The 144,179-nt window shown below is 34.7% G+C and overlaps 1 protein-coding gene and 1 pseudogene across 4 annotated transcripts in view; one reads left to right on the top strand and one right to left on the bottom strand.

The window, feature by feature from the left end:
- Window positions 1-238, bottom strand: part of LOC311597236 (transcription factor BTF3-like) — a 1,516-nt pseudogene extending 1,278 nt beyond the window's left edge. Inside the window, exon 1 of the transcript in view lies at window positions 1-238. This exon is cut by the window's left edge and continues 1,278 nt beyond it. The product of the transcript in view is annotated as a transcription factor BTF3-like (transcript).
- A 45,914-nt stretch (window positions 239-46,152) lies between these two features.
- Window positions 46,153-126,897, top strand: CDH9 (cadherin 9). 3 transcript variants are annotated; one of them, XM_084781818.1, is made up of 11 exons: window positions 46,153-46,393; window positions 88,100-88,394; window positions 93,255-93,374; window positions 93,822-93,989; window positions 95,706-95,893; window positions 96,836-97,089; window positions 119,294-119,430; window positions 119,883-120,004; window positions 120,939-121,056; window positions 121,380-121,631; window positions 125,639-126,897. In XM_084781818.1, the coding sequence occupies exons 1-11, from the start codon at window positions 46,169-46,171 to the stop codon at window positions 126,124-126,126; spliced, it is 2,367 nt and encodes a 788-aa protein (XP_084637944.1). In that variant the 5' UTR covers window positions 46,153-46,168; the 3' UTR covers window positions 126,127-126,897. The 3 variants fall into 3 exon arrangements, with proteins under 3 accessions (XP_084637944.1, XP_084637946.1, XP_084637945.1); XM_084781820.1 differs by having other exon boundaries at window positions 46,295-46,393; window positions 88,182-88,394; XM_084781819.1 differs by lacking the exon at window positions 46,153-46,393 and adding an exon at window positions 85,841-85,885.
- The last annotated feature ends 17,282 nt before the right edge of the window (window positions 126,898-144,179 follow it).

Here is a 144,179-nt window from a genome sequence, read left to right as displayed (position 1 = left end):
TCGAATTTCATGCATTTGCCGGAAGAGTTTTCCCACATAGTCACATCTATGTGTCTTATTAGTAGCAATCCATAAGACTTCAAATACATCACATTTTTATTTTAGAAGATGATAAAGCATCTAATTCAGATTAAACAGTAAAATATTTGTGTCTTCAATTGCTTATCTGCACTTACAGCTGTGTTTTCATTTAAACATATATTTGCACATATTACTACTTGATTATTTAAGTATGTTTGTATGGGCCCAAAGTGTTTACAAAATATTGAAGAAAATAACTAAATTATTTCTGTGAGTTCATTAAGTTAATTTATATCCTTTAATTAGTATAAGATGAACTATAAGGCAAATTAACCGTTTGTATCAGGAAGTTAAAGGTGACCTATCATATAGAGTGAGAAAACTACCATTAGAATGTTTTTATGTTTTCAAAAGTCAAACTGAGTTTCTCTATGTGTTGTGAATAGTATGCATTGGACTTGTTGAAAAGTGGTGCCTAGAAATAATTATTTCTACTTAATCTTCATAGTTCTTGAAGACAGCACAAAATATAATTTCTTTGCTTACATATAGGATTGGTGGAAAAACTATTCCATAAAATAGAGATTATAATAAAATCAGAAACCCTATTTATATAATATTAGAGGTTTAGCAAAAACTGACTTAATAATTTTACGTTTGTCAGTACAAAGCCTTCATATTACATACAGAATTTCAAAATAATTGTCCACTTTATCTATTTCAGGGTCATCTCAATAGCACTTGATGTTTTTTGATATTAGTAAAGTGTATTGATAATATCCTTAAGAGCAGAGTTATCTTATATTGAAAAAGGTGGACAAAGATTTTTAAAATTACATACAAACGAAAATAGTACTAAAATAGCAATAAAAATAATTATCTGAACACTATATTTTCTAGACAGTTACAATTTATTGTATTATAAAATAATAATGACTGATCTCATACGGGAATACCTAATTGAAGAGAGATAAGAATATTTTGTCTCTCAAATTTTGCTCATCTGTGTCTAAGTTGATAAATTAAATAAATTTGTCCTCTCTCTCTGCCCCTGTATCTATTGATCTATTTGTCTGTCTGACCATCTTCATTTCTTTTAAAAACAAATTAAAGTTTTGTGATATTTTAGATTACATCCCCAGCCCCGCAAGACTTATTAAACAAGGGTTTTATTTTGTCTTCTTTCCTCATACAATTATAATTTAAAAGACCCAGATTTGTGTATTTTGGATAGTAAAGCCTAGTTTCACGAATTGATACCATATGAGCATATACATGGGGAGGAAGTCCCCCTCAGTCACAGTCAGAGGTGAGGGGAGTAAGGGGAAAATGGGAGGGAGGGAAGAATGGAAGGATACAAGGGATGGGATAATATTTGAAATGTAATATGAATAAATTAATAAAACATATTTTTAAAAAGAATTAAATAATAAACTCCCTAAATTAGTTGTGTAGATACTTATTTCTACAGAGTGTTCATCTAGCTTATGCTATTTTTTTCAGAATTCAGATGTTTGCTTTAAATTTTGACAATGAAGATCATTACTGTATTTTCAAATCAGCATAACTTGGCTTTATAATGAGTTCTATAAGATGCAAATAGTGAATAATGTGTTCCTTATAAATATTCATGGATAATGCTAGTGTGAACCATTAGAGAAAAATTGCATTTGTTGCAGAGTAACATCTATAAGTTTATATAATTGTGGAATTAATTTTTTATCAGCAATACATCTCTTTATATTTAATCTATATCTAATGATTGAATATACAAAATTAAATGACATATTTTAAACTCACTAGTATGATTTCATAGCATATATTGAATTTGATTTCTAGTACCAGGTAAGTAATTTTATTTGATTTTGAGGGGTGGTGTTTTGAGACAGAGTTTCTCTGTGTAGCCTTGGCTGCCCTAGACTCACTTTGTAGATCAGACTGGCCTGGGACTCACAGTGATCCTCCAGCCTCTGCCTTCTGAGTGCTGGGAATAAAGTCATGTATCACTACACTGTGCTCAGTGATTTTATTTGGATAAGGAGGTTATAACATTGGAAAACTCATATAATTCAAGTAAGATTAAGGGTAAATTGTTTCTTATTTTATTATTTTGAAGTTTGGCAGGTGAGAAAGTTTCCAAACATTCATATTTAAGAATAAATATTGAAATTTACAAAGAAAAAAAAAAGATTAAAGAACAGAGAAGAGGCATGTTTCTACAGTGGATTAAAAAAAAGAGTGATACAAAGTTTCAGATTTAACTGATACTGACATAGACACTGTACTTCTTCCCAGTGTGAGGCAGGAATCAGAGAATCTAGTTCGCAGATGGCCTCCACACTCTTCATTAGTACATGGATCCAGCAAATGGTCTGTAAGCCTGTGATATACTCCTTATAGACGGAACCCTTCAAAGAGCAACAGAAATTTATGTAACAAATGTGTGTCCTGAATTATCTTTTATTGACTCTACAAATTAGTTTTCAAAAATAAGAAAAGTGTAAGGAGAAAATAGTCACATGGAGTTTAAGAAAGTCCTACCGTGAGTTTAAGATTATTTTCACTTAGTGGAATTGGAGAGACATATCCACTTAATGATGTATGAGTAATATTTTTCACCTTAACACATAGTTTAGAAAACCAAATTTGGGAAATAATTCTGTAAAATTAAATTCTCTCTGTCTGTTTCTCTCTCTCTCTCTCTCTCTCTCTCTCTCTCTCTCTCTCTCTCTCTCTCTCTCTCACCCTCTCTCATATATATCCATAGAATAAACTGGCATTCAACAAACTTGGAATATTTGTAAAGTCATTTATATTTATTTTTATTATTTATGATAATACCCTTTTCTCCAAAGGAAGAAGATGCTTACTTCTTTTATACGGAATATTTAATTTACCTGAATATAATTTTAAGCAATTTATCAAATAGTATGGAAAGCATCTATAAACACAGTTCCATTTAGTAAGTATGTGTTAATATTTGTGTTAGAACATACACACTCCTAAAATACCTCAAACAACACATTAGGAAGTTCATAGTTAATGTACTGTGCAATGCACTATGCCTTTTTCTTCCTCTGTTTTGTCTCCTTGGGCTTTCCTTCCTCTACCAAGACTAACAGTTCTGCTGCTTTCTGTCATTACCTACTGTGCTGCAACTTTCCCATTACCATTCTTCCCATCCCTCTATATTCCACATCAAAGACGCTGCACATTTTAGGGTAAGCACTTATGCTTTAACTTGGCTTTCATTCTGGGAGATGATTCAATGAGTAACAGGAAGTGCCATTTCCAACACGAGAATTCATTACATGCCAGGAACTACTGTGATTTTGTCAATATGGTCCACCACAATTTTAGAAACTCCTTTGCTATCTCTATCTCTCCTGCTTGCACTCTCTGACTGGAAAAGGGCTAGGGAGGGAGGTGAGAGGTTCCAAAGCCACAGGATTTGAGAAGAGATTGCAGAACAGGGTGGCATTTCTGCTACTATGAAAAAGAGCAGGAGAAAACTTGCAAACATAAAGCAGCAACCTCTGGACTGCAAGTTGTAAATCAAAACAAAGAGGAAGAGGAAATCAAAACATTTAAAGTGTCCCTTATAAACTTAATGCTCTGAAGCGAGGTGGTTTGGGGGAAATTACTCAACATGTTCTTATATTGGCTTTGGCCTAAAGAGAAACACACTTCCTTTATTCTATTTTTCAGGTTAATAATAGGCCTTGTCATTCATCATCTTCTAGCGTTCCATTGTAAAAAGGCTGTCTGTCTGAACGTTTGCATGTGTGGTGCCAGTGATGCTTATGATTCACCTATGATATTGTGTGTTAGCTTCCCAGGATCCTGCATTATCAGTTCATTTTCCTTTCTTTTAAATTGAGTGACTGTTAAAACAAATATTACATTATTTGTATTTCCTTGTCTATACGTTGGCTGGTTAATTTACATTCTCATATTTGGAATTACTCCTCGTTAAACTCCTGCTGAATTAAAAGCAGGGAAGTAGAAACATCTGTTATCCTGTTGTGATCATGATGGTAGATGCCACTGTTCCAAACACTGTCATTTGTCAGGCATTCCTTTAAGCCACTGATCATGACAAACTCTCTCACCCTATCCTCATTTGTGTGTGTGTGTGTGTGTGTGTGTGTGTGTGTGTGTGTGTGTGTGTGTGTGCGTGTGTGTGTGTGCACTCACACACACACACACACAACAAACATATTACTTTTTAACTCTGTAGTTTGGAGAAAATATAAAAGCACAATGCACCCACCCAATAGCCTTAACTTTATTAAAATATTTTACCAGTTTTCATTTCCTCTGTATTATAAATATTCAGTTATGCGGGTAGTCAGCTCATTGCACCATTGAGATTATTCTGTGAAATTATACTGGTGGTAAAGGTCTCAGCCTGGCATTTCCAACATCTTGATTTCTCATTTCAGAATGAAGCAAAAGCCAAAAAAAAAAAAAAAAAAAAAAAGAATGCAATGGGAGAGAGAAAACTTTATTCAGTAAGGTAGTAGTATATAAAATATATGACAAGATTGACAGTGGCTGTAGAAGTGAGGTTATTCAAACCAAGAATAGTGTTAGGTACTCTCCATAAAGGATGTTGAAAAGTGCTAATTTACTGGGGGCTTCACCTGAGAGACTTTCTACATTGATGGATAGGTTAGAAACATTTCCTTTCTGAGCACACTCCTTTCTTACAATGCTTTAGTTCATTCATACGTATGTCTAATCTTGCATAAACATAAGATTGGCCATATTTTGTTACTTTATTTTGCATCTGTACAAAACCTTTGTATGTAGGTTCTACAGGTCAACCCTCAAGCTCTTACATGTTTGGCATTGATTTGAGAATACACTTGCCAAAGTGATGGTCCTTAAAGGAAAGAAAGACTTACTACTTTGTTCACAGAAGGTTATGCAAGAAACTCAGTGCTGGTGGAGCACTATGTGATAACAAGTTTCTAGGTACATTGCAAGAAGAGGGCTGTATGCAGAACACACACAGGCTAAGATCGCAGGTAAACAAGAGCATCCTATAGAACTGGTGTGTTCATATTTCAGATAAAGTGTTCTCTTAGGTTTGCTCAACTCCCTTCAGAGAATTTTCTCATTCTGTATTGTTCTTAAAATTAAGTAATTTTATTCTGTATTAAAAACTACAAAATATTTAAGTCCCTGTTAAAAGCTACATTTCAAATTTTGTGAATACTCTATTGTACAATAATTCAGTAATTCCAAAAAGAGGTGCATAGACAAGTTATAATGATTGGTAGACATTTACAGACTAGATGTTACAAATTCTGAGGGAAATAACCCTGTCAAATGGTATTTTACCCATACTTATTATTTCTTGAACCATTTTCTTCATCTCAAAATATACTCACTCATTTTATATATTTTTATTGTGAGTCTTATTAATAACTTAAATTTTTTGAGTTTATAATGTGATAACATCTATTCTCCTTTTGTTTCCTTCCTCCAGAAGTTTCCTGTTATTTTTAGTTGTTTTTTCAAATCTCTTTTCACATTTTTTATTTTATATAACAACAATACATACATGTATGTTTATGCATAAATACAACCTGCTATGATTGTACAATGTTATTCCAATTTATGTTTCTAGGAAGACCATTTATTATTGGATTACTAATTGGTGTGTTTTCTTTTAGGAGGGATCTTTCTCCCATCCTCAGCACTTCTTATTTGCCTGTAGTTCCTCCTGTGAGGTTGAGGTCTCTGGAGCTTTTTCCCCATCCAAGTTAACATTTCTATTGTTGCCATCCTTATTCAGCTGGCATTTAAATAGTCTTCTTAATGAGTGTACTGTACCTTCCGGAACTGTTAGGAGACACAATCTCATAACAAACTTTGATCCTCTGGCTCTTAGACTCTTCCTCCTCTTCTGCAATGAGTGATTCCTGACCTATGAGTGGGATAGTTTTACTGTAGATTCAACAACATAGACTGGGATTCACAACTCTGCATTTCTTTTTTTTTTTCTCCTTTATTAATTTATTCTTGTTACATCTCAATGGTTATCCCATCCCTTGTATCCTCCCATTCTTCCCTCCCTCCCAATTTCCCCTTATTCCCCTCCCCTATGACTGTTCCTGAGGGGGATTACCTCCCCCTCTATATGCCCTATTCCCAAAATATATAAAGAACTCAAGAAATTAAACACCACCAAACCAAATAACCCAATTGAGAAATGGGGCTTGGAACTAAACAGAGAATTCTCAACAGAGGAATATCAAATGGCTGAGAAACACTTAAAGAAATGCTCAACCTCCTTAATCATCAGGGAAATGCAAATCAAAACAACTCTGAGATTCCATCTTACACCCATCAGGATGTCTAAGATCAAAAATTCAAGCGGCACCACATGCTGGCGAGGATGTGGGGAGAGAGGAACACTCCTTCATTGCTGGTGGGAATGCAAACTAGTACAACCACTTTGGAAATCTATCTGGTGCTATCTCAGAAAAATGGGAATAGGGCTTCCTCAAGACCCAGCTATTCCACTCCTTGGAATATACCCAGAAGATGCTCCAGCACACAAGAAAATTTGCTCAACCATGTTCATAGCAGCCTTATTCATAATAGCCAGAACATGGAAACAGCCTAAGTGTCCCTCAATAGAAGAATGGATAAAGAAACTGTGGTACATATACACTATGGAATACTATTCAGCTATTAAAAACAAGGAATTCACAACTCTGCATTTCAATTGGTGGTGGTTTTGTGCAATAGTCTCTGTTGCAAATAAAAGTTTCCTTGATGAAGGTTTAGAACTACACTCATCTGATAGTATAAGGACAAATATTTAGAATGTAGTTAGGGATTATTTGTGATATAAGAAAGTAGTGGTTGTTGTAAATTCTCCTCACAGGTCCATGACCTCACTAATCCTGTGTAATTCACTTGATTTCTCTCTTGTTAGCAGGTGTTAAGGCCAGAGATCTGTTGGTAACAGCAAAGATATGTATACCAGTAGTGCTGCCTTCAGTTTATTTCTACATTGGTCTTATTTTGTAGTTCATTATTGTCCTTAGCTCAGTAGGACTGTTGGTTGCTTTTATTCTTTAAGATACTTGCATGACACCTGTTGGTACCATGAAAGCCAGTCCTCAGGGAGGAGGCTTGCATATCATTTTCAGCTCACTGGTCTTTGGGCATTGTAATAAGTACATGGTATGTTCATCAAAAGGGAATTACTTTCCACCTTTATGGTACAACAGACAGTAATAATCTGTCTAAGATTATTCAAAAAGCCTAAGAAATCAAAAGAAAATTTCTCCTAACTTCTACTGGGGGCTTTAACAGATTTTGGCCTTTAGAGGGAAGATTACCAGCTCAGATGGGAAATTTCTCTTTAAATTATGTGTATTTCTGTACCAATTTACATGCATCATAGGTAATTTTAGGTAGATAGTTAATAATATGGTTTCTTATGATTTTTTACACATATACTTATGCGTGCATATGTAACAATCATGAACAAAAAGGCCATGAATTTGAGCAAGACAGTTACATTGGAGGAAGTGGAGCAAGTAAGAGGAAAGAGGGGGACAATGACATAGAATAATATTATAAACTCAGAAACATAAACAAATTGTAAAACATTTCATAATGCCTTTAATTTCCAGTTTCCTAATATGTGCTTTCTAATAGGTTTCGCTGCAGTAGCAATTAAAGTATAGGGGAAAGTGCTAGCTCACTGACAGCCTCTTTGTAACTCCTATTTATTTAACTGGGAGGTAATTTTCCCTTCTGGTTATATAACTTTTCATTTGAAAATACAATAGCAAGTATTTATATTGGTAGGTATTATTTTATGGTAGTAAGGACATGAAAAACATCAGAGTCAGACAACACATTTATAAGAAAGGAACTTTCTGTATATGTCAAGAGTGAATTTCAGACAGCTTTTTAATATCATGATGTTCTGTGAAATTTCAAACACTACAATTGAGGATATTTTAGGATTTCTTGAGGAACAAAATGACTAATACAGTATTATGATAGGAAATGTTTTGCTAAAGTTAAATAAAACTAGGTAGGGTGTCTTGGAATCTTCTATAAATAAAATGAACAGACTTACCTTAATTCTAGGTACAAACTTGTGCTTCCTAAAAACTTGTGGATAATAATTTTGATATTATGAACCTCAACATTTAAGCATTTTATTATGTCTTAGTTTGATATTTCATATGGTGAAAATCTTTGCTTTCTTTTTGAGCAGTGTTTGTTTTTTTAAAGTCTAGCTACCTAAAAATTAATTTGATATATTTTAGACTATAGTATATTAAGTTAATTGCTTAAAGTTTATACAAATTCAATAGTCTTGGGTCTTAGAGAGGCAAGTGAGCTAGAAAAATTTTTTAAATCAGAGGTGAAAATATCAGTCTCTCATTTCATAAACTTTAATGTCAGTTATTTAACTTTTTAATAATTTCATAATTTTATCTTTGCATTTTTTGAGTTTTTAATGATGAAAAACAATGACTGCCTAAACCTAAAAGTTAAAAGGGCTTATATAATGGTGGCTTTAAACAAAAGACTGTTATTGTTATACAAATATAACTTCTAATAAATTACCTTAAATATAAATTTTGTTAATATTATTTGGATGATATCTCTAAAATTATAAAACCTTGTATATTAAAATCATTTTGAAAATGAAATATTCAAAGTATTTAGAAAGTAAATTTATAAAGAAATATTAATGCTAGATATTATTCAGTCTGAATGCATGGTTATGTACTCTATAGACATGATTTATTAATATTTTTAATATCCTTTCCTTAAATAAGTGGATCAACTGAAATGTTCATCGTTTCTAAATGCAGTGTGAGAATTTTATTAAATTATTATGCATTCAGAAATAAGCATTTCCACAGATATTAAAATATGTGACAATATTAACTGTGATTTTACCATTTATTCCTGGCTTTATGCAAAAGGCACAGTTCAGCTAACGGAAGATAAGACAACAAAGTGAGGATTAATGTGTCTTCAGAAATGTGTGTTCATCTTTAGGTCCTTATGTATAATGCAAACATGTAGAAAATCTCAAGCCGAGCTCCATGGCACATGCCTGTAATCCCAGCAGCTGGGGAGGCAGAAACAGACATTTCTTTGAGAACCAGGCCATCCTGATCTAAGAAGTGATTCCAGGACAGTCAAGGCTACATAGAGAAACCCTGTTTGGAAAGAAACAAACAAACCAAAAACAAAGCAAAACAAACAAACAAACAAAAGAAAACAAAGGTCCCAGGTGACTGGGTGAAGTACACAGGTATAGTGGCAGTTTTTTTCCCAGAGGGGGAAAAACATTTATAGTGGTTAGTAATATCATTCTAATACAAGCCTAAGAGTACTTTTTTTAAAATGTTAGAAAATATAATGTATGCAGATATAAGTGAGTATATACCATTTGAGTCTTTCTGCTTCTGGGTTAACTCACTCATTATGATCATTTCTAGCTCAATCCGTTTGTCCACAAATTTTGGGAATTCCTTGTTTTTAACAGCTGAGTAGTATTCCATAGAGTATATGTACCACAGTTTCTTTATCCATTCTTTTACTGAGGGACACTTAGGCTGTTTCCATGTTCTGGCTATTATAAATAATGTTGCTATGAACATGGTTGAACAAAGTTTCTTGTTGGTGCTGGGCATCTTTTGGGTATATTCCAAGGAGTGCCCAATGGGCATGTCCCATGAAAGTCTTCAATAACCAGGAAAGTGGGACAGAGGGGAGGACATCCTATTGGGACTCTAGATGAGAGAAGCATGAGAGAATAGCAAAGTAGAAGGATCCAGAGGGTCCTAGAAACCTACAAAAAGAACATTATGATAGGAAGATTTAGACCCAGGGGTCCTACTCAAACTATGGCATCAGCCGAGGACAATACAGGCTGTAAACTTCAAACCTCTACCCAAATCTAGCCAATGGTCAAGATATTCTCCAAAGATGAGTGGAGAGTGGGATATGACTTTCACACTTAATCTGGTGCCTCATATTTGACCATGTCCCTGAAGGGGGAGATCTGGTGGCACTCAGAAGAAGGATAGCAGGCTACCAAGAAGAGACTTGATACCCTATGAGCATATAAAGGGGGAGGAAATCCCCCTCAGGCACAGTCATAGGGGAGGGGAGTAAAAGGAAAATGGGAGCGAGGGAAGAATGGGAGGATACAAGGGATGGGATAACCATTGAGATGTAAGAAGAATAAATTAATAAAAAATATATAATGTAAGAAAAATATGTAAATTGGTTCCCAATTTTTTAAATTAACATTATATCATCAAATCATGTGATATATTTTCCAAGAGAAAATTAACATGGTTATCATTTTTTCGTGTAAAGTGTGTGCTGCTAAATGATTTTATACAGTAATGCATTTCTTAATTTTCAATAGTTTCAAATATGACATTGGACTTGAAAGAGTAATTCTTAATTGGGTGAGATGCAAAATTTATAGCCTCTTAATTTAAATTTCCCATGTCTCAAGACAAATTAATTTGCTATTAGGACCAGGGAGGGAACAATTCATCTGCTTACATATTTACTACAGGGGTAAAGAGCTGAGTTTCTAAGTCAACCTTTAACCACATCTTTTGCTTTGATTGTGGCTTCAGCATATTTGGTGTTTCTAATTCTCATTTCCTGATGATAAAATAAGCATACAGCTATGATCCTATACTATGCTAATGATCATGAAAACACATAAAACAGCTGTTTATAATAGGTATCATATACTAAATTAGTTATTAATACTTTATTAAAATACTCTAAAGTTTCTAATACTCTCTTTGATAAATTCTATTAATCTTTTGAAAACAATAGAAATATTCTATAAGTGTATTAGCAGTTACCATCATCTAAGCAGTGGCTCTCAACATGTCGCTTGTGTGCCCCTTGAGAAGCCAAATGACCCTTTCACAATGGCTGCCCAAGACCATTGAAAAACACAGATATTCTTGGTAACCTGCTATCCTTCCTCTGAGTGCCACCAGGTCTCCACCTTATGAGCATATACAGGGGGAGGAAGTCCCCCTCAAAAACAGTCATAGGGGAGGGAAATAAGGGGAAAATGGGAAGGAGGGAAGAATGGGAGGATACAAGGGATGGGATAACCATTGAGATGTAACAAGAATAAATTAATAAAAAATTTACAAAAATAAATAAAGATTTATTTTTTTAAAAAAAGAAGAAAAACACAGATATTTACATTACAATTCATACCAGAAGCAAAGCTGCAGTTATGAAGTGGCAATAAAATATTTTTATAATTGAGGATCAACAAAAATGAGTAAGTGCATTAAATAATAACAGCATTAGGATGGGTGTCAGCCACTTGTCTAGACTGAAATTTAGTAAGAACATTAAAATTAATACTGTCCCCAAATAACTGAGTTTTCATGCAAAGGTATTGTTGGTAGGGGAGTATGTGCTCACAAAGGCTGCAGGTAACTGAAGTACACTGCATTATTATGGATGCATGGATTGGGAAATCATGAGAACACATTCGAAAATTAGTTATGTGGAGAGTGGGAACTGACTTTGACATGAACTCTGATGCTCCATATTTGACCACCTCCCCTTGGTGGGGAGGCCTGATGACACTCAAAGAAAGAATAAGCAGGCTACCAAAATGAGACTTGATACCCTATGATCATATAGTGGGGGAGGAGGTCTCCTCAGTCTTAGACCTAGGGGAGGGGAGTAGGGTGAAGATGGGAGGGAGGGAGGAATTTGGGGATACAAGTGATGGGATATCAATTGAGTTGTAATCTGAATAAATTAATACAATTAAAGTAAAAAAAGAAAAATTGACAAAACTTTGTTTATAATTGTTATCAAAGACTCAGAACACTAAACATCTTCCCAGATTACATTTAAAAACATAACTGAAAAAAATACTTTTCTTTCTGGATTCAATAGAATTTCATGTAATGATATGTGCAATTAAAAAAAAAAGAATTCAGTACGATAAAATCTGATTTCTACACTAGAAGAGCAATTTTAAGCAGAAAAAATGATTCAGTAAGTCAAGGATTATTGGAGTAAGAAGAAATCTGGTATCTGATTTAATTGCCTCATTTTAAAACCATGACAAATAGCTCAAAATAATCCTGATCCAAACCTCCAAGAGTGAATAAAGGTCTCTTTAGAATAGATCATGTGGTTAATGATATCTTATCAATGTGAATCTGTGAATTCATATAGAATTATTTTAATTCATAACTAGAGTCACATGAAATACAGGAAAATAATTAACATTCAAATGAACAAAAGAACTGCACTTAAGTCACCACTGCTATTGGAATGGCTGTCTTTAAAACCATTACTGAGAGAACAGGATGGATAACACCCTTCCATTTATAATAGGAAGACTTGATTTCCTGTTGTTTTTGAGAATGAGTGTAAGTTTAATTAATAGGTTTCTGAATTGTGCAGAGAATACAAGTCCACTAAAGTTCCTTAAAGAGAGCCGAGGATGACAGTGTAAGCTCCCCACAGAAGCAGCTTCTGCACTCCATTCTGCTGTTGAATTTCTGTATTGTAGAATGACAGAAATGATCAATATTTCTAGAGAACTATTTACCTTCAAACTCATTTCAATATTTAGAAAGTATATCCTAAAATTTAAATCCCTTCTTTTACCTAACATCTACTTACTAGGACAAAGAAACTTGTACAAGAAAAATAGAAATTCCAAAAATGACAGCAAGCCCCTGATACACTGTCCTAGACTCACAAACCTAACCCCGCTAAGACATAATGAGATGAAAGTGCCCACTCTGGCAATCACTGAAGTCCAGATTCATTTTTTTCTATTATCTGACTTCTAGACAGCAGAAATTTCCCATTATTGTTTCTATGAAACCAATATGACTTGGGTTTCTCTGATGGAAACACATAATCAAAAATTTAAATTATTCTGTCAACAATGCCATCCTGTTTTGAGTACAACATTAGCAAGTTTATAGCTACCCTAATCAGATAAAGATTTCATGTCTTTCACCTAAAAGTGTAATTTTCAGCATTTACTTTAAATCATTTTGATAACAGCTACTTCGTTGTATAATAAACCTTATTTGATTGAGCTTATTATATTTCTAGAGCTATAAAATTGTTGCAATATCATCAACTTTATCTTTAACAATGTCAAGATATTGAATAATACAGAGAAATATATTGGATGAAGTGTTCAATTTTTCCTAGAAACTCAAAATTCATTTTGATAATAAGTGTTAATATTAGATTCATTAAACTACGAAAATTTTAATGGGCAGTGATTAATCAATGATTCCACAATTTATAACAGATAAAATGTTGTGTTATCTCCTATTCATGACTCTATCTACTGGCTTATTTTAATTTCTCTGTTTTTATTATGCTATATACACTACGACTGGTAGTGGTAAAGAAAACCACTACCAGGCATTTCTCAAAACAGACTCATCTGGTAAAATAGGAAGAGGTTGGTGTTCTTGACCCTGTCTTATCTGGTGTGTTTTGGGGATAAATAAAAACATGAGTGCAGAGAATAAGCTGACCTAAAACACAGCAATACCATGCCCTTTGTGTCAGTGTACTATCTTGAGAAAATAAAACAATTGGAGTGTCTGATAGTCAATTAAACATTTTGCCTTCACAAGCTATTTACATGAAAATTAATTATTTACACACAAATTATCTACTGTCCTTGAGATTTCCACCTGGAATTGAAGATTTCTTTCTGATAATCTAAAGAAGGAAATTAATCTACTCACTAATTAAATTAATTCAATTGTATGATGCCACTTTTCAGTAAAGCACTACAAAATCAGTTCTATTTGAAATGAGACTCATTTATAAATTTATGCTAACTGAGTCTACAGGGAACAACTTAGCACCTGTGTTGGAAAGCTTACACACATAGTTGGTTCACACAATATTTTTTTAATGATTTTGCTGAACTTATATAAAATATATTTATTTCTAACATATGATTTGTACATTTGTAACATTTTCACTATTAAAGGTACAGGGCACAAAAACAAGTTCACTGTTATTACTTTCTCCGACTTGTAAACACAGAGAAGGACTGCGATTTGTTTAGCTGTAGGATAATGCTCTTCCTCCTCACCTATGAGACTATTTTTGAAACGGAATTTACTTGATTTTCTGTCCAACTCCTATAATTATTTTGCATTTCATGAGACTGTGTTTGTTTTTATTTCATGAGATTCTATATTTCTTGTTGCTATAAAATACATTTTAGAAGCTCAATTCAAGTGCTTTTAATATTTCAGGAGTAATATGTGGATAACTGACTATTTGACCTTGTAAATGTACAGGCAAACACAATGGTCATTCATTTGAGCAGCAGGATTCGTTTAGCTAGGCTAGCAGGGATAAAGCTTTAGCTTCCTCTCTGGGAAGGCTCAGATTACATTACGAAAATAGAAGATGCTGTCTTATGCCTTCATTTCTACACATATTACATACACAGAGTCTGAGAAATTTTCCATTATCACAATCAATAGATAATATCATATCAGAGAAGCTACTATAAGCCCAAACAACTCTGAGCCTAAGTTTTACTCTCTGATTGTTCATGCATATATAGATTTGCATGTTAAATCAGAGAGTTATATCAGCATATATAGGTTGCATATTAAAATACAACCATGGACCATGCATGGCCCCTACCCAGGCCCCTTACACATGCATAGGTGATGCGTAGCTTGGGCATCAGGTGGGTCCCCTAGACCGGGGAGTGGAGGCTGTCTCTGACATGGATTCTATTACCTGCCTTTAGATCATCATCGTTTCCCCCTGGAGGCCACAAGATAAGATGCTCTAAGTCTTGATGTTACTTAATGTTCAGGTGCTAGTTGTTGTTGTTGGTGGTGGGCATTCCCTTATCTGAGGAGGAGAGCAGGAAAAGAGGGAAGAGAGAGGTAAGGTGTGAATGGAAGGAGAGGAGAGAGGAAGCTAAGAGCAGAATGTAAAGTGAGTAAATAAATAAAACTAATGACTTTATTATTTCTGTAATGACATAGAAAATAATATGTTCAAATCCAAAAACATTCTACAGAAAGTTGTAAATATGCATACATTTATATATATATTTTTTTCTCCTATAGAACTGTCAATTAACATAATTGTGTACTATAACATCATGCTAATCCCAGAAAAATCACATTATCATTTTGTTTCAAATACTTTATTTTTTTCAGCAATTGAACTGTAATCACTAAACTACTGAAAGGTTAATATTTAATACCAATAAATATAAGCTGAGAAATGGCAATGCTGTTGAGGGCATGATTATTATGTAGAAAAAAAATAAATTGGGCTATTACTACTTCTAAAAGGAAGATGATTGAGCAGGGAAAATACTTCCTGAGTAAACATTCTCAGAACCTAAAAAGAGCTGGGTAGTTAGGAAGACTGCCTGTCATCAATCAGACGGAAAGTGGACATGGTCAATGCCTGGAGCAAACTAGCTACCAAGTGTAGTTGAAGGGATAACCTCTGGGTTCAGTGAGAGACTCTGTGATCAAGAAGACATCTTAGAACATGCATGCACATACTTGTACACACACACAGGTCCACATATGTGCAAGCATGTCCTCAGTCATATATAAGCAAACACATATACATATGTTAACAATACGCGCTTACACTTATATGTTAACTGTACATTTTATTACTACTTTTTCACAAATAAATTTTGTTTGTTTAGAATTATTTTATAAATAATTTTAAGATACACACAGATTTGAGTTGAAGAGCAATGGTCACTAATTTTACTCAAAATAATGTAAAAATTTGAGAAGCGAAAACCGAAACCAGTTCCCTAACTAATATATTTCAGATTTATGCACACAAATTCTAGGCTTATTATCAAATTATAGATAATCACTTCTAATAGGAATTACAGCATTGTATCCTCAGCTGTGAGATAGTATTCCAGGAGAGGATAAAACATTAATAAATAGGATTCATTGTAGTTATTAAAATTTGTTAAGTGTCTATGATTTTTAATGTTACAAGAAAATGTATAAGATGAATTCAAATTTTTAGAAAACCAGTAAGTCAAGTTTTTGTAAAAATGTGAATACTCCAGAATGGGTCAGAGTAGCCCATGACTATGTTCGTCATCACTGATTTCTGTTTCATCTCTAAAATCATCTGTCTTTATATCTCTGTTCTCACTATAGTAACAGGTATGAAACTATGTTCTGCAGTTCATTAGTCTTTACTTTTGCTTTTCATGATTAAAGGACCTAAACCTAGCCCTTCAATTATTGCTTTACATTTTATTAAAATATTTCCAAATCTCTCATTTTATCTTCTACATTTTCACAGGATAGTTGCTCATATTTGTCAGCTTTTTTGGTCTGCCCTTGTACTGCTAAGATGGGATTGAGTAATTCAGAAGTAATAGAATTTTCATAGAATAGCAATTTGATATTTACCTACTGAGTGTAGAACTAATATCAATCATATTTATAATGGCACATAATTATTTATTCTGATATTTTATTAAATCCTAGTTTAATTAATATTAACTATTGATGATATAAAATTACTGTGAATGCACTGTCCAAATCTCTCTATACCACTATACCATTCCCACACGTTTTTAAAAGTACAAGAAAGTCTTTTCTCATAGGAGGTAGTTATTTATGTGGTATGTTAGAGGTAGGTTTTGTTGTTGTTTGTTTGTTTGTTTGTGTCTGTTTAGAGAGGAGGCTTACAATTATAGAGAGAGCCTACAGTTCAAAGCCACTGTTGTTGTCCATATGAAAATATTGTTGAAAATGTTAATGTGTAGGTTACATCACTATAATTCGTTAGTTGTCAGCACAGACACAAATGTCTTTGATGTACTCAATCATTTCTCCTTGCTACTTCAGTTATGATGATCATGTGTTGATCATGAATTGTCATTGGATTGGATTGATAACATCATTAGCTAGAAGTTATTTTGCACTAATGTTATAACCAGCTGACCATCAGATAATGGCATATGAGTGCTCTGAGTATCCTTGTCAGCACATAAACTGCTTGTGCTCAACCACCTTGTTCCTTTGGAAAGATTGCTGTAAAAGATGATGACTCATTTTCAAATGCTTTTCTTTCAAGTATTTGGGTGAGTATGTAGTTGAGATAACACAAAGAAGCAAGCTTTACATAATTCTTGGAATATTTAATGATGTTCGTGATTCTTGTATCTTCACATTCCCACCGTCTCTACCTCCTTTACCCTATTCCCCTCCCCTAGACATCAGACAGACGGGGACCTCTTCCTCCACCATATGACAACAGCATGAAGATAGCCCGCTTCTCCTTATTCTGTTGTCCAACAGGCCTTTCCACCAAGGGGAAGTGATCAAATTAGGGTCATCAGTGTTAATGTCAGAGGCAGTCCCTGCTCTTCCCACAACCATGGAGAATGAGCTGTCCAATGGCTAGATTTGAACTGCATGCTTTGTCCTTGGTTGGTGTAACAGTTCGTGCCAGTTCCTCCCTTCCCACCCCCTGGGCCCAGATCGGCTAGCCTTGATTCTCACCTTGTGGGGCTCCTGAACACTCGGTCCTTCTTTCCATTCACCTGTTCTCCCATACCACTCTCAGCAAGAGTCCAGCAGGGAGTCCCAGCATCTGTCCCAAACCCTCACTGAGTGAACTTTCTCAGAGGACATCTACATTGGGCTAATATCCACTTATTAGTGAGTATGTACCATGCGTGTCTTTCTGGGTCTGGATTAATTCACTCAGAACGATCATTTCCAGTTCTATCCATTTCCCTGCAAATTTCAAAGTATCCCAGTTTTTAGTAGCTGAATAGTATTTCATTGTGTAAATGTACCACAGTTTCTTTATCCATTCTTCAATTGAGAGGCATCTGGGTTATTTCCAGATTCTACCTATTATGAATAAGGCTGCTACGAACATAGCTCAGTAGTGTCCTTGTTGTATGGTAGAGGATCTTTCGGGTATATGCAGAGGGGGTGGGTGTATAGCTGGAACTTGAGGTAGCACTATTCCTAATTTTCCGTGTTTCTAATGTTTAGATAGCTTCTTCCCACAGAGGAAATAGCTCCCACTGTGAATCAATGAATTTGTAGAGATATGTAGCAATACTTCTAAAATTTTTCTTTGATCTTTGTAGTAGTTCTATATTTCACATTTCAGAATCTTCTTTAAATAAAATTCATTTATGTTTGGTATAAAATGAAAGATGACGTGTTTATGTTGCTGAAAAGCTCAATGAAAACTGTGTCCTATAGTGAAACATAGACTGAGCATTCAAAAACTTTCTGACTCTTGGTCCGTTTTTCCTCCCACAAAACAAATCATAATTCTACATTAACCTCTCAGAGTATATTAATGATGCCTAATTTCTGTTATAGGCATTTTATGATTTTTCAGATTCACAAGTTTTTTTTTTTTGTTTTTGTTTTTTTGTTTTTGCTTAAGAAACTTGAGACTGGTTGGAGTCCCAGAAAGTAATAAAAATAAAACAGTTAGAAAAAGTTTTTGTATGAGACAACAATACTAAGTATAACCGCAAATGAGTGGCAGGATTCAGCCCTGTGCAAAATGTGCTGCTGTGTTTCTGATGAAATGAACCCTGCTTGTTTCATTTTCTCCAGCTAACATATATTTTAGCAATCCATACCTATGCTCCTGATGTACTTCTTATATATTGAAGATTATATATACATTTGTAATTATATATTATATATTATTGTAATAAGTCTTAATACCATTGTTACTACTTTGTGTTGAAAGTGATTTTTTTCATTGTATGCCATATTCAGTAAGTCTATTGTAAGGAGAGACACATACTCTCACTCAAATATATATGAAAGAAATAATCTACTAAAATTATCCTATCAACTCTCTAAACTAACAATACATTATTTGATTATGACATAGTAACTATCTTGGGAGTGTTATAGATAGGTGCCCATGTATAATTATTAATTAAATGGACAAAAGTTCACTTTTTAAAAGATCACCAGGATCATCAAACTGGGTGAAAGAGTCTGTCTGCAGCAATGCATAATTCCCACTCTGGGAAGATAGAAGTACTTATTCTGTGATGTCATAGTGACTTTATTATAGGCTCAAGACTCATTGAAAAGTTCTTTAAAACTTATGGCTTATCACTAGTTTGAGAAGTAACACAAATGGTTAAAAATAATTCTTTGAAAGCTTATTTTTATTTATGAGTCTGCAGGAAAAGAGTGTGAAATTTGTCACTGCAAAGAATAGCCAGAAAAAGAAAATATTTTGTTTTTCTTGAGGTGCCAGGTGGCCTTTATTTTGCTTTGTTCAGTCACACCTGCTAAATAAGGTCATGTGATGATGGCATTGCCTTGCTTTCTTTATACTTAGGGGACATCAGTGTCAGGGTTTTCTTTGTTAGTTCTACTCAGTTCTTTGGGCATACCTGTGCTTAGGATGAGGTGAAGAATTACTCAATTTGAATGGCAAAATCACTAGCTATTTTTGTCCCAAAACTTAGATTAGCAGGTTCTTATTTATTAAAAAACCCCCTGTTGGGGGTCTTTCTTACTTTCTTTTGTCATGTCAACTAACATTTATAATTTATCAGATTATTTTTCATGTTCCTTCAGGATGTATTACCATACTGTTTTTAACTGCTCTGAACTTGTGGATATATGCGTGCATTCATTATAAGTCTTTACCATGTAGATATGCAGAGTAACCTATGGTTTAAGCCAAGTGTCAATTATTAGTGGGAATTTTTATAAAGCTAATACAGAACATTGATTCTCAAACTCAAGAAAATACTAAACAAAATTTTGTCTTTGTATCAAACTTCCTGTTCCTCACAGGTATGCTACTGGGGTATGGAAATATCTCAGTCTCTTTTTGTATGAGGAATTACACTGGGATACGTTTTCTGGAAAAAGCACATCAAAAACATTATGGGTCTTTTCAGAGGCCAACTTTCTAGAAATAGAAAGCAAATTTCACTGGTCAAGAGTCATTGCCCCGATTTGAGTAAGGCCTTTTATCATTTATATGTCAAACTTTTTCATGTAGGACCAGTGAGAAAACAATTAGGCCATTGTTGGAGGAGGAAGGCTCACATTAAAAAATTAATAAAAGCGAGCATGTTTCTGTTTTCTAGGTCCCTTTAGTATTGTCTAATGGTCATGTGTGTGTGTGTGTGTGTGTGTGTGTGTGTGTGTGTGTGTGTGTGTGTTTTCTTGTGACTTCTTGTTATGTTAGTGTCATATAATTTTCTCCTACTTCCTACTATTGTTCTTATATCATTGCTAGGGAATGTTATGAAGACCTTCATAAAGACTAAACAGAGGAAGCCATGCAATGTTGCACTTTCATCTTCCCAACTTGTGGCTGCATCAGCCATTTTCCCTTGTAAGTTCCCCACATTATGTATTTTGTTATGACTGAAAGCCACATATTGAATCAAGATTATAATGGAGAGCCATCTTCTGAGACAGGAAGAGATTTTCATAGGGCTGAAGAAAAAGAAATGATAAACTTTAGAGAAGCTAGCTGCATCTAAATGGAATTGAACATTACACAATCAATACACATCAACCAGTACATTTTGGTTCTCATTAGTATGTACAATGTTTTGTTTCTAAAATTCAGTTAAAATGAGTTCATGAAAGAAAGTGGTACAAAACATACTTAGGTATATTAAAATTCTAAAAATGTTTATTTAATCAGACAGTGATTTGTAGACTAGGCAACATCAGATTACAAGTATTTGGTTTCCAGTAAAGAAACAATACAGGATGCATTTTAAATGTGTGAAAGAAAGTATTGAGTACTTGAGATAGGATGATAGCATTCCCATCCCAAGTTACAGACGACTTGACAGTTTCAGGCTTGTTGCTTCAGTTTCAATTTTCTAAAATAGAGGCCTAGGTTGCTACACCAGTTTGAAACTCTTGATTTCACAATTAATTATCATTTTTAATTAATTAATTTACTTTGCATCTGGACTTCATTTTCTCCCCCCTTCTCTTCTCCCAGTCATTCCTCCCTAGAGCCTCCTCACACCATCCATTCTGTTCAGAACAGGGGCACCCTCCCATGGGTGTCAGCCAGCCTTTTCACATCAAGTAGCAGTAAGACTATGAGCATCTTCTATTACAAAAGATAGAAGAGGCAGCCCAGAGGAGGAGAAGGGTCTCAAAAGAGTCACAGACAGCCCCTGTTCCCACTGTTATAAGTTCCATGTAAAGTCCAAGCTGTAGCACAGCTGCTACATAAGTGCAGAGGTCTTAAGTCTGTCCCATGCATACTCCTTGGCTGGGGGTTCAATCTCTGTGGGCCCATGGGCTCAGGTGAATTGATTCTGTACGTCTTCTTGGGATGTTCTTGACTCCACTGGCTCCTTCAATCCTCTGACCCCTTCTTCAGCATCACCCAAGTTCTGCCTAATCTTTTGGCTTTGGATCTCTGCATCTGTTTCTATCAATTGCTGGTGAAGCCTTTCTTCTTCTTCTTCTTTTTTTATTTTCTATTACTCATTACCATAATTTAGCTCATTTATATGACTTATATATAATACTTGCCGAGAAAAAAGTTGACTGTCATAGAAGATTTCAGATATAACCTTTTTTACCTTTTAAAAAATATATTTTATTAATTTATTCATATTATATCTAAATTGTTATCCCATCCCTTGTAATGATGCTTGTGCTTGGCACCTAACTGCAAGTATAACAAAATATACTTAGCAGTGTCAGGGCTGGACTCCCTTTCACAGAATAGGCACAATTATTTTAACAAAGAAAGGACAAACAGAAACTAGTACTTGCTTAGTAGATTAAAGTCTTGCCTATGCTTAATAAATGTTTATTATGATAATAAGAATATATTATTATTATTTCTTCACTTTTCTGTTGATCTCTGTGTTTAACTAGGAGCATCCATATATCACATGTGTTTTGGTTCATTTTCAGAAAAAGCTTTCCTTATAAAATAAACAATGTGTTACTTATTTTTTGTGTTTGCTACTGAAACATTAAGGAGCTAATCTTTTTGCTAAATTCTGTTTTAATAGAGGATTTGCAAAGAAAAACATGTTAATTTTCTCTCAATTTGTTGTTGTTGCTTTGTTTTTACTTTTTGGCACTTTCAAAGTTTAATAAGACTACTTTTAATATTTTTAAGCCTATTGGTAGTTTCTGGCTTTTTATTACTTTAATTGTTGGCCTGTTACGGGTGTAGTTTCTGATAAAATTAAATAATTTATAGATCATTATGAAGTTGCCAAATGGCAGAAGAGATAAATATTACACTGGAGACTATGCAGAGCTAATTGAAAATTTTTCCATGGTGATTGCTATAGTTACATTAAGATCGGCATTGACGCCAAAAAAATCTGTTTAATTCATCTGCTAAGGATTATTGCAAATACAGCTATGGCATGCAAATGGTGTTTTGTTGGTGTTTTCATATGTGTAGGCTGAAGAAAAGGTAAATTTTATATTTTAATATCCACATAATACATATGTGTATATAACTTGATACCAGATTACAAAGTATTAAAAAATTGTTAAAATTTAATCTTGACAATTTTGTGAATATTAATTTCCTCATAAAATCCTTTTACCTGTCATATATTCTCTTTTTAATTATAAAATAATTATTAATCCTCTAATGTGTAAATCAGTATACTGAATCCATATTTGATTGTGTAAGTCATTTGTGTCTTAGAATATATTTTTAAAGAGCATGTTCTGAGCTTCCCAAAACGCCATGCATAGATCTAAAATTTTTCTGTACTGTGTGTATTCTATTGTCACATGGAATTTCAAAACATCATTCTTTAACTGACAGTTTTCTTAACTTATGAGAGAATTAGCTATTAACTCATTCATTTTAATATTAAAACATGCTATTTTACACATTAGATAAAATAAGAAACTGAGGCAAACTAGAAATTAGTGCCTAGACAAACTATATCCAATAGCAAGTAGCATAACTATTTAGAACCTCAAATTTACATAGAAATGATACATATCTCTTCTGTCACCATATTACAAACTATGGTTCTGCAGCCCAGCTGAAGCATTTCTCTTGTTTTTATAAAGCTAAGAGAATATTTTAAAGGCTAATAAATAAGAGTACTTGATTAACAGTCTATTAACTTCATGGTATTTCTTTAGTTAAAGCTGAAGAACTGTGGTTTTAAACAATAAACATGCTATTTAGTCATACAATTTAAGACTACAATCTAACTTACAGGGCTTCCAGAATATGCTGTCCTTGTTCACAAGCTTTAGACCTTACCTTTACTATATGTAATTGATGGTTATTTGCCTCAGAGTAGAATCTCTGAGTTACTCTCACACAACCAATTCTCCATTTTTTTGTGTGTGTGTCAACTTCAAAGGACCCGTAACATTGCAGCAAGTCCCACATCATCAGAAGGTCACTTCATTTCAATATGATGAAGTAACTTAGGTATACGTGTATCAAACCTGGACCCAGTTACGACACTTAGGAATATATAATCCAATTTACATGCTCTTGAATTAGTGTTCAGAGCTGTTGAGCAAATATTTCTGCCTTTCTCTGACTTAGGACACAAGTCACATAGCTCAGTGGTAATGCCTAACACAGAATGCCTTGACTTTGAACCTGAGAACGACCATTAAGTGCTGTCTGAAACTACCACAAGAAAGTACTGAGGTACGTGCACTCCTGTGGTATGCTTTGTCCTCTGTTGTGAGTGCAAGTGACTATATCTCATCTGAGAAGAATGTGAACAAACAAGTAACACTCCTTGCCCCCAGAATAATCTTGGAAATCATTAAATCTGGGAAATGTAGCATTTTTCATAGCTAGGATTTATTATAATACTATCTCCTACAGCCTTTATGCTATAGATTCATATCATAAAGAGTATCTGATTTAAACATTCCTATGCAATACATACATATTATTAAGGAACCCAAAAGGATTTTATTCTAAGAATGCTTGCATAATTAGTGATCACAGGGATTGAAAATATAATTAAATTCCTCTGTTAAAAACAGCAGGTGTTTAAGATTTATCTATGACCACAAACTGTTGATTCTCCTGAGAATGTCTCATAAGGAGGGCATTATTCAGAAACAATGAAAATAAAATAGGGCTAGGTGGGGGCTCAGCATATGTGACTGCTGCCAACATGTTAGTTCCAAAGTTGCACATCTCCACTCCTCAAGAAGAGTCAGATGCAGCACCCTGAATCTCTCACCAAAGTGAGTAGAGCAAGATGGGAGGCTTTGATAGGATTGCCAGAAGCTCCAAGTATACTAGTTTGTTCTATGTAGCAGAAAACAGCAGGGAACCACGCCGATAGCAAATTGAAATTTAGGGAACAAAACCTGAGGTTTTCTGATTTCTCCACATGTAGTCTCTCTCTCTCTCTCTCTCTCTCTCTCACACACACACACACACACACACGTATGCACACATGCACACACGCACGCACAGAAACAGAAGTGAGCACAAAATTATGAACATATATATAAATAAATATATATATTTAACAAAATTATGAACACATCACAAGGACACATATTAAAAATGAAAGGAGAAATGAATGAAAATATAAATTTCTAACATCAGCGAAAGTCATGGTCCTCTAGCTTTGACAATGTCCTGGCCAGAGCCCAAAAGAGGAAGATTTAAGTTTTGCAGGTATAGTATTTTACAAAATTCTTACTTAAAGGGCAAAATTTGAGTTCAGTTAATGTCAGAATATATGGAAAACAGGTTGAGTTTAAAAATTTTTTAGATACTTTCAAGCATGTATTTCAGTAATTTTGATGAAAATTTTATTGGTTGGCTGGCTGAAATGTAAAAGAATGAATAGGAAATATGGATAAGAATCTCATAATGAGTATGAGAGTGAGGTACTTTTTTCCAACACTCTTGCGAAAGCCTGGAAATGGGCTGGAGAGATGGCTCAGCAGTTAAGAGCACTGTCTGCTCTTCCAGAGGTCCTGAGTTCAATTCCCAGAAACCACATGGTGGCTCACAACCATCTATAATGTGATCTGTGCCCTCTTATGGTCTGCAGGTACACATGCAGGCAGAACATTGTATTCATAATAATTAATAAATATTTCTTTAAAAAAAAAGAAATGAAAATACTTTGGTGTGTAGCTGGCTCATTTCACCCAGCAGGAGGACAAATGATTCACTGACATGCCATACCAAAACATCATGGTTATGACACAATAAGTGAAGTTGTGATTCCAAAGAAATACATGGAATGCGTTTGTGCAAAATACTTTAATGTTCTACAGTGAAGAGCAGCTAATTGTAATTCTGTACGTATTCTATAAGCAGATTAAAGAACATTAAATTCCTTTAACTGGGCAATTTTTCTCTTTCTAAAATTGTGACTAACCCAATAAAGTTGAGTAAGCCTAGAAAACACATAATTAAGTAAAGAAAAGAGTGGCTGAAGATTGGCATCATAAGAAAGATTATAGAAGACCGAGGCATGCCTCTTGATACATAAAACTGACAGGTGTCAAATGGAGAATCTCTTGGGGGAGGGGGAGGTAAGAGAGCTGCCTCACAAAGGAAAGCAGAAAGAATGGATATTATTGAGGGTAAAATGAGCCTGGAACCAGAAGCTCTGCAGCTAATGAGCTCTCAAAGGAAAGATTTAAGGACTCAGATCATGTGAGCATCTCTTCCTCTGCCTTCAGCAGTGTCCAATAAGCCAAGAAATAGACATTGTTTCAAAGAGCTGAAGAAACACATACTACAAATTATAGAATCCACATCAGGAATATCAGTTTACTGGTTAATTATTAACTCCCGGGTTAGACACATCTGTAATATACACAAAATTTAAAAATTATTGTAGCCATGGGGAAATCAGTCAGAGTTTCACCACTGGTAAGAATATTGGAAGTGGCTCACATTATAGACTGCTTGCTATAGAAGCAGAAGGACTTGACTTTGAGCTCCTAGAACCCACGTAAAAGCCAGGCAAGGTGGCATGCATTAGGGAAATAAAGACAGGAGGTCCCTGGGACTTGCTGGGCAGAGTGTCCAGATAATTGGCTAGCTCTAGGTTTAATGAGAATCCATATCTCATAGAAAAAAGGGGTTTATAGAAATCAAGAAAAATATCTGAGGTAGTTATCTGGCCTCCATATATACAAGATATGTACAAAAACACATAAACATGTATGCACACATAGACAAATGTTTTATCTTATCAGGAATAATAAGACATCATGTGTTATTGCACAGAAGGTGACTAGACAGTAACCACACTCTGAAAATCTGGCAAAGTATATAAATGCATGTAGTGCTTTTTCCCCTTAAATATGAGTTTGTATATACAGAAATGTTTAACTTAAGCAAAACAGCAATATATAATATATTGGAATTACTAAGTGATGGTACTTTAAATAAATACAAAATTTATATTTTACCCAGGACTTTAAAATAAAATTACTAATTTATTACTTCTTTTGTTTTTTTAGATTATAGTGAAATACACAATTTCCCTATCATGTGTTCTCCCTTCAAAATCTTCCAATCCATGACTATTTAATTTTTGTTGCATTTATGTATATATACATACACACATTTTATATATGCATAAATAAATGTAAATATCAATACATAAATAAAAGCTCCTCAAGCTATATAATATCACTTGTATGAATGTTTTCCAGTTTATTCAGTAGGAAAATCACTTAATTTTTTGAGAAATATGTGACAGAGTGGATAGAAGTGGAAGGAGTAGTCAGTACACATGGCATAAAATTTGAATATATTTTTGTTTATTTGATATTGCAATGTTATTACTTTTCTTTCTACCACTTTATTCCTCTACACTCTCTCATATACATTTACAACTTTGCTTAAAATATTTTTTCACTCAGTATTGTATGTCTATATTACACACACACACACACACACACACACACACACACACACACACACACACACACATATATATATATATATATATATATATATATATATATATATATATATATATATATATATCCTCAAATATCCCCTGTTGAGTCCATATAAGATTACTAGCTTATATGTTTTCAGGACTGGACATTTGGCACTTCCTCCCAGTTACCTATAGTTCTTTGTGTGGTGTTGAATTTGCATGCGCCTTTCCCCATTCTGTTTGGCATGTTCATTGATGTTAAATAGGAAAAAAAAATCCTCTGTCAAAGAAACTCTCTTGACTATGTATCCTTTTGTTTTTTGAGGACAAAATATGTTTCATGATTATATTGCCCCTTAGTGTCTGCTGTTTAATGTGTGTGTAATGGGAACATACAAGAAAAATAAGTAAATGGACTTGTGCAATTAACTGTTAGTAGTACTGAACTGGTAATTCTCAGTTGACGCTTTATTATGCGGGACAAGGATTGCAAAGTTCTTAGTGTATTCCTCATCAAAGTTTCAACAAATATTTCTGAGTGTCTGTGTTGAGTGTAGGGTTTGTGCTAACTTAGTGATTTGTAGAACTGTCTGGGTGCTACATTTGTGACTGGCTTGAGAGATAGAGTTAACGTGATTCACCACAGCCTCTGCTATGGGTATCAGCATACATGAGAAACTATGGAAAATTTTTACACAATAAATTTATGTTTTATTGGTGCATTTTATGCATATCTGGATTGGTTTACTTGAGACGTATATACATATATCCTGTATTTCTTATTTTTCTGTCTTCTCTACTTAATTATTTTTCTACTTAATAATTCTCAAAAATCTCAAACCTTTTTTAAATGTCATGTATAAAATGTGGGTTTGTGTGGGTGTGTGCGCATACGCTGTTTAGGGTCAACATTGAGATAAATACAACATACATTTCCTTCTATGTCTGCTTAAAAGTATAGTCTTCAGTTGTTTTCATTTTTTTTCTTTTTGGCAAAACAATGTAACTTCATTATTTTTTTTTTAGAAATAAAACTATAAAGTATGTATACCAGATTTTATTTATATGTCCATCTCTTGATGTAGTCTAGGCTCATCCTCAATATGGACACTGCAAATCCTGTTCATGGATTGAAATAGAAATTATCATAATGAGTGAGTTCACCCAGAAGCAAAAAGAGACAAATGGTATATACTCATAACGAGACACTAGTCCAAGGGATACGTCCCATGAAAAATTTTACTTACCAGGAAGCTGGGTCAGAGGAGAGGACATCCTATTGAGACTTTAGGTGAGAGTAGCATGGAAGAATGGGGAAATAGAAGGATCCAGAGGTTCCTGGAAACCTACAAGAAGTATTTTATGACAGGCAGATATGGGTCCTGGGATCCTCCTCAAACTAAGGCACCAGCCAAGGAGAATATAGGCAGTAAACTTCGAACCCCTACAGAGACCTAGCCGATGAACAGGATATTCTCCACCGTTGAGTGGAGAGTGAGATCTGACTCTCCTACGAACTCTGGTGCCCCCTTTTCTGACCACATTCCCTGAGTGGCTGCACTCAGAGGAAGGATAACAAGTTACCAAGAAGAGACTCGATAATCTAAGAGCGTATATATGGGGAGAAGGTCTCCCTCAATCACAGACATAGGGGAGGGGAGAAGGGGGTAAGCGGGAGGGAGGGAGGAATAGGAGGATACAAGGGGAGGGCTTACAATTTATGTGTAATATGAATAAATTAATAAATAATTTAAAAAATAAAATAAAATGATCTTCCTTATTAAAAAAAAAAGTGGGAGGAATTTGTTGGAGGAAAAAATAGATGGGTTCTCCTTTGTAATTCTATCTGCTACTCTGTATGTTTTCATTAGAGAACAAATACCACAACATTCAATGTTATTATTGAATGGCACATGTTGATTCCACAATTTTGTGGGATTTATGATGTTTTACACATTCATAGCACTTAATTAATGTATTTTCTTGTACATTTCTTTTTCTATAACACCACACTTGTTATGTGCTTTTTCTATAGGATGTGAGTTTCCTTTAACAATCTTTTTTTTATTAATTTTTATTTTTTTAAATTAATTTATTCATATTACATCTCAGTTGTTAGCCCATCCCATGTATCCTCCCATTCCTCCCTTCCTCCCACTTCCCCCCTACTCCCCTCCCCTCCCCTATGTCTGTGTCTGAGGGGGACCCCCTCCTCCTGTATATGCTCATAGGGTATCAAGTCTCTCCTTGGTGACCTATTATCTTTCCTTATTACTGGCTTAGTTGTACTTATTTTCCGTTAATTTGTATTTATCTTGTATAATTTATTTTCTACTTCCATGGAAAGACTAGTTTGCTGGGTATAGTAAATTTGAGTTAGCACTTGCTTTCTTTAAAAGCTTGAATTACATAGTTTAAACATCCATTGGATTTGAGAGTTTATGTTGAGAAATATACTATTATTCAAATGGCTTTCCTTCTCCATTTCACTTAGCCCTCATTTCTTTCAGTTTCCACTCTTCCTTATGTGCGAGCTTGCATGGGTATGTGTTCACATAAGTATGTTTGCACTCAATGTTTTACCTATAGTCTGATATGCAAAGATTCTTTGCTCTCCTTTGCTGATTAGAATTCTACATGCTTTGTGAATTAAAATGACCATTTTGTTTCCCAAGATTTTGGAAATTTTATACTTTGATTTCATTACTAAATATATTTAATACATTTGACCATTTACCGGTGTCCCCAAAATGTCATATGTACAAAAATACAGAAATAGCCAATTAACATAATTCTTCAACTGTAATATTTTGTGGGAATAAAAGAACAAAAAGAATAATTGATGTATGAAAGTTCTTTTAATAGTCTTAGGTGCTCTTCTTACAGATGATAAATGTAGGAATGAAGATAAAATTAGATTAATAAGACAGCCAATTAACATTAAAACAATGGAGAAGAAATGGAAGATGGAAATGAGTATAAGAGAGAAACAATAAGATGAGCACAGATACAATACTTTCAGATAGAGTTAAAATAAAAAGAGAAATGAAAAAAATTACTTTAGACAACTTAACCCTATCCTTTCCCCATTCTGTACCATCTGTAAGAGCTTTTCTAAAAAGGGACAACCAAAGAAACAGGTTGTGAGCAGAACAGTACAAATTAGTCTAAAAACTGAAAATCACACTTGTAGTAGTTCTGACCTTTCTATGACCATCCTCCTGCATATATATTTTCTTTTCATGTCTCTCCTGAGAACAGATTCATACTCTCCACTTTACACCATCCACCAGAAGGTAGTGCAGACTCTGTTTATGCTATTTTTCCTTCATTTATTTGGGTATTCCATTCAGTCTCTCCAATAGGAACAAAATGTTAGTGGTAGTTAGCTTTCTGCTCTGTTTGTGATGCTTGTCATATAGCTGGAGGGTGTTGTACATGCCTATGCATAGGATATATAATTCTAGGTGGCTTTCCATCTAGACATGCTAGAAAGAGATGTGAGTAATCTTTACATGGTTGGGTCCTAGACTTGGCATTTTATATATTCTTTGTTTTTTTTTTCTGTTATCAATATATCCTTATAGCAGTTTTCCGTCTCTCCACCCCTCCCAGTCCCTCTCCACCTGCCCCATTCCCCTCCATCCCCTCCTCTCCCCATGATGCATTCCTCCATTTCCCTTCAGAAAAGAACAGACCTTCCGGAGATATCAACTGAACATGGCATAACCAGATGCCACAAAACCAGGCACAAACCCTCAGAGCAAGGCTGAGAGAGGTAACCCAGCAGGAGAGGAAAAGGGTCCCAAGGGCAGACACATGAGTCAGAGACATATCCACTCCCACTCATTAAAGTACCCCCCGTAAGACCGGGCTAACAGCCATGACACATATGCATAGGACCTATGACAGACACATGAAGGCCCATTGTTGGCTCTATAGTCTTTATGAACTCTTGTGAACCCTACTTAGTTGTGCCTGTGTGTCATTTTCTTCTGGTAGGCTCAACCTCTCCGACGTTACAATTATTCCATCCCCTCTTCTACTAGGTTCAGAGTTCCAAGAGGAGGGACCAATGGAGATCTCCCACTTAGGCTCTTTCCCCTTCACTGCCTAATGTTTGGCTCTGGAGTCTCTCAGGCCAACACAATCTACAACAGCTAGGGCCATCTGTCACTACTAGAACCCAGCTACTCTCCTGCAGCCAAGTCCTGAATATTCCAACTCAGCTGTCACTGTAACTGAAGCAGAGGGGAAAACCCCAATAAAACCCACTTTATGAATATGATTGAAACCCTGAAAGAGGAAATTAATAAATCCTTTAACCAGAAATTGTAGAAAATGAGTAAGATGCTAACACTTTTCAGAAAGTTGAGATAGTCTCCCATCCACTCTGAAGCTTGCATGAATCTCACTTTTTTTTTTTTTATGGCTCAGGCTAGATTTCCATTACATAAAGGGCTTGTAACAATTTACTTCTTTTCAGTTTATCTTTTTGTAATTTACTTATTTTGTTTATATTCATTGCATGCCTGCTTGTTTTCTAAGGAGAGACAAAAAGTTTGTGGATCTGATAGAAGAGAAAGTGGGAAGGAACTAGGAGGAGTAAGGGGAGGACAACCCATAATCAGCATATATTGTAAAAACAAAAACTTATTTTCAACTAAATATATATATGCTGAAAGTCAAAAATAAAAAATACAGAGTGGTGCTGAGTCAGATTTTTATCTCCTCTCGCAAAAGTTCATCTGCAAACTAAGACTCAGAGACGACGTATTCTTAGGGCTCTCCCTCTGTTCTCAGGGACCTATGCAGGCAAGAAGCACCACAGTGTTAGCAAGAGACTTTGAAAATGGATTCTCCTTTATAAGTTTATACGTTTGAGGTTAGTTTGGTGCACATTTTTAGTGAGTGACAGACTATTCAGAGCTGCACAGAGATACATGCATACATGCATTAATAACTGAATGACTAAATGAACAAACAAAATAAAAATAACATGGCTTCTTGGTTCTGCAGTTGAAAAAAAATCAGAGAAGAGAGGACTTCTCCTCCCATGTATAGTATCTATTGGAAATACTCCTGACACATTGAGTATTGGTTGTGCTCCTGGAATCTCTGGATTTTTTGTTTGTTTGTTTGTTTCTGTTCGCTTTATTTTTCTTTGTTGTCCATCTTTCCCTGTAATGGCATTTTTGGTTGTTTGGGATTTGTACCAATTACCTATCCTTTTCTCAATCTCCCTTAACAACCTTTCTGAGGCTTTTTCTATGTCTTAAACAATGGCTCTAACCCTCTGCCGTTGCTTTCAGCCCCCAGTGAAAGAAAATCATTCCCTAATTGGGACTCAGCTCCTCTGGATGAAACTCAAAAACCTTCTGGTTCTTTTTCAAAAATTGTCTTTCTTTCTTTCTTAGCAACTCAGACTAGTGTTTTTCCACTATCACACCCCTCCTAGGATAGCTCTTCTCCAACTATTCCTGGTTTATTCCCTGAAGATTCTAACACTTGGCATGTGGGTGTCACCCGCCATCTTCTGACTTGTGTGTGCTCAGTGAGAAGTACTTACTGGAGAGTGACTCATGTGGTGTACTCATTAACTTGCAGCTGACAGGCTCTGATGTTCATTTCTGACACTGAAAGCTGACATGAAACCACACACTGAAAATACATTTATAGCTTTTCTCTGCTGATTAAAACTTTGACACACAAATGTACGCTCCTCTTTCATTTGCTCAGTACATGAAATATCACTTAGTAAATGACTTCTAATGCCGATAGTACTTGAGATAAGTCATAGTTTCTTTCTGTATGGGTACAGATAATTTTGTTAAAATGTAAATTCTCTTACACATCTAGAAAAGATGGTAAAAGCAGGTACTTCACTGTCATTTAGCAAAAGAATAACCATCTATGTATCCTCCATGATTTTCTAAAAATAATGTTTTTCAAAGGACTAGCATGGGTTACTCACCTTTCTCCTCTTAGAGATGTATCCTCCTTCTTTTTCAGTGCTGCCCCCTATCCCACTGCTATCACCTCCAACAGATTTCTCTGCCCACTGTACTGCACTTCGTTCAGGACTCCTCTCAAAGCCCAGCCCTGCAACAACCACACCTGGTAAAACTTGGGTAAAATCTCCACCTACATTGTCTAATTTCTTTCCCATAATTTTGCTGTCACAAATTTCCAGTTATTCACTCAAGATCTTAGAATACTTTGAGAAAGCCAATGACATAAGCAAATAAAATGTGAGAAAGTTTTAAATAAGGGGTGTTTATAGTTCAAAGAACTATATATTGTGCCATAGTATTAATAATCATGTTTTAATTAAACCTATTTTTCAGGTGTTTAATTTCATAAAATTACTAAAATTTGAGTTACTTAGAAAAATATCAATTTATAAGAACTTTCATGGACATGATTAAATTACATTGAAGAAAACTCATACATTCTATTCTTTTTTCTAAATCATTAAAATAATTATTTGGTTATGATTTTATGTAAAGAAATCTACTCATTCTGCAACCTCCTTTAAAACATTGAGGATTATCCTTGCTAGTTATTTTTACAAAACTGAACTGTGTGAAGACTGCATCTGAAATAATTTGTAACTAATCAAATTCTATAAACTCAAATTTTATTTTGATACCTGTGTTTTGTTAACATTCACTGAACTGGTATTATATTATTATTGAATGTATGATTTCAGTTATGTCCATGCATTGAATAACTAATTATTAAATATATTGATGGAACAAACCCTCTATCTGATTTTATCATTGAGGTCTGATTAGTGTTCATTAATCACAAGGACAAGTTATGAAATCACCCAGGGGACATATTTGAGGTGGGATAAGGGTAGGGTACTGCTGTGAGTTATTGTATAGTTTTTAATGGCCTCTGAGTACATCTATTGGTATTGATTTTGCTAATAGAGGAAGGAGACCCTCACACAGGTTGTGAATCTATTTATTAGACTAGGATACTGGGTTATATAAGAGGAAGAAAGAAGTTGAGCACATTCATTCACTGTTCTGTTTTTTGGGTATGGAGACAGTGTGGTCAGCTGCTTCAAGCTCCTGATTATGTTTTAATTTCCATACTATTGTGCACTGACACATGACACATGAACCATGAGCTAAAATAAGTCCCTCTTTCACAAGTTGCTTTTTTCCAGGAAATTTAATTATACCAACAGAAAAAAAAAATAAAAAAGAAGAAACAGAAAAGACACAGAGAAAATCATGAAGGTGGAAATATCCTGAGTTCAAAACCTCAACAATCTCTTACCAGTTTGGATTCACTGGATTATGCCTGCTCATTTAATTTTAGTTACAACTGGTCAACCCACTTCTCGCTGATCTCTTAGAACAGATTTCTGTTTGCTTAGTTGTTTTCTTGGAAATCCTGTTACCGTTTGAGATTTGGTGACTTTTTCCTTTCTTCATCATTCTGTTAAAATATGTCATCAAAACAGAGTAGTTCTTTCTCATAACAGTACTAAAAATAACATACCTTTTGTTTATACATAATTTAATAGTGTAATATATAACTATTTTCCAGGATTAGGGTAACTTTTAATATAGTTTCAATTTTACAAAAAAAAAATGAAAATTTAATTCCTAATTGTCTAAAACACTTTATACATGTTCTGTGTTACTATTGGTTGCAATGAAACAACACAGTCTATACACTTAATGAAATCATGTTGAAAATTATCATCAGTCCCTGCTTTCTATGGATTGTATCTTGTATACTTTTCTCATCTACACTTTTATCCAGGATACTAAATTTTAGCCATGTCTCAAAAAGTTCTTCTTGTTGAAGAAAGTTTTCTGGACATTCCTTATGAATAAAGACCTTGGCAGTTTTGAGGAAGTCTGGTCTTGTAGCAGTGGATGCTTCTTCATCATAATTCATGTGATGTTACTTTCAAGCAGTACTGTGCTTGTGAGCTGGTAGAGAAAACCCCACAAAAGGATAATACATTTTCCTTACATTATTTGATTAGTATAGGCTTTAATATCATTGATATTGATCTCAGGGACCTCATTGAGGTTTTCTCCAGTATAGTATTATGGCTCTCGCCTAATTTTCGTTTTACTTGTAGTGGAAGAAAATCACTCAGTCCCATTGTTAAGATGTTTGAATACAGTATCTTCCTCATAATTTCAAAACATAAACATAAATTATTCACTATACACTTTTCAAAGAGTTCTTTTCAAATTTAGTAATTGAATCAATCAGTCATGTTTATAACTATAAAATTTATAACTACAAACTATAAACTGTTATATTACTTGTTAGATGATGATACAGTATTACCCAATATGTTGTAAAAGATGTTTTAGCTTTGCAATTAGGAATTTATTCATCTAATATGCCTTTCATACAGTAACACAGTAGTTTTGGTGTGTGTGTGTGTGTGTGTGTGTGTGTGTGTGTGTGTGTGTGTGGGCACATGTGCGTGTGTTTAAAACACTGCTTTTAGGTCCATGATCTTGGTATTGGGGGAGAGCAGTGCCAAAACTGGGGAATGGGGGAAGAATCCAACCCTCTGAAATAGGAAATACTTATTTGGAGTGTGACATATGGATTGAAGTGGACTTCCTGAAACTTACAAGAATCTTTTAAAGCTAGACCATTTAAAATCTGATTAATGTTCAAGCTCCGAGTAATCTAAATACAATAGTTGTGCAATGTTAGAGGGAGTTTTTAAATACCTTTATCAACCTTATGCTGTGCTCCGATTGTGAGACCCCAAAAAACCACCAGGACTGGATACTGATGCAATACACGCAGGGTCCTTTATTATGGTTTGAACTCGGACTCAACAGGAAAGGATGGTGGTGCAGAGCTCAAGGACACGGGATTTATAAAGGAAATACAACGCAAGTAGGTATTTCTAAGTCTTGGTGTTACATGATTGGTCCAGGGGTATATGGGTGTTTGTCCTTTGGGTGGTGGTCACGGTCCAAACTGCAGGAGGGGGGACATTTATATTTCTGGAACATATGGTGCAAACATAAAAGCTTATGACCAAGAGGAACATCTGGTGCAAAGTTTATGACACAGAGACTGATCAGCTGGCCCGAGGTGCAAGTTTCTGTGAAACCAGCAGTTGGGACAGGTTATGGTTTTCCCAGGGAGCTCAGATGGGTGGAGGGTCCCCGGAAGGACAAGTATATGTAGAATGAAGCCTGGATGGTGAAATGGTGTTAGTCCTGCTCTTTCACTTAAAACAACTTCTAACCCTCAAATATTTCTTAGATCTTTAGACCTTAAATAAATAAACTTTACACTTTCCTGAGAAAGAAACTGAAGCCTTGGTTTTTGTTGTTACACTGATCTTCAAACCCATCAGAGACCCAAGAAAGATAAACTACCACAGTGCACATAGTCCAAGTGGCCTAAGTATGGATTAATATGACGGAGGCTTAAGAAGGCCTTCCTAGTAGACTTCTGTGGTATCAGTGGCTTCATTCTGAGCACAGATCTTTGAGCGACAACACGGCATCAGTCCTGGCCCAGCAAATCTGAGAGGTTTTCTGTGGAAGAGGACTTTGGGAGGATGATCTACGTTATTTTGTCTAGACAAAATGGGACAATAAACTCTCCAGGTGTTGAAGTTCAGGCAGGGTCTTCGCAGTGAGCCAGTATAACAGTACACCCGGTATCATAGACCAGGCAGCGTCATGTCTGGCTTCATCCAAGTCTTCTTGGAGGCCTTGGGGTTACCACTAGAAGCTGGGGTCTCTCTCACATTAAGCATTTTTTATTAAACATTTAAATGTACTTATTCTATAGATTCTCTGACAGGTTTGAGAACTGTATTCTATAAAGTATAGCTGATCTAAACAAATGGTAGCTTGAGGTGAGAGAGGGTGGAGCAGTCCTCAGGAGTACTTGATGTAAAGGCAAAATGAATGCCTATTCTATATGTAATGTATAATCTTCAACTAATGTCGTGGTCTGTGAACGTTCTGTGAGAACTAGTCCTCCAGGTAGCGTCACTTCTTCCTGTGGCGCCCGCAGTGCCGAGTCAAGGGCAAGGGACTGCGGATTTAACTCTCACACAAATACAAACACAATAACACAGCAGGTCCCTCATGCTAAGAGAGCAGCAGTAGCGGCAGCAGCAGCATCCTACAATTTTTATTCAGTGTTCAAAGAGCCTTCTTATAGGCAAAACAGGAATGCCACTCACAGGTGAAATCCCTCAAGCGGTGATTGCGCATAGAAGGTAAAGTCCCGAGGAAGGGAGGGGTGTGTTCTCAGAGCAGTAACCATGACTAGCTAACCAACATAAACACAGACACGGAAGCTGCTAGAAACAGGACATGAAACAGCAAGACAGGCAGGCAGCCCAATCTGGCCTGGTTCCTATACTTTCTGCATTCTGAGAATGACCAAGCACTGCAATAAACTAACCTGCCAGCGGTCTCCAGAAACTCCACCAGAGCAATTAGATACAGTTAACACCCCACGATCATCTGAGATAAACCAACTTCACTGGAGATTCAGCCTCCTAGACCCAACCTGCCTGAAGGTTGATGTTCCTGTGACCCACAACTTTCACTTGAGATCCAACCTCCACCCAACCTGCCTGAAGGTCGACATTCTTGTGACCCATAGCCGCTGCTTATGGTTTTTTCCTTACTTCCCTGTGATCCCAACCCCCAATTTCGGTTTTTACCTTATAAACCCATTGCCGTTGAAGCCCGGCATCACTCTCTATCCTGCTGTATCAGGAATGATTGTGATCCGAAGCTCGAGCCTATAATATAGGACCCTGTGTATATTGCATTAGTATAGAGTCCTGGTGGTCATTTTGGGGGTGTCGCGATCTGGGTGATCTCTGTATTACAATGGGAGATCTCGGTGTTACATTATATGTTCCAGCATACTGCCAGCTGCTGCATCCAGAACCCAGGTGCTCCAGCTTAGACCTCACAGACTGCATCAACTAGACATGCAGTTTCTTAGCCACAGATGGTCTCACAGATACTGAACAGCAAATACTACAGTAGCCTGTTCTTCCTGTACTTGGCCAACATTTCAGACTGTTGACCCCCTGTCAGCCTGGAGCAGTCAAAAGACCAAATTTCTGTGTCCATTATCAATTTATTGTCACTAGAAGGCTGGGTTGTTAGGTCCTTTAGCAAGGTGTAGCCTGCCCAGGCTTCCCCTTTCCCAGAGATTCACTACATAAAACAGACATTTTTGGTTCCAGGGCTTCCCCCTTCCCTTCATCCCTCCTTCCTTCCCCCTCCCCATCCCCAGCATGTGTTCCCCCTTTCTATTCCTCCTCAATGCTGCTTCCAATAAGCCTGCATTTATATATTAAAACTATTTTTAAAAAGAAAAGAAACACTGTTTTGTTGTACCACAATACAAGCTGTTTTAAACTCATCTTATGTATCTTTCTTTCTTTAGTCGGAGAACTGGTAGTTTGTCTCCAATAATATCAATCTATTTTTATTCAATTATGGTATGTATCTCCGTGCAACTTCTGTATTACAAGTCAGATCATTAGTGATTGTTGATATTTCTTTAGGACATCTCTTTGCCAAATCAGAGATTGTACATATTTATGGATAGATATATTCAGATAGATACATATCTATGTTTTGAATGTGATAACACTGGATATATATTTTTCTTGTCTATGAGTTTCATCAAGATTAAAAATTCCCACCCTAATAATCTTTAACCAATTTACATCAACGTTCAATTCCAAGATATAAAAATGTCTAGATGAATTTTGTCAACCCAACCCCTATGGGAATGTCTTTATTCACTACAAGACAGAGTATATGTGCAATTGTTGTCCAATTACTGTCAGAAGCAACACCCACTTTCAAAGATGCATGAGTATCTTTTTTTTCCTTTCCACCCTTATCACTAAAATTGTTTCATCATTTGTGGCAGAGATCAATTCCTTCATTACGCTCTAAGCCTTTGGAGCCAGACTGTTAGACCTCATCTCTGAATGACCCTTTCTTTCTTTTACTTTGAATGTAATAAGGTTTACTCCTGTAATTTCTTACATAAAATGTAATGGGTTTTGAAAAGTGAAAGTTTTTTTTCTACCTCTGTATTATTATATAGAAAAGTGTCAGTAAATAGAACCTCTACAGTGATACACCTACCTATATCTTCTTACTGTCTCAGTAAACACTGCAATTCTTTGAAATTTCTAACTTCAGAAATTTACCTAATTAAATATACCATAGAATCTGAGTAATTGCACACACAGAGTTCCAATAACAGAGTCAATTCCTTAGAATTTTGCATTTATACTTACTCAATTGTTTTGAAGTCTTAAAATTCAATTTTGTATTTTAACAAGATTCTAGGGTGGTTGTTCATTTTGTGAATTTTTACAACTTTTTGCCGTTTCTTCTTTGGTAACTGGGAAAGCTCGTGGGATGGTCTCCTTTCTTAAGTTTCACTAAGAAATTGGTTCCATAGGTTCAATTGGTTGTATACCTTGATCATTAATTTCATTAAGTACCATAGATTCACAACTGAGCGCTTCATGTTCTTTTACTTCCTCTTCCTCTTGTCTGTCAAGCATTTGTACTATCATAACTAATTTTTCTCATTGTACTATAATTTTTTCAATCTTTTGAAAAAGAAATACATAAAGAGGGCAATTGAAAGTTAGAAGTTTCCTGCATTGGTCACACTTGCAATAAGTAATGCAATGGCTTTTTCAAGTAATGTTTCTATCCTGTCAAGTCCTACCCTTGCTCTTAAGGAATAAGAAATGGAGTTTCCCATTTTATTTTTAAAATATATTTTATTAATTTATTCATATTATATCTGCATTGTTATCCCATCCCTTGTATCCACCCATTCTTCCCTCCTTCCCATTTTCCTCTTACTCCCCTCCCCTATGACTGACTGAGGGGACCTCCTCACCGTGTATATGCTTATAGGGTATCAAGTGTCTTCTTGGTACTCTGCTATCCTTCCTCTGAGTGCCACCAGGCCTCCCCATCCAGGCGACATCGACCTTGAGTAGAAGAATAGATAAAGAAACTTTGGCACATTTACACTATCGAATACTACTCAGATGTTAAAACCAAGGAACTCCCAAAATTTGTGGACAAATGAATTGAACTAGAAATGATCATAATGAATGAGTTAGCCCAAAAGCAGAAAGAGTCAAATGGTATATATTCACTTATATCTGGACCAAGGGACATGGTCCATGAAAGAATTTCCCATTTTAAATGCAAGAAAAATCTCTTTGTGATTTGCTGTGGCTCTAGAGTATCTTGAATCTCATCAGGCTTCCATCCAAAATCAGAAAACTGATGCTTTTTCTGGCGATTATCCCAGCCAAATTTCTCCTTTGAAACATTTTGTGTTCAATATCCTCAGCTTTCTGCAAGGTTGGTGGGATTTCTCCTTCTCTAGTCACACTGTGGTTTCCTCCCAAGCAAATTGGATGCCGTATGAAAACACTGTTTTTATTTTCTCAAATAGTGGAATGAGATGAGAGCCATTCCCAAGTCTGTCTAGCTCTTTCTGAACTCTTACTGGCTTGTTCAGTTCAGCTGTTCTAGACTAATCTCCTCCTCCAGCTGACTAATTCAAACGGGCGACTCTTGACTTCTGACTGAATTGCTCTGCCTGGCTTCAAACTAATTCTGGCAATATATTTGAATGTTCTGCCTCCCAATTCCTTGCATCATTCTGTCTTCACCTGTGTCTAGCTTGTTCTCTCTACAGCCAATTTGTGTAAAACTGTATAGTAAGAAACTCTCATTAAACAAAACAAAACAAAGCAAGGAAGACAAAGAAACAAAAAAACTCCTTTCTCTTTCTAAGTGCTGATCTTAAGCAGCCTTTCTGTCCTTTTCTGGCTTATGGTCATTGGAAATTGATTACCTTTCAGTCATTCTGTCATAGCTTTCCGTAATTAGACATTTTGTCCGTCCCTCCATTAGTAGTCTCTTTCAAAGATAGCTGCTCCTTCTGTAAACTAGCTTTACCTTCATTGTTTGAGATTAAAGGTATGCACTAAGAGCATGTGTGTATTCCAGCCAGATCACACTCTTATCCAGAGTGTTTCTGCATTCCAGCAGGATCAATACACCTATACGGTCTTTCAATGTGATCCCTTTCCAGATCAGTCTTATTGCTGTATTAAAATTCCTCTGTATTGCTATCCTTTAATTTTATTACAGTTTTGCTTCATGAAAACCCATTTACATTTTGGATGAACATGTTGAATATCAGGAATTTTCCCCCCTTTAAACAGGAACATAGTTGCTGAATATAACATCATGGATTGTAATGACAAAACTGATATTTTTCTTCAATGCAGTAATGTACTGCTCATTCCTAAAGAATGAACAAAGACTTATTCCCCCATTAAGTAGTTTTCAACTGTTACTAACCAAAATTGTATATTTATAATGGATAGCTTCAAATTGAAATATATGTGATGTAAGGATTCCTTAAAGTATCTGCCATCGCTATTGTACACTTATATTATAGCGGTTTGAAATTTTAATATTATAGTGCCTGATGCCCACCACAGGAGATGTTTGTAGCTAAAGAGGGAATATAATTTTTGACACTCTTGTTGTCTTTTAAGGAATCAATATAAGGATGATTTTTTGCATGTTCTTTAATTAGAGGAAATGTGTTCTTCACATTTAAGAATTCATTAATCATCATTTCTTCTTTTATTCTACATCCATGTTCCTCATAGTACTGATTTTCCTCATTTTCTGATACTAGCTATTAAAGGACTTCATCGTCTGTCATCCATATTTACTGCCCTTTCTGATAACACTTAATGTAAAATAGTATTACTGTTATTTTTATTAGGACACGGGAAAAGTGCACTCAGTGTTTGTCTTCTAATGCTAGTTTAAATCTCCAGGTTTTTAGAAACATCTAAACTAACTTTAGTTTGGTGGTGAAAAATGTCACCAAACAATTTAGAGATATTTTAAGGAAAACAGTTAAGTTAAAGAAGTATACTCACCCAATAGAATTAAATTATCTAATTGAAGAGAAAAGTTTAATATTTCAGTTATTAAAATCAAATACTTTTCTTTGAGATGAACAGAGTTCATTTCTCAGGACCCATATTGGATGGACCACAATTGCCTTATAACACTATTATCAGGAGTTCCAGCACTCTTTTCTTGGGCAGGAGCAGCTGCACTCAATGTACATATACTCACATGCAGGCACACTCTTCTATACCTGATTACAATAAAATAAAGTTTTAAATACATTTTGGATTAAAATTAGATTATTAAGGCAGAAATAAATTTTGTTTTAGTTAGGTATTTAACTGTTAAACAGCTTACTTTCATTAAAGCACAACTTTCCTTGATTCTGAAATAAACTGGCATTTAAATATAATTGAACAAATAAAATATTAGTAAAACAATGTTTAGCTTTTAAGACTAGCAAGATTTAGGTGAATTTCCTGATTACAAAATCAAAATTAATACAAATTTAAACTCCTCTTCTTTATCAGGCATTTGATGGTAGTTATTTATCAACAAAATTGTGATCAAAATGCAGAGCCGTTAAGGCTGATAGAGATAATTAGGCATAGAAAATTTAGTAATCAGCTTGTTGCTATTGAATAAATAAAGGATGTGAAGAACTTTTAATAAAGCCCATGGGAAAGGAGATTGCTATCTTTAAAATAAATATAGCAGAAAAACCTTTTAAACTGTGCACTTTTATCTCGGCACCAAAGAGTGCGCAGGTGTTAAATTGGCCACAGGAGGTTTACAGTAATGTTTCCTAAATGAGAAACAAATACACACACAAAAAAAGTTTACTATGGTAAAGGTATTAATCAGAGAGTGGCAAGGTTTATAAAAAAATCTATAATTTATGGCAGTCTTATTGTGCTGTTAACATTTAACCTCATTTTATGCAAACCTCATTAATGTCAGTGAGAGCACAACAAATTTTATGACTGATGTTACAAAAACAAAAATAATCTCTGACTCCTTTCAAAAGCAATAAACTTGTGGTTAGCTTTTACATCTGGTTCTTGTGTTGTTTACGCACCAGACTGATAAGCATTCAATAGGTGTCCCCAGGTTTTAATAAATTGTGAAAGTATTAACCATTAATCCATCAACCACATAGTTTTACCCAAATAATTAAATGCCTACTAAGTTGTGTGTAAGACATAATGGTGTACAAATGTCTCACATCCTGCACAGAAACTACATTTTATCTAATTGAAGGAAGCTGTCCTTCAGAATATTGGATGAAATAATAAATGCTATGTTTAAAAAAGAAAATGGAAAAAAGGGAAAACTGAGGTGAGATGTTATACTTTTCAATGGTTACTTGGATAGCTAAAAGCATGTGACAGAGGACTACAAATAAAATATCAATAAATGATCCAAGAAAAATGAATCCTGATCAGAGTCTGAATATAGGTAACATTGAGGAAATTCTAAGTAAGCCTTCAAATACATACTTATGGGATAGTTTCACTTTGACCAGGTAGCTTCTGGCTACTACATGAACATAGTATTCATAGAGCAGAATAGCAGCAAACATTTGTTTCTGAACACTCTGGGTCCTGACGTGTTCAAGAGCAAGTTGCCCTCTTTCTGATGCAGGTTGAGAACTGTTAGCCTTCCACATAGTCCTGTGCCACTAATGCTTAAACAAACTCAATTCCTCCCATGTTTTTATAAGGAACTAACTTTTCCATGAGTAACTGTGTTCTCTGTCTTAATCATCTCCCCGTTAACATTAGCTGGGATAGGTTATCAACATAGGGAGCGGAGCATTCAAGCCACATTTTAGCACTGTCACATTTTAATACCTGAGTAAATGTTTTATCTATAATATAAATTACCCAAATCCCCAAGCCTCTTTCTCAGATTCAGATGTATAGGTAAAGAAATATGCAACACACCCTCACACACTACATATACACACATGGACACATAGACCCTCATGCACACATAGACACACAACACACATACAAATACACACACAGGCACACACATACACACACACACACACACACACACACACACACACACACACACACACACACGGACATATACAAGTATTAGCTTCTATAGAGCTCTGAAAGCAGCACTTAAGGTATTGCTCAGAAATGATTCAGGGACATTTGGGAACTTCTAGGACTATAGGAGGTCACTGCAGTAGCCAAATTAAAGACAAGAGAAAGAGAAACAAGTGTGTGCATGTGTGTGTGTGTGTGTGTGTGTGTGTGTGTGCATGTGTGGTGTGTGTGTGTGTGCATGATCATATACATTCTTACAATATAGTTTTAGTAGTCCTTCCTCATTTCAAATGATATTTCTAGAAATTTTCTGAACTGATATGTTAGGCGTTACTGATGTCTTCCCTCACAAAATCTCTTTCCTATCCTCTAAAATATTCTCTAGTCAGCTAGATTCATCTCTAAAGTTATGCTGGACCACTTCATCAGCCTTAACTTCAGTGAAAGGAAATGTTAATTCATTTTAGGTTACAAAGTTGCACATTTCTCTCTGTGCCTAAACTTTGGTGCATTGAGTATGACTAGATTTTTCCACTCCAAGGTCCACATTCCCCAAAAGATAAACATTTACTTTAAAGCATGTCTCAAAATTCTCCTCAAAGGTTGATCACCAAACTTAATGTCAGAATGAAATTCTCACAGTGAGAAGTAATCAGTGTAACATATGTATGTATGTATGTATGTATGAATGTATGTATGTATGTATGTATGTACCTATGTATGTAAACATATGAAACATACTCACATGTATGTATTTCCAAATATGTTCTGTTTATATTCATGCTGGTTATTTAGTATTGCATAACAAATCCATTTGCTGTTTCTGAGGGAAGACAACTTCCCTCATTATCAGCATTCTTTAATTGGCTGTAATAATTTGTGTATGTTTGAGTCCTTGTAGTTTTCCTCACATCTACTTGTCCACCTGTCGCGTCTGCCTTTGTGCCCTTGTTTGGCTCATGTTTTAGTGCTCATGTTAACGAGACGAATGGGTGTAGCTTCTCATGTGCCCATGTATTATTTCAATATTATAGATCATGTCTATGTGTCCTTTTTCCCCACATTATTTTTCCAGTATTTCCTTCCTGTTTTAATAACAGTCATTCTTACTGGAATGATTTAATATCTTATTATTGATTTGTTTGCATTTTTATACAAGTAAATTTATGTACTAAATTTTTCAAATATCTGTATAATTTATTTTTCTGAAGAAATAGTGATTTAAGTTTCGCATCCATATTTAAGCAGCTTAATTTTGATAATGAATTATTTTGATATTACTCATATTTCAGTATATCAAAATGTATTGCACATATGTTATCTCAATATTCTATTCCTTCCTGCAAGTTACCTCTGAATTCTTATGACTATTTCCTATGATTTATTAAAATTAACATTAATTTGGAGGAATCCTTTTTATCTCTTTTTCTTTTGTTTCTTCTGATTTCAGAGTTTGCGCAAGAAACATATGCCATTTCCCTGTGATGAAGGATGTCTTGAAGGAGTTTCCATCTTGTTTTCTCTTAGGCTTTCGTTATAAATCTAAGACTCTTCACATATTTTGAGCTCAAATCTAGTTTTTATTATTACTGAAGACGAACTTGTCTTCTCACTTCCTTATTTAATAAAGTATATTTCTATAGTAGAAGTTATGTGGTGAATACATTCGGAAAATGCTAGATAAAGGGAAGAAAACAATGTTCTTTGAAGTGTATGGGTTCATTGACTTTTATATATTGTTAGATATTCCTCACTATTAAGGCTTATAACTTCAAAAGAAGTAATATCACAACTGTTCTATAAAGTGTTTAATTTGCAGAGTTTTAGTGGTTTAATGTGTACACTTATTTTTATGATTTTTATACTGTTATCTTAAACTAAGTTACTAAATTTATACTTGAAATATATATGCGAATGTGCATCTTTATGTAACTTTATCTATATACAATATGTATATTTTAATATTTATGGCTTAAAGAGAGTTCTTTTGTGTATTTTATAAAACAAATAAATATATATACATGTATATTTAAATTTTAAGTACATATAAAGGATATATGAAATTGAGACACATCCTAATAAAATTATTTCCTTCTACAGACATTCTTCTGAAGTCGAAGATAATGAGGACTTATCATTGTCTTTCACTGATCACCTGGACTTGCATGTTCTATATGGTTGACAGCAGCCAATTACAAGCAAAGGATAACAGTCACTTACTGAAAAGAATAGTGAATCTGACAAAAGACGATGGTAAAATGCTTCATCGCACCAAGCGTGGTTGGATGTGGAATCAGTTCTTCCTGTTAGAAGAGTACACAGGTACAGACACTCAGTATGTAGGAAAGGTAAGAATTTTTATCTGGTAAATCCAGTGTCAGTATTACCCATAATCACTTATAATAATTCTATATCACTAATAATTTTCTTAAAATATTTTACTAGTTTTATTATCGGTAATGTATTTATATGAGTTCTTCTACTGAGACATGTGTGAAACAAACCATTAACATAATTAATATAAGCAATTGTTATAGACATCAAAAGGGTAAGTAGGTTGGCTTACACTTCCTGTCCTACTACTGGGGATGTTGAGGGAGAAGGATTACAAAGTGAAGGCTAACTTGGATTTCTATGCTAGACCCTGCCTGAAAGAAAACATGAAAAAAGAAAAGAAAAGGAATAGGAGGGACCAAGAAATTATAGTCAAATGTGGTCATGACTCACAATTAATAAGCTATTTATGTTTGAATTTAATATGTATGTATACAAATCAAATTATCCTTAAATTTTAAAGTCACAATAAGTAGTACTTCAAGTGTTGTATGATTTAAAAAGTTAATTATTATATACAAAAATCATTAAGATATGTTGATGTGTGTCAGTAACGAGTTCATTAGAGTTCATAATAGAATGAACTGTTTGAGAAATAAAAGATCTTTTAATATTCTAATATTAAATCAATCACGTTGTAATGTAGGTAAAGAATGGAGCAAAAAGAGGAAAAGAAAGAAGACGCTACCATTAGCATGATGCACAACAATGTCAAATTTATTATCCGTGTGAGTTTTCCATTATCATTTAGGAGGAGAAACAGTACAGTTAGAATACAGCTAACTTGGAGGTACTAGATTTGAGCTTGGTTTGTTTTCTATCTCCTCTTTCCTTCGCCTTTGAACCCCTTCTATTGATTTAGTTCATGGCATCCTATAATTTCAGTAACATTATCTTTTGACACTTATTACTACTTGTTTGTTTTCCATAACCAATCTCTTCTGTGCTCTTCAATCGTCATGGCATTCTCCTGATCTCTCCGATACCTCTGATCCCTTATAGCTTAAACACAATACTCAGGTGTGACAAGAGCCTGATAGTAACATTATAAATGATATTGCATTCTGACGTGCACTCACATGACACACATTTATTTTTCTTTATTCTCGTTAGGCAAGCACTTAACTTTAACGGTATGAAAATTGACTCGCTAACAACAGCAGACACATAGACTAGGGCAAAAATCAAAATAAAAGATGTGACTCATGGCACAACAGTTACATCCCCATCTTTCAAACCAGAAGGGCATTTATTTCGAGAGACTGTCAAAAAATTTTGTCCTGCTTCACTCTGTGTGGTCCAATGTGCTTTTTCAAATACAGTCCCTGTTAACTGAAGCCTATTATTTCCTCATTTCTGAGAGCTCTGTTTCGTGGCTGCTTGGGTCATATGCACTGGCCCAGTCCAGTTCACTCACTGATTCTTTTTTCCCATCCTATTTCTTTTTAGATTAGTCATGTGGCACCCTTCTGTTCCCCTCATTTGACATCACTTTCACACTCTAGTTAATAGGTATCACCAGGACATTTCAAGTTCAACAAGCAAACGTTTCTGGCTAAGGACTTGAAATTGCTTTGCAATTCTTTGTATTTTTTTTTTTTTGGTGGGGGGCAGTATATAAAGGACGCATAGATGGATCACAGGGTCCTACAAAAACGGTTCACCTTTCTAGTTTCCAGATGCAGAAAAATGTTACCAGAAAGGGAGATACAATACTAAGACTATCAAAGCTCTTTTTTACGTATTTGTGATTTAACTTAAAATTAAAATGCTTTCATTAAATTGATTTAATTAAATTTAAGTAATCTAAGCAATGCATTTAATGAACTTCTAAATGAGTTATTTTCCAAATTTTTCTAAGGGACAACATAAGATATAATTTATATTAAATTTTCTTTCTTTTTATTTTCCAGTTAATCGCTCCTAAAATATGTGCTTCTTTATTTTGTTATATTACTTACCTTGAATGTACATTTATTGATCACATATTTTGATATTAAATGGGCTTTTCAGCAGTTTTTAGGCTTCTTGATTTATTAAGTTCTCTTTTATCATTATTTCAGCTGCTCTCTTGGCGGTTTATATAACAACCATTGTCATATGCAAAGACTAATCAGATCCTTAGCTCTAAACATTTCTAAATTCTTGAATTCCCATGAACACTGGACGCTTTCAACATGAAATGGCCAGAATTTATGACTAAAGTACAACTGTTTTCCCACTTAACTTCATAAATATTCTCCCACATTCCACCTCATTGGTGGTATTAAACCTGGTGAATTATCACCTTCGCATCTTCACACACCCAAATGGGAAAATATCCAATAGCTTCTAACACAAAGAGATTTTCATAGTTTTTTCCTTATTTTTGTGAAAAGTAGATATTGAAGGAAAAAAGCAGAATTAACTTAAAATGATAAAAAATATTTATTTACAAATATACATAAATGTCAAAATAAAGCAGTTATTTCCATTTGAATTTAGAAGTAATTATATGATAAGCCAAATATGAAAAGAAATATTTAGTGCACTTACATTTACACACATATAACCATGTACTTTATATGATTTAATCTTATATTCTTTAATAACTATAAAAATCTCAGAGCCATATAACATTTCTAACCCTCACAGTTCTAGATTAAATTGCATTGTCATTTTTTTTAAATTCTAAACTTTTGGAATGTTTTGTGATTTAATAAGGACGTGCTAATATGATCAGCAAACACTAGTAAAATTGTGATAAATTTTTCTGTGTAGACAAATTAAATATCAATTTAGAAGACTGGAAATATTAGAGACAAGGAGGGGAAAGGGAGGATAATGGGGGTATAGAAGGAGAGAGAGGAGAAAGTAAGGGGATCAATTTTTATTTATGTCATGGACCCTGTGTATAATATAGGATGAATGTTAGAAATATTGTGGTTAAAACACAGTTTTTGCTTTTTACAATAATTCAGTCTGATATTTTTATTTAAATTTTTGAGGAGGTGGAATTATCAGTGATAACTTGTACTGTTTTATGCAGTAAAGTGAATTTTTGTTATTATTAAAGTTTACAAATTCACAAAATGGTACCTTAACAAGTCTAATGTAAATAAAAATAGGTTATTTAATTAAATTATATAAGTAATATTATTTTATTTTACTTAAAAATAACTAAAATAAATTTCACAAGAAGTACAAGTGATTTCACTATTCTGTTAGGGAATATTTCCATGATTTATTTGATTATTTGTTAACTTTAGTGCTGATAATTGAACTCAGAGCTTCAATCATATTAGACAACTCCTATAAAATTGAAGTATACCTATATTATATGCTTACTTTTCTAGTAGATATATGCCTTATATAATTCTTGGTAATTATGAATCAACCACATATCAATTATTGTTAATAATACTTGAGTATATAGCATTATAACTTTTAATATGTACTTGTTGACCACATTTATTGAAGAAAAAATACCTAATTTGTAAATAGCATAACTAGCGTTTTCAGTTGCTCTTATTATTTGAAAGAAGCTTCTCAAATTCATTAAAAACATTTGCATACTTATCAAATTGAACATTTGATAGTAATTCTGTTCAAAGTAATATACTTACCATGTGCTTCTTGCTTCATAAGGAACATGGTGCATGTGACTTCCTAGGGAGATAAAACAAAACCTATTTACTCCACGGATGACAATTAAGGCCCTGAAAATAGACCAAAGAAATGGTCCTCCCTTGTTGGGATTACTGAAGCAGTGAGTAGTGTGGTTGACTCAAAAGTAACTGCATCACAGAAAAAAGTCAACCTTGAAATGGTGAAAACCGATGAAAGCTACATCCCTGGAGCTCTCTGAGTAGCTTTCTGGAAGTTTGGCCAGGCAGAGTTGTTTCTCCATTGCTTGGTACTCTTGCAAGCTTCAGAATGGGGCTTATAAAAACTATAATTTTTTCAGATTACATCCTGATTGTTAGTCCCTCACTTGTATCTTCCCATCCCCACCCTCCCTCCCTCTTTTCACTATTTCCCTCCACTAGACCTCTGACTAAAGGCAACTCGCTCCCCTACCATTTGACTATTGCCTATCAAGTCTCATCCAGAAAGCTTGCATCCTCTTCCTCTGTGTGCATACCAGGCCTCCCCACCATGGGGTAGTGATCAAATTGGGGGCACCAGGGTTAATGTCAGAGGCAGTCTCACAGCCATGGAGAATGTCCATTGGCAAGATCTGAACTGGGGGTCTAAGTTTACTGTGTGCATTTTCCTTGGTTGGTGCAACAGTTTGTGCAGGTCCCCCTAGGTACAGCTTCTCCAGCCTTGATGGTCTCCCTGTGGGGATCCTGAGCCCTCTGGGTTCCCCCATTCCACACCCTATTTTTCTATACCACTCTCACCTGGAATCCACCAGCCAGAGTCCCTGCATCTGTCCCGATCCCTCTGGGTGTCGACTCCATGGGTGGATATGTCTAGGAGGTCGTCTATATTGGGCTAATATCCACTTATAAGTGAGTATATACTATTCATGTTTTTTTCTGGGACAGGGTTACCTCACTCAGGATGATCATTTCTAGTTCCATTTTCCTGAAAACTTCAAGATTTCCTTTTTTTTTTTCCCCTTTGAAGAACTTCCAAAGGCTCTTCTTTTAGTTTGTTTGGGTTACATTTTTTTCTATTTATTTATTTATTTATTTATTTATTTTATTTTATTTTATTTTATTTTATTTTGTACCCTAAGCCTCTGTCCTCTCTCCAGGCAGGAAAAGCTTTAGAAGGAAATGGTTAGACAATTTCTACCAAATTATCACTGTTCAAACTGGAAGAAGATCCTTGTTTAAAATTAGTTGTTGAGCTTTTATAGATGTTACTAATAGTTGTGCTCTAGAGCTCACATCATCGTATGTGTGGTCGCAGTATTCATATACAACATTCAGGCTGTGCTGGAGCATTCTCTGCGTGGTTACCATCCCCTTTTGGAAAGCAGAGGGAGCACAGATTTAGAGATAAAATTGATAAGAATATTGCTTATTTCCAAATTATGGCTCATATGTGTGCCAAACAATATGTATATCTGCAAACCACATGTCTATGTGTAGTGTAATGGACTAAAAAAAATTCACTTTCTGTTGAGCCCTTAGAATATAGCCTTTTTTTCTGAGATAGCACCAGATAGATTTCCAAAGTGGTTGTACTAGTTTGCATTCCCACCAGCAATGAAGGAGTGTTCCTCTCTCCCCACATCCTCGCCAGCATGTGGTGTCGCTTGAATTTTTGATCTTAGCCATTCTGATGGGTGTAAGATGGAATCTCAGAGTTGTTTTGATTTGCATTTCCCTGATGATTAAGGAGGTTGAGCATTTCTTTAAGTGTTTCTCAGCCATTTGATATTCCTCTGTGAGAATTCTCTGTTTAGTTCCAAGCACCATTTCTCAATTGGGTTATTTGGTTTGGTGGTGTTTAATTTCTTGAGTTCTTTATATATTTTGGGAATAGGGCTTCCTCAAGACCCAGCTATTCCACTCCTTGGAATATACCCAGAAGATGCTCCAGCACACAAGAAAATTTGCTCAACCATGTTCATAGCAGCCTTATTCATAATAGCCAGAACATGGAAACAGCCTAAGTGTCCCTCAATAGAAGAATGGATAAAGAAACTGTGGTACATATACACTATGGAATACTATTCAGCTATTAAAAACAAGGAATTCCCAAAATTTGTGGATAAATGGATTGAGCTAGAAATGATCATAATGAGTGAGTTAACCCAGAAGCAGAAAGACTCAAATGGTATATACTCAATTATATCTGCATACTAGCCCAAGGGGCATGTCCCATGAAAGCCTTCACTTACCAGGAAACTGAGACAGAGGGGAGGACATCCTATTGGGACTCTAGATGAGAGAAGCATGGGAGAATAGCAAAGTAGAAGGATCCAGAAGGTCCTAGAAACCTACAAGTAGAACATTATGATAGGCAGATTTGGGCCCAGGGGTCCCGCTCAAACTAAGGCACCAGCCAAGGACAATACAGGCGGTAAACCTTAAACCCCTACCCAGATCTAGGACAATGGACAGAACACTCTCCACAGTAGAGTGGAGAGTGGGATATGACTTTCTTACATAGTCTGGTGCCTCACCTTTGACCATGTCCCCTGGATGGGGAGACCTGGTGGCACTCAGAGGAAGGACAGCAGGTTACCAAGAAGAGACTTGATACCCTATGAACATATAGAGGGGGAGGTAATCCCCCACAGGAACAGTCATAGGGGAGGGGAATAAGGGGAAAAGAGAAGGGAGCGCAGAATGCGAGGATACAAGGAATGGGATAACCATTGAGATGTAACAAGAATAAATTAATAAAGTAAAAAAAAAAAGAATATAGCCTTTTGATGTATAGAAACTACAAGGAAAAATGAAATTAGACAAATGAACTCTCAAGTTCACCGAAGCTTAAATGGTACAGAGTTATGGTGTGTTATAGTGTTTTTCAGCATCTAAAAATTATTATTTTAATTATTTTATACAGTGTTTGCTAAAATCTGATTTATGAATGTATTTTATTCCAGATTTTAGCCCAGTTACTTAAAACACAGTAAATATGAAAAATATTAACATTGTGAGCATCCACTTGAGACAGCCTACACAGGTCTGCTTCACACTACATTATATAAAAATCACTTTTAAAATGGAGTTCCATCTTCTAACATGTATACCTAACACTGTAACGACATACTCAGGTGTATAACTTTACTGTATCACTGCCTCACAGCACAGCATTATGGTTGTAGTCAGGATATAACTTATTGTTTTCCATCTTATTTTTTCTTTAATCATATAAGGAGAATATGTACAATAAACTTCGAACTCCTACCCAGATCTAGCCAATGGACAGGACATTCTCCGCAGTTGAGTGGAGAGTGGGGACTGACTTTCACACGAACTCTGGTGCCTCGTATTTGACCATGTCTCCTGGATGAGGAGACCTGGTGGTACTCAGAGGAAGGACAGCAGGTTACCAAGAAGAGACTTGATACCCTATGAGCATATACAGGGGGAGGAGGTAATCTCCCTCAGGAATAGTCATAGGGGTGGGGAGTAAGGGGGAAATGGGAGGGAGGGAGGAATGGGAGGATACAAGGGATCAGATAACAACTGAGATATAATATGAATAAAAATAAAATATACATAAACAAGAAAGACACAAAGGGATGTCTGTTTCAACAGTTTTATAAAAAATATATAAAATGAAATTCACAAGTAATAATAAAAATATATTTTAAATATCATATTTACTTATTTTTAGTTTATTTATTTTTACTTTAAATCCCAATCATAGTCCTTTCCCTCCATCCTCCTTCTATGTACAATCCCCTACCTCTCAGAAAAGGAGAGTGCCCACTCTACTAACCCTCTCCAGCACATCCAGTCACATCAGGACTGAACACTTCCTATTTTATAGTATCCTGGCAAGGCAGTCCCACCTGTGGGAAGTGATTTAAAAAAAGCAGGCAACATAGACCTTGTCAGAGACAGTCCTCATCCTGTTTCTAGGTGACCCACATAAAGACAAAGCTTTCCATTTCCCACTGCAAGGGGCCTAGTAACAGTCCATGCATGGTCCTAAGTTGGTGCTCCAGTCTCAGCTGGCAGGATTGGGCTTCTTGTGGAGCTCCTTTGCCTGTGGGGACAGAATTAGGTTTTCTCTGCGGTTCATTGCACACTCATACATATCTCTGTGATGAAACTTTGTACTTGGTATGCAGAGTTTAATAACGAATATTGTTTTATCTTAGGGAGAATTCTGAACGTTAATCATCAAGAATTTCTAGATTCTAAGTGCCTAAGCAATCGATTACATTTCCTAGAATATTTAACTTTTCTCTATGAAGTTGGTAAATCATTTACCCGTGTAGGAAATTAATGTTAGATTGCGTAGATATTATTTATAAGATTGTGACCACATTCTGGTAAACATTTTAGTGCTGCATATTATTGTTATTCATTCAATGCTAAAAAGTCCTCCCACTAAAATGAGCAGGACACTGGTAAGACCTAGAAAGAGGGATGATTAGATGAACGCATCATAGCATAAATGTCATTTGCAACTACAATAAAGTAAATGCTATTTTCTCATCCAGGATGTGACAGTGACCTGCCAAGATGTTGTTTCAGGGTAAAGAAGACATAATTGACTTGGTGTATAATTAATCCTACATTGCCTAGTATGATGCTAGAGCTATTTTTTAAATTAATAATGCATTCCTATTTGTTTAGGAGCTTGGTGCTTTATATTTTCAAAGACCAAAGGTATTTGTCCCAGATAGCCACAAATATTTGATTTTCTCCTGGGCAAATATTTTGTAATCTTCACAGAGGAAAACATATTGACCTGTATTAGCATCACAGGTTTGTGGTGGTGGTGTCCATGGAAACAGAGCAAGGGAGAGACTATAAAAACTCTCATCATGCTGTACATTGAGCTCATCAGGTAACTAACTGGAGTCATAATAGGTATTCATATATATATGAATATATGTATATATATCAGAATGTATGCATTAAGTGCTAAATAAAGTTCACAGCTAACGTTTCTGAAGATGTAATTAATTATAATAAATTCTTGCAGTCAGAAATAGAGATTGAAAACAGAGATACAGATATATATTCAAGATTAATGAATGTAAGTTGACCAGGTCAGACAAAGATAAAGAATGGTTTCTTTTTCCTGTATCAGAGAGTAAATGACCCCTCAATATTAATACAACACATGCATTTCTTAAACCAATCTTCTCATGTGACTTCTATTTTGTTGTTTTTATTCTAGGAAAATAATTATAAAGTACTGGTAGCAATTCAAAAGTGACTTTAGTCACTTTTTTTATGTCTGCAAACAACCGTGTGTCATAGCAGTCTGGTAGTATGTCATAACCTCAGGATGGTGGAATTTGATATACTAACAAATTCTGACAGCAGCTCAAAATGTATATTTATCATTTCAGCATCTGCAAACTTAATTCCATTTCTTAATGGAAAGGAAGATATTTTCAAGATCCATTTAATTTTCTCCATTTTAGCTGCTTGCTTTTTTGTTCATGGTTGTGATTAAATAATATTTCCCATTGATGAATTAATTTTTAAAATAACTTAAAATGATAGTTGTGAACCCAATTTATGAGCATATTAAGTAACACTACAACTTTTGCTCAAATTTTAAATTTACATTGGCCTCATACTCTGTAGCAAAATGATTGCTGGCATTCCCTCAACAGGAGGTCCCATCTGAAACACCCTTTTTCTAGAAGGATCTAACTTGAGACAATTTGCCTCATGCTCATTTTCCTACTTATCTCTCATGATAATGCTTGTATGATTTATTGTTGTCATAATTTAGCAGTTCATTTTTCAAAATAATTACTTCTAAAATATTTATATAATGATTTAAATAAGCAGCTCAAAGTCTTCCTTTTTTATATATCATGTGTTTAAAATGTTTTTTTGTTTTATGGATTTTTGCAGTCTTTGTCATTTACTTGGTATAATTTTATTCATACATTCATGTATTTTCTTTGGTTTTATTTATCAGAAGTTACCTTTATTTTATTTTCAGTTTAAATAAGTTTCAACACAGCTCAACCTGAGAGTTTCATTTTCCCATTAGAACTTGAAATTATCACTGTAGATTATATAATGATTGTTTCACTTTATTATTCTTAGAAAAGGAAAGATTTCAGGGTGCCTGTTGCGGTGCACTGGTATTACAGTGCGATGCTGCTGGCTTGCTTTCGTACAGTTGTGTACTGAGATTCCGCCGTAACTAGTAGAAACGCACTCAGTAGCATTTTTATTTTTACATGAAGTAAACATCTATGCACCATCTGTACTCTTTTCATCTGTGTTTGCTGTGTTGTCGAATATGCCCTCCTACATGAGGAAAAAAAAAATAAAACTATGGATCACTCGTGACACAAAAGTATTGAAATGATTTCAATAATCAGTAATTATATGAGTACAGTCAATCTCTGTTGAAAATGAAGAGGCAGTCATCCTTCCAAGGCACAGAGATGTTTTGCTGCATCTTTGCAAAACAGGAGGAGGAGGGGTGGGGATAGCAAATATGACGGAGGCTTGCCTTTTTCCCAAAGTAGAAACTCACCATTTGGCTCCACTAAAGATGGCATGTTACTAACATTCAGCTATGTTCTTTTACCAAAGTGACAGATAGAATGTTTTGAAATGCAGTGTGTAAAATATTCAGTGAAATTTCGTCATAACTCATTGGACATCTGAATAAACCAGAAGAAGAGGATGAGTTAGGAGGAAAATGACTTTAAGACTGACTGGACTAAACTTTACAAAAGAAACAAGTGGGCAAAAAACAAAGACGCAAAGAAGTGAGTTACAGCACATGGTGTCACATTCCTGTAACTCAGCATTTAGGAAAACTAGACACAAGTTTTGTGAATTCCCTTCCAGACTAGGATTACAAAGTTAGCTCTTTAGGCACTTTTGCTATGAGACCTTATCAGAGAATTACAAAGGATACAAAAATCCTGAAGCATATTAGCACAAAGACTACATTCTGTTTCTTTGTAGCTTAGCTCATTTTCAAAGGCAGAAAAACATTATTAGCACTTTTTGAAACTTTATTATTCAACCACATATTAAAGCCAAAGCTGAAACATCAACACAAAATGGAAAAAAAAACATTATAAGAAACACTCCTTAACAAGTCTGTTCATGGAAACAGACTTGAATGAGTGGGGTTTCTCCCTGTTGAAATAATTTGAAAAACTTTACAACTGGAAAAACTAAATCTAAGGAGCAATATTATATAAGAAAATGTTTGTGCTTAAGTCCAGTGTCAACTCTATATAAGTCATTAATCTGGCTTAAACTTCTAACAGAGTATTTAAAACAAAAGACCATAAAATAAAATATAAATCAAGAAGAGAGCATATGAAAGACAAGCTACTAACAATAATAATGATAGTTTGAACTCAGATATCTATGCAGTACATTCTGGGCTAAACAGAACACTGTGTTTTAGGTTACGTTTTTCAAAGTGTATCTTTAACTCTAATTCTTAGTGTAAAGAGTACACATGATCAATTCAAAGGCCCTGGAGGCTGAAAACAAACATATTCCAAAGCCTTAGTAGTCAGTTGTAAGAGCCCTTTAATAATCAGTGTTCAGGTATTACCTTACAAAGTTAGAAACAAATCTGAGTTTTCCCTTTCCTCATCTTTAAATTAAGACTCTCATTCTACCTTCTTTTAGCTACTGCTAGCTGCATCCTTTAAATAAAGTATAAGTGCAGCAGACCAGACTATTTTCAATGTTTGGCTATATCTAATGAGTATTAAGAAACATTATTTTACTATCATTCCGAATGAATATTGAACAGACTCTAATAAAATAATGTAATAAAAAGGAGCTAACAGATACCTTGGTTGATAAAGTGGTTGCCTTGCAACTATGAAGATATAAGCTTGATTCCTAAGAACCACTGAAAAAAAGGCACCTGTAGTCAAGGCTGCTTCCTCTACTAGAAAATAAGAGATACATGTAGCCCTCATGAGAGATATCAGCTACCTTAGCCTTAACTACCATATTTTTCAGACCCTAAGACACATTTTCCCCAAAAGTGGGTGGGAAGTTAGGTTGCACCTTAAAGTCTGATTGCTGTTTTTACTGTTTTTCTTGTTTTACTGGTCTAAAAACAGGGGGTGTGTTATGGTCAGGTGCATCTTATTGTCTGAAAAATATGGTAGATACTTCCAGGATGCTAAAAAACAGTCCCAAACACCAACAGGGACAGACCTTGAAGAGTAATATCAGAGGTTGACCTCCGCTGTAAACATGTATACACACAGAGAGACAGACAGACAGAAATACAAACACACTTTAAAGTATGATCAAACACACACACACACACACACACACACATGCACACATACACAGATGTATGAAACATATATGAAAATTCAAGGGAAAATATATTTTCTTTATTTTTATGCTCCTTTCTTTTTCCATGATTGTAGTTCATCTTGTCCTACCAATTAATATCACTGAATTCTTTTTTTTTCTTTTTTTTTTTTCTTTTTTTGGTTTTTCGAGACAGGGTTTCTCTGTGTAGCCTTGGCTGGCCTGGACTCACTTTGTAGACCAGGCTGGCCTCGAACTCACAGCGATCTGCCTGCCTCTGCCTCCCGAGTGCTGGGATTAAAGGCGTGCGCCACCACGCCCGGCTAATATCACTGAATTCTTGTAGTTTAGTGGCTACTCATTCTCTAAGCAAACTTTTTGTCTGGAGCTTTACATTTGATTCCCAAGAGCTCTAGGTGACCTAGTCTTTTCCCTCCCATTTTCTAATTAGCTACCTGTTCTTCTGGCAGTGGACTTTTTTCTACAGAATCCTCCATAGCTTTGTTGTCCTTTAACACCTTTAATGGAAAACTTAGTCTTTCATTCTTTCAAACTATGAAGAAGTTTTCACTATTATTCACAATTTACCACAAGATATTTACAATGTATTCCCACACAGGCACAGTTCATTCACGTGTTTCATTTTGTTCTATGACTATGAATTTTTGTTAACATCAAAACGGTCACCATGCAATGTTACATTCTTTGTGCCTTTCTCATATTCTAGCTACTGGTAGTGGTTTTCCTGTGTGTGATCCTACTGTTTATCTTATAGTAAGATAAAAATATGTTAACACAGCACAGAGTATAAGTAGTTTGCATATGTATATGTATATATGCATGAGCGTATTCCTGATATGCCTCTGTGTCTCTGTATATCTCCGTCTCTGTTTAAATATGTGTGTGTGTGTGTGTGTGTGTGTGTGTGTGTGCATATTTAATATCACTAATGGTACTTTTCAAAGCCCATACACAGTAAACACACACACTCACACACACACACAGAAGAGAGTGAGAAAGACAACAAGGTGTTAGATCAATAACAATAGAATGCTATATCCTGAAATAAAATCTTTTGCAAAACAGGTATTTCCCCTATGAGGTTTGATTTAACTGCATCCATAATGTCACATGAGAATGAGCCACTATAAACATCTCCCTCTAGGTGTGAATCTCACATTTAATGAATTTTATGCAAAGAGAGAACAATGAATACTACTTCTTAAAGCTACTTCTACTTAACATGTCTTTCCCTAAAGTTCAAATGAAATAGTGGGAGTAGAAATGCATTGCTATAGACAGCATGCTTTATTATTGTAAAAATTGCCTTCTGAAAATGTGTTCAAGGCTACAACCTTTGTCTGTATTCTATGAGATATAATAAGAGCAATAAGTGAATCCTAAATTTCTCTCTTGTCATTTCACTCCAGGTAATGTATGCTTCATCTTGACCATGTTCTCAGTGAATAATGCTTGAGTCAGAAAGAACACATGATTTTTTTTCTGACTTTCTGGTCAAGGATAGAAATAGAGGCTTCTATTTTAGCTTTTGCATGAGGCAAGACGGAGGTTGAAAGGAGCAGAGTTTGCATTTATGAACTCTGAAGGATAAAAGGTAGCTAAAATGTGTGCATTGTGATAAGAGTGGCCTCTTCTATATCAGGAGCTTTCCTGTGCTTTTGTTACTAGCATTCTTTCCCCTTTCCTGGTTCAAAGGCATTAGAAGAAATGAACATTTCTGTTGGCGTTCAGTATGAATTATATGTGAGCATCCAAAACCATGCTTACTGGAATCTTTTGCAGACATTTGCATACACTGCAGGGCTTCCAAGTAATAAAAGAAAATTTCTCTTCTTTATATTTTTATAGATCTACAGAACAAGGTCAAGTTTCAAAATTTCTCATATAAATAAACCATAACCTAGGTATATTTGCCAAAGTCCAACTGAGGAAAGAAATGAAGGGTGTGACCATCAATGTATTTGTCTCATAGATAGCATGAGAGCTTTCATAATCACTAAGTAATTCTTATGCTTGCTTGAGACTAATATGACTAAAAATGTGATATAACATGAAGAATAAATATAAATCTATCATAACAAAGTAAGTTCCTACAGAAATATACATGAGACAGAATTATACATATGTTATGTCTAAAGGTACAGAGGCAGTAAAGTGAGTTCAACGTGTCTTTTTGGCTAAGTTACTAGGCAAGCAATAAATCAACTTACTAGGTTATTTGATAAAACCATATGCTTTCTCATAATTTAATTTTAGCTATATAGGAAAGAAAGTCTTTAGAAAAAATCAAAACCAATGCCATAAAATTTAGATGTTTGTATTAAGAAAAATGAACAAATATTTAATTCTCAAATTATTATAGATTAAGAATTTCTAGTATATATTTCTTTCAATACAAAATGAAACAAATGTAAAATATATTGGAAAATATCACACACACTTAAAATTTCTTCTGTGTTATAGTTTTGACAACAGCATGACTAGTTCGAAATTTTGCTTTTGAACAACATAATTTGAACTTAAGTCCAACTAATGAAACAAAAAAATGAAAACTGGAAAATTCTCTATTTGTTTAAAATCTGTTGAAAGAAATCGAGCATCCAGTTTCCTTTTGTGCTATAGTTAATTACAAAAATTGTTGAATATTTGAAAAGGAAGCATTGTTTTCTTGGCAACTAACAGGTGGACATATTTTTCCCTCTCAATAATATTATTTAAAACAGTAGTAAACTGTAATTCTTTTCCAGTTAATCTCATGAAAAATGAGCAATTTGATAATTGGCATAGGATATTTTAAAGAGAATTATAGGTTAAAAAATCTGAAAATAATAGTGATAGATAAAATAGTTAATTTAGTCATTGTTAAATTTAAAGTAGATTTCAAACAGCAGACAAGTTCATAGACACACCTGGAAATGCATGTAAAAGACCTTGCATTACACATAAAGCATCACTACTAGTAAGAAAATAAACAACATCTGTAGAAAGATTTTAATTCAGAACATGGCTGCCCTGCAGGAGACTGCATTCAAAGACCTTCTATGTCAGTGTGATCTAGCTACAGTACAAACACACCATTAATCCAGGACACAGAGGCCAACAGATCTGAGTTCAAGGCATCCTGATATAGAGGAAGTTTCAGGTAAAGAAAGGCTTAGGACCAGATGTGATGATATGTTTTTAATCCCAAACAATGAAGATAAATTAGTTTGTAGAAGGAAGCACCCACGTTGGAAAGTGTTGTTTTTGAGAGGTGAAAATGTAATTAATCAGCGATATAATAGACAGAATAGGATATGCCCAACTCTCACCAAAACAGAAAGGTAAGGGAAACTAAGTAAGGGAGCAATGCAGAGAGAGAGAGAGGGAGGGAGGGAGGGAGGGAAGGAGAGAGAGAGAGAGAGAGAGAGAGAGAGAGAGAGAGAGAGAGAGAGAGAGAGAGAGAGAGATTTACCAGGATAGTTTTACAGAGATCTTTGTATGAGAGAACACACTAAACACAGGTAATGACACCTTGAACAAGAAAATGAGAAGGAGCTAAAAATTAGAAAAAAAATTGCTGGAGTTATCTTAAGGACAAGTAGAACACTTCAGAGGTCAAGAGAAACAAAGCCATTTTGAATAAGGTAGCTGGAATACGAGTTTGAGCCAGAAGAGCTAAATTGAACCAGCAAGGTATGAGCTTAGAAACAACAAGAAAGGGTGAGCTGATTAAACATTAAGTCTTTGAAGATGAAAACTCCTAGAACTAACCCTGCAAAAGTGGTGAAGAACCTGCAATTCCATATGCACTAGGCCCAGGGGAAACCCTGTTTATTATTCTGCTAAAGAAACATAGCAATGAAATTACGCACAATGCCATAATGCTAAACTCCGAGTTCAGTGCATGTCTCAACCCTCATCAGGGAATACTCTTCTTGCAATAGGAGTGAATTACACTAGAAATCCATAAGAGTATGACATACAGAGAGTAAGGGACTTTGGAGTTCTCAGTTCTAAAAGGGAGATGCTTATCAAATTATGTTCCTCAAGGATAAAGGATCTGTATAGAAGATAAATAAAGATTGTAGCAGTCGAAGGTAGTGGGTGACTACGTAGATAAGTACCTTCCATAGAAAACAAGGATTGAGAACAGATTTTAAAAAATTTTTTATTCATTTATTCTTGTTACATCTCAATGGTTATCCCATTCCTTGTATCCTCCCATTCTTCCCTCCCTCCCATTTTCCCCTTATTCCCCTCACCTATCACTGTGCCTGAGGGGCATTTCCTCCTCCTGTATATGCTCATAGAGTATCAAGTCTCTTCTTGGTAACCTGCTGTCCTATCTCTGAGTGCCACCAGGTCTTCCCCTCCAGGAGACATGGTCAAAGGTGAGGCACCAGAGTATGTGAGAAAGTAATATCCCACTCTACTGTGGAGAATGTTCTGACCATTGGCTAGATCTGGGTAGGGGTTTAAAGTTTATGGCCTGTATTATCCTTGGCTGGTCTCTTAGTTTGAGCAGGCCCCCTGGGCCCAAATCTGCCTATCATAATGTTCTACTTGTAGGTTTCTAGGACCCTCTGGATCCTTCTACTTTGCCATTCTCCCATGTTTCTCTCATCTAGAGTCCCAATAGGATGTCCTCCCCTCTGTCCCAGTTTCCTGGTAAGTGAAGGCTTTCATGGGACATGCTCCCTGGGCTAGTATGCAGATATAAGTGAGTATATACCATTTGAGCCTTTCTGCTTCTGGGTTAACTGACTCATTATGATCATTTCTAGCTCAATCTATTTGTCCACAAATTTTGGGAATTCCTTGATTTTAATAGTATTTTAGCTAGAAAAAATTCTAGTACTGATAAGGAGAAGTTGATAACTAATGGGAGAAGGAAAATTCACTTTCTTCAATGGAATGACACTGGGTATATTGGTCACACTGTAGGGCAGGCTTCATATTCATAAGTAGCATACCAATACAAATAGTGTCTCTGTCTCTGTCTTTTTCTGTCTGTCTGTCTGTCTGTCTGTCTGTCTGTCTGTCTTCTCTCTCTCTCTCTGTGTGTGTGTGTGTGTGTGTGTGTGTGTGTGTGCGCATTGGTGCATGCGCACACGGGCAGGTGCTTACAGAGGCCATAAGAGAGCATTATGTTTTTCTGGATTATATTACATTATATTGCTATGGGGAAACTGGACTTATTATAACTCGAGTTACCAAACAGCAACTGGAGTTTTAGGTGAACTCCTCACATATCTCCTGTGTGTGATGGAAACATAATAAGAGTCCTTAAAAGTGTCACAAGTTCCTGGGGGGGATTACCTCCCCCTGTATATGCTCATAGGGTATCAAGTCTCTTCTTGGTAACCTGATGTCCTTCCTCTGAGTGCCACCAGGTCACCCCCTCCAGGGGACATGGTCAAATACTAGGCACCAGAGTTCATGTGAAAGTCATACCCCACTCTCCACTCTACGGTGGAGAATGTTCGGGCCATTGGCTAGATCTGGGTAGGGGTTTAAAGTTTACTGCCTGTATTGTCCTTGGCTGGTGCCTTAGTTTGAGCGTGACCCCTGGGCCCAAATCTGCCTATCATAAGAATGGGAGGATACAAGGGATGGGATAGCCATTGAGATGTAACAAGAATAAATTAATTAAAAAGTGTCACAAGTATTTTTAATTGCTCTTTGAAAAAAATCAAGTAAAAAATGATCATTAGGCCATCCACAATGTAATTCAATTTCATTGTTACTTTAGCTTAGTCTTAGTAACACATTTCAAGCTTTATGAAGTGTAAGTGTAGTAAGATAACATTTGTGTTGTATTCATTTTGTAATATTGTGGTAATGTGTATGGAAGCAAAAGGAAACTAAAACACTGTATATCAGGGCATTTCGCAATTATTCGACTTCAGTGAATTTTTCAAATTAATTTGGATTAATACAAAAAAGTGGTAGGAAGTAAACATTTCATATAGTTAGTTTAATAATTTTAAATAGGGTGAGACAACCAGTTAAAACAGTAGAATAGTTGAGAAAATTTGTTTACTGATATTTTTTTCACTTAAAGTAGATAATTGCTTATTATGATGAGAATACAACAGTCCATTATAAATTATGCAAATTGTATTTTATGAAAACATATATGTCAAAATAAACACCTGATACTATGAAATTTGATCAGAATTACTATAATTATAAATTTTATTTAGCTTTCTTTCAAACCGAGTAATTTCACTCATTATTGTCACCACAGGAGGGCAGTGAAAAAATTCAAAGGCTGATGTTGGATTTTCAAGACTGAAACAATAAATATGCAATTACCAACAAGGACGTTTCTTAGAATTTCCTAAGGTCAAATAAAATGTAGTAGTCAAATTTATTTTTAATCTTTTTGTTTTTAATTATATGCTTTTATTTTTTAATTGTTTTAATTATTTTACATACACATTTTATATTATTACACCTATATACATTAAACTATGTACCGTAAGAAGAACCATGAAGCAATCAGGAATTATATAAATGTTACATTCATAGTGATTTGGCTATTTGTATTTGGCAACCTTGAATAAAACATCTTTCCTATCTTGGTGAGTCTAAAATTCTGAATGTAAATCAATATCTATCATATCTCATATCTATCAACTCAAACCATCTGTCTAGACCTAAAGATATCTTAACTCCTAAACAACTCAGCTTAATAGTCAATTCCAGGAAAATAAATAAAAAGTAGACTTTTAGAGATAAAAAGACATAATTTCAGGATTGATGATATCCACCAATAAGCCCGAGTGGGGTATGATAGGGTAGGGAGATAGGCATATAAGAATTAGTGAAAGATCATGTCTCAAAACATAAAGGTGGGGAATGACTGAGTAAGACACCAGAAGTCAAACTCTGAACTCCATAGACAACATGCAACCATATATATGTTCATACATGACACACACACACACACACACACACACACACACACACACACACACACATATATATACCACACTATACATAAAACACACAGACACTCACACACACACACACACACACACACACACACACACACACACACACACCTGAAAGAACAAACCAGAAGTCCTTGAAAAACTAAAAATAATGGAACATTCTTTGATAGGTGCTTGTGTTTGTATATATTTAAGGCAACCAAAAGCCATGCATATATTTTTAAGCATTAATTTTAAGAATTTACTGTATTTTGAAAGTAAGGGCCTATCACTGTATTTGTAAAACAGAGAGTCATACACCCAAGTATTTGAATGTGATCATTGTTTTCAGGTAGAGAAAAAGTAATAGAAACATCCTAGTTACATATAAATGGAATAAGAATATTTTTAAAATGATGTGGACATGATAAATTCACCAAATGTGATACAAAGTAGAGGAGAAGATTGTGCTGTAAAAAATGCAAGAAGGGACATTAGCTGGTCGAGAAGAACAGTGATTGCTATTCATTAATAATGATCACTTTTGTCTCTGAATGGTTCACATGTAGGGAACTTGATCCTCAATACTATATTAATAAAAGTTTTGGAAACTTTTATTAGCTAGCAAGTGCTTAATGTTAGGTAATTTGGCTTTTAAGTGTGCCACCATCAGACAGAGTTAACAGTGTTCTGAAAGTTCAGTTCCTAACCAATGTGATTGCTATAAAGGTTCAAGGCAGCCTCTTTCTGAATTATGTACATGTTTTTCATTTTATTTCCTACTATGGCTTGTCCTCTGTCCATGATATCACTCAACATGAGATAATTCAGCCAGGAGCCAGCACTCAATTGTTTAGAGCTTAATCTAACAGCACTCTTAATGAAATAAACCTCTTTTCCTTGCAAATAATCCAGCTTAAGGTACATCATTACAGAAATGAAGTAAGGCAGTCACAAAGTTTTAAGCAGTTGATTTGCACATCTATGGTCCGGTAAGGCACACACTGAATATAAGAATCAGAAGTCAGTGTCAGGGGTAAGGTGGAGACTGGATGGGGAATGTCATTACATATAACTAATAAGCAAGGCCATTGTATGAGGTATGCATGGACAAGATGTAAATAGAACATAGGAATAGGAATTATTTTTAAGTAGTTTTTTAAAAATGTGTGCGGCATCATAGTTGAATTTTAAAAATGTTTTTGAGATTATAATATGATTATATCATCTTACTCATCAGTTTCCTCTCTTCATTTAGTCACATGTATTTTCCCTCTCTCTATTTCACACTTTTAATCTCTTTTTCTTTAATTGCTTACATAAATGTTCCTAAAACCTAAAAAAGCCCATGTAAATTGCTTGTATGAATTGGAAAGAAGTCATTCACTAAGACAGTTTTCATGAGGAGGTAGAAAGGAAAAAAACATTATAAATGCATTGGGGAGCAAGCCATATTCATTTTATTTTGCTTTTAAATATTCTTTGAATTTTAATAAAGAATTATAATAATAGTCATATTTTCAAATTTACTATGCAATAATTGATTCAAATTATATAATACCTCTATAAAATTCAAATTATTACCTTAATAAGTTATCTTAAGAAGAGTACTTGATGCATTATTGCACATAAACTTTAATGTTTTACAATAAAGTATAAAGGAAAATGTTGTAGAATCATAAAAAAGCTTCTATAAATATTGAGGAAACTGGAATTACAGTGAAGAAAGCACAGCAGAGTGTACGTATTGTGCTTATACTTCATAGGATATCAGCTATGCTCATGCAAAACGTCTCCTTATTATCTATTTATTTAATTGATTATAGTTTCTGGCACCATTCTATCATTCAAATTTCAATTCTGATTTTTTAAAAATACATATTTATTCTCTAAGGAATGAGATATTTTGGTTTAAGTATGTGAGGTTTACTCTAAAACAGCAAATACATACAGAATTACCTTTTAGTTTTCTCAGAATATATGTTAGAGTTAATGGTATTAAAAGCACATTTTGCCTGTGTGTGTGTGTGTGTGTGTGTGTGAGAGAGAGAGAGAGAGAGAGAGAGAGAGAGAGAGAGAGAGAGAGAGAGAGAAGGACAGAGACAAAGACAGAGACAGAGACAGAGACAGAGACAGAGACAGAGACAGAGACAGAGACAAAGACAGAGACAGAGGGAGTCATAGAAACCTGGAGAGAAAGAAGTACAGAATATACATGAAGCCCCCAAAATCACATGGTTTGCTTTCTTCAGCACCCATCTTAGGTACCTAAACAATACATACCCCTATCTGCTTTAGAAAACATGTTAAGATATGTAATTTCTCAATTTTCTATTCATAATTTATATGAACTCCTTAGGAATTGGGTGACGTTAAAGATTATCTTTTTGAGATTATACTGTAATTGTGTAATTTCACCCTTCTATTCAGTCCCTCCAGATAACCCTGTTTACCCTTTCATCCTTTCTGTCAAATTTAATTAAGAACATAAAAAAGCAGTTCCTTTAATTTTGTTTTTATTTATATGTTTTCTTTGATGTCAATTTCACATCAGATAACCAGTTGGTATACTCTTTTTTAACTACGGAAGATTATTTCTTATGCCTTCAACATTCCTTGGTTGCTTGTAATTCTTCATGGTCAGTTGTGGCTTCTTGAGTTCTCACCCATACATGTTAACATGGCAGTTGCTGTCATCCTAGATCAGGCTGTGTGCTGTCAGCCACGTTGGTAAGATCTGCGGGCATGGCCTCTGACAATTCTATGACACAAACACACAGCCGACTCCCTATTCTCCATCTCTCAAAATGTCCCTGGTTTTTCTTTCACAGAGATTCCTGAAGTTCTGTTCTAGATGTATTAATTAGGACTGTGATGAATAAGTCTGTGTTTTAAATTGGAAATAAGTATTCATATTATGAAATTATCCCCCATCTCCTTCCATCTCTCCTCATCTCCTCCTCATCTCTACACACACCCAACTCCACCCACGGTCTCTTTACAGTGCAGGCAAATAAAAAACCTCAAACAAATGCGAGTTAAAAAAAAAAAGAACACACCCACAAATACACAGAGACAGACAGAGACAGAGACAGACAGACAGAGACAGACAGACAGAGACAGACAAATCAAACTCATGAAAACACAAAGTCGGAAACCATTCTATACAAGTCAAAGACTAATGAGGATTATAAATATGTTCACAGAAATCAATATGAAACAAAAATTCAGCAAGAAAACAAAACTGAGTTTGTTTTGTGCTTGCCATCTTATATAAATCTGAAATTGGTTGTATGTGGTTTCCTGTTTCAAATACAAGTTTACTTGGTATTTTTGTAATTACTAAAAGCAAGCTAAAATATGTGATATTTGATTAAAATACCAAAAATATAAGTCTACTTTGGTTGTATGCATAGTTTGTTTTGATATCTCTGTTCTTAGCATGCTTACTAGAACTGTTTGTTGTGGTTTTATTTCTGTTCTTCACGTGGATATTTACCCTCCAGTTCTTGAATATTCCAATTACATGTTTCTAAGATACATTAGTGTAGTCTCTATTCTGCTGTGTGATAATACTTTTGCAAATGTTATTTGCAATGTCATAATGAGCGATTGATTTAAAGTAATTGTGTTTATCGAAAACTTTTTATCATTTCATATCACAATATATGCAGAAATACATAGAATGATGAAAGATTAAAGCTGAGACTTTAATTTCAGAGTCTGCAATCCATTGTTGAGAAGTTCCACTGCTTAGGGCCCAGGCCAGGAAGAGAGAGCACCGTAAATAGGAAGCTATAGAGAAGGCTGTTCAGCTCACAGCAATGGGGAACCAAAGGGAAAGAAGGGTAGGATAAAACATATGTTCTCATAGCTCTATTGACCTATATTCTTAAAATGCCCCTATCTCTGGAAGTTTACAAATGCTTTATTATTCTGAAGCTACCTATGAATTGAACCTTCAAAAGTATAAAGGTCATGGTATATTAATGCTTTTATTGATGATGAATAAGTTGAGTCTCAATTATATACAAATCCGCTGAAATTATTGTCAAATTGATTTGTAAAGTTGAGCCTGGTTTTCTATATAAATGAATTGCAGCACAATCTCCTGAAAGTAAGTGCTACATATTGCCCCTATAGATATTGTGAAGACTTTTAGTTCAGCTTTACAGGATGTTTGGAATTCTGATTTCTTCCTATTCAGAACACCAAATGTACATTTTCTCATTCATAAAAGTATTAGTGAAATTCTCAGACACTGTGACAAAAGCCATATAGCACCTGGAGGGAATAATGACTTCTTTGAGCTCATGGTTGAAAACGTACATTCCAAAATGATGGGGAGATTGTCAACATGAGCTAGAGGATACAAGCCCTGTCAAGTGGAGCTGTAAAGCTCACTATCCTGTGAGACTCTTCACCTAGATAGACATCTACTTTTAAACACAGCCTCTGAAAAAGCACCATCAGCTAGACCTATGTGTTCAATCAACTGCGATGATAGTGGGCATTTCACATTTCAATCCTGGCAGTTACAGAGATTTTGACACACTGAAGACTCATTCACCAGATGAGGTATTCCTAGAGCTTAAGAGTCTACCTTGAAAAAAACTCCAGAAGCATTTCCCATAATGTCCCTCTGGCCATCTTGAGGTCTGAGAACAGCTAATGCAGCTCCATTGCTCTTCCTTGCTCACTTGGAAATTACACAACCATAATTATTTTCAGGATGTTATTCCATATATGAATATACTTTCTGTTTATTATTTTAATAATTATTACTATGTTCATTCTCACAGAATTATGCTAAATCTCAGCAGAATTATATTTGCTCCCCAATCTAGTCAAGGATAGCCTCAATAATACTTCCAATCTCTAGTACAGACATTGAACATCTGAGGGAATGAGAGAAGCTTGCATGAGAGGTTCTTTCACCAGGGATCTTTTTTTTTTTTTACATTAAAGTTTTTTTATTAATGTATTCTTGTTACATCTGACTGGTTATCCCATCCCTTGTATCCTCCCATTCCTTCCTCCCTCCCATTTTCCCCTTACTCCCCTCCCCTATGACTGTTCCTGAGGGGGATTTCCTCCCCCTGTATATGCTCATAGGGTATCAAGTCTCTTCTTGGTAACCTGCTGTCCTTCCTCTGAGTGCCACCAGGTCTCCCCCTCCAGGGGACATGGTCAAAGGTGAGGCACCAGAGTATGTGAGAAAGTCATATCCCACTCTCCACTCTACTGTGGAGAGTGTTCTGTCCATTGGCTAGATCTGGGTAGGGGTTTAAGGTTTACTGCCTGTATTGTCCTTGGCTGGTGCCTTAGTTTGAGCGGGACCCCTGGGCCCAAATCTGCCTTTCATAATGTTCTACTTGTAGGTTTCTAGGACCCTCTGGATCCTTCTATTTTGCTATTCTCCCATGCTTCTCTCATCTAGAGTCCCAGTAGGATGTCCTCCCCTCTGTCCCAGTTTCCTGGCAAGTGAAGGCTTTCATGGGACATGCCCCTTGGGCTAGTATGAAGATATAAGTGAGTGTCTACCATTTGAGTCTTTCTGCTTCTGGGTTAACTCACTCATTATGATCATTTCTAGCTCAATCCACAAATTTCGGGAATTCCTTGTTTTTAATACTGAGTCCTTAGTCATCAGAGAAATGCAAATCAAAACAACTCCATCTTACACCCATTAGAATGGCTAAGATAAAAAATTCAAGCAACACCACATGCTGGCGAGGATGTGGGGAGAGAGGAACACTCCTTCATTGCTGGTAGGAATGCAAACTAGTACAGCCACTTTGGAAATCTATCTGGTGCTATCTCAGAATAATGGGAATAGGGCTTCCTCAAGACCCAGCTATTCCACTCGTTGGAATATACCCAAAAGATGCTCCAGCACACAACAGGGACATATGCTCAACCATGTTCATAGCAGCCTTATTCATAATAGCCAGAACATGGAAACAGCCTAAGTGTCCATCAGTAGAAGAATGGATAAAGAAACCTTGGTACAAATGCACTATGGAATACCAGGGATCCTTTGATTGTTTTTCATTTTTTGAGACAGGCTTTCCTGTGTAGCCTTGACTGTGTTAGAACTCTCTTTGTAGATCAGACTGGACTGGAGCTCACAGAAATTCATCTACCTGCCTCTACCTCCCGATTGCCAGGGTTACAGGCAAGTGCCACCGTACCCTTCTTTACTAACAATCTTTTTTTTAAAGGTCAGTTTCTTATTTATTTATTTATTGATTGATTTTTAGGTATACATTTATATTATTATACATATATGCAATAAACCACATACAGCAAGAACCATGACATAATCGGGAATAACATAAATGTTACATTCTTCCTGCTTTGGCTATTATTCAGGTAGAAAACTGTCCCTGTCATCTTCTCATTTGGAAAGCAATTAACTTGTACTCCCAGAGTACTCGGGTAATCAAGTTTATACCTTCTCAAGTCTCTGATGGAGTTGAAGACCAGGTAGCTTACTTTTACAATGAAGCTTTGCAGTTTTGGGGTCAGAATATTTTTAAGTCTAGATAAATGTTTTAAGTTGATAATGACAAGATATGATAGAGATTGATGTACATTCAGAATTTTAGATGCACCAAAATGCTCCATTTCCTTTTCCCTGTTCCTTCATTCCCAATCTAGATCAAAGATCTTGTTTATTCATATTAATTACCTGCCCTGTTACACTGATGGTGAGGGCATGTACATTTAAAAATATAATGTTCCTTATGGACTCTTTCTCATTCCCACATTTTAAAAAAAAAAACAACTTTTTTTCTTTTAAAAGGCAACTTAATAGAACACAGTCAGTTATTAATTATCCTCATTACCTTCCGTACAGTTCCTTTCTTATGCTCTCTGCTGCCCATCCTTCTCAACTGCACGTACACTTTTTTATTAAACTGAGAACACTTAGTTCTCTACCGATACTACTGAACATGAGCTAGGACATTTGCTGGGACACGATTAGTCTTTAAGGTATCACTGCCCCAAAGTAAGCTGCAACCCCATCTCCTGGGAGACATCACTTGCCAATAGCTCCTCAGCTAAGGGTGAAACTCCTTGAGCACTTTCCCTGTCTGTGTTGGATTTTTGTTTGGCTTGACCTTGGACAGACCTTTCGCCTACAGTCACAGCCACTGGATGGTATGCATAATTTCCATGATGGCCATAAAACCCTGTTGGGATGCACTCATGCACCAGCTGTGCCTCTCACACTTCTTCCTCTGATCTTCTCCAGGGATCCATGAGACTTGGGAAGAAGAAGTATTTTATAGATGTCTTACTCACATTATATCTATTTACTTACTTCTTTGTATTTATGTGGGTTCTTGCACACCATACTATGAATATGGTGGTGAGAAAGATAGCATTCTGCAGTTGGTTCTTTCCTTCCACCATTTCTATCCTGAGGATCAAAGTTAGGTTGTGTTTATTGTTTTCTTTATTATAGAAGTTGATAGCAAACATATATTTCAACATATATATATGTATATATATATGCATATATATCCAAATCCACGTAGGTTACATTGAGTGAAATAAGTATTTTAAATCTCTATTTCATAATGATAATTATAGTAATAATAGTTTTTATTATTATATTGTACCCTGGTGTACACTTTTTCATTCCATTTCTTTTCTCTAAATTAATATATTTTCCAATGTTAAATCTGTTTTATAATTTCAAAGTTGACAGAAAAATTACCCATAGCTCCAACAGTGATTTTCAATCATAAGGAGTGCCAGGCTAGTTCAGATTGTATTCTGTCCTGATTCATCTGTGGTAAGTTTAGCTAAGAGATTTTCAGATAATTTTTCCCTACCAATAAAGACATTTCAGACACACTGAATAAATTGTTGGATATTAGAGGTTTTGTTTCCTGGTGTACTCATAAGTCATCAGAATGACATTGAAGCACAGTTTTAGATTGTTTCCCTTAGGAACTATTATTTGCTTATTGTTTGTTTGTTAGTCTATATGGTATCTAATTATGATATTATACACTAACTTTTATTATTTTAAATTTACCTTATCTGAGAGAAAGGAGATTCTACAGGAATCTACAAATGTGCAATTATTTCTCTTTAACTTCAGCTTCATTTATCTTAACTTCTCTTTCATGATTAAATGAATTTCGCTTATCAACCAACACCCAAAAGCCATATAATCTCCACAAATTAATTCTGATTGCCAGATATTAAATATTCTTCATCTTAGTTTCCCATCAACGATCAAGCAGAACTGTAGGGTCTAAGCCAGGTTAAAATTAGTTTGTACTATGAAATGATAAGGACAGAAATAATGGAGATCCACTTTCAGTTTTGACCACTGAACCAAGAAGCAACCTGCTAGTGAACATGTTTTTGTGAAGCAGAGTCATCCTCATCCTCTGCAGAATCCTGGTCCTTGGAACATCAAGTCATAGTGGAGCCTCGTGGTGTTATTTTTCCTTATCTAGATGTCTCTTTTAAATTAGTTAATGAACAGTCTGTATTGTCAATATATTTGAAATGCTACATAGTGATTAGCATTTTTACTAGGTTTAGTAATTGCCTTTCCAGTAGTTTGTAATGTATTTATATGTATGTATATATGTGTGTATATACATGTGTATATATATATGTATATAAATGCATATATGTGTATACATGTATATATAAGTATATATGAAAATATGTATGTATAAACATATATCTCCTTAACACTGTTGGAGTATAAGCTTCCAGAGGCTCATGCTAAATATCAATGATTGATTACTGCTAAAGTTACTATCTGTTTTTGGCTTGTTATAGCTAGTTCTCATGCCATAGAGCAGCAGGGTTCTCTGAGCTTTCCTGGACTGCTTGCACCACAACCCCTTTAAATACTGTACTGGTTATTCCTGCTCCTTTTCACTCAAATTCATATTTCAGTCTGTTAATAGGAATTATACTGCTGACTCAGAAACTGTCTAAATGGGAGCTAGTAGAAACAAAACTGCCACTGCAGTAATTTGTTTAAGCCTAGCTATGATGTATTGCTTAATTCCCAGAATTCTGTTTCTCATTGTTTTTTTCATCACACAGGACTAGAATATTCTAAAACCTTATTTATATGTTTGAATAGAAAGTGTAGCAAAATACTCTTGCCTAATGGGTAAAGATCATAAGCTATTTATATATAATAATAACATGATATTAAGCAACAGATAAAAGTCACATAGTCATCAGATGTCATTAATCACATTTTTGAAATCTGAATGAACCCCACTATATTCAGTAATTGTTTAAAGGCTGTATGTATCCCAGCTGATATTCCTTGGAATGGGTAAACTCATTAACAAAACACCTTAGGCTTCTAGAGTCATTTCTTATTGACTTTGTATTACAATATAGTTTTTCAGGCAAACATCACACTTTTGCTAAACTGTGAGTACTTGGAAGCAATTTCCATAAGGCTACAGAATGAGGGAGAGTTTACTATCAACTCCTCTTTGAGAGGTTTTGAAATGGAGAATGCTATCTCCAAGAATATATAAAAATAAATTACAATAAGACAATTTTGCCATTTCTTTATTCATTTTTTAATTCACTGAGATTTTTATACAGATTTTCAGCTACTGCAACCATGCCCAAGAAGAATTATCTGAACTATTTCATTGCTTACAAATAAGACACACCTTAATCAGAGACCTTGTGAAGTATGAAGGTCATGATTAAATATAGTTATTTAAATAATTCTGGAAAATGTGTCTCAGGAGGAGTATGATATGCAGTGAAGGTTACAAGACATTCCTTTCTGGAAAAGAAATATTTCTGTCCAGGGTTCAGATAAAAGCCTTCTGTCACTTACATGCCTAGAAACACAGGCTGCATCATATATACCAATTGTGCATGTGTGTGTGTGTGTGTGTGTGTGTGTGTGTGTGTGTGTGTGTGTGTATGTGTTCATGTATTTCAGGGGTATATGTGTGTGAAGAAAAATATGTACATGTGAACATATGAAATCAACTGAAAATCTTGGGTGATTCAGACATGGTTTTAGAGACATCTCTCACTGGCCCGGAGCTCAATTAAGTAAGCTGAGAGGGCCAACCAGAAAACCTGAAGAGTGAATTGGACTGAAAATGTTCAGTATGATAAACGCTTTCTTTCTCTTATTTTTTTTTTAGCTTATTAAACATTTTGTCAAATGTATTTTGATATGTGCACTTACCCCTTATCCAACCCGTCTAAGATATATTCTCCGTTCCCTACCCCTCAAATGGTGCTGTACTGATTTTAATTCCACCTAGTAAAGTTTGTTATGGACACACATTCTTGGACATGTGGTCTTTACCAGGGAGCAGTTGACCCACAGGGGATATATCTCTAAAGAAATTGACTGCTGATAGCTTCTTGGCTAGGAGTACAACTTGAAGCCCAGTCTATCCTCTCTATTTTTCCATGCTGGACAATTTCCTCATCTTAGCCTGTGCAGGTCTTATGTACGCTGTATTCACCCACTGCTTATGGCTCCTACACACTTTTTGTCCTCTCTGCACAAATGATCTCCCTGCTTTGGTGGGGGAAAGTGTGCATAGATGTCCTATTTAGGGTTGATCATTACTCATTCTTTTGCTCTCTGCATCTTGACCGGTTCTGGGTCTCAGTGTCAATTGTTAATTTTCTCTGATGAGGTTTGAGTGATGTATCATTCTATGGGTATAAACATACAAATCATTAAGAGCTGGAGAGATGGCTCAGCAGTTCAGATTACTGGGTATTCTTCCAGAAGTTCTGAGTTCAAGTCCAAATACCCACATAGCACCTCAAAACCGTATATGACTATAATCACATGGGATCTGATGCCCTCTTCCTGTATGTATAGATGTAGACAAAAAACACAAAGACATAAAATAGATTCATGAATAAAACTTCTAAAAACAAGTTAAAAATCAAAGTCAGTTTATTATCATTTCCAAAAAGCAGAATATTGGCAATAGATTCTAACCTAGAGTTTGTGATACATCTAGTCACAGGTTCATAGCCTGGTAATGTTGCTAGGTATGGATGTCATGCTGTACAGCAGGATTTATCAAATAAGAAAGAGGTTGGTTGGTCTGTGATGATCATCCCACTATTGGTGGGCATGTCTTTGCAGCCCAGTGATTTGTATAGCTTATAAGATATAGAAGTGAATAAGACCGGTGATTCCTTTAATCTTCTGATAGTGTACATAGTATCTTCAGTACTGTCCAACTAGGAACTAAGAGTGAGGGTTCTGGTCAATATCAGATTGCTGTGTCCATGTGCCATCATTCATGTGCATGGTCTTCTCAGTAGTAAAATCTTACCTTGAAGTTCTGTAGGGCAGCTAAGAATAGTATTGCTCCATCACGGGGCAATTCCACTTAACCATTTCTTTTTTTTTTTTTTTCCATTTTTTTTATTATTAATTTATTCTTGTTACATCTCATTGGTTATCCCATCCCTTGTATCCTCCCATTCTTCCCTCCCTCCCATTTTCCCCTTATTCCCCTCCCCTTTTAACCATTTCTTTTTAAAAAATTATTGTTTTTAAATTTTTTATTAATTTATTCATATTACATCTCAATGGCTATCCTCTCCCTTGTATCCTCCCATTCTTCCCTCCCTCCCGCTTTCCCCTTATTCCCCTCCCTTATGACTGTTCCTGAGGGGGATTACCTCCCCCTGTATATGTTCACAGGGTATCAAGTCTCTTCTTGGTAACCTGCTGTCCTTCCTCTGAGTGCCACCAGATCTCCCCCTCCAGGGGACATGGTCAAAGGTGAGGCACCAGAGTATGTGAGAAAGTAATATCCCACTCTCCACTCTACTGTGGAGAGTGTTCTGTCCATTGGCTAGATCTGGGTAGGGGTTTAAAGTTTACTGCCTGTATTGTCCTCAGCTGGTGCCATAGTTTGAGCGGGACCCCTGGGCCCAAATCTGCCTGTCATAATTATGTAGTGTTGATTTCTTTCATTTATTTTTCAGTAGTATCCTTCCATAGTTCTTGTAGAAGTATGTTTAGTGGTAGTTATTCTCCTTAAAAAGCTTGGATATGAAGGTTGTGGCATGGAACTCTCTGGTCTCCATGTTTACAACACAAGTATTTTAATGAGTGTGCTATTTTCACACATATTTCTTTTTTAATTGAAAATAGAAAGATTTTTATTGTTTTCTTACTGAGTGTAACAAACAGGGCCAGCGACCCTTCCAAGTCCTACTTTGGGTTTCCAGTATACCTTTTAGAGATTTTTAGGAATTTATTTATTTATTTGTTTACTTTACATCCTGATCTTAGCAAGCTTTTCTGATGAGAGATGAACAAGAAATTAATCGATAAGCATAGTAGAATATTATTGAGTGTAATCTTTTATCACAATCTATTTTTGCTTCTTTTAGACCAGTATTACTTTTGTTTTTTCCTTAGATCCCTGAGCTAGGTAGTCTCAGGTTCCTAGTTACCCAAGCAATGTCAATAATGATTTTCATTGTGAGCTTTAAGTCAAATTTAAAATTGTTTTAAATAATAAAAACTCAATGAAAATGTATTTAATACACCAACACAAATGTAGCTTAAGCCAGGCTATCATAAACATGCTTAGAAAATTTATAATTTTATGACCATGCAAAATTATCTAATAAGGCCTCTTTAAAACAGTGTTAAGAACAAGGGAGATGTCTGATGGTAAAAATTATGGTTTTCTAAGCCTGATGTTCAAACCAAGAGTACAGGCTTCCAAATGTTGTCCTATGTGTAGATTGACTTACATATTCCATTAATAAATCACACACACACAAACACATGCACACATGAAGCATAAAATGAAAAATTAAAAATATATATGCATATGTATGTATGTTATATATATATGCATACATGTATGTTATATATTCTATAAATGCATACATATAATTGTCTATATTATGTATGTATATTTATATTATACATGTATATGCAACATACATACATACATATATTGTGCTTTATGGCATAAAGGACTAAGGATGTTGTCTTTTTAGGAGAGTTGCCTTTTGCGGACTTAAAAGCCTTTGGTGGGAGATAGAGATATGGTTTAAGTTCTTATAGAGCTTAAGCTGCTCTTAAAGTGAACTGGTTTTTGTTCCCAGCACTCACCTCACAGATGAAGGCCACCTGTAACTGCAGTTATAAGAGACGTGATATTCTGATGACTTCTGATGGTGATGCACATTAAATAACAGAGGCCTATACATATATATTTAAAATATATTAAAAGAGTAAAAAAGTTAAACAATTTTTCAAATACAAACTACATCAAACTAATCCAGCTTTGCATTATGAACATGAGTATTTGTACAGAGCCACGGGGAAGACCATTCCTCCCTGTTGATGTCAGGCTTGAGTGCTCTCCTTGGCAACACAATGTTCTGGCATCACTCCTTGTTTGTAGTTGGAGTATCTGAAGTTATTTAAGACTAGTGCATAGTGTCTAGTATAAAATGTTAGGTTTGCTTTTGAAGACACCTATGAACTTGTCCAATCAATGAGTATTTATTAAGAACATAGTCTTTGCTAAATACAAATTCTCTCTTCTGAAACTGTTTTACCTGCTCAACTTGGTTATGCATGTATATATATATTTTACCTTTATGTATACATTTTTTATTAATTTATTCTTGTTACATCTCAATGGTTAACCCATCCCTTTTATCCTCCCATTCTTCCCTCCCCCCCATTTTCCCCTTATTCCCCTCCCCTATGACTGTTCCTGAGGGGGATTTCCTCCCCCTGTATATGCTCATAGGGTATCAAGTCTCTTCTTGGTAACCTGCTGTCCTTCCTCTGAGTGCCACCAGGTCTCCCCCTCCAGGGGACATGGTCAAAGGTGAGGCACCAGAGTATGTGAGAAAGTCATATCCCACTCTCCACTCTACTGTGGAGAGTGTTCTGCCCATTAGCTAGATCTGGGTAGGGGTTTAAGGTTTACCGCCTTTATTGTCCTTGGCTGGTGCCTTAGTTTGAGCAGGACCCCTGGGCCCAAATCTGCCTGTCGTAATGTTCTACTTGTAGGTTTCTAGGACCCTCTGGATCCTTCTACTGTGCTATTCTCCCATGCTTCTCTCATCCAGAGTCTCAATGGGACTAGCCCAAGGGGCATGTCCCATGAAAGCATGTATATTTTTATTTCATCAATATGAGAGTTAGAAAGTTGGGCCCCTTTTCTTTCTGAATCATGTTTACTAAATTATCTCATATTATTAACAAATGAAATATTTCTAGCAATTTTCCTGATAATTGTTTTCACATTTTTCTACATTTCTACCATACATTCCTATTTGGCTGATGTGACATTCTTCCTAAGTAACATCCCTGTAGACAATGGCTCTGCACCATGTTTGTTTCACTAATGAGACTCCAGTGAATATTGACTCAATACATGTAAAGTACAGATAAAATGATGGCACGTGTCCAACACCTTGGCAGACTGCATTAATATTAGCTTTAATAATTTTGTTGTTGCCCTCTTTTCTCTTTAAATATCTAGTGTGGTTATGTATATTCTCAGTTAGTGTTTTATTTATTTTTTAATAGCAAGCTACATATGAACTACTAATATAGGGTGCTGTTATTTTGGCATGGAAGAGAATACAGATTAAAAACATTGAACATGCCTTAACAAATTCATCTTTTGGCAAGTGTCTTTTTCACATTGTTTAATAAGTATAAAATTGGAACTCAAAATAATGTGCATTTTCATATTGTGTTAAAAACAAAATTTTAAGACACACATGTGTAATCACTTATGTCAGCTAAAATTCTCATATTCGACTTTCAAAAACATGAATTCACCCATTGACCTGTGCTTTATGCCATCCAGCCTAAGCAAACATTTATTTGCTCAGTGGCAACATTTCATAAATTCCTTTCAGATGCTTTCTCTATTAAATAAGTATAAATTTAAACATATTTTATAGAATCATATATAAGATTCATTCATAATTAGGAAACATGTTTCAATTATTTTTATTAAAACAGGATAAATGAAAATCGTAGAGATATAATTTAAGTTACATTCTGTATATAATGATAAAATATTCTGTATTGTGATAACTGTTACAATATGTATATTTAATTATCTGATTAATTATGGACATATATTTGGTACAAATTAAAAGCAAATTCTCACATTGACTATGGTTCACTGCTCTATGCATGCTAAAATTACTAATATTTTATGACTATATTTGGAAGCAATTAGTTGACATTTTTGATCTTTTGAAAATCTTTATGAGATTTAGAATTGTATGTTCTTTACAGTTCCTATTTTAAATAGCAACTGTAAACCTTTAATTATTTAGTGAGTTGCCTTCTGATGTCTTGATTCATATGTGGTCATTGTACATTTTTATGTATGCCTAGTCACCACCTTTATAGTGGTACAGATTATTTTCTTCTAACAGCTCTTTTTTCTCCTCCCTCCTTCATGCTGACTGTCTCAACCTCTATTTCATAACACAATTGACATAAATAATATATATAATTAATAACTACATTTAGAATCCATTTAATATAAAATATGTGATATTTATGTTGCTTCAGTCATTACAGTATCTTGTTGCTAGCTCCTCCTTTTAGAGTCTCTCACTCAAACTTCTTAGACTAGTTCTGTTATATATTTATGATATATATAAATATTGTATTGTATACATTCAAATCTAGTTATAATTATAGGAGAATAAATAAAATATTTGTCTTCTTGTTTCAAACTGATTTAACTTAAATGACAACCTACAATTGGCCCATTTTCTGAAAATGAGAGAACTTTTTTCTTCTTTACTGGTTAGTACAATTTTATTTTTATAAATCAATGCATTTCTTAATATCCATTCATTTTTATAAGCTTCAAGTCTGGTTCTTTATGTGTCTCCACATTATGTAATAAATATGATGTGCAAGTATCTTTGTAAAATGTGACCGACTCTTTGGAATGTCTTTATTTGGTTCTGTGATTACTGCATACTGATTTACGTTGTGCCTTCATTAGTGTATATTCTGAACAGCAGTGTATTAGGATTTGTTTCTTATGTATTCTCAACAGTTTGTGTTCCCATTAGGTTTCTTGATGATAGCCAGTTTTACTAGTTTAAATATTTTTTAAAATTTTTTATTAATTTATTCTTGTTACATCTCAATGGTTATCCCATCCCTTGTGTCCTCCCATTCTTCCCTCCTCCCCATTTTCCCCTTACTCCCCTCCCCTATGACTGTTCCTGAGGGGGATTTCCTCCCCCTGTATATGCTCATAGGGTATCAAGTCTCTTTTTGAATGATAAGGATATTAACGTTTTCCAAAACTGTTTGATTTCTGTGTGTTTCCTTACCTATTGAATTTACTAGATTACTTAATCATTGGAAAAATTGAGGTGACTGATTTTTTTCAGGTTTTATATAGTGCAGATATTCATTTCCTACTGTGTCTCATACAGTCTCATTTTTTGTTCTGCTATGGAGTTATTGGAATAATTTTCAATAAATGTTTGCTGATGCCTGTATTTTCATATTATTTAGCCTTTTGTTTTCTCCTGGTATGTCATACTTTTAGGTTTTATACTAATGTCTTTGTTACATTTTGAATCAATTACTACATGATATAATCGATAGAGATGTAGCTTCATCCTTAATTTTTTTCCACATTGTATGTGTAGATTTTTTATATTTGTAAGAATAAATAGGTGATTTTAACATGCATTTCTTTTCTAGGATCTCTGCTTTACTCCAGTGGTTTGCATAGCATATGCTTTTCTGCCTACAAAATACTTAATAAACCTATTAAATAAAAATTGTTATTATTTTATCCAAAGTATTTCTCAAAGTATGTCTGAAAAGTAACATGTTGAATTACTGATTCATATTTCTATTAGCTTGTTCAATTTAATTTTTAATTTAATCTATTTTAAGAAATGTGTATAGTATTATCTAATGAATTTCCCATCTACATTTTGCTAAAGAATCAAGCAGCTGAATATGCCTGGAATACTTATTGATTCTCCAGCTGTCTATGGTGAAATATGTGATTATTTTGTACTGGCTGAATTTCTTAAATAATGATTTCAATAATATTCATATAAATAATTTTAAAACTCTCTAAACAATTTCACTTTCTCTCCTTAGATGTTTCGTAATGTCTTTTTATTTTGTCTGTAATTAATAGACTTTGATTTTAGAGCAGTTTAAGATTTGCAGAAAAAAACTGAAGAATGAGCAGAGTTTCCATGTGGTTTTTACAATGCACACTTTGCACTTAGCTGCCTGTGTTATAAATTGTCACATTAGTTCCATGTTGTTTTTTTAAGTCATCTGCCAACGTATGACTGGGAACCTGTTTATATGATTTTAATAATTATTTCCTGTATTTCTCATGTGTGCTAGAAATGCAGTTGTATTTTATGTCTGAATGTCTTTTTATTAAAAAAAAGATAAGTCATTTTATAATTGAACTAATTATTTTCATAAAATTTGTTATATTTATGATAGATAAATATTTTCAAATAATTTCCCAGTATGTGGCTTTCATTTAAATATTAATAATGTTTTGACAAAGTAGCTGTCTTTAATTTTTATGAAGTCTGGATAATGATATTTTTAATCTTGTAAGAGAAATGATAAAATAAAAGTGAATTAGGAAGTGTCACATAATTTCTTCTATAAGTATTCTACATTAATAATTTTACACTGTCTTTGAAGGTTTATTATCATTTTAGTAAATAACTTCTGCCTTTGTACCCAAATTTTTTATACAATTAATTTATCTATTTATTTATTTGGTTTTTCTTTTATTTTTAAATTTATTTATTAAGCCTGCATGTATACATGCAGGCCAGAACAGGGCATCAGGTTACATTACAGATGATTGTGAGCCACCATGTGATTGCTGGGAATTGAACTCAGAACATCTGGAAGAGCAGTCAGTGCTTTTAACCGCTGAGCCATCACTCCAGCCCTGAATCCAAGTTTTTAAAGCAGTTGCAAGACAACTTCAAAATAACTTGTCTCTATAGTTCAATATATTTCATTAAATGTTTAGTTTTTATATGTTTAGTTTTAATATCATAGATTATTAATATTATTATTGATCTCTATATCTTAAGATTAACTATTCTTGCTGTAATTGAATGTTGTAACTGTAGGTCATTTTCTCCAAAGTACATATAAATTTAGGAGTGATTTTCTTATAGGATACATCACTTTTTTTAAATCAAAATTGTTTTTATACTAATTTTATCACATAAATTAAGAATGATGGTATTTTCCTTTAGTTAATTATCCTCATATACTTTCTTTTTTTGAGTTTTATTCAAAGAATTTGATTTATTATGGTAACAATTCATTCTCCTCCTCCTACACTTACTTTTCTTAGTTCAGTTTTGTACGTAGAGCTAAGATGTTTATTTTAAGTATGTTAGTTTTTGTGTAAGTTCTGTGAATTCATGTTTTGGTTACTGCTTCCACCTGTCGTGTGTCAATCAGTGACTTCTCGGCTTCCTCATCTGCGTGTGATTATTTTATTGTCTTATTTGGACAGATTTTCATTATTTATTCTGTTCTATTGAACTGCATACACTTTCTAAGTTGTCAAACTACTTGGACTACAGTAGTTTTCTTCCTAAATTCTTTTTTCTCCTAAATTCTATGATACTTATATTTATTACCATTTTTTGTGCATACATGGAGATAAGTTTGTTGAAGGTACAAAATAAACTTGCTTCTGCTTTGATGATACACTAAAGGTTAAGATTGAAAAGTTCATAGCTGTCAATTATTCTCTTTATAAGCGTGACATCACCCATCATTTATTTTAATTTTCTATCACTTTTTAAATCATTTTTGTAGGCTTTTTCATGAAAAGTTTTACAAATTTTGTTATATTTTTACTAAATACTTCATTTGGGTTGTTGATGGAAAAAGTAATATTAGTAATAATAATAATAATAATAATAATAATAATAATAATACACATGTAATAAAATTATAATATTTATTATTATAATTGAAATTTTGATTTGTGTGGATGGAAATAGTAGATGGTATAGGGCTGGGTAGCCTAAATGAGGCAGTAGATTGATTAGCTCACTATCATTACGTAAACCAGGGAGTGATGACACATGCCTATAATCCAGAATTCAGGAGGTGCATGCATGTAGACCCTATCTTAGAAAAACACAGAAACAATGTAAAAAGAATCCCTTTTTATTGTTAAAGCAAACACTCTGTGTTTTATATTTAAATATTAACCTTGTGTTATACAATCTTTACTTGCTACATGAATTAGTTTATGGAAACTAATTTTTATTGTGGAAAATTCGGAGATACGTTCTGCATAAACTTCCTTATTGTTGGCACATAAAGGAAGTTTTATTGTCTTCATTTTCATTCAGTATACCTTGCAACTTTTGTTGTTTCTTGTTATTATACTGGACAGGATTTTAAATGTACATTCCACAGATGTGATATTATTGCCTTTCTTTTTTGATCTTTGTATTTGAGATATTTAGATGTTTATTAAGTTTAGACTTATATATTTTTGAATGACCATTTTTAGTGTGATTTAAAGGGAATACCAAGTTTTTCCTAGTTAGTTGAGTCATCATCCAGTAATGGAAAAATTTAAAGATTCTTCAATTCTATATTTTCATGTTACCATCTCTTTTTGAAAGCCACAGGTAAATTTACTTTATGTAGTTGATGTTCAAATAGTCTTGTATAGCTGCAATAAATCACACTTGGTGATAACGTACTCCATTTGTAGAACTGCCATTTGACTTCCTAACAGTCTTTGAATATGTTTATATATTTGTCTATAAAAATGGGGTTTCATATTGTTGTATACTTTTTTATTCTAACTCCCCTTTACCCCATGTTTTTCACCTAGTTATGTTATTGAAGCTAATTATTACTTCATGGAATAAATACTTATGATGTCTTTATCCTTTTTACATTTTGGAACAAATATGTGCATAACATTGCACATGAGACAATGCCCTCTCTTAATCTTAAAACTTTTTTGAATTGCTGTGTTTTACAACATGTTTTTTATGTATAAAAACATTTTATTCATACACTGCAGTGATGAATCATATTGGAATTGAATAATTCTGAGGATCATTTCAGAAGGGTACATTCTGGTTTTGCCATTTCTTCATCATCTTGAAGCAGCAGGATTTTACAAAAAAATGGAATAGGGTTGAGTTTCAAGGACACTGTTTATGATTTAATATCTTGTAGGGGGGAGGAAAGTTACTGTGACATTCAATATACGCTGTTTCCCTTATTTAACAATGAACATATTTATCAAACTGTGTTTGAATGAATGAATGAATGAATGAGTGAATGAAAAAGTCTGTACCTAAATGAGTCATTCATGAAATGCATCTTTCCAATTTGATGTACTGGTGCTTAATATTAATATTAAGCCCAAGTTTCAGCAGCTACTCTAATCTTGGTACACTGGCACTTGTGCTGCTGAACACTGGCAAAATCCCTTCCCTGGGAGCCATGTCCACTTTCTTCATGAGTTTATTGAATAAGACTTTGTTGCTGACTGTACAACCTAGGGGAAAAGGATTAATCTTGGCCTATGATTTAAGTGGACAAGACATGTTGGTTAGTATATATTTTCTCATTGACAAGTTTTCACTAGGTACTCCAGAATGTTCTCCAATACAATAATTAACTGCCTTAGTTTACAATGCTAAGATTACAAATATTGTCCATCATGACTAACTACAATAAATTTTTAACACACAAAAACAACATACACACAGATAGGAATATACGCATACATACATACATAATTGCATGTGTATAATAATATACATGTGCAGATTTAATTTTATAGCTGAAGTATCTACATGAGCACAGAATTAAAAAGCTACAATATTTTCTTCAAGCATTTATGATGAAATACTTAAACAAAATTAAATAAAAACCTGTGTTTTGAATACATAATCCCATGATTATTATATTTTTATTTGCCCTTAATTTTTCTAATTTTAATATTCAATATTCTTAATATTATAGGAGGTATCATTAAATAATTAAAGTAATAATGTAGTACTATGGTTCCAAAGGAAGTCTAAATATTTGTCTAAATTTCTAGATATTTAGCAAAGTAGAAAATGTGACAAAATATAATTTTTAAAAATAGATGTATAATTATATTCTAGATTTTTTGCATATTTTAATATGTCAAAATACCAGTATAAGATTATTTTTGAAATACAAAATGTCTTAGAGTAGTATAGCTGGATAATTGCTTTTTCAACACAATAGACATTATGGGGAAGAATGGATAAACCAAAGGTATTTTTATTCTATGTTTGTATATTTAAAGCTTTTGTTGAACATGTTGTCCTGTTTTAGACTTCTCTCTCTTATTTATTCTAGCTGCTTGTGAATAACTTCTTTAACACAAGCGTTAGATCGATGTCTTTGAAATGATGAACCTGTTCTTCACCCCACCACATGACTCCATTGCCTTGTTTCCAGGCTCTCAGTGTTAAAATGTATCTGACCTTGTGGAAAATCCAACAGATTTCTCATATTCCTTTCTTCTTTTAATAACCACATGAGAAAAGTAGAGCAAATATGTATTTTAAATTTTATATATGGATCCTCATTTCATTTTGCTTCCATTACAAAAAAATTAGTACAATTTTCTCATGAAATGTTAAAAGTCCAGGTTACCTAAAATGGAAGAAAAAAATAAAACTTAAGTGATTACTACTAGTGTATGTATCTTCTAAAACTATTTTTATGAGGTTTGGTTAAAAAATACTATTTAAACTGCCTTACTAAAATAATTAGTTGATGATTCACATGTAAGGATACAAAACCAGAGCATAATTATATAATAAGATAGAATCAGAATATAACAATATAATAAAATCTAAAAGGGAACTTATTAGTTAATTATGCAATTTTTAAAGTTTTAACAAATGTTTGGTACATATCCCAAGGACCCATTCCCGGGATAGCTAGTGATCCGTGACAATTTATAGTTCATAATCATTATTATTGTGGTATTTGATGTTCATACTAAGGTCATTTAGGCATTTTTTCCAAATGAATGCAATCCAATCATAAGATTTTTTGAGAAGTTATCTTTAAAAGACAAATATTAATTATACCAAGTTATTTTTACTAAGATATTATATATAAACAGACATTTAGCCACTTGATTTATATTATTTGGTGTTTAAAATATTTATAAAGAATATAGTTTCTCACAATCAGAACATGGTAATAGAAAAAGAACTTCCTTAACGTCACAGTGAAAATCAGGTAACATTTAAAAGGTCATCCACTTTCTGGCTTGATTTCACAAATACAGAGGCAAGGTTTTCATAGACCTATATGGACAGGAGACAACACTAGTTAAACTAAAATATTAGTTCCATAGTAATCATTATAATGAGCTATAAAGGCCTCATGCTTCACCTTGATTTTAATTATTTAAAATGTAATTAAGATTGATATTTCAAACACAAAATGGGTTGAATTTATTTTTCTCCTTTGTATTACAATAGAGGTTTAAATTCTGGTAATATTCTATTCAAAGGCATATTTTGACCTCTATGTTTTAAAATAACTCGGGTATCATTTATTCTAAGCTCATTATCTCATGGTGACTAACTATATATGTTTAATATTTTAAGACTAAAAAATATGAAATGCTCAGTTTCTCCTTGATCTGAAATACTTGTTCCAATCATCACTGACTAAGTATGATGTGGGCGGAAATTAACATATCAAATTGTTTTCATTGTTAGAACTACCCATGTATTTACAGAATTGTTTTTTTCTATTTCTTTGAAGCTTCACACTGACCAAGATAAAGGAGATGGGAATTTGAAATACATTTTGACAGGAGATGGGGCTGGTAATCTCTTTGTTATAGATGAAAATACAGGAGACATTCACGCTGCAAAGAAATTAGACAGAGAAGAAAAATCCCTGTACATTCTCCGTGCGAAGGCTATAGACAGAAAGACGGGGAGGCAAGTTGAACCAGAATCTGAGTTTATCATTAAAATCCACGATATAAATGACAATGAACCAAAATTCACAAAAGACTTGTACACAGCCAGTGTTCCCGAAATGTCTGGAGTTGGTAAGTATCCATTAGCCTGTGTGCATAGCATATTTGCTCTCAGAGTTTAACTATGAACTTTCCAGGCACGTGATTATATGTTTCCTTCTTTCAAAATGAGAACTGTATCTAGAAACTTATTTTAGCAGAACAACTACTTTCCAGATATTTTCAATAATTAATGTAGTAATGTCTCCTTTTAATTATAACTGACTGAGTAAAGTTGTTTGATTCCATTGGGATCAACACTTGCTCCTCTGTCATTCAGACTAAACATCCAGGAGAAGGCATTGCTTCTTAAGAAGGGAGAGCTAACTGTGCCAGCAGCTCTTCTCAACTTAAACTGAGAAGTGGAAGTGTTTGTTGTGTTTGACAAACTACTTCCACATAACTAGCCCATTCAATTATCATAACAGCCTTGTTTTTTAAGAGTGTGAAATATAACTTTATAGTTCATCCTGTTATTAAGAAATTCATAATTCAGAATACTTCAACAAGTGAAAGAAGATCAAATAACCTGTTGCATTATGTTAAGATCTTTAGATTTTTTTTCTGTGTATCTTTGTATTTCACTCTAATGGTCTTTGGCTGTCCATGGTAACTGGAAACAGCAGTTTCTCATTGTTCTGAGATTCTTCCAATTTCAAACACCATTCATTAATATACAAAATTGCTACTTGTATATGTGTTAATACATGTAATTTTATCAATATGTATTAATCACATTGTGCAATAAAAATTGAAGATTGTTATAAAATATCACTAAGGTGATACTTATTGAATATATCATACGTAAGATATACACCACCTTTAATCCCAGCACTTGGGTGGTAGAGGCAGGTGAATCACTGTGAGTTTGAGGCCAGCCTGATCTACAGAGGGAGTCCAGGAAATCAAGTCTACAAAGAGAAACCCTGTCTGGAATGCCCCCCAACCCAAAACAGATATGCACTTTTCTATTTTTAACTTTACTTATTTGAATATTTGTCAAAATATATGTAATATAATAATGCATATTTGCCTATAGAAATTATAAGAAATAGTAAATACATCTTTGATGGGAGTGTTTTCATGATATGACTGTTGAGAGGATCCAAGAACTTGTGACGAAGTTACTATATTGTGTAAGCTCACCTATTTGAAGAAACTGAGGTTCTGTGATCATTTCTAGTAAAATGGATTTATCAAAAAATCCAGGAGGCTTCTGATATCACAAAATCTTTGTCTTTGTATAACATAGAGTAGATGGGATTTCTTAAATATTTTTCTAATAAATTAAGATTGTTATAATTTGCTGGATTGACCTATATTTTCCTGACATTAAGCTAATTTAGGTGTATGTTATGGCATTTTATGAACTTACATTTGAGAAGAAAATAGATGTAAAATTATGGTTGCTGGATAAATTATTTTGCAAGTTATTTTAATATTATTTATTTTTATTGGTTTTCCAGACATAAAAATACAATAAGCATGATTAAGATGACAAAAATATTTGATTATTAGAAAATTTGTTCAGAATTATTTGTACTGTCATATATTTTAAATTTTATAGCATTACTTTATTATGTTAAAATAATTTACTAAGTTGAGAGTATAATATGATTACATCATTTCCATTTTTTGATTTTTTTCTCAAAACACTTTCATATACCTTCATTTCTCTTTTTCAAATTGATAGCCTCTTTTTGTTTGTTTGTTTTACTTTGTTTTTCTGTTTTTTAAATATATTTTATTACTTTATTCATATTACATCTCAATTGTTATTCCATCCCTTGTATCCTTCCATTCCTCCCTCCCTCCCATTTTGCCCTTACTTTCCTCCACTATGACTGTGACTGGTGGATTTCCCCCAGTCTGTATATGCTCATAGGTTATCAGATCTCTTCTTGGTAGCCTGCTATCCTTCCTCTGAGTGCCACCAGGTCTCCCCATCCAGGGGACATGGTCAAATATGGGACACCAGAGTTCATGTGAAATTCAGACTCCACTCTCCACTCAATTGTGGAGAATGTTCTGTCCATTGGCTAGATCTGGGTAGGAGTTTGAAGTTTAATGCACTTATTGTCCTTGGCTGGTGCCATCATTTGAGCAGGACCCCTGGGCCCAGACCTGCCCATCATAATGGTTTTCCTGGAGGTTTCTAGGACCCTCTGGATCCTTCTATTTCTCCATTATCCCATGCTTCTCTCACCTAGAGACCTAATAGGCCTCTTTTTTTTATTAATTATTTGCACATCTATACACCAGCATACAGATACACAAACAAGCAGACACACAAACACACACCCATAGAATAGAAACCTATGCACAGAGGCACATCAAACACACAGACACTCATACACCGACCTAAACACTTGGGCGCATACACACACAAACATACACACATAGACACTCAGATACACACAGACAAAGACACAGAGAGATACACATAAATAGACTTCCTTGAACACACACACACAGATATACACATAGACACTTAAACACAGACACAAGACATAGACACTTAGATGCAGAAACACAGACACACAAACATACATACAAACAGAAAGAGATGCACATACACACACAGTCACACACAGATATGAATACAAACAGATACCCATACACACACACACACAGAGGTATAGACAACAGACACACACACACACACACGCACACACAGACAAACACTGTCTACACAGTTTACACTGCCCTAAATAATTTAGTATCAGTGGTTTGGTTTTCACTTCCTTTTATAATAACAGAATACAGGATGGAAAGATGGCTCAGGAATAAGACCATACATTCATCTTCCTGAGGCCCTGGGTTTGATTCCCAAAACCCACATAGTGTCTTGTCACTCTATAACTCTAGTCCCAAGGTATTTCATTGCCTCTCCTGCTCTCCTAGGAAACCAGGCACATATGTAGTCACAGACAAACATTCAGGCAAAATAAAGAATATTTTTCTATCAAATATGTTGATTTTTACTATAAAACATTAATCTTTTTCCCTTTGTTGAAAATAGAGTTTTTTGTCCTGAAATATATTCTGTTATCTCATATAACATTCCTCCCTCTGCTCTTTCTGGTAAATATTCTTTGATATTTAATGTACTACTATTTCATCACTCCATCATGTATATGCTCAGGTCACTTGTCTTCTTACATTAACCATAATATATATATTTTTAAAATTTTTATATATTATATATAACTTATTTAAAATAAAATGATATAATGTCAAAAATAACTATTTTAAATGTTATTTTTAAAACTATCATTGATACAATTATTAATAATTATCAAATACTGAGTTTCTATATTGCATTAATTTTCTTTCAGGCTACTTTCTATTCTGTAATATTTAGGTTTGAGAAACATATTTTTTACAAACCCTAAATATGATCTGACTTGTAGTGCAAAAAATACCTTTCTAGTCCTCTCCACTGTAGTGAATTTCAAGCTAGCATTCCTTGATAGTTAACTTCACAGCTAAGTCAAATTCTGATTGCTTCCTGTGCAAATTGAGATCCTTTTTAAAGACACACTGTCTATGGAACCAACAAGGAACCCCTAACTAAGCAGTCTGTTGGGGAAAATCACTTAGAATGGGTGATATTTACTCAGACTAGCTGGTTTTAATTTTCTTCGTGTCGCTTTACTGGATCTGTGATATGTGGCCCAAGGGCATATGTCATACATGTGCCACAGGGATTAAGTATTAATACAAATGAATTCCTGCCAATCTGCACAGCCTACACTAGTCAGTCCAGAGAAAGATTGTACCATGGTACTAGAAGCTGGGCTGGAATATTGAATAATATTCCACATTTTCAAGCCCAAAGAGAATTTATAATGCAAAGAGAAAAAACAAAACTCATGTCTAACATACACAGACTAAGTTTTTCACATCTAATTAAAAGGATATTTTGGTTTCCTCTGCACTGTTTGAAATCATCACACTCATTTCTGAAATCCCTAAAACACAAAAGCTTAGGAAGGGGAGAATTCACCTCTCTGATTATCACGTTAATGAACGTGGAGGAGCCTAGCAGAGAAAAGGTGATCTTCCCAGGCTAAAGGGAATTACACAGGCATGTTTCAGTTTGATTCCTTAATCCACACATTTAACCAAACATGAATAAGCATGGTCTGTTTCCTTTGGGCTTCTGAAGAAAGCCAAAGGGGCCAAAGCAAAAAACCTCACAAAACATTTTAAAAGTGTTAAAGTAGGATAGAATATTGTCTTTAGCTTTACAAATTAAATATCTGAATTACTTTTATCTTAGCAGAAAATAAAATTAGTAATACAACAAAATGAAATTCATAAATTAACTTTTGAGAAAGATTAGTAATTCATTACTCCTTATGGATTTACAAGTCACAGTAAATGTCTGATATTATGTGCACAGAAGAATATAGTTCAATTCCTTTTTCGACTATTTTGCTGGCGTGTGTGCTTAGTTCTGATGTTTGAACTCAAGATTTTTGACATTCTGTAATATTAATTTTTGTTTGTTTGGTTGGTTCTTCATAGCAAGACCTCTTTATGTTTCATTGTGTTTATAATCACGGTTCACTAAGGTAAAGAAAAACAGGAGGTTTCAAAAGGTTAAATTTGTTTTTATGCCTTCTCATTTAGCGATAAAGGTATTAAAGAATCAATGTTGCTGTATTTAGTAAGGATTTTCCTCAGCACAATATTTCTACTAATTGTTCAATTCATTAAATTCTATTAATCTTTGTGAAGAAATACAATATATATTACCTGCTTTCATAGTAAAGAGTAAATCTACAATTACTTTTTAATTAAGAAAAGTAGTGAGAATATGGCTTTTAAAATAGCAGACTATTTAGAAGAATTGATATGTCTCTGCTTGGGGTGGGCTGGATATAGGTACATCTGTTATACAAGTGACAGCCACCGATGCAGATGATGCCAACTACGGGAACAGTGCCAAAGTGGTTTATAGCATACTGCAAGGGCAGCCGTATTTTTCGGTTGACCCAGAATCAGGTAAACACATTTCTGCCTTCCTTAGTCTATTTCCTTTTATATCATACAGTCTGATACACAACTTTTAAAGGGAGTTTTCTGTTTTCAGACCTATCCAGTCAGTTTTGGGTAGCTGCTTTCTAGAGTTATTTTATGGAAACGAAACAAAATGTCCTTTTATTAACGAAACCTAATTGGGCTTAGCTCTTTTAGCTATTGTTTATTGGGTTTTAATTTAAGAGACACAAAATTTCACAGAGGTTAATATAATTTGCAGAATAAAATATACTCAAAACTTAATGAGCATAATGATTATAAAATTTAAGCAAAGTCTACTGATCAAAATTTTAAAACGCACAAAACAGAATGACTTACATCAAGTTACTTGTAGACTCTCATCATTGCCTCTGTGGATTTTGCAAGGCATTGATTTCAAAAGTCAATTTTTTTAATTTTTATTTTTTAAAGGTATCATAAAAACTGCGTTACCAGACATGAGCAGAGAAAACAGGGAGCAGTATCAAGTGGTTATTCAGGCCAAGGACATGGGCGGCCAAATGGGAGGTCTTTCTGGAACAACTACAGTAAATATCACCCTCACGGACGTCAACAACAACCCTCCTCGGTTTCCACAGAGTAAGGCATTCTGTACTGAGAGTGTCATGGGCCCGTTCTCAAACACACTGCTAGTCTAGACCTTCTGCATTTCTAAGTCTCTTTGCTGAGAGCCTATTAATAAGAAGTTATGATACATATTCCTGAGTAGGTATATAAGAAAATAAAATGAGGCCTGTTTGAGACTTGATGTTTCGCTAGCTTTTGATGAGCAAGAAAGCTTTTCAAGCTGATATCTTCACAGTGACTCTTGCCATTCTATCCTTCTTCTCATCACCCAGGGTTGGAATGTGGGCGCAAAAGTCCGCCTGTTTACTTTCAACATGTACACTGTTCACAATTCTTAGCTAACTAATAAACAAGCATTATTAGCCTTCATGTAATGAATTTTAAAACACAGATTGGTGTCTTATCATCTTTCAAAACAAGATCTATTTTAAAGCAATGTATGTGGGTTAAATTGGCAGCATTTTAATATTCTTTTGGTTTACTTACAAAGTCATGAAAACTTGATTATGACAATGTTAACGCTGAAGTCATCTAGTATAGAACAAACTGTTAGATTTTAGTGTTATTTATATTAGTGAAATGTGAATATCAATAAATTCACTTGCAGTTGTCACCTCAATTTTCCATTTGGTTTCTCAAAATATACTATAAGTGTATAACTGGATGAATTTTCATACTGAAGTTTATGTTGTCTCTTAGGATGGTAACAGAAGATATGTATCCACTATAGTACTGATTAAATGCTGAGTTCTGGACCAGGAAGTAAATTGAATATATATGTATTCACAAGTTCCACAGATTTCACAATTCTCTTGTTTTACTGGCTAGATTGTGACATTAAATTTTAGTGAAATGAATATAAAGCCCCACAGTGAGACTTAAAACCTGCAATTCATAACCACAAAAATCACTGGAAAGAGATTAGACTATGAAGTCAGGGAATGAACTCTGTACTATCTTTCTTCACAACTCAGCAAGATAATCTATATTGGGCTGTTCTGTGAAAACAATTTACCTAAGATGCTGCTTTGTCAGGACTCAACATGCTACTCTACAGACTCTTTGACTTAATAAATGCCCAGAAGCCTAGTTTAACGTTTTTATTTTCTATTTCCTTACTTTCTTATTTACACATTTATAAACAGTTTGCAAATACAATGTTTGTCATTATAAAGGAACAAATTTTGATATATGTCTGAATCTGTATTAAACATGGATAATATACTACTTAAATACATTAAAATTAAACATACATAAGCAAAAATAACTATAATAATGACATTTTGGCTTCAAAATTATATTTCTAGAACTGTCTTAGAATGAAAGAATAGAGACGCAATTTCTCAAATTATGGACTTTTCTTCTTTTATTCTAAATACATTTGAAATGCATTGTGGCAACATTTAGAGTCATAATCAAGACACAAGCAACTTGTTTTCATGGATGTTAGACTAAATGTTCTGGATCCGTACAGCCGGCTTCCACATTCTCTTCAAGTAACATTGAACATCCTTTTAGTCTTCTAGGAAATTATACTTCTCATTTAGAATCTGAAAAAATTTCAAATTCTATATATTATTTTTCCACCTCACAAATCTATAACTTTTGACAGCATCCAATTCAATATGATGCAAATGTCTCTCAATTTAAATCACTTTGCTGAGACAGGAACAGAAATTTTGTGTCATCCTAAGTTGAAAGTGAAGGAAGCTATGATTTAATTTACAGGCACTTATCAATTTAATTCTCTGGAGTCTGCGCCTCTTGGAACCCATCTTGGAAGGATAAAAGCCAATGATCCTGACACAGGGGAAAATGCCGAGCTGGAATATAGCATTTCAGAAGGAGAAGGATCTGACATGTTTGCTGTGATCACTGACAAAGATACACAGGAAGGGATTATAACTGTCAAACAGGTGTCTCTTGGTTGTCTTCCTATTTTCACTCAGTGCTCTTTAGTTTATTGTTGCTTTTCAGTACATATAAAAAATGATGGATCTACTTTTCATCATTTTTTATTTGCTGTCCATCATTCACAGAAAGTAGAAAAACTGACTTCACTTCAAATATGTGATACGTTGTTCCTGATACTTACACTGCTACTCCTGCTCAAATGGGTTTGCTTGTCATAGACAAGAATCAGACCCCAAGAAAACTCAAGGGTACTTGCTTTGTGTTTCCTTGTGGAACAAACAATAGACACAGACCCATCACTGGTACTTGATATATTTCTCAAATCTTTTATTGTAAGTGAGGTGATCTATGTAAAATTGAGTAAATTAAGAGCTAGAATTGACCTTGACACCTCCTAACTGAGGATTAGTAGTCAAAGTTTCAGGGGGTCCTATGCCATATGATCTGATTTATGTGTATTTTCTTGATTTTTAATTAAGTACTTGAGAATGACATGCAACAATGTAAAGACCGATATAGCTAATAATTAGTTTTACTTTTCCTGTCTTTCTTTTATATATTTCTTTTCTAAATATTCAAGTTGATGAAATATGAAAATTACTCTAGATGTATGTTTTAGTCAATCTTCTTATTTTAATAGTATTAACTTTAATAATGCTGCTATATAATCAGTATTTATTTAGATAATACTTTATTTAACTTGCCTAGAAAAATTGAAGTGAATTGCCTAGTGGATGTCACTTCACTACATATTCTACTACAGTTATATTGTATAAGCATAAAGCAAATATACTATTTCATTAGACAAAATCATTAGGCAATAATTGGGGTAGTTACTTAGAAATAGTTAATATTAACTTTAAGAGTTTATTAAACATTCATATCATCAATGATTGCTACGTCTTCCAATGTATCCTAACATTTCTTACTTTCTTAAAACTCAGAATTTAGATTTTGAAAAGAAAATGTTGTACACTTTAAGAGTGGATGCAAGTAACACACACCCTGATCCTCGATTCTTACACCTTGGACCTTTCAAAGACTCAGCCATGGTTAAGATATCTGTGGAAGATGTTGATGAGCCCCCTGTGTTCAGTAAGCTCTCTTACTTGATGGAAGTGGATGAAGATGTGAAAGAGGGAAGCATCATTGGACAAGTCATTGCATATGACCCAGACTCCATGAACAACATAATAAAGTAAGTACTTGAAAAAAAATCTATTTACTTGTATAATCCTGTAATCCATTTTAATACTTATGTCACAACTGAAGTTGTATAATTGTGTGAATCAGAACAATAAATACATCCTAAACATCCATTCTCACCTCTGCTTTCTTCTGAATATTCCAGGTTTGGGACATTATGATACTTTACCAAGAGTAATAATAAGGAAACATTAGGCATTTTAATAATTATCCCATGGTAGAAAATCTAGTTTCTAAAATATAGACAAGGTGTAAATTTTAGACTCAGTCACAAATTGTAACATCTTAATTAGTAATGTGATAATTTTATTAATTCTTTTTCTTTAAATAAATTCAATGTAAAAGTTTATGTTGTTCAATAAGTATATTTTAAAAGACAATGGATTTAATAAATAGCTAAATATCAGATGGTTTATACTAAAATATATATAATAAATATATAGAAATGAATGTCTTGAATAGAAACTTTATAGTAAATTTTTATAAATATTTATGAAACTATACTGTGTTAGAATAGACAAGGTCTAAGGCCATACTAACCTAAAGATGGTCAATCATGTCTCATCTCAGAAGAATAGAAAATAAAATTCTACATATCAAAATTTTGGTGGATAACTTTATTATTATGTTCACATATCCACTGAAAGTGTTCCTAAAAAGATAAGGTAAGAACAGCAGGAAAGGCAAAAGTAAGGTATAATAATTTTCAAATTTGATTTATAAATTCACCATTTCAGAAAGTAGTGCTTCTGAAATTTAAATACTTTTTATGAACTATCCATTAAGAAATATCAAGACAGATTTGCTTTGGTCACTATGAGTGCATATGTGCCTTGATTAGTTAATTTTGATGTCCTTGTTCTTCTGCCTCTCCATCCCCTGTGTGTCTTACTTCTTTAGAGCAGAGGTATTTGATAGACATATCTCCTTTACACTCTCTCTGTCTGTAATGTCTGGTTCTAAGTCTCTGCATCTGCTCTAGTCTGCAGCCTGATGAAGTTATTCTGATTATGACTGAATAAGGCACTGATCTATGAATATAGCATAAAATAAAAGAGAGTCATTTATTGATACTCTTTCTTTTTAGAATTGGAGTATTTGGTATTACCTTACATCCTTGGACTGTCTAGTCTCTAGCTCTTGGATACCCTAGTAGTTTCAAGTATGGGTTCAGTTGTATTAGGTGGACCTTTAGTTAAATCAGACATTTGTTGGTTACTTCCACAAGTTCTGTGCCAACATTGCCCTAGCATATTTTTCAGGAAGGACAGATTGTAGGACACAGTTTTTGTGGCTGGTTGGTTTTCAAAGTTTCTTTTCTGGTAACCTGCAGAATATCTTGTTGCTCCAAAGACACTAGAACAGAGCTTCCTAATGCTGTGAAACTTTAATACAGTTCCTCATAATGTAGTGATGCACAGCCATAAAATTATTTTCAGTTTTACTTCATAACTGTAATTTTTTTACTGTTATAAATTGCGATAAAATATCTAAGCTTTCCAGTAGTTTTAGGTGACTCCTATGAGAGTATCATTTACACCCAAAAGGGGGCAGTGATCAAGTTGGGAACCACTGCACTAGAGCTGAAGAGTGAAAAGGTTCTTGAGGGCAGTTTGACTTTTCCATGTTCAGTGAGTTGTGTGGGCATTGTCTTCAGCAAAGGGACCTTGATATCAGTATTCAGAGAACAATTCCTTATCTTGGCAATAGCCTGGGAGTCTAGGGACCCTCTTTATTCCATGAGACCCTCTTTATTCAACAATTCAATTGAATGCTACACAGTCCCACTACTGGGTGCCTTTTCTATTGACAAGAGATGGCCAGGTGAGACTTAGTATCACCCGATATTAGGAGACTTCATTAGGATCACCTTCACATATTCTAGTACACTTTTTCCATATCATCCCTCAATGTACCTCAATTCTAGCTCTCCCTCCCACATTCTTTCTACCCCCTCTTTCCTCCCCCATCCTACTTGACCCTCAGTTTCCATCCTTATTCTAATCCACCTGTAAAATCAGCTCTACTTCCTCCTGCTAGGGAGACTCTCCACACTTAACCATTCAGAGTCAATAGATTGTAGCTTAGTTATCACTAACTTAGCAGTTAATAAGCACATATAAGGGAATATATACCATATTTTCTTTTTGGGTCTGGGTTATCTTGCTCTGGATGCTTTTTTCTTCTGCCATTAATTTCATTTTAATTTATTGCTTTAATTTAAGTAATTTACTCAGATTATACCTCAATTGTTATCCCCTCACATATCTTCCCATTCCTCGCTCCTCCTTTCACCTTATTCCCCTCTCCTAGGTTTGTGACAGAAGGGGACCTCCTCCCACAGCATATGATCACAACATATCAGGTCCTATCCTGGTAGCCAGCTTCCCCTTCTTCTGAGAGCCACCAGGCCTCCCCACCAAGGGGAAGTGGTCAAATAGAGGGCACCAAAGTTCAGGTCAGAGTCAGTCTCCACTCTCCACACAAGTGTGGAGAAAGTGCCATTCATTGGCTAGATTAAATAGGGGGTCTTGTATTAATGCATGTGTTGTCTTTGTTTGGTACAGTACATTAAGTAGGTACCCTTGGGTCCAGATCCGGAAACCTTAATGGCCTATTTGTAGATTTCTAGGACTTTCTGGATCCTTCTATTTCGCCATTCTCCCATACTTCTCTCACCTGGAGTCCCAATAGGAGGTCCCAGAATCTATCCCAATCTACTGCTAAGTGAAGACTTCCAGGGGACATCCATGTTGGGCTAGTGTCTAAATATAAATCAGTATGTAATATGTGTGTCTTTCTAGGTCTGGGTTAACTCACTCAGGATGATCATTTTTAGTTCCATCCATTTGTCTGTAAATTTCAGGAATTCCTCATTTTTAATAGCTGAGTGTAAATGTACCAGTTTTTTATCCATTCTTTGACTGAGAGGCATCTAAGTTGTTTCCAGATTCTGGCTGTTGCAAGAAAGACTTCATGAACATGGTTGAACGTATGTCCTTGTTGTTTGGTGGAGCATCTTTTGGGTATATTCCAATGAGTGGAATAGCTGGATCTTAAGGTAAACCTATTACCAGTTTTCTGAGAAAGTGCCAGATTGATTTCCAAAGTTGTTGTACAAGTTTGCACTCCAAACAGCATTGAAGGAGTTTTCCCCTTTCTCCACATCTTCACCAGCATGTGCTGTCACTTGAGTTTTTGATCTTAGCCATTCTGATGGGTGTAACATGGAATTTCAGAGTCATTTTGATTTGCATTTCTCTCATGAATAAGGATGTTTAAGTGTTTCACAGACATTGGATATTACTCTGTTGAGAATTCTCTGTTTAATTCTAAGCCTGATTTCTTTTCTTTCTTTTTTTTTAATACATTTTTATTAATTTATACATATTACATCTCAGTTGTTAGCCCATCCCATGTATCCTCCCATTCCTCCCTTCCTCCCACTTCCCCCCTACTCCCCTCCCCTCCCCTAAGTCTGTGTCTGAGGGGGACCTCCTCCCCCTGAATATGCTCATATGGTATCAAGTCTCTCCTTGGTGACCTATTATCTTTCCTCTGAGTGCCACCAGGCATCTCCGTCCAAGGGACATGTTCAAATATGGGGCACCAGAGTTTGTGTGAAAGTTAGATCTCCTTCTCCACTCAACAGTGGAGAATGTCCATCGGAGTATTTTGAAGATATTGAAAGAACAATTCTCAACTTCATATGGAGAAACAAAAAGCCCAGAATAGCAAAATCAATCCTATACAATAAAAGATCCGCTGGAGGAATCTCCATACCTGATCTCGTTGTACTATAGAGCAACAGTAATTAAGCCTGATTTCTTAATTGGGTTATTTGATTTGGTGTTGTTTTATTTCTTGAGCTCTTAATATATTTTGAATATTAGTCATTTGTCAGATGGAGGGTTGGTGGAGATCTTCTCCCAGTCTGTAGACTCTAGTTTTATTCTGTTGACAGTGTCTTCTGCCTCATGGGGTCCCATTTATTAATTGCTGTCCTTAGAGCCTGGGTTGTTTGTGTTTTATATTCAGGAAGTTGTCTTCTATGCCAATGAGTTCAAGGCTTTTCCCCACTTTTTATTCTAACAGATTTAGTGTCTCTGGTTTTATGTTGAGGCCTTTAATCCACTTTGACATGAGTTTTGTGCATAGTGATAAATATGGATATATTTGCATTTTTCTACATGTAGCCATCCAGTTAGACCAGCACCACTTGTTAAAGATGCTTTCCTTTTTTCATTGAATAGATTGGCTTCTTTGTCAAAAATCAAGTGTCCATATGTGTGTGGGTTTATTTCTGGGTCTTTGATTCGATTTCATTGATCTACTGGCCTATTGCTATGCTGGTACATGCTGTTTTAATTGTTGTTACTTTATAGTACAGCTTGAGATCAGGAATGGAGAGTGCTCCAGAGGATATTTTATTGTACAGGATTGTTTTAGCTATACTGTTTTTTTTTTTTTTTGATTTTCCATATAAAGTTGAGAATTGATCTTTCAATGTCTTTAAACATTTTGTAGGTATATTGATAGGGATTGCATTGAATCTGTAAATTGCTTTTGACAGGATGGCCATTTTTTTACTATGTAAATTCTACAGATTCACGAACAAGGGAGATCTTTCCATCTTCTGATTTTACCTTCAATCTCCTTCTTCAGAGATTTGAAGTTTTTTCAAGCAAGTCTTTCACTTGCTTGGTTAGAGTTACTCCTAGATACTTTATATTACTTGTGGCTATTGTGAAGGGTGTAATTTCATTAATTTCTTTCTTAGCATGACTGTTATTTGTATACAGAAAGATTACTTACTTTTTGAGTTACTTTTGTATCGAGTGATTTTGCTGAATGTATTTATCAGATGTAGAAGTTCTCTGGTGGAATTTTGGAAATCACTTACATACACTATAATATATGTGTGAATAGGGATAATTTGACTTCCTCCTTTTCTATTTGGATCCCCTTGATCTCCTTTTGTTGTCTTATTGCTCTACCTAATACTTCAAGAACTATATTGAAGACATATGGAGAAAATGGGAGGCCTTGTCTGGTCCCTGATTTTAGAGGAATTTCCTTGAGTTTCTCTCCATTTAATTTGATGTTGGCTATTGGCTTACTGTATATAGCCTTTATTATGTTTAGGTATGTGTCTAGTATCCCCGATCTCTCCAAAACTTTAAACATGAATAGGTGTTGGATTTTATCAAGTGTTTCTTCTGCATCTAAAGAGATGATCATATAGGTTTTTTTCTTTTAGTTTGTTTATATGGTGGTTAACATTGATGGATTTTGGTACGTTAAACCATTCCTGAATGCTTAGAATGAAGCCTACCTGGTCATGGTAGATGATATCTTTGATATGTTCTTCTATTCGTTTTGTGAGTACTTTATTGAGTATTTTTGCATCAATATTCATAAGATAAATTGGTCTGAAACTCTCTTTCTTGGTTGAGTCTTTGTACCAAGATGACTGTGGCCTCATTGACTGAATTTGGTAATGTTCTATCCATTTCTATTTTGTGAAGTAGCTTGAAGAGTATTGGTATTAACTCTTCTTTGAAGGTCTGGTAGAATTTTAGTATTGTTGTTGGGAGGTTTTCAATCACTGCTTCTATTTCTGCAGGAGAAAAAGGCTATTTAATTTGTTAATCTGACCTTGATTCCACTTTTACAACTGAAATTGATCAAGAAAATTGTCCATTTCCCTTTAATTTTCAAATTCTGTGGCATATGAACCTTTGAGGTGGGGCTTAATGATTCTTTGTATTGATTCACTGTCTATTGTTGTCTCCTTTTTCATTTCTGAATTTGTTGATTTGCATAGTGTCTCTCTGCCTTTTAGTTAGTTTGGCTAAAGGTTTGTTTATTTTGTTGATTTTCTTAAAGAACCAGCTCTTGGTTTTGTTGATTCTTTGAATTGTTCTCTTTGTTTCAATTTATTGTTTTCAGTCCTGAGTTTGATTATTTCAAGCCGTGTACTCCTCTTGGGTATTTCTGCCTCTTTTTTTTTTTTCTGGGGCTTCCATATGTATCCTTAAGTTGCCTATATGAGATGTTTCCAATTTCTCATGAAAGCACTTAGTACTATAAATTTTCCTCTTAGCACTTTTTTCAATGTGTCCCATAAATTTGAGTATGTTTTAACTTCATTTTCATTGAATTTTAGGAAGTCTTTAATTAATTTATTTATTTCATTGTTGACCCAGTTGTCATTTAGTAGAGAGCTTTTTAAGTTCCATGTGTGTGTAGGCTTTTATTTTTTATTTGTGTTGTTGTTGAAGTCCACCACTAGTCCATTTGTGATCTGATAGGATACAAGGTATTATTTCAATCTTTTTGTATCTGTTGAGGCTTGCTTTATGACCTCCTGTATGATCATTTTTGGAAAAGGTTCCATGAGGTGCCAAGAAGAAGGTATAATCTTTTCTGTTTGGATGAAAAGTTCTGTAGATATCTGTTAGATCCTTTGGATACATGGCATTGGTTAGTATCATTGTTTCTCAGTATAGTTTCTGTTTCATTCACCTGTCCTTTGGTGATAGTGGGGTATTGAAGTCTCCCACTATTAATGTGTGGGGATCGACTTGTGGTTTAAGCTTTGTTAATATTTCTTTTATAAATATGGGTGACCTAAATTTGGGAGTGTAGATGTTCAGAACTCTGATGTCATCTTGGCTGAATTTACTTGGTTGAAGTTTCCTTTCTCATCTCTTTTGATTAATTTTAATTGAAAGTCTACCTTATTAGATATTAAAATGGTTATACCAGCATGGTTATCATGTACGTTTGCTAGGAATAACATTTTCTAGCCTTTTACCTGAGGTAATGTCTATAATTATGGCTGAGATGTGTTTCTTGAATGTAGCAAAATGTTGGGTCTTGTTTATGCATCCATTATTTTAGCCTGTGTCTTATTATCAGAAAAATAACACCAATGATGTTGAGATATATTAATGACCAGTGACTCTTAAGTGCCTTGATTTTGATGGTGATTGGAGTCAAATGTGTGGGTGGTTATGTTTTGTAACAGTGAAGTTATGTATTTCTTGTGTTATTTTGGTTGTAGTTTGTCAGTTTTTGTTGGAGTTTTCCTTTTAGTAACTTTTGTAGGGCCAGATTTGTGGATATGTACTATTTGAATGTGTTTGTATCATGGAATATCTTGTTTTCTCCATCAATGGATATTGAAAGTTTTGTTGGGTAGAGTCGTCTGGACAGGCACCTATGGTCTCTTAGGGTTTGTAGGGCCCTTACACAGGCCCTTCTGGATTTTATGGTCTTTTCTGAGAATTCAGGCGTTACTCTTATAGGTCTGCCTTTATATGTTACTTGGCTTTTTCACTTTCCATTTTTAATATTTTTTCTTTGTTCTGTCCATTTTGTGTTTTGACTATTACATGACGGAAGGATTTTCTTTTCTAGTATATTCTATTTTGTGTTTTTTCCGGCCTGTTCTGTGTTTATATGCATCTCCCTCTTTAAAGTGGGGACATTTTCTTTTATGATATTGTTGAAAATATTTTCTGGGCCTTGGAGCTGAGCATCTTCACTTCCTCAATTCCTGTTATCCTCAGGTTTTGTCATTTCATGGTATCCTTGATTTTGTGGATGTTTTGTGTCAAGAATTTTTCAGATTCAACATTTTCTTTGATGGTTGAATCAATTTCACAACTGTATCCTCTACTCCCAAGATTCCTTGCTCCATCTTTTGGATTGTGTTAGAGAAGCTTACCTCTGAGTTTCCTGCTTTTTTCTCTAGGTTCTCTCATTTCTGGCTTTCTTATGTTTGTGCTTTGATCATTGTTTCCATTTTCATCTTCAGATCTTGAACTGTTATATTGATTTCCTTCATCTGATTATTTGCATTTACCTGAATTTCTTCTAGTGATATCTTCATTTCCTCTCTATAGGCCTCTTTAATGTCCTCACTCCACTCGGGCTGCATCTCCTGCATTTGTTTATGGATTTTATACATTTCCTCCATTATCATCTACAATACTGAAGATTTGAGGAGATTTTCTTATTTTTCAGTTGTGTTTGAGTTCCCAGGGCTTAATTCTTTGTGATATCTGGGTTCTGGAGATGCCATGTTGTTCTGTTTTTTGTTGTTTGTGTTTTAACACTGGCCTTTAGTCCTTTTCCTGTCTCTGACCCTGGGAGGTAGTTTCTAGTGTCCTTCACTGGTTGTTGACAGTAGTTTGTGGCTGAGTGTCTGCAGGCAGAGAACTCTCACCTGTGGGGATCAGGGAACCCTTCCCTGGATCAGGCAGGTGACATGGTTTCAGCTCCAAGGGACTTTGCTCTACACCCTGGGGTCCCTAGTGGGTCAACAGAAGTTGGTCCTGGTGTTCTGCAGCCCAAGATTCAGTTCAGGTAGTATAGGTATAGCCAGTTATTTTGTCTCTGGCTGGGCTTTGAAAACCCTGCCTTCACACTCCATCAGCTCAGGACAGTTGAGTCCCACCTGACGGTATGGAAATGGCTTCTCAGGTGGAGTGGGGGGCTAGGTTTCTTCTGGGTCCCTTCGGGCCATACTGCCTTAGATCAGTCAATCCCAGGGTGCTTCTATGGAGCTGTAGCTGGAGAATGTGTCCAAGGCTGCCAGGGTCCCCACCAGGGCCCTTTATGGACTGGCAGGATGATGTGATGTCAGATCTATCCCAGATCCTCACTTTCAGCTATCCCTGGGCCAGCAGACACTGACAGTGTTTCTCTATAGCCCACAAATCAGTCAGAGAGAGAGAGAGAAAGAGAGAGTGCAGGTATAGCAGGACACAAAAGTCTGCGCTGGGCTTTGGATACTTTGCCTGTGTGGCTGCTGGCCCTAGTGTTTTCTAAAACAGGCGAGGTGGTCTGAGGTCAGATTCATCCATTTTCTTGGGTTTTCCCCAGGCCAGCAGATCCCGTCTCTGGTGCACAGTTAAATCTCATAAACGGAGTCTGTGATATATAGCATGGCTGCAGCTTGCAGGTGGATATGGGTCCAGACTCTGGGGACTGGGCTTCTGTCCTCTGTGGCCATGTGTATGAGCTGAGGCTGAACCCACCTGTGCTCTGCACTGTGTGAACCCCACTCACTTAGGGATCTACAGGTCTTGCAATCTGTAGCTCACCGCCAGGTCTCTAGATTCTGTCCTGCAGATCAGATACTATGTTTGGTTCTGCCATCTTGGATACTCCATTGTCATTATTTTTAACAGCTGAGTAATACTCCATCTGGTAAATGTATCATATTTTCTTTATCCATTATTCTGTTGAGCAGCAGGAAAGAAGCCTAAATAAGTTATGACCAGGAATTCTGCCAGTATATTTTAGCTTTTAGCTTAGGTTTCTATTAAAACATTAGGTGTGAGAATGAGATTTTCACTAATTATATCTACTCTTGGGATTCATTTCTGTGTCCAATTTTCATATGATTTTACTACTACTACTAATACTACTACTAGCACATTTTATTATGTCATTTGGTTTTTATAGTTTAGAAGTCTGTTCCTTTTTAAAGAAAGACAGAAAGAGAGTTAATTCAGAAGGAAAAGGAAGTGTGAAAAACCTGGGAGGCTTACAGGGAAGGGAAATTGCAATTAAAATATAATCTAGGAAAAGAGAATCTATTTTTAATGAAAGCAGAAAAATGAGAAAAAAATCTTTAAAAACTAAAGTTTAAATTAGAAATATTTTTAAATAGTGCTACCTATTCCATTACTGTATCTCCACTATACTTAGTAGACAATTTCATTAGCTATAAATATTTTGTCAAGGATTAAATGTTATCAAGCCTGTGATAAGAAAATCCAAGAATCCCATAATGGAAAATGGACAAAGAAGTAAAACTCCCCCTTTCTACATTGTTTAATTGATGGTCACAAAAAAATATGGATTAGAGTAAAGCTGGATCTTCTCATTTCAAATAATTTAATTAAAAAAGAACTCCCTCACATGTTTACCCAAAACCATGGGTTTTAATTAAGATCAGATGTAGTCAAGTTAGTAACTAAATTTAGCCATCAGAAGTCCACCCCATATAATTTCGGCAAACAACCATACCTTCCTATGTCAGATTTAATTCCAAGTGAAAATAATAACCAGGTCATAATTAAATTTAAAATGATATTACTAAGCCATGTAAAACTACAAGTCACTTAACTAGGTCACAATCATATAACTATGCCATGTGCAAAAAAAAAAAAAAAAGCAATGTAAATCTTATTATACTTGGAAATATCCCTTGAAGAACATTATTTTAGTATCTCAATCTTAAGTATTATAACCACCAATAGTTCTCTTAAGTGTCATTACATTAAGCAATAAGAAATCAAGGATAGAAAGCACAAATATATGCACAAATACACTCCTAACAATATATGACAAAAACAGTTATGTCAATGATAATCCTTGTTTCTGCAACTGGTCAAGTGACTTTACCTTGGTTTTTTTGTTTTTTGTTTTTTGTTTTTGTTTTGTTTTACTACTACTACCCACTCTGTATTTCGTCTATTTTCAAAAAAAAAAAAAAAAAACTCTCAGCAGGTTTTGGTTCTGTTCTTGGAGAAGTGACTTATACCTTCGCTTCTGAAGGGTCTGTGTCCTTTGTCATCATGACTGATTACATTGTTGTATTTTCCCATTGACCATAGCCACAGGGTATGATAACACCAAGAGACACCCTGAAGGATCTCCTGCATTCCTGACATAATCTTTCTTACCTACATTGTAGAAAAGAAATTCAATTTCCTCTGGTAAACTGGATCAGTCACCCTACTAACACTGTTGCTTTTTTTTTTCTTAACCTGTTGGCTTGCAGACATCAGAAGCCTAAAATGGCCAGGGGGACATCTGAGCTTCCAATTCAGTGGAATGTTTATTGTCCCTCCTGGCAGTAGTCCCCCACTCTCTTGAAGAAAAACTTTTTTTTTTCCAGGAGAACTTAGGAACAGTAAGCAAAATAATATTTAAGTTGGGTCACTGGAGGTGATAATACTATGGGTGATAATGTGTCGAAGTATTCCCTTTTCACCCATTTATTTCTGGACCAATGGCTCTTTCTCTGGGAGAAATATAATGTACATAAGACATTTATTAAAAGCATATACCATCTTTTGGAGAACACTCCGACAGCCCTCCAGACTGCTGCTTCATAATTGGCATTGTTATTGTGTCTTTTAAAAGGCCACTCAATCTTTATATCAGGCTAGCTTTTTCAGAATGCCAGAGAGAATGGTAAGAACAGTGAATTCCTTGACTGTGAGCCCAATGGGTGGAGAGACTTTACTTAATAGGAAAGCTTGCACATTTAAAAAAAAAAAGTGTGGAAGTTTGTTTGAGTGGTTGGCTGAAGTACTCGGTTTTATAAAAATGGCCTACTGAAGTCATTGGACAGTTGGATTTCCCTGAAAAGGAGATGCCTATTAACCCTTGGCTTAGTGTTGATGAAGAGATTTTTCTATATTGGGAAAACAACTCTAGACTGGGCATACTGTGTAAAAGCTAATCCTCTAAAATGTGAAGGCCCAAAAGATATGCCTTTCACTAGTTCCATACAACAGAAACTGGTGAGAGGTATGCCAGCATATTTGAAGAGTTTTGTTGTCAGTCATTTCCTTGTTCCAGACCCTAGGATCGAGATGCTGCTGCTCAGCTGGATGAATTAAATGTAATGGTTTTAATACCCCACACTGCCAGTAGCATGTCATGGGGCAGTACTGAATTTCCAAAGACAAGGTGATTGTAGTTATTGTAATGCACAGCATTGGCAAAACAGTGTTCATAACACGCTGACCCATAATGATCAGCACAGGTATGACAATTTTTGTGCTTGAATAACTCATATGGCCACTTGCTATTGGCTAATCAATCACAGGGTTTCCAGGCATGAAATATATAAGAATCCCACTGCATTTTGTTTGATATGCATAAGCAAAACATTCTAACACAAATAAAAATGCCACATTCAATCATGGCAAAACAGAATCTCAATCCTGTGACCAAATTTTTAGACTTGAGCCAGTTTGTAGACTTCAAATTCCTTGAATTGAAGGCATGGGAAGTCTGCCCTGATGAAATGTCTGAGAGTTTTTCAGATAGTCTTTCTGGAGTCCTTCCTTAGAGGAACCTATGGCCTGTAACAAGTATAATTGAACAGTGGAAAAATGGAAACATCCAGACATTCTGGGGTCTATTTTATTGGCTTGAAATTAATATTGATTCCTGAAGACCATAAGAAACAATGTGACCCTCCAGTTAAAGGAGGGACTTATGAAGTTAAGGTAGTAGGGTTTTAGGTGAAGTCTGATTGACAGTAGGTCCAGAGGGTCTCTGAAAAAATTTGTGATTTTATCTCCAGTCCTAGAATGTGCAATTGAATTAGATATATTTAGAAGTTTGCCAAATTCACATATGGTTGCTGACTTGTGGTATCAAGGGTATTATATTTGTAAAGGTTAAATGGAAGCCTTTAGAGTAGCTCCTGTCAGGAAAAATAATGAAACAAAAACAATACAAACCAGTCACATTCCTGGAGTAATAGCATTAATCACTGAACTCATCAAAGACATGAGAGATGCAAGATGGTTGTTCCCAACACATCTCCTTTTCACTCTTTTGTCTGGCCAGTGCAGAAGACAGATTGATCATGTAGAATGCCAGTTGACTGTTAAAAACTCAATCAAGTAGTGACTCCAGTAGCAGCTGCTGTAAAAGATGTTTGTTGTAACTTGAGCAGATTAACACATCTTCTAGCTCATGATATACAACTATTGATCCAGCCAATCCTTTCTGTTTCCCTGGCCACAAAGCCCACCAGAAGCAATTTGTTTTCAGTTGGTAAGGCCAGTAATATACTTTTATAGTTTTACCTCAAGGATATGATTACTATCCAGTCCTGTGTTATAACTTAGTTCAAAACATTATTGATGATCAGATTCTTCCAGAAATATTATATTAGTCCACTATATTGATGACATTATGCTTGTCGAGGAAGCAACCACTTTGGAGTTGCTGGTAACACATATTCATATCAGAGGATTAGTTATCAATCCAACCAAACTAAAGAGTTTTTTTATTGAAAATAGATTCTTGACTTATACCATATATCCTGACCACAGTTTTCCCTCCTTCCATTTCCATTGCTTATATGCAACACATATTCCCTATCAACTTATTTGTTGATGGTCATGTGCCCTAGTTTTATATCCAGGCACATATATATATATATATATATATATATATATATATATATATATATATATATATAGCCATGCATGTGAATGTATCTTTATAATATATTGACTAAGAATCCTCTAAGTATATTCCCAGGTGCAATGTGTGATATGATAGCTCTATTATTAGTTGGTTCCATGTAAGGATTCTTTCACTATTTTTAATTATGCACTTTGTATGTGTCTTGTATGTCTGTGTGTTCACGTGCAATGTATCCTCTGAGGCCAGAAGTTCTATTGGAGCTAGAATTACAGGCATTTATAAGCCCTTTAACATGGGTTCTGTAAAATAAATTCAAGTCCTATACAAATGGGATATGCAGTCTTAACTGCTGAGCTCTTTCTCAAGTGCCAATCTAAGTTTCATTTCTAGGAACCTCCAAATTGACTCTCGTGGTAGATATACCAGGTCATCTCACTGCCTGCAATGGGGATTCCATTTCCCTAATCCTCATCATCATTTGCTGTGGACTTTTCTCTATGATAATTTTATTTTTATTATCAATTATTTTAATTATTGACAAGTTTTAGGTTAATTAGAATGAGAAGAAATATTCCTGTTTTAAAATGTTATAGTATGAACTACAGATAATTTTAATGTGAAAATTGGTATCAATTTACCTAAATATGTAATTCTATATATCCTATTAAAGAAAAGTGTCACTTTTCTTTGATGAATGCAAATGTGCATGGAGTATCATACACAAAACAATGTGCTCCTTAGAAGAAATACATACATGTACATATAAATTCATGTATGTATATAACAACAATAAATGAAAAAGAATAAATGATTTGGAAAGAGGTAGAAGGGGTATATGGGAGGTTTAAAAAGGAGGAAATAAAGGTAGGAATATACGTAATTATACCATACTATCAGAAACAGAGAAAATACAATAGAAAACAATGATGACATTTATCTTATGTTGTTATACATACTTATACAATTTATTGACTATAGTAAAATAATTCATGTTTCTATTTGTTATGTGTATGGGTCACATGGCTAGGGACTTGGATTTATTAAATGGAAATCTATTGAAAACTAAAGATAAATTTATCTATTTTTGCAATACTGAAATATATAATTACTGATTTTTGTTTTGCCCTGAGCTCTTAAGGGTAAATGTATATGCATATACATATACATGCTTTTTGATAATGTGTTTACAAAGTTAGAAAAATTCTAAAGATTAACACATTAACAGATACTATTAATAACAATGATTTGAATAAAGTGTTCTGGCTAGACATATGGCTTAGCAGTTAAATGAACTTGTTACTCCTGTAGAGGACCTTTGTTTGATTTCCAAAATCCATATGGCAGCTCAAGTCATCAATAACGTCTATTTTAGGTGTTCTGAAGTACCATTCTGACCTTAGTAGGCACTAGATACACACAGAGACATACATGTGAGCAAAACGCTCATACACATAACATTTTATACCATTTTTAAAGTGTTCTGTATAGAAAAACTAAACAAAATTTGTTTTATATGGATCATGTTTTCTTTTTTTTTCAGATTTTAGCATTTCACTTTCTTGTAATTTTTCAGTCTGTCAACTTTTTTTAAGGCTAGTGTTCTTGTAATAGTATCTTGAAAGATTCAAATACTTTTTCCACTTGATAATTTTATTACTTTCTCAAAGTACAATTTATGCCCTCCTTCTTACCTTTTATTGTGCCCAGTTTTTATGCAACAAATCATATACTTGTTTAAAAATGAGACTATAACTTTATTTATTTTTTTATTTCTAATACTTTTTGTTTTTTATTAATTTATTCATATTACATCTCAGTTGTTAGCCCATCCCTTGTATCCTCCCATTCCTCCCTTCCTCCCGCTTCCTCCCCTACTCTCCTCCCCTATGTCTGAGGGGGACTGAGGGGGACCTCCTCCCCCTGTATATGTTCATAGGGTATCAAGTCTCTCCTTGGTGACCTATTATCCTTCCTCTGAGTGCCACCAGGCGTCTCCGTCCAAGGGACATGGTCAAATATGGGGCACCAGAGTTTGTGTGAAAGTCAGATCTCCCGCTCCACTTAACGGTAGAGAATGTCCTGTCCATCGGCCAATCTGAGTAGGGGTTCGAAGTTTACTGCCTATATTTTCCTTGGCTGGTGCCATAGTTTGAAGAGGACCCCAGGACCCAGGCTCGCCTGTAGTTTTCCAGGACCCTCTGGCTCCTTCTATTTCCTCATTCTCCCAGGCTTCTCACCCCTAAAGTCTCAATAGGATGTCCTCCCCTCTGACCCACTTTCCTAGTAGGTAAAGTTTTTCATGGGGGCGTACCCCTTGGACTAGTGTCTCGATATACGTGAGTATATACCATTTGACTCTTTTTGCTTCTGTGTTAACTCACTCATTATGATAATTTCTAGTTCAAACCATTTGTCCACAAATTTCAGGATTTCCTTGTTTTTAATAGCTGAGTAGTATTCCATAGTGTAGATGTACCACAGTTTCTTTATCCATTCTTCTACTGATGGACACATAGGCTGTTTCCATGTTCTGGCTATTATTAATAAGGCTGCTATAAACATGGTTGAGCATATGTCCCTGTTGTGTGGTAGTGCATCTTCTGGGTATATTCCAAGGAGTGGAATAGCTGGGTCTTGAGGAAGCCCTATTCCCATTTTTCTGAGAAAGCGCCAGATAGATTTCCAAAGTGGTTGTACTAGTTTGCATTCCCACCTGCAATGAAGGAGTGTTCCTCTTTCTCCACATGCTAGGAGAATATAACTTTAAAATAAAAAATATTCTTTATTAGGATGTTATGATTCATCTTATTGTTGTCCGCTAGAACTTTACTGAATGAGATCACATCTGAAAAATATCATGTCCTTATTTATCTAATGTTTTTCCATGTTGGAAGTTGGGTTAATGCTGCGAGAGATCCCAATGGCTTTTTGTAGTCACTTAGAGTCTCTGTTTACTCAAATCAGAGCTCTCATTGTATTTTTTTGATTTACAATGTTCCTTCTGAAGAAGACACTGCATTTTATGAAGAAATTGTGTACAACTAGAACAATGTGTGGTCTGTTTGTCTTGTTGAAGTGAATCCATAGCATTTCCATCAAATTAAATGTTTTGTATTTTTTGCATACAGTAAGTTATTATTATTGAACTCCTGGTCTGACCTAAAAATTGTTACAAATAATGTTACCTCTGAAAAGCATCTGCTCATAAAATACCTTTTGACAAATTATAATATGAAAATTATTATAATATAGTAATAGTTGTTATTCATACAATTTATTAAATATAGTAAAATAATCTATGTATCTATATTTTATGTGTGTGGATTATTTGTTTGTATGTATGTATATGTTATATATAAGATATATATATCGTTCCCAGAGAATATATATATATATATTGCCCAGAGAAGCTAGAAGAGAGTGTTGAATGTCTTGTCTGTGGAATTATTGACATTGTGAGCCACCATGTGGGTGCTAGGAAATGAATCTGGAACTTCTGGAAGACAGCCTATACTTTTAACTGCTGGGCTTCCTTTCCAGGCACAGAAAACTTTTATTTGATTGTGTGTTTTTGTTTGTTTGTTTACACATCCCAAACAGTTTCCCTCTCTCCTCCCTTTCCCTTCACTTTTTCCCCAACCCCTCCCTGTCACCTCACCTGTATCTATACCTCCTCCTGGCTCTTCATAAAGTTGTAGGACTCCCATAAATATCAAGCAGCCACGGCATATCAACTTACATTAAGAGGGGGGATTTCATCTTCTATTAATGCTGGAAGAGGAATCCAGTAAGAAAAAAAGTGCCCCAAAGGCAGTCAACGGAGTCAGAGACAATACCTGCTCCCAAATCTTAGGAAAGTGACAAGAACATCAAACTGCACAACTATAACAAAAATACAGAGGGCCTAGGTTAGTCCCATGAAGGTTTCCTAGTTGAGAGTTCAGTTTCTGTAAGCCTTATAAGTTTGGGTTAGCTGATTCTTTGATATTTCTTGTGGTGTGGCCCCTCTGGTTCCTACAATTCTTTGTCCCCCTTCTTCTGAAGGATTCCTTAATTTCCACCTAATATTTGACTCTTGGTCTCTGCATCTGTTTTCATCAGTTTCTTGGTGAAGCCTTTCTGATAACCATTGGATTAGACAGTAATATAGAGCAGAATATTATTACGAATAATTTTATTGACTCTTTGCCCATTATGTTTGGTTCTATCCTAGGTTTCTTGGGTATTCAGCATCTGAGTACTAGCCTTCCATGCAGTGTCACGGGAGACTCTCATGGGATGAGTCTCAACCTGGACCACTCATTCCTTTTCACTTCCATAATTTCTGCACCATCTTTATACCCAAGTACATACATATTCTTCAATTTGTACGTTGAAGGATTTGTGGCTGGGTTGTGGCCAGTCCATCTACTGGAAGTCTTCACTGGTTACAGACGATGGCCACTTCCGGCTCCATGTGTTCCATTACTATGTGTCTTAACTATGGTCACCCTCATCGATTCCTTGAAATTTCCACCGCACTACCTTTTTAGCTCATCCCAGAGATGACTCCTACCCACTCCAATACTCTCTTTCAATACTCTCTCCATCCATTCTCCTCCCACTTGATCCTTCCTGTTCTCACCCCGACACCAGGCTGTCTGCTACCGTAGTCCACGTCCTATATCTATTCCACAACCCCTTCACATTGGGATTCATGTGTTCCCTCTTTAGCTTCCTTGTTACTCAGCATCTCTAGGTCTGTGGATTATAGCTTGATTATCCTTTACTTATACCTAGTATCCACTTATAAGTGGGTATATACCACATTTGTCTTTCTGGACCTGCGGTTACCTCACTCTTCACTCAGGATGATCTTTTCTAGTTTCACCCATTTGCCTGCCAATTTAATGACACATTTTTTAAGAGTTGAGAAAAAACTTCATTTTGTAAATGTACCATATTTTCTTTATTCATTTTTCAGTTAAAGGACATTATTTCCTGTTTCTGGCTATTATAATGAAAGTCATTAAGAACATAGTTAAGCAAGTGTTCTTTGGTATGATAGAATATCTTTTGGGTATATGACAGTTTTATAGTAAATAAATCATACTTTATTCTCCACCCATTAGTTTTCAGATTTATTTTCGTCTTCTATTAAAATCATTTTTCAGTAAAATAATATAGCTATATTCCAAAATGATTAATTGGTTATTTATAAAGTTATATTGTTAATGATAATTTCCCATCACTAAATATCTCTACGTGATTCTGTATCAATATGGAACTACCACATAAATAGCACAATATTCAAGACCTTCAGAATTTTTGAATATTTGTATATATCTGTCCTAAATATGGTAACTTCCGGGGATAAATTTTCAAAAAGATGGCTTTGCTAAAAAGATGAACAATACAGTGTTCATCCTTTTTTCATAATATAGAATGGTGCCTGATATATCTGCATTTTACAAGTTTTTGTTAAAACTCAGGTTTGGGGCATGTGATTGAGGTGCAATTTCACTTAAATCCTCAATAATTATGATGTTCTTTCAATTATATCACCAAAACTTTCAGTAAATAAAATGTATCTGCAAATAGAAGGCAGAAAAATCCATTACAATTGAACTGTAATGAGACCATCTTTAGATCTCCAATGAATGGGAAGAAAAAACAGCAGTAATTGAACAAGATTAAATAAGTAAGGCTGAATCCCTAAGCAAAGGGAGGATAAACTCAGCATCAGAAACACATTCTAAAGGAAAACTGAGGAACTATTTTTCATCCACCATTCAATAATTCTGTTTATCAAATCTGTTGACTTACATATATGTCCTACTGGCCACATGTATTTACCGTCACAGTTAACAGCTGTTGCCACTTCTGTTTTACGTCATTTGTTATTATAACTCCTCAAATTATTTCAACATTTGAAAAGTTCAATGATTATTTTAGAAGAAAACCAATTGCTTTCAGTTGAAAATATGGAGCAAATCTAATTTATTGGCAAAAGAGTGAGTTGAGTTTTGGGAAAGGTCACAGAGTACAACTTGAGCTGCACCAAATCCGTGGGTTTCCCAGGCTTCTTTATTTTACTATATTGTGAGAAAAAAGAAAATGGACCAAGATGTTGTGGTAGAAACTTTAATACTTAGATATAGGCAGCTATGGCAAGAGAGTCGCATGCAGAATGAGGTCATTTTGGATGACACAACAGGTATTTTGGTAGACAGAGAATCATTGAAATGCTGTCTTTGTGGGTACAATAATGCTGGCAGAAAAATAAAATTGTTAATCTCCGTAAATTATGTTTATTCCTTCTTTTGAGGCTATAAGTTGTGTCATTATATAGTCAACCTCTATTCAACAGTAAAAATCAAATTTCACTGTCTACTATTGTGAAAAAAATTATTGTACAGGAAATTAAATCCATATTTTGCCTACAATAACATAGTTATTGATAAGATGTTCCAGAGTTTGACACAATAAAACAATCCCAGCTATCATTTTGTAATTGGGGTCATTTCTCCTGCATATTAAGAAAAAACACAATGATTTTAATGTTCTTAATGTTTGATTATACAACATAAGTGAAATGAAAACCACAAAGTTTGTGCTCTGAGTCTAAGTGTGAATTATATTGTGAATTTGGAATTTTCGTATGTGACCAATGTAAGTTGGTCCATTCTCTGCAGGAAGCATTCCAAAACAAACAAACAAACAAAACAAACTTCGTTCAAGTAGTCTGTCTCAGATAGTTATTCAAAATTCAATGAAGAAAAATTAATAAAATACTACAGATTTTATAAACTGTATTCTGGGACACAGAAAAGACTTTTTGTGTGTTAAGTGCTCAACACATTTTATTGGGTCATTTATGGTAATTCAATGTATTTATTATTAATTGGTACTCAGCATGTTCTAATTCCATGTTGAAAATAGAACTTGGCTGCTTTGTAAAAGAACATTATCTTTGTGCTTTGAAAAATCATGGGACATAATTTTCACTGAGGGGAATGCCTAAAAATAGACCAGGAAGTTTGCACTGTTAATGATAAAAAGTGAGCTTATTTCCAAATTGTCAAAGTGATTCTTCACCATGAATTCATATGCTGAAAAGTATTTCTGTTCAAGGTTAAACTGAAGTAGAGGTCTGGCAGGTGTTCATAAGTACTTTTGAACTCCCATTAACTATGAGTGCATCAGTTCATTACTTTTGTAATGTTATGATTATTATTTATTGTTTCTATAGTCAGGTAGTTCTTTTATTAACCCCTAGAGAAAAGATAATGGGAGCAAAAGTATTTTTTTCTTTTTGGCCTTCATTACAAGTAGTGGGATTAAATTACTAGCCCTTCTTGGGCATAATCAGACAATGGTTAACTACTGGCCTTTACCACCAAGAAAGAGAAATATTGACAGGAGAATATTGTGAACTGCACTTGATTCAACACAAGTATGTTGTTTATATTATTTTGCTTTAATTTCCCTGCTTTCACAAGTATGTTTTATTTTTATCTTTCAGGCTAATTTTTATAACGCTTAATAAAAAGGGAATCATAAATATTGGAAAAATCATTTTTTATAATGGTGCATACATTTATTAAAAATAAGAGTTTCCTAGGTATAGAGGTAATTCCAGAAACTGCGTGATAAGATTTAGAAAGATAAGAATATATGGTCTGCCCCATATACACAGAGAGGTCAAGAGAAACACAGGCTTCATGAGTCTCTACCTCAAAACCAGACTAAAATAAAACAAAATGAATAAAGTATATAAATAAATAGAAGGCTGTGTAACATCTTAACATTTTCTCCTCTCAGATGAATCTGTTAATATTTCTAAGAGTCTTAAAACCTGTAATGAGGCACTATCAAGAACACAAAAATAATTACCTCATAGATTATTGTAAAATTTTACAAGTGCTTTCATACATTTCATTAAACTGGGAAAATTAAATTTAAGAATTGCATTTACAGTGTAAAAAAATGTCTTATTGACCTGGATTTTATTTCCAGCATCAACCAGGCTGCTTTCACTTTTCTGTTACCCCTGTTCCATACATACCCCTCTTCTGGTCTACAATTGTCAAGAATGCATGCAGTGGATTAACATAAATGCACATTAAGTAAAAATAAGCCTTAAAAGAAGTTTTGATAAATTTTTGTATTGTCCATATCAATACCCAAGGTCACATATGCTTTATGACAAAATCTAAACAATTGCTAGGTTTACTATCTGTGCTTCAGGGTTAACTACTGAGGATAATATAGAAAAGTGCAACTCAGATGTCAACCTGGGTTATATACAAAGAACATGCCTCAAAAAATAATTCCAATAATTTTAAGGTGGAAGGCAGGACTACAAGTTTTAAAGGACAGCCTGGGCTAAATGGTTAGTAGCAATGCCTGGCTACCAAAACCCTGTCTGAAAATGTGCACAAGCAAACAACGAAAAACAAAAAAATACAACAACAAAACACAAAACAAAAATAACCAACAGAAACAAATACACAGAACTAATTCATGAGAATGCGGTGTTCTTTTAAGTGTCTTTAAGAAGACACTAGAAAAATAAGCAAGGCACTAGGTGATGGTGAGACCATTTTTTTGCCATTTGTTGTTCTTTTTTTTTTAATGTCTTCATTACAACTATTTTAAATGTATTCATTGTTATTGACCATGATGTTAATATGACTACTTATTCTGGAATAAGTTTAAGGCTCAGCTATGATTAAAACAGTAAATCAAAAAGCACTTAATACTTTAAGGTACACACAATTGTCCATTACTTATGAAATGGCTCTAAACACATTCCCAGACATGACAGTCATAAGGGAATCGTTAGAGCCTCAAATTGTTTTTATAATGATACCATTGGGATAAAAATCCAAGAAGCTTACCATCATTTTACAATCATGTTTTTGTAGTATCAATAAAAGAATTTCCTGTATCTTTAAGAAATAGAGAAAGATATCATTTCAGAGAGGGCTGAATTTGAGTCTCTTTCCTGTCAGATACTCAGTTGACCGGCATACTGATATGGACCGGGTTTTCAGTATTCACCCAGAAAATGGCTCTATCTTCACTATGAAGCCCCTGGACAGGGAATCATCCCCTTGGCATAACATTACCGTTACAGCCACAGAGATAAGTATGTTCAAGCTATATCCATTTATGCATGGTTGACCAAATTAATAATAAATGACAGTGAATAGACCTTTGAGAAACTGTCAAAATATTGACCATATCTAAGAAATAAAATGAATCAGAGGGTGTGAATACTTTTGTCAACTTTTATTTAAAGATTAACAATTCAATTTAAATATGCTTTACCTTCATTAATGGATTTGAATTGCACTTAGCGTCACAAAATTGATACATGAGCTTATGGACATTGTCTGTTTTACTTCCTTATCCTCCATTATATTTTCCTCTTTTACCATGCTTTCCATTTTATGACAATTACTAAAGTTGAGATATTTGTCAGCCGTCCAAACGAGCTAGAGAACGCAGGGAATTGGTCAGTCTCAAAGTTACTAATGCTTGGCTTTACAGCTTCCTTTCCGCATGGCACTGAAACCTTACATGAAGTTCTTGTTGCAGATAATCCAAAACAAAGTAGCCAAATTCCTGTCTTCATCAGAATTCTCGACATAAATGATCATGCTCCGGAATTTGCCATGTACTATGAAACATTTGTTTGTGAAAATGCAAAATCTGGGCAGGTAAATACAATTATTATAAACCTTACAAACATTTAACTTTGGGAGACAGAAATCACTGCTTTGTTTGCATGACATTTGTCGTACTATTATTATATTTATTTATGTACACTCACCAAAGCACTCAGTGATCTTTAAAATATGAATTTCTAAAATCCATTTTTATAACTATAGGAAAATAATTATATTTATAGCATGTCCAAAAGCTCTCATATAGAGTTATAAATGAGCTGATATTGGGTTATATTTAATAATGTCTTAAGAATATATTTTAGGTCAAAATTGATATGTATTAAGTGTTTGCCTTAATACACAATTTTAAATGTTTCTATGTTCATGTTTTCCTACATTATGTAGTTCAGAAGAGTAAGGCTTGATCTAAATGTTTTCATACTATTTTAATAAAAATAAAATTAAATAAAAGTAAAAATATTTCCCTGAAACAGTTAAAAAGAATGTGGGCATTGATACTAATACTATAATATTTTAATATAGTTTAAAATATTTATTTTATATTTATTTTTGCCTTTTCAGGGGCCCATTTTTTTATAAGAACAATTTTTTAATGAGGAAAGAAGATTAAAATTAAGTGCAAATAAAACAGGTTGATAAACCATAGTTTTAGAAAAAGCATCATGTTAATTGAATTAGTCAAATTTTCTTAAAGGTGGATAATTGAGTCATCAGAAAGTTTAAAACAAAGATTCACTGAACAGCCCCATATGGTTAATTTAGAGAATTTTCATTATTGAGTAAATGTTATCATATGAGAGCAATAGATGAATAAAAGCACTTTTTTAAAATTTATATTTATGTTATACAAAGATAGATTGCCATAACTCCTCCAAAACACACAAACTTAAAAACTCTTTATTGAAAAATTTTTATTTGTATTTTGCAAGATTAGATTAAACTAACGGATATGTTTTGGTTTCAGTTGATTCAGACAATTAGTGTAATGGACAAAGATGACCCTCCCCGAGGACACAAGTTCTTCTTTGAGCCAGTGCCAGAAGTCCCTCTAAACCCAAACTTCACAATTGTAGACAACAAAGGTAAAGGACATTTATAAAACTATAAAGTATAGACTATTAAGGTAAGGAATTATATTGACTATGAAACAAGGTGTGGCAACTTCTTTTGATATCCCATCACTTTCTCAGGAACTTCTCAAGTTCAAGATCATGGTCCTCACAATGAGATCTGGTCTAGCCTGGGTACATGAGACCGTATCTCAATAAAAGAAATAAAAAGAAAATAAAACAGACACAGAAAGTCAGGTTGTTTGCAAGGGACAAAAAGAACAGAAGAGAGAGAGAAGGATGAAGGGAAGAAAATGAGTATGAAGATTTTTTTTCCTGATTTATTTTTCCTCCAGATAACACAGCGGGGATCCTAACTCGAAAAGATGGCTACAGCCGCACTAAAATGAACACCTATCTACTTCCAGTTTTAATCTTTGACAACGATTATCCTATTCAAAGCAGCACCGGCACGCTCACGATCCGTGTGTGTGCCTGTGATAACCAAGGGAACATGCAGTCCTGCAATGCAGAGGCCCTGACGCTTGCTGCTGGCCTGAGCACCGGAGCCCTCATCGCAATTCTCCTTTGTGTCGCCATCCTGCTGAGTAAGCTACGCGTCTCTCAATCCTCCTCTCCCGAAGTCTTCTTTTCCATTGTCCAGACATTGCATATGAAATTGTAGATAGTTAACATTTTAATAAAATTTTTACCAAAGTAAGTTCATAACATCCCTATCTTTGTTTGTGGGAGAAAGAAGTAGCTGCCAAAAGCTTTAAAACAAAGATATAATACCACATGTTCCACTTATGGCATGGAGGTATCATGGAGTATACATGGCCATAATTCTAAGGACTTTTGACGTAATGATTACTTTAATACTATCAAATCTGCTCAACTAAGCAATAGCTAAATAATATGCCAGGTGAAACCCTTCACTTCTGTGTTTGCATGCTTTGTAGTACTTATCTAGAGGTCATACCTAAGTGTGCAGTCATATGTGGTGCCTCTGCCCATTGCTTTCCAGGTTTTTGGTTGACACTGAATCTCTTGTGATCTTCAGTTGACAGACTTGCAAGATTTGCAGTTAGAGATCTGGGATGTTGCACTCTCACATTTCTACCATTGAGACTACAGAATTCTATCACCATGTCGGGCCTCATATGTGTCTGCTGGGGATCTGAACTAATGGCCTCATTCTCGTAAAGCATGTTAGTTATCCATTGAGCTGTGTCCCCAACTCCTGAATGGTGTTTCTAAGACGCATTTCTTGGCATTTTAACCCAGAATTACTCTATTTACTGTCTCTATTCTATTCTCAAAGCCAAGAGTATATCACAATTAAAAATGTTTTGTTAACAATATAAAGTTTAAAGGACTATATCAGGCATTAGTGTAACCGCCCTAAGATACTCTCCTCAGAGAACTATTATTAAACACATACAAAACAAACAAACAAAAAATGCCTCAGCATTTTAAAGGTCTTTCTGAGGCTTTGATCACAGATGCACCACTCAGTAGTTTCCAAATTAAAACCATGTTTTTGTTAGCACACATTTTATCAAAGCACACACAAATGCAGCAATGATTTAATTCAATTAAACAGTTGTTTTACGGCAAACCACTCCAAAAAATATGTCTATAAAATATTCATCCAAAATACTCACACTTAGGACAGGAGAGCCGGCCAAGTTTATGCTCATGTATGTTGGCTTCTTCTCACTATAAACCCTTTCAAGCACTCTAGATAAAATCCCTTTGGCCAGATACTGCTGTAGAACTCCAGTAGGCATTTGAGAAAAGTGAGTGGAAAGCATTTGATTTGATTAGCATCCAGCTATTGAGATGGGGGCGGGGTGGTTCTTACTTAAGGCACCATTACTGTCTAGTTGAGGGCTTCTTTAAACTTGACTGTGGAACTAAATTCTAGGGCACAGATTGTGTAAATTCTGCTCATAGAGACACCTCTGGAACTATGATGAATTTTATGAATTCAGTTATCATAACATCTTAATTCAGAAGAATACTGTTAATAAAGCTAAGGTCAAAGCATTTTAGCATTAAGATGCTCTAGATTTAATACCAGATTCCATGAAAGCTGAAACCAAAACTAAGTATTAAAAGTCAGTAGAAATAAAGTAGCTAATAGCAATAAAGTATCTAGCCAAATTAAATTTTATAAAGTTTAAAAGTATCTGTCAAATGATAAGTCTATAAAAAAAGTTTGTGATTTCTATTGTTTTACTACTCCCAGGTACTGCTCCTGTAGTGAGGAATATAATATTAATAATGGAAATAAATACGAAATTCTATTTTTTTACCATTAAAATGTTTTGTGAACAATATAAAGCATATACTAAATTGTAATTATGCATTTGTAAAAAAATTGGTGTCTTTCCCCATCTAGTAGCTGGAATTGCATTACCATACACCAAATGATTATTATCTACCCAATAAATAAGGCAAGATATTTTTTTACCTAACAGAACAAAGAGGAAAATCTGAATGCCTTAGAGCTCCATTTATGTGAAGCATAACACATTCATATCTGAGGAAACATTAAAATAGGTTTACTTATCTATCATTTATTTACATATAGAGAGGAAAATCCATTCATTTATTTCTAAATTGCAAATTAACTCCATTTTAGCACACAATTCATGTTCAGTGCATTTTAGAACTATTTTCCTATTTATTTTTTTATTTCTATTTTAATAAAAATTTATAGTTTTATTTAATTTAAAGTACTAGTGTATTGTTTATTTTTAATACCTGCTAGATGAACCTGAATAAAGGTAAAATCCCCAAACTTTTTTTTCTGTAATTTATCTGAGATTACCTATGAACCTGAAGATGTAGGGCACTGTGAGCCTGCCTTCTTACCACACTCAAAGCTCAATGCCACAAAGAAAATAGTACAATATAATAAAATTAAAGCATAGTTCAACAAAAGAGATGGAAAACCTAGAACTAAACTTTTTGTTACTTTTAACAAATATGCCTTTCATCCTTCTTTTTTTCTCTCCTTTGAGACAAGATCTCAGTATGGAGCCTAGGCTGGATTCAGTCTTCCAGCTTGAGGCTATAAAATGCTTGAATCACAAACATGCGCAATCAAGACTGGTTGAAAATAGTTTTGGCAACACATTAGATTTCTAAAATAAATGAAATGCAGTTTTTTTAATTTCTCTCCAATTTAAATAAGGTTGTGTGAAATTTTATCCTTAATTAAAATTTTTCTTAAAAATTTTTTTATATTCTTATTTAATTACTGTTTCTTTTTGTATAAGTAAGATGATTGGTTGATATCTAATATAAATTCTTACTTTAGAGCTCATATTAATTTTTTAATATTTAATGCATCTTATAGACATTGAGGAGATGACTCAGTTGGTAAAATATTTTTCATACTAAACTAGGACATCAGTTTAGAAAACCAGCACCCAGGGAAAAGGCTATCTGACCACACCTTTAGCCTCAATTGCTCTTAGGCAAGAGTGAAGAAAGAGACAGATGGAGGTTTAAAGAACAGCTAATTAACCAACTAGTGAGTTCCTGGTCAGTGAGAGATTTTGACTCACAAAACAATGTGAACAGTTACCAGTAAGACCCATCAATGTTAAGCTGCAGAGTCCATACACACACACACACACACACACACACACAGAGAGAGAGAGAGAGAGAGAGAGAGAGAGAGAGAGAGAGAGAGAGAGAGAGAGAAACACACACAACACAGAAATAAAAGTACACAGGCACATAATGTATCCAATTATATGAATATTACAAAAAGATGGTTTTCAAATTTATGCCTTAAATTTTACTCTGTTTCTTTAATGAGAACACTGGAATTTTGACTTACAGGAAAGTGCTTAACTACATCCATAGAGAAGTATACAAGTAATAAAATAGAATAATATGTAAATAAAATTAAATTATTATTTGATACTTAATTTTTCAATGTGACTCTGCCAATTCTGAATGTCCACAATCAGAGATAGTTTAGCTATCCTATGAGAGAGTGAAAGCTATACTTGAAGTTGAATATTATATTCAGGTCTTAGAATTGCATTTCAGGTTTTCCCAAAAGCATTCTTTAGCATACAAGTAAAGAAATTTAGATAAATCTTTGCTCAATATTTAATAAGATAAAATAAGTAGTCATGTATATTTTATATGTGTATAATAAATATTTATATATTTATATACACCTACATGAGAGATTATTTGTATACATAATCCTACATTTTTACTATTCACTTTTTCTGATAATAATAAATGAATCATTAAGTATTTTCTTAAATTAGGGGTAAATGTGTATTTGGTGAGAAGAAGATTCTAGTTAATTTTAGTTGATCAAGTACAGTAATCATAAATAGTATTTTTGAATGGCAGCTGTTCATGGGCTTTGAAATGTAAATTACAAACACTTTAAATATCTCCAATTGTCCTTTTTAGTTTCCTTTAATTTTAACACAAGTGATGCAACGTTTCTCTTTATTGTTCCACCTGGATAGTTACACCATGTCTCCAGACGAATTTCTAAGCTTCACATACACTATTGTGCTTATTCACTGTAATCATGGTATCTCACTGTCCCCTCACCTCTATTTAATAGCTCTAGTCGTGCTGTTTGCTGCATTGAAAAGGCAACGGAAAAAGGAGCCTCTGATCATTTCAAAGGATGATGTCCGGGACAATATTGTGACCTATAACGATGAAGGTGGTGGAGAGGAAGACACACAGGCTTTTGACATTGGCACATTAAGGAACCCAGAAGCAAGAGAAGACAGTAAACTTAGAAGAGATGTCATGCCAGAAACTATATTTCAGATAAGGAGGACTGTACCCCTGTGGGAAAATATTGACGTACAAGATTTTATCCACCGGAGATTAAAAGAAAATGATGCAGACCCGAGTGCACCTCCTTATGACTCCCTGGCCACATATGCCTATGAAGGGAATGATTCTGTAGCCAATTCTCTGAGCTCCTTGGAGTCGCTTGCAGCTGATTGTAACCAGGATTATGATTACCTTAGCGACTGGGGACCTCGGTTCAAAAAACTCGCAGATATGTATGGGGGGGACGACAGTGACCGGGACTGAGTCCTATATGACTTGATCAACGTTTAGTCTTCGGTAAAAGATTGAGTGGCCTGTATTAAAAATCAACTCCAAACAATACATAAGTGTTGTCTTAGTAAGGGTTTGCTTAATCAGTAAGTTACTGTGAATGAGTATTAATGACATAGATTTTTAAACAGTAATAATAAGCTGTTCACCCTCTTTGCCTAATAAGCTTGGAAAAATATATCACATTAATAATCAATAAAAATTCTTGAAAGGCTTTTTGTGCCTTGTCTTAGAATAGGACATTTATAAATGTTTTCTTAACTGATTGTCAGTCACACATACTATGAAATTAAACATTGTGCAACTGCTTTGTAAATTAATATGAAAGAAAATATACCTTATGAAATAGGAGTGACTATTACTGCCAAATTTATTTAGTTGAAAGATGTCTTTGTGTTAATTCACTCATATTTTTATAAATGTATATTTATATTTTTGTATTTTTATGAAATAAACTAATATTTATAAAAAATTCATTTTACTTACTTCCTTGGATCAGTTGATCTCATGACAGAAGTGTTTTATCATCTCTCTGAGTGTAAAACACAGTTTACTCAGGGAAAAGCAGCTGAGAATCCACTGCCTAGATCACCGATGTAAAGGGATATAGCTCTAGGTGTGAGCTGAGGTATGAATTGTCCTTCTTTCTGTTTCAACATTTACGTGTGGACAAATGTTTATTGAACTAGTAATGTCTACTCATGAATAGAATATGTGATAGATTGGAATATAAATTATATATATATATATATATATATATATATATATATATATATATGGTTGTGGACAATAAACTGAGTTTTTGTAAGATTTATCAAACAATGCATTGTATTTGAATAAATGGGGTAAGTAATAGATGCTTCCAAGATAAACATATTCACCATTTGGTTATTTTATAAATAGTTTCTTTGAATGAAAATGGGTAATTATAAGAGATATGGAGAGAGAGAGAGAGAGAGAGAGAGAGAGAGAGAGAGAGAGAGAGAGAGAAAGAGAGAGAGAGAGAGAGAGAGAGAATATGGATTATGTGTGTGTTGGGTGAGAAATTTATTGAATGTATTCATGGTTACTAGCAACATGTTAAGGATGCATACTGATCTCTACAGTTTCATACTAGACAAAAATCCCAGTGCTGAGAAGGTGAAGTGGACGCAAGGCTAAAACCCTTTCTTAGGTGCATTTTGCAATGATCCTTGCTGGGAATAGAAAAATCCATTTACTCCAATGGTGTGTCAGTGGGCATATCAACCACACTCAATAGAAGACCTCATGTCTAAGAAAGCAGGCCAGCTGAAAAGACTCCATGAATTTTGTATGTTTTTATGTTTTGTTCTGATGCTCTTTTCCTTACTTATTTTGAAGTGTTGTTTGTTTGTTTGTTTGTTTTGATTTTTTTAAGATAATGAAAAAGAACATGAAGTTGGGCGAATAAGTAGACAGAAGGATCTGAGAAAATTAGGAGGAAGGGAAGAATATGATCAAAGTAATTTTAATCGATCCAATTACATATTAAATTGGCAAGCATCAATGTGTTTAGTAATATTTTTATCTAAAAGCCTAGAACTCGTAGAATTTGAGAAAAAAATTTTAAAGCCCTAAAGGCGGGGAGCAGTATGATGTTTTACTAATGATTAGAATTGTCTATAAATTGGGAGATGAACAAAGATATTTCTCCAGCTGGGAAAGACTGCCAGACTGATGCTGGTCCAGCTTCTGTGAATGGGCAAACCAAAAGAACAATCCACATGGAGATCATACTTCTTTTCTTTGTCAAAAATTGCCCACCTTCTTAATAAGTCACAATATAAGCTGACAAATACCATCATTCATATGTGATAAATTTAATTTTGGCTGGTTTGTAACTAATGTTGTGCTGGGGAATCAAAGTCAAGGCCTAATGTATGATTTACAAATGCTGTACCCCAAGTTACATCACCATCTCTGATACATTACATCGTTTACATTGATATTAAATAGTGGGACTATAAATAACATTTGGTTTAAGAGTAATGAAGATTTAGTCAGATATTTTCCTTGAACGTGAAATGTACAGATTTTCATCTTTTCTTTTTTTTAAATTATGGCCTTTGATTTATCATATGGATTCTTTAATTTACTATCCTTACCTATATCTTCATTTCTATTTCAGATGATATATGGAATATATACAATGTAATTTCTCATATATATGCATGATTATTTACATCTAATTATCTCAATATATATCCAACTAATTATTTGGCATTTTTAGTGTGAGTTTTTGGAAGTAACACATTTCCATTCTAACAGATAATTTTCATTTTAAGCTGCCAAATAATACATTACACTCTTACTAGAAGTATCAGATAATTAGTAACATTTCTATACTAATTTTGTACACTATAAGCCTGAGTTACCCTGAGCTTTATTCATTCCACTTTATCCCATATAAAAAATGTTTTAGCAAATATTTTGAATCACCGATGTAATATACTGTGACTACATCACCTATTGAAACCACAGTCTAAAACTTATATCTACATTAGTTAATAACCTTCAACATGCTAATGTTTTTTTGTTTGTTTTTTGAGACAGGGTTTCTCTGGGTAGCCTTGGCTGTCCTGGACTCACTTGTAGACCAGTCTGGCCTCGAACTCACAGAGATCCACCTGCCTCTGCCTCCCGAGTGCTGGGATTACAGGCGTGCGCCACCATGCCCAGCATACTAATGTTTTTAAAACTCTGTTCCTATCCCTTACTGTCATCAAAATATGGTTGTATTAATTAATTTTCTTTGTTTCTTTTTGGATAAGTTTAAAAGTAGAAATAGTTTGTTAAAATATTACTTTGACCATGTCCCCTGGAGGGGGAGACCTGGTGGCACTCAGAGGAAGGACAGCAGGTTACCAAGAAGAGACTTGATACCCTATGAACATATACAGGGGGAGGTAATCCCCCTCAGGAACAGTCATAGGGGAAGGGAATAAGGGGAAAATGGGAGGGAGGGAAGAATGGGAGGATACAAGGGATGGGATAACCATTGAGATGTAACAAGAATAAATTAATAAAGTAAAAAAAATACAAAAAATATTACGAATTGATGATTGACTGTAGTGGATGTTAGAAAGGACTCTAAGAAACAGTATAGCTGGGTGTCTATCAGTGCTCTGGTCTTGCTTCTGTTTTGTCAATTTGCTTTCTTCTTATATTCTGGGATCTTTGTATTTCTTCAGAAACGACATTCATGCTCATATTGAGTGAAATAGTTACCTTACTTGAAATGGTGTTTTTTTTATGGTCTCTGAAGGTAACTGTTCTTTTCCTTCATTTCATATGTCCAAAGTCACTTTCTTAGTGAGGACTTAGGTAAATAAATTATTCAAAAATACAAGTTCACTCACTTATTTCTCTTTTGCCATATGCAAAATAAATATTTTGCAACATTCAAAATGTTTCTGCTTTAATGGTTATTGTTTCTTTGTCTTCTAATATGACTTAACTATCTTAGCAAAAGATTCTTAATTTTTTAAGTAAAATATAAGATGCACCTAGGTTATTGACCCTGCGTCTTATTAAAGGCATCAAGATTTTGAAATATATTGAATAAAGTCCTCAATATTTAGATGAGATAATTAACTATATTTGGTTATATATTATGAACTCATATAAAATTATAAACAAAAAGATTTTGAATCCCATAGAAAGAAATACTACAATTTAGAACAATGTACCCTTGGCTGACGCTGTAAATTTTACCTAAACTACTGTAGAAAGGAACTCATGTGAAATTTTGAAGAAAAAATAAAAATGTTGATTAAAATGTTCTCTAATATGATCTTTAATTTTTGGGACAAGGATGTTATTTCAAAGAAATCCAACACATGAAAGAAATGAAGTAGCCTTCTTTTTGCAACTGTAACTGCTTTTACAATGATTTTATCTTTATATTGCTCTCTTATTTTTTACATAAAACCTAGAATACTCATGAATCCTACCAAATGACATTACACTTCATCTAATCTTTTGTCACTTTTGAGATAATCATTTGAGCTAATGCACTGAAAGCAAACATTAATAATGTTACCCTATTGCTTGTTAGCGTTAAAAATCAAGTTATTTTTCTAAAGACAGGGTATTTCTTGAGGTCCTTGCTGTCCTGGACTCATTTGTAGACTAGGCTGCCCTCAAACTCACAGAGATCCACCTGCCTCTGCTTCTTGAGAGCTGGTGCCCACAATTTGATCATTGCACCTTGGATTAGGGGCCCTGTGAAAACACAGGGGAAGGGGATGAAGGCTTTCCATATAAGACCTTATAGTTTGTGATCAGATAGTGGGGGAGGATGACCCTACCAGTCAGAGGTCTAGGGGTAGGGAATAGGGCAGAAAAGGTTGAGAACAGGAAGGTAAGAGTGAAGGGATTTCAGTTGAGGTTCATGTGAATAAATTATAATAAAATATGATTATAAAATCAAGGTATTTTGTCCAATAATTCTATTGAAAAAATTACTTACAAAATTTTACACATTTTCTTTATACTTCTGTTATATCCAAGATAATCTTAAAATTTTTGCTATTTTCTGTAGTAGCTTTTTAGAGATTCTTTTTATATCCAAATAAAGGCAAAATATTGCAAAAACATTTTAAACACATATTAAATATCTACACAAGTAAGTTTGATATATTTAACATGCAATGCACACTATATAACTTTAGCCATAATTTCTTAAACATTATTGGCTAGCTCTTAGTAAGTAGTAAGGGGAAACGATCAAGATGAAAGGTTTAAGTGGCTCAAATATGTTAAATGAGCATATACAGGGGTAGGTAATCCCCCTCAGGGACATTCATAGGGGAGGGGAATAAGGGGAAAATGGGAAGGAGGGAAGAATGGGAGGATACCAGAGATGGGATAACCATTGAGATGTAACAAGAATAAATTAATTAAAAACTGAACAAATAAATAAGTCAATGAAGACAAAAAAAAGAATAACATATAGTTCAGGTCAATAACAAAGTCATAGTCATAAATGGACATAAAAAGAGTATATGTGGCTGGCACACTTCAGTCACCCATCCTGGATGGAAAATGAACAACTCTGAATGAATGCTGAATGGTTTATTGTTCAAGTCAAATGGAAAGACCATATATTTTATCCTGGTTGAAGACATATCCAGAAAGACTTTGCTACTATGGACTGTGTGACTTAATTTGCCTGAATTAAAAAAAATGTTGAGAATTTCTGGCCTTTAAATTTTTATTTATTTATTTATTTTCACATATACATTGATATTATTACATGTAGATACAATAAACTACCTACAGCAAGAAGAACCAAGAAACAATCAATAATTATATAAATGTTACATTCATGTGTTTTGGCTACTTGTATTTGGCAGAATTGCAGAAAAAATATTTCCTGTCTTGAGTCTAAAATTCTGAATGTAAATCAATATTATCATATTTCATCATTATCAAATTAAAACATCTATCAAGACATAAAAACATCTTAACCCCTAATCACATAAGCTTAACTGCAAAACTAAACTATCTGGTCTTCAACCCTATCAGAGACTTGAAAAGGAATAAAATTAATTACCTGAGTTGACAGGAAGTTCAGAATAGAAGCTTCCACAATGAGAAAATAACAGTTTTCTGTCTGAACAGTCATCCAAACTCCCTATCATATTAGAGCATCATCTTCAGTGTTTTTGGCCCAATATATCTGACAGACATAGTTGTAAGGCAGTAGCTGTTGAGGATTTGTTTATTTTGTCTTGGCAGAGTTTGGCCATTGACTCTGCCTGAATCCAAGATTGCCCATTTTTAGGCTGAATTATGTCTGTGGTAGAAACAAGTACATTTTATCCAGTGGCTTGTTTGCCACATCTGAAGCCATCTCCATAAAGAAGTTCTTTGATGCTCATTATCTTCTTTCATGTAGGCTGGGTGTTGCCAGGAGTTAATCTGTCTCATTGTCAATGAATCTTTAAAATAAATAAATATATAAATCTTTAAATGCCACATTCTGTGTGTCTCTGAGATTTTTGAAGACCTTATCTGTCTTACCTTATCTTTCTATAGAAATATATCTATCTGTTGCACCTCAGATACATTTTCTTGTGATAAAAATAGACTAGTAATTGATATGACCATGATTTGATCAACTAACAATTAATCCATATAACTTACTTATCCTAAACAGCCTATAATTTCACTTTCAAAATATTGGAAGCAAACCTTGTATTATAAATGAGTTGTTTTTTCTTTTTTTTCTTTCTTTTTTTATTAATTTGTTCTTGTTACATCTCAATGGTTATCTCATCCCTTGTATCCTCCATTCTTCCCTCCCTCCCATTTTCCCCTTATTCCACTCCCCTATGACTGTTCCTGAGGGGGATTTAGTAGAAATATATATAATGTGTGTGAAGAATAATCTTAAATTTGATTTCTATACTAATGTATCTAAAATTAAACTTTTTGCCCACAAGTAGAGTGTTGTGTAAAAATTTCTTTGAAGATTTAAACATTCTGTCCTTTAGAAAGTTCTTTAAGCAAGAAGGTTGTAAACTCAAACTACTTTCAGAAAGTCCAGGCAACAAATGAGATTTACTAGAACCATCTATCCCACGGTATTCAATAAATCTGCTATGAGTGATTCTCAGACAAGCAAGCTGTAAAGAAGACCTTGAGACCTTACTAGGTGCCTGGAAGAAGCAGCAGTCATCCAAGCTGTTTGGAAGAGATATAGACCAAGTACTTGCAAAGGACACACCCAACCTATTGTGATCTTCAGAGTTTCAGTGTGTTCAGTGTTTCCAGTTCTGTGAGCTGAGATGGGCTTTGGTCATGTAGTTCTCTGTGCGACATTTATGTTCTTGTTAGTAGCTGCCCCCCCATTCATATTACTGTAAATAATCCTAATAAAATCCATTGGTTCACCAAGTTGGACATTAGTGTTATGCATACTCCAGACTTTCTTAGACTTAGTATCTGGGATGAGTCAACATGTATAGCATCTCCCCAGGAAGAGCCTTGGCAAACAGTAGTAGTTAAAAGGGGGAAGTCAACTGAAGCCTTAAAAACAAAACATTTATGAGGCACCAGAGTACGTGTGAAAGTCATACCCCACTCTCCATTCAACTGTGGAAAATGTTCTGCCAGACCTGGTGCACTCAGAGGAAGGATAGCAGGTTACCAAGAAGAGACTTGATACCCTATGAGCATATACAGGGGGAGGTAATCCCCCTCAGGAACTGTCATAGGTGAGGGGAATAAGGGGAAAATGGGAGGGAGGGAAGAATGGGAGGATACAAGGGATGGGATAGCCATTGAGATGTAACAAGAATAAATTAATAAAAAAATTTAAAAAAAGACATTTTCTGAGCATTTGCAATGAAACAGGGCCAGCTTCTAGAATTACATGATGCTGAAGGATAAGTGGGAAGTGTATATTCCACTGAAGGTCTTGGTTGTACAATACAACATATATAATCTTACTTCCAAGCATAAAATGCTAATCTTTAAGAAGTGGTAGTCAATTAGTTCATTAGGAATACTTGCTCAGAATTAAGGCTTAGGTCTCCAACATTGTACCCTCTCATTCAGCATAAGAAAGTAGAAGTTAATGTACAATATAGGCCACTTCTAACTGTTTGCATCCCTATCACCTTGGCAAACACTCCCTCTTACAAATGCTCCCAATATGAAGGAAATGAAATCAAAATGACTATAAGATTCCATCTTATAAGTGTCAGAAGGACTAAGATCAAAAACTTACGTGACAGTGCATGTGGGTGAGGATGTGGAGATAGGGGGACCTTTTCCAATGCTAGCGGAATTGTAAATTCATCCAACCACCTTGGAAATTAATCTGGTGTTCGTTCAAAAAATTGGTAATTGTTCTACCTCAAGACCCAGCTATACCACTCTCCTGGGAATGTACCCAAAAGATACTCCAGCATACCACAAGGAAACTTACTCAACTATGACTATAGCAGCTTTTTTTCATAATAGCCAGAAACTGGGGAAAAAAAAAACTAGATGTCCCTCAACTGAAGAATGGATAAAGAAAATGTGGCACCTTTATGCAATGGAGTACTGCTTACAAAGACACCATAAAATTTGCAAGCAAATGGATTGATCTAGACAATATCATCCTAAGTGAGATAACCCAGACTCAGAAATACATGCATGGTACTAACTTATAAGTGAATTTTAACCACAAAATACAGGATAACCATGCAACAATCCAAAGACCATAAAAAATTAAGTAATAGGTAGAACCCAAGGGAAGATGCTTAAATCTCACTAAGTAGGGAAAATAAAATAGATATGTGGAGTGAATGGAGAGAGAGAGAGAGAGAGAGAGAGAGAGAGAGAGAGAGAGAGAGAGAGAGAGAGCTGCGTGTGCAGGGAAACAGGCACAATAAAGTGTGTGGAGGATGAAGGGAGAGACATCTGGAATCAGTGTCGTGGAGGCATCATTGGAACTTCTAGAAATAGGGGATATGGAACATGAAACAGCCACCTCCTACAGCCAAACAAGACTTCCAAAGGTGGAATGGGGTGACCAACCCAGACACAATAACTTCAGCTTGCAAATTGTCTTGCCTATGAGAGGTTTAGTGATAAAGAGGGAATGACCAACCACTGAATGACTCAACTTGAATCCCATGCCATGAGATAGAGCCCACCCCTGACACTATTAATAATACTGTGCTATGCTTGAAGACAGGAGGCTAGCATAACTGTCATCTGAGTGGCTTCACCCAGCAACTGATGGAAACTGATGCAAAGTTCCACAGCCAAACATTAGACAGAGCTCGGGGGAAAACCTTTATGGAAGAAGGGGAAGAATGATCGAAAGAATGAGAGAGGTCAAGAAATCCTACAGAATCAAAGAAGATGAGCCTCTAGGTGCTCACGGAGATTGAACCACCAACCAAAGAGCATGCATGGAATGGCACTAGGTCCCCTACACATATGTAACAGCGTACAACTTGGTCCTCATGTGGGACCTCTAACATCAGGAGCAAGGCCTGTCTCTGACTCTGTTGACTGCCTTTGGATCCCTTTCTCCTAAATGGATGGCCAATAGAATAAGATGTACCCAGTCCTACCTACTACAACTTCAAGGTTTTGAATTCAAGGTTTTTGATATCCACAGGGGTCTCTCTTTTCTGAAAAGAAAAAAGGAGGGTGCATAAGGGGAGGGAAGAGGAGGAAAGATGGAGGGACTAAGAGAGAGTATAGAGGAGAAGTTCTAATTGGGATATAAGATAAATATATGTTAATTAATGAAGAAATACAATGAGCAAATAAATATAGTGCTTTGGTGAGCTAACAAAATGAATTATATGAATACCATTACATGATTTAATGAATATTTTATTAATTATACTAATTATGACATGATACTTAGAGTAGTAAATATGCTTAAAAATAAAGTGGATATATAGCATGATAGATTATCTTTTTTAAATATGAGTTAATCTAAGATGGAGAAATTTATATAGGAATTTTTAAACCATCACTTTGACTTAGAACAGTACATGGGGTTATGCAGAGGCAATATGTCAGTGTTTTCATCAAAGATATTAAGTGCTTTTTTCCTTGCCTTTGTGTATCTTATTTATTCATTTTTGATTGTTGTCTCATGGAGGCCTAATTTTTTTCTGAAGGAAACAAGTAAGAGTGGTTCTGGGTGAGAGGTCATGTGGAGGGCGGGGCTAGAAGTTGATTGGAGGGAACTGTGGTTAGGGTATATTATATGAGAGAAGAATCTATTTTCAATTAAAAATAAGAAATAGGGTATGCTCTTTCTTCTGAAAAATAGAAAGAAATTTTTATTTATACTGAGAAAACAAACAAGATTATAGAATCTGGTCTAATGTCTTTCATGTGCTATGACAGAGAATAAACTATAGTAAAACATCAGAAACTACATGTCAGAAATAGAACCACCTATATTGAATTTATGTAGACTGTTTTGAAATAATGAAAGACTAAATTCGAGCTGATCTGTGTTCAAAGGAAATGAAGCTAGAGCCTACTGGCATTCTATTTTAGAAAAGTCTTTTGGTAGGTCATGTGGAGTATCACACACATTACTTCTACTCACCACAAAGGTGGTTACTTTGAGTTAGATAATGCAAGTTGAGATAACAGATAGTACAAGTAGATAATACAAGGAAGAGAAACTGGAAAATACACAAAAACAATTCCATACGTCACACTTTTCTCTGAACACTGAGTAAAATGTCATTTTTTCCTCTGATTTTTCAAAGTACAATCAAATAAGGCAAAAACAGGGAACTCCAACTATATTGTCGACTAAACAAATTATGCATACTGATTACACTAGAATAAATATTCTTAATATTTTCCTAATTTTGATCATATTTATGTATCTCTGTACTTGACTCTCTCTCCCCCCCCCCTCTGTCTCTGTTTCTCCTGTGTGTGTGTCTTTACTGTAGCTGTATTCTTCCTCCTGTAGGTGTGGGAAATATACTCTGATACCCTACAAAAGCAGCAAGTGCCCTTGATTGCTGTCTTAGTCAGTATTCTATAGCTGTGAAGAGACACCATGAAGAAGGCAACTCATATAAAAGAAATTCTTTAACTTGGGCTTATACTATCAGAGGTTTAGTCCATTATTGTCATGGTGGCAAGCAGGTAGACGTGGTGCTGGAGAAGTGGCTGAGAGTTCTGCATCTGAGTGCTCAGCCTGGAGGAAAAGATAGAGACACTGGTCCTGGCTTAAGCATTTGAAACCACAGAGCCCATCCCCCAGTGACACACCTTCTTCAACAAGGCTACCCCTACTCAAACAAGGCCACACCTCCTAATCCATATCACATAGCACACCTATATAACAAACAAGCATTCAAATAAATGAAACTATGCTGGTCAAGCTTATTAAGACCGCCACAACTATTAAGTTATTTCTTCGGCCACAGAATTGCTTTTTAAATTTATTTTTGAGTGAATAATATAATTGTTATCATTTCTCTTTCCCTTCCCTCCTTCCAAACTCTCCTGTATACCTCTCTTTGACTTCTTTCAAATTCATAGCAGCCTTTTCATTAATTATTGTTTATGCAGAAATTTATATGCATATATATATTTCTAGATGTAAACATCTTGGCCGTGTAATTTCTGAAGCTATGCACAAAGAATTTCCTCAACATGACTCCTGTATCAAGAGCAAAATGAACAAATCAGTAATATAAATGCCAACCCAAATGGGGGAAAGACCATGAAGCCTCAACTCTAAACACAAACACACACACACACACACACACACACACACACACACACACACACACAGCAAAACTTTCAGGCTTCAGGCAACTATGGAATCCTGAGATTTGGAGAAAAGGTCTTCTCTGAGGAAAAGCACACTAATTGGCTTAATTTATATACCAAGGATTGATCACTGAAAATATAAATAAATGTAACATAAAGAGTAACCGAAATAACTCATAATTTGTCAGAATGAAAACAACTTTTAGAATGTTAGGTCAATTATTTCAAATGCAAGTATGTGTCATATGTACAAATATTATCACATGGCAAAAACAGATTTAAATGTATTTATTCAGTCCTTGTTTTCTTATGTATATAAGTAGCATTTTCAAATGTAGAGCCAGCAAAATTTTTGTACTGTTATGTTACTTTCAATTTTTAACTTATATGGACAAAAATAAGTGCTGAGTCTTTAAGCATTATTAATAGGAATGATCATTTGTAGCAACAGGTTGACTATAGTCTCAACAATTCCCTGTCTCCTGGCGTTAGAAGGATGGTTTAATGGGTAAAGCCACCTATCTAGAAGTGTGAGAATGTGACTTCTAATAGCAAGAGCCATATAAAGCAAAGAGAGGAACCGGTTCCAGCAACCAGAGCTCTGTACACTGGCCTTAACACATTGTATATATCATCATTCATTTAATCAATCAACTAATCAATCAGTCTTCAAGCAATCAATCATAAAAGGTTCTGTATCTCCTGTTGAAAATGTATTTTGTTTTACTTATTTTTTTTGTGTGGCGCTTTGCTAGAGGTTGAACCCAGGACCTTATGCATTACAGTACTACTAAATATTCTACAACTGAGCTACACTGGCAGTAATTATTTCTTCTACTAATGGCAATATGGTAGCATGCCGCCTAATTAGAAAAAGCAAAATGTAGGCTACTAATATACTCTTGTTTCAGTTTCTGAAGTGTTGATGTTACTTCCTTAATGAACTATGGTGTCTTATCAAGACATAATCATGTAATATGATCTAGTTTTTCCTTGGCTGGTATTTATTGAATTGTATTAACCTAGTGAACTGATGGGAATGCTGATCTAATGCCACTAAGAAATAGATGTGATCTGAATACAAGAGCTGATTAGACAGCTCTAAGTGTTGGTTAATAAAATAGTGGGGAAGCTATTTCCATTTCATGGTCTGTAAAATTAATTCCTTAACCTTCCAGCGATAATGAAAGAGCAAATTCTGCATTTTTCATTATTAATCTACTCTCATACTTATTATCATGGAATTATATTAAATATTCTCAACCTTTACTCATTAAAACTTCAATGCAATAACCATTAGTTTTGTTCACTGAATAACAAATAATTTAGAAACAATGTTAAGAGTTATTTAAATGCAAATCTTTGTTAAATGTATGAGTGCTTAGAATATCTAAAAAGGTATGCTTAAAAATCTGTTAGTTCAGCTGGAACTAATAGATATAAAGTACTTGCTGTTACTTCATATATTGCAAATTAATTATTATGATTTCTTCTATTTTCAGCACGTTAAAGATGTATGTATTTTCCATGCTTTATTCATTTTCAACTTAAGAATAAATATGTGCATCAACAGACAACAGATGACAAACAATAAATCAGTATAAGTAAAATAAATGTGTATTTAATTTGGAGAACACTTTTTGATGAATTCCTGCATATGTTGTGAAGAAAACCAGATGTGCGTTGCATTGGAAGCATCATGGTGAATATTACATAATCTATACATTCTGGCTTACATTTGATAGAAATTCTACTTTTACAAATTTCTTTGAAAGTACCAAGAGAAAATTTGAGTAAAAGTAAGTCATCAAAAAGAAAAACCTGGAGCTAAAAGAGATACTAATATCCCATAGAGGCACTGTATTTTCAATTAGATATGAAAGTCTGTTCTGAAGAAAAATAAAAAAAAAAATGTATATCCTACTCCCTCCACCCCAGGTCATAAACAAAAATCTGCAGTTTTTAAAATATATTTTCTTAAAATAAAGTCCATGTAGAGGAAAATAATCCTCAAGAATAAATTAAATTTTAATCCACTAAAATCTAAGGTAGCAATGGTTTAGGACGATCAGCTCATGCTAAAGTGTCCGTGGGCCTTCTGAAAATACACTGCCATTCTCACAACGTATTCTGATGGAGTTTATAATGAGTAGGAAGGGAACATAATCAGTAAGAAACCCGGATGCGCTCGATCACTTCATCTTGCCTATCTCACTGAGGCTGCAATTTTGAATGTCTCCATTTTTAAGTATTTCAAGTGCCCAACTTTATTTTTATGAAAAATGCACAGTTAAAGAAGACATTTTCAGTTCTGCAACTGTTTATGTTACTAATAGATATAAATCTACATGCAATGACTTCGTGAGACACAGTAGGAGAAACAGTGCCACTAAAATTCTAATGAAGTATTTCGAGATGCTTCCTTACAACAAGTACTATATTTCTGTTAAAAACTTATCTAAATTAAGTTCATTAGGTAACTGATAGGTAGGTAAGTACATAGGCGATTGATAGGGAGACAGAGAGATGCTCACATTTTAATCATGTGACCAGCTTCTCACAGGAAATTTAACAGAAAATGATGAAATCATCATTTCAAAAATGTTTCTAATTTATTTAATCGCTTTACAGCCTGATCCCAGCCAGCCCCATTCCTCCTTTCCTACCATTCCCACCCTCATGCACCACTGCTCCTTTCATTCCAATGTCTGGTTCTTCTCAGAGGATAGGCCCTTAAGGGTGACCAGCCCACATGGCACGTCAAGTCACAGCAGTACTGAGTCCATCCCCTCCCACTGAGGCTGACAAAGCAGCCCAGGCAGAAGAAAGGGATCCAGAGTAGGGCAACAGAGGCAGAGACAGTTCCTACTCCCATTTTGGGGGACCCATATGTTGACCAAGCTGCGCTTGTTACATATGTAGGGGATTTACCAGTAAGTTCAGCCCATGTTTGCTCTTTGGTTAGTAGTTTTGTCTCTGTGTACCCTGACGGGTCCAGGTTAGTTTACTTTGTAGGTCTTATTGTGGTTTCTTTGACCCCTTTGGCTCACTTCATCCATCCTCACACTCTTCCACAAAACTTCCTGAGTTCAACCTATTCTTTGCATCTGTTTCCATCAGCTACTGCATGAAACCTCTCAGAAGGCAGTTATTCAAGGCTCCTGTCTGCAAGCATAGCAGACAGCATAATCATAGCTGTGCAGGTATATCTTTAAAGAGCTGGATCACATGCTTTCAGTGCTTTGCTTTTAGTAGCACATTCACACATTTCTCCATGTGTACACTAAACTATATCTCTACCAACAGTCTGCAGGTGCTCTTTATTTCCAGGTTTCCACCCGATAATTATTCTTCCATCTTTCTAATAAACAACTTCTGAGATGAGGTTACCTACCTAGTTTTTGGTATTGAGGTAAGTATGCTCTTCTTTGGTGACTAATAATTTTGGTCTGTTTTTCTGCATTTTGTAGACCAACTGAAGTTCCTCTTTTCAGCATTATCTACTCATGTGGAATTTTTTTCCCATTTCTATTGCATTATTTGTTCCTTTTGTTGTTACTGTGATACTCGTAATAGATAAGAAATGGGGTTTATTCATTAATTGATGAGTTTCTAAATGAAATTTTATTTACATGTTTATTCATGTGAAAAGTATGTGTGTGTGATAGTCCATATATAAGAAAATAAATAAATACCTCATCTTTACACTCATGTATCTTATGCTAAAGTAAGGCAGTCTGATTGTAAAACAGGAAAAGCAAGATCTGTGGCTTGTGTCAATTAAGGAACAAAAATGGAGAGAGCTTCCACAGTAAGATCCTAAGCCTAGTTAGAAGAAATACATTTTGATACAGTATCACACATTGTAATGATTAGAGTTCTTAGATATTTTATGTAAATAGTTGTACTGAAATATAAGAGAGGGAACTCCCCAAAGTATACTATACTATGTCATGAGAATGTCAATTTGATAGTTTTATAATATACAAATAGATTGAGATATTCTGACTACTATGAATATATAAAAATGTTAAATGTATATCAGCTTTTCCAAAGGTTTAGTTCAGTGGTTATTTTTCCTCTCCTGATGTTATATATAAGCATTATATTGATGTATCCAGTGTTCACAGAATGTCTGCAATCAAACAATAATAAAAACTTTTTTCCATATGACACTGTACCCTCTCACATGGATACAATATTTCAATGTGATTTCTTTTCATTCTTGATGAATTTGAGAATCTAGTGAATTGAACACTGTACAGGAGAGCAAGTAACATAGGTGACAATGTAGTTACTGTAATGTTGACCAAGTTTTGGCATTAACATCATAATCTCAAATACTAAGTGCCTAGCAGTTCAATTAGGGAATTAAAACTATAGTCTCCAAACATTTTGTCATTTTCAATATTTCCTTACTTTTTTTGTAACAATCTTATGTGTTATTTCAATAGTACTGAATTTAAAAAGTTTTAAAATAGTAAAAATAGTTTCTAAAATTATGATCCTTACAACCATACTGAAGTTTTCCAAAAGTAGCTTCAATTATTATCTGTCCTTCTCTAATTAGAGTAACAGCCTTGTGAAATATCATTGTTCTAGATATAATAGATGTACTTGAAGAATAATATTCGATTTTTTCAACACCTCTCATGCCTACTTTGAGTACTTAAGATAGGTTAGAACAAAAACTTTAGACATTTCCTCAATCTGATCTAGAAATTAAAGTTATGTTCTTTTTTAATTAATTTATTCATATTACATCTCAGTTTTTAGCCCATCCCTTGTATCCTCCCATTCCTCCCTTCCTCCCCCTTCCCCCCCTACTCCCCTCCCCTATGTCTGTCACTGAGGGGGATCTCCTCCCCCGTATATGATCATAGGGTATCAAGTCTCTCCTTGGTGACCTATTATCCTTCCTCTGAGTGCCACCAGGCATCTCCATCCAAGGGACATAGTCAAATATGAGGCACCAGAGTTTATGTGAAAGTCAGATCTCCTTCTCCACTTAACGGTGGAGAATGTCCTGACCATCAGCTAGTCTGGGTAGGGGCTCGAAGCTTACTGCCTATATTTTCCTTGGCTGTTGCCATAGTTTGTGGAGGACCCCAGGGCCCAGACCCGCCTGTAGTTTTCCAGGACCCACTGGATCCTTCTATTTCCTCACTCTCCCAGGCTTCTCACACCTAAAGCCTCAGTAGAGTGTCCTCCCCTTTGACCCACTTTCCTGGTAGGTACAGTTTTTCATAGGGACGTACACCTTGGACTAGTGTCTCGATGTAAGTGAGTATATACTCTTTAGCTATTTTTGCTTCTGTGTGAACTCACTCATTATGATAATTTCTAATAAAGTTATGTTCTTATGGCTGAATTGCGTTAACCCAGCCAGCTATGGAAGAAGTGACTTGAATAAATCTGAAACTATGAATCATAAGAACATACAATAATTGCTCTTTCTCTAATGACCCTTGCTCTACCTGACAAGCCGGATGAGCCCGTTGAGGATAACAGACTATACTCATCTGGAGGTTCCTCTGAGCTGTAGAAAAGATCACTCACCACAAAACATGTACAACTAATAAACAAAACGATAGCAAGGTAAATGAAATACAGCTAAGCTTTGGTTTGGCTTTATAGACAATAAAGGGTTATATGAGAACCATTTTCCCCAATGTACATTAAGATGTCAAAAATGCCAGGTTTCCATAATAAATTATTAGGAAAACAGACAAATTTGACTTTCGGAACTCTTATTATTCTCTATAAATTTCACAAGCCACAAATAACCTAAAGATGGCTATCATAGTACTAGGAAGAATCCCCAAAGAATAGTTTAGTAGTATATATTACCTTTCATGTACATATAATACAGTAAAAAGAAAGATGTTATAATCAATATGTTCAGCATATTTATTTGATGCAGGAGATTATGCCAAAATGAGAATAAATTTTATCAAAGGGAGCACAGGAGATGAACTATTTACTTCTCTCTGTGTGTCCGCAAGTGTAGAACTAAAGAATCAACTTGTATCAATTCTCATGATGTCAATTTTTATAAGAAATTTGGAAATGGAATTTGTTATCAGTGGAAAAATTCTTGGAGTGAGTTGTAATGGGATTCTAATAAAGATAATAATATTTTGGTTAATCAATAAATATACATGAATGAAAGGCAGTTAGTACAAGCCATTTTTATGACAAAATGTTGATGTAAAAATGAATTGCCTCAAAAAAATGGTTCAATGAGGGAAATGTGCTCTCTTTTTTTGGATTAGAGACAGGGTATCTCTCTGTTAGCCTTGGCTGTCCTGGGCTTGCTTTGTAGACCAGGCTGGCCTCGAACTCACAGCGATCTGCCTGCCTCTGCCTCCCGAGTGCTGGGATTGAAGGTATGCACCACAATGCCTAGCAAAACCTGGTCATTTTGAAATTATTATTCGATAAGTGCCTAGGCAGTAACATAATAAACCTGAAGAAATATATTATTAATGGATTCTTAACATCATAGTTAATAAAGGCTCATGAAATATTATTTTAAAGCACCTATACACTTGTTTCTATTTTTCTTAACACAATTTGATTTAAAAATGGGAAAAAAGACTCCATGCATAAAATAACCTTTATTTCATCGTGTATGTCTCTTTTTTTATTAATTTATTCTTGTTACATCTCAGTGGTTATCCCATCCCTTGTATCCCCCCATTCCTCCCTCCCTCCCATTTTCTCCTTACTCC

The sequence above is a fragment of the Acomys minous genome (genome assembly GCF_964271855.1).
Source record: "Acomys minous genome assembly, chromosome: 5".
Classification (NCBI taxonomy): domain Eukaryota; kingdom Metazoa; phylum Chordata; class Mammalia; order Rodentia; family Muridae; genus Acomys; species Acomys minous.
The sequence above is the reverse complement of the archived record's forward strand: the minus strand, read 5'-3'. Positions and strand labels throughout refer to the sequence as shown.

What these genes read in the sequence shown, in the direction of transcription:
- CDH9 (XM_084781818.1), top strand. Translation starts at nt 46,169, where the DNA reads ATGAGGACTTATCATTGTCTTTCACTGATCACCTGGACTTGCATGTTC. An exon ending in ACACTCAGTATGTAGGAAAG is followed by an intron (nt 46,394 to 88,099) that starts GTAAGAATTTTT and finishes ATTTCTTTGAAG; the next exon opens with CTTCACACTGACCAAGATAA. An exon ending in CGTTACAGCCACAGAGATAA is followed by an intron (nt 119,431 to 119,882) that starts GTATGTTCAAGC and finishes TTCTTGTTGCAG; the next exon opens with ATAATCCAAAACAAAGTAGC.